At 43.0% G+C, this 144179-nt stretch overlaps 1 protein-coding gene across 1 annotated transcript; it reads left to right on the forward strand.

Annotated features, from left to right (window-relative positions):
* The first annotated feature begins 23993 nt into the window (after positions 1-23993).
* cdh7a (cadherin 7a) lies at positions 23994-110146 on the forward strand. The gene is made up of 12 exons (XM_029253486.1): positions 23994-24605; positions 34935-35405; positions 65084-65378; positions 70112-70231; positions 77708-77875; positions 78384-78571; positions 79490-79743; positions 81639-81775; positions 86154-86275; positions 96097-96214; positions 98083-98334; positions 107389-110146. Exons 2-12 carry the CDS (start codon positions 35196-35198, stop codon positions 107892-107894), a joined length of 2370 nt encoding a protein of 789 aa, XP_029109319.1. The 5' UTR covers positions 23994-24605; positions 34935-35195; the 3' UTR covers positions 107895-110146.
* The last annotated feature ends 34033 nt before the right edge of the window (positions 110147-144179 follow it).

Genomic DNA, 144179 nt, shown 5'->3' on the forward strand with positions numbered 1-144179 from the left:
TAAATGAACTGGCACAACTAAGCACGCCAATGGACCAGCTACCCAACTATTGGCGGTCCAGGATCACAGCTGTTTCCTCCACTGATTCGGAGCAACAGGCAAAAGACCATTTAAAACAAAGCAACAAGTTTGCACCAAGACAGCCGTACGATGAGAGTTTATTCTTGAGGCACATCAGCGCTCCTTTGTTTTCACATAAATAATCAACGCTGGAGTGCTTCCAGCCCTGGAGAAGTGACTTTGGCTAATTAATGGGACAGAACGGGTGATTGCACAATGAGCAATCACCGCGTGTCCTTTAATTACACAGGACATGCCCACTGAGGGTGACCTGTGATAAACAGGCGCTCTGGCTTTGGTTATGACAATTACAGATCCGCAAAGCCATACTCCTCCGGTACACAGCAGATGGAGTAAAGAGAGGGCGGTCTGCGGTACTGTGTCATTGACTGAGAAGCAGCTCATTATAAGATTCAACATTGTACTGATGGCGATAAATCGTGGCGGGGAAGGTTCTACTCAACCGATAATTGACGTTTTATTTTTGAAAAAAGGATAAATATCAGACTTTCCAGATGAAAAGAACTGTGGAACTGCTTCTGTAAACACATGGGGGGGGGCTGCAGCTCTATGTGGAATATCATAGCAGCCAAAGCATCTTTTAACAAACAAAAAGCATCTTAATTGCTTAAGGCTTAGTACTACAAGGAGCCTGGAAACTGTTGGCAGAAAGAACTAATTGTAAAGGGTACAGAGTTTTAAACATGGCAGGGATACAGGAGCAGCTGTCCAAACACATGCTCCTTGGCTTGAGACAAGGTTATGAACTGAAAAAGATCCGAAATGCAGTATACAGTCATTGGCCACTTTATTAGGTACAAGACCTCGTTCATTTCAATTTATTTTTTAGAGAAAAGTGAGTTATTTGCAAAAAAACACAGGGGGATCAATGTTTTTGGCCATGATTGTAGTCTTGCACACTGAGCTACACACAACTTTTTACTAATTACTAATACTTTACTAATTGATGCAGTCGGAGAATTTTTATAATAGCTATTCAGAATTTAGCGAACAATGCAACGTGATAATTTAGTGCCAATTCCAAAAAGGAGCATATGACTTAGAAGCGACTACCAAAAGAAATATTTGAACAAAAGTTTAAAAACTTGGACCATTCTTCCCGTAAGTGGTATGAAGCTGAAACCATCTCACATTTGGCACCAGCCCCAAACTTCTCCTCTTCCTTTGGAGTGGTAGAGTAGTGGTTAGAGCTGCTGCCTTTTGACCCAAAGGCCACCGGTTGGGATCGCACCTCTAGCTGTAGCACTCTTGAGCAAGGTACCATAAGTTCTTCTAGTAGAAATTACCAAGTTGTATAAATGGCTAAAGAATTCTAAACCTAACACTGTAAGTTGCTTTTGTAAAAGAACAGCAGCAAAACTACATACACACACACACGCACACAAACACACTGACTCATCCCAACCGGGGTTGCGGTGAACTGGAGCCTAATCCGGCACTACAGGGAACAAGTCTGGAGGGGAAGGGGGCACACCCAGTGCGGGATGCTAGTCCTCCGCAAGGCACCCCAAGCGGGACTCGAACCCCAGATCCGCCAGAGAGCAGGACCTGTTCAAACCTACTGCATCACCGCGCCCCCCCAAAACTAAAGAACTAAATTGAAATGGACTAGAATGTTGTCCAAAACAGTCTCAAACCCCAACTCTGTCAAACTTCCACCTGAACCTCCTGTAGCCACAGTGAAGTTACTCTAGTATTCATATTCCCTGGAGCTTACTAGTAATTACATAGTAATACCCATGCACAGCAGTGCTGCTGTCTCACAGCGCTTGGGTGGTACGAGAGGGCATGGGTTTGATCCCTGCTCAGTCTGTGAGGGGTTCACATGTCCTCCCTGTGTCTCTGTGGTTTTCCTCCGGGTGCTCTGGTTTCCTCCCACACTCCAAAGGCATGCTGTTCAGGTTCACCCATAGTGTGTGAGTGAGTGACACAGAGAGAGTGTGTTCCACTGATGTATGGATGAGTGACCCAGTGTAAGTAGTGTATCTAGCAGTGTAAGTCACCGCGGTGAATAAGGTGTGTGGGCTGATAACACTACATAGAGTTCATTGGAAGTCGCTTTGGAGAAAAGCATCTGATAAAGAAATAAATGTAACACAACCCGGGGGAGTGCAGCAGGTTTGGCCGAAGCTCGCTATGTGGTGGGTCTGGGCTTCGAGTCCTGCTTGGGATGCCCTGTGGCAGACTGGTGTCCCTTCCTCCTCCAGCCCTCCAACCTGTGTTGCCAGGTTAGGCTCCAGTTTGCCGCCTCCCTGCTCGGGACAAGCGGTTATGGGCATTGTGTGTGTGTGTGTGTGTAATACAAACCATTGAAGCAGCACTGCTATAAGTTGTGGGCCTATATTTGATGGTGCCTTTTTTCAAGAAACTTGCGACCACCTCGAAGTGGTGCATCGCTTTGGAGAAATGTGTCTGGCAAATAAATAAATGTAAACATAAAGAAAATAATACTTGCAAACATAACAATAGTGCTGGATTACCACAGATCTCCACATTCTCCTGTGGAAATCAGAGGGGAAAGATACTAAATAAAGAAAGCACTATTGACAGTAAACAGAACAATTTCTTCTTTATTAATTAATCTAAGGTCAGTGACTACAAAGACCGACAAACGAGAAAAAAAAATGTCCTTTCTTACATCATTGTTCTCTTTTTTTTTGTATCTCTTCAGCCAGAACATGGATTTTTAAGTTTTTTTTTTTTTTTTTCTAAATTGTGTTTATTTATTTATTTCTTGCAATGTTCAAATAACAAAAGAAGAATTAAAACAAAGGCTGTCTATTTCTCTGGCCTCATGGGTACTGCAGATTGTTTACTGGGGTTGTGTGCCGTCTGATATATTTATATGCAAAAAAGCGCGCTTCCAGCATCTGCAAATTTAATAATGAAACTAATCAACAAACCTTCAGTTGAGTCAGGATAGGACTATGCGGACCAAATTAATAACAGAAATATTTAGCCTCAAAACAGCCTGGAAATTGTGGTGGAAATTATTGTACTGGTGTTCAGCCTTCTTTATTTGCAGTGATACATTTTTTTTGCTCTTGCAGTATTGGCTTTCTTGAGCATTTTGTGTTTGGAAAGTGCATGCTGACCATGAGAAAAGGTAAAGGGCACATCTCTGGGAACTGCTGCAGAGAGAACTGGGGAAACAGGTCAGCTTCCTTTCTTGCCCAAACCCATAAAACAAATGCCTTGTGAACAAAAACTAATATCCTGCAAATGTACTCAAACTTTTGACTGGCACTTTAGATCAACACCAGGATAGTCATAGTTTGGCAAGAAGATTAGCAGTTTATCAGACTACTGCTGCTGCTGAGTCTGGGGGGTGGTCGGGTGGGGGGGGGGGCTTGGGGGGCTGAAAGACTTCTTTGGATAATAGAAAACGGGAGGTGGGTGGTGGGGGGTTGCAGGAGCAATAAGGTTATTGAGCATTAGCTGGTCTAATATTTATGTCCAGAGTTTTTACAAAATCTGATTAATCTCTGAATGAATCCAATCAATAGATAGATAGATAGATAGATAGATAGATAGATAGATAGATGGGTTGGCTGGTTAGTTGGTTGAATGAATGAATGAATGAATGTTCCCTACTATGGTCCTGTCCTGCTCTTCCTGAACTTAATGGTTTTAACTGTCCTTCACATTTGTCGCTTCTGCTTATATCTCACCCACTTTGCAAACGCCGCTCATTAATACATGGAAGGTAACACATTTTTTGTCACAAATGGCTTTTTCCTTTCTTGATCTTTCTGCTCTCCTTTTTCAAATTCACATTCGATCTTTCCTCAGCCCTGCACCACCTCTGTCTTCCTTCACCTCCTATATGTCATCATGAGTGACAAGTGTGAAGAGGAATTGCCTCATCAGAACAGCATCCTTGTGGAAACCTAACCTCTCCTGCGATTCGTCGTGGGGACGGGAAGTCGTCTCATCTGGGGCAACGTCTACTGTCGACGACCATCTCTAGCCGCCAGTGAACTGTTAAAACTCATCTGCAAATTACTGGTCATTATATGCAGATGCTCCTTGACCAACGATGGGGTTCCGATAAACCCATCGTAAGTGGAAAATTTGTAAGTCGAAGAAGAATACAGTATCGCACCTACCGAACATCATAGCCTAGACTAGCTCAGTCGTGCACAGAACACTTACCGTAGCCTACAGCTGGGCAAATTTAAGCAGGAGACACACATGGGAGTTTAGTAGACATGATGGGATGCGAAAACAGAATAAAAAAACGTTTTCAACACAGTACCGCTCGTTTGCGCTTGCGGTTGTTTACACTCGTTGACGCGATCGCTACAGAGCATCGTTGAGCAGAGGCTGCGGCTCGCTGCCATCGCCCAGCATCGGGAGAGAGTATCGTACCTCATACCGCAAGCGTGGGGACGGATCGAAATTCGAAATTCGAAGTACGGATTCTACCGAACGCGTATCGCTATCGTACCGTCGTAACTTCGAAAAATCGCAAGTCCAACCATCGTAAGTAGAGGAGCATCTGCAGTTGCCTCCATTGTTTGTTTCTTGATCCATCCATTATCACTATTTTCTCCTGGGGTCAAGAGCTTCTTTCTTTCTTTCTTTCTTTCTTTCCTTCAGTTAAATGCATCTTCTCCATCACTCTGGACACACCGCTTTGACTGGCGATTACGAAACTTAGGAAGAAAATTCCGGCACTTTCTTTCCTACACCAACGATTGCTTCGATACCTCAGAGAAAGGAACTCGAGCCGACCTGCTTCAGTAGCTACCCGGTTGTATAAATAGGTAAAATTGTGAACCATCTAAGCCACTCGGGATAAGAAGTGTCAGCTAAGCAAGTAAATATTAATATTAATAAAGAAGGAAGGTGAGAGACGTAGTTCTGTATTCAACTGAGACAAAGACAGAGACACTAAAAATATGCACAGACTTTTCTTGTAATACTTTTACTTTTTTTCCCTTGTACTACATTTTCATATCCCCTTGTTTTACCGCCGTCCCTTTTCCTCAGATCAGAATTACATTCAAAGAAACACTTGTGATGGGAGAAGGGATATACATTTGGGCAAAGTCACCCATGATTCCATCGCGCAAATGATTGTTTTAATAACGTTTGATGCCATTGCTCTGCACTTTCTTCACTGATATCCCCGGTAAGAAAGGACACTCCGGTAATGTTACGACAATAAATCTTTTTTCTTTAAAGATCTTTCTCTCGGCGGAGCCTGTGCCGGAGGCCAAATGAGAAATATTCACACTAGACGCCATCGAATTAGCATAGCTGCTTGTTTACGCGCTCCTTTATTAATTTTCTGCTCCGCACTCACATACGCAATTTTCCCCACCTGAAATTGCCGCCTGGCCCACATGTGATCCCAGGCGATAAGGTCCGCTGGCAGAGCCGCTGCTCTGGGAAAGGTCATCTCTGTATGTTCATAAAGGGGATAGTGACTGATAACAAACCGGGTCAGACGCCGGGCCGTACCCCATTACATTAATGGAGCCGTATCCTCGTTGTGTCTTGCAATAGGAGGGAAATGACATTTTGATGTTATTTATTTATTTACCATACCCTGCAGAGGACCTCCGTCTTTATAATACCTGCTGGAAAGAGGTAAGGATTTTGAACTGGAGGCATTTGAGAAGCTAAATCCCGCATGACTGACTTGAGGAGGACTGGATCCAAGGTGTCTGGGCTGCTTATTTTATAACTAAAAATAACATTTTTTAAGGTATTTTTATGAATGAAAAATACAGTAGGTTTACGAGTACATAGTTGTCTAAGAATACTGTTTTCAAACGAGAAAACCTATTTTAAAAGACTGTATAGCTTTTAATCGTTTGTTTGTTTCGTTCAGTTTCGTTTGTTTCGTTTCGTTTGTTCGTTCATTCGTTTTTACTAATCGCTCGAGCTGGGGCTGGGGGGGTAGACCCTGGAAGGGATGCCAGTCTATTGCGGTGTAGCTTTATTTAAGATTTAAGCAATTACATTATTCCATGAAGAGGTCTTCCATGATAACAAAATATGAATCGCCGAACAGCAAAACAATACTTCTCGATCTCAATCTCGCTTGTTACGGCAGCTGCTCCAGCTTCTTTTCTTGCTGTACACCAACCCCCTCCTTCTGTTTTTATGCCTCCCAGTCTCTCAGTACCTTTTTGATTTTGTATCTGTCCACCCTTTACCCTCACTCCCCTTCACCAACTTTTCCAGTCTTCCATAACCACCCTCTGGTCTCCGGTTTCCTCCTGTCCTTTTGAAGCTACCCCAACCCTACCCCTCCCCCACCCCGACCCATTGCGCGCCTTCCTTGTTTCCCGGGAGGCAATGCAGAGCCCCGCACTGCCCACCCCGAGGCTCTGCGGTACCGATGTCCCTGTCACTGGCAAGAACAAGAAGCCGAACGGCTTAGCGCAGGATCCCATCCGCAGACATCTGCAGACATGCCTGTCTCTGTCTGTTTGTTTCCTGACCGCAGGACAAAAAAGATGATGGGAAGAGCAAAAACGGGAGAGGTGATAAACTGTCCACTGGGTGGAGCAGAAGTGTAAAAGAGAAGCAGCCATGGAGACACGAGTGCGTCCGCGATGCTCAGGGCTGCACCACGGATGCTCACGACCACATTCAGTTACAGTTTTGCGGTGCACAGACAAAAATTTTACCGTTGCACATATCGGTACATTTATTTATTTTGCAGATGCTTTTCTCCAAAGCAAATGGAAATGAACTCTATGTAGTGTTATCAGCCCACACACCTTATTCACCGCGGTGACTTACATTGCTAGATACACTACTTACACTGGGTCAATCATCCATACATCGGTGGAACTCACACACTATGGGGAAACCTCAACAGGATGTCTTTGGAGCATGGGCAGAAACCAGAGCACCCAGAGGAAACCCACACAGACATGGGGAGAACATGCCAACTCCACACAGACTGAGCGGGAATCAAACCCACGTCCTCTCGCACCACCCAGGTGCTGTGAAACAACAGCACTACTCACTGTGCCACCATCATTTGTTTTTAATACTACCTTGTCACAAAAAAATACATTTTTCCAAAACATTTACCTGATTGAACTCCATACAGCTGGTGGAAGACTTCAGTCCAGCACTTTTAAGATATGTTCATCACGGACATATGTTTTTTTCATCATCCACATACTATACAAGACACTTTCACTCTATGTACACATTTAACACATTCTGAACACATGCTTTTTGGATTATTTTATGGAATAAACATTATCCTTTGTGTGTGGGTCACTGAGTGAATGTTATTAAAAGGCGCCCGACATGTAACGTGTCGTAAGTCCTGCGCTTCCTTGGACAGACCCCCGTTCACCAATCAGAACAGACAGCTGGCTCATGGAAATCGATCAATTATTTAACTGCCACTTTCCACCAAAGTGATTTACAACCTTAAATTGCATGCAGATTTTTACCCATTTGCAGGACTTGATATTGTTTACTGGAGAAATTCCAGACAAGTATCCTGCTCAAAGTCATTGTAACAGGAAGGGGGATTTGAACCTCAGTCCTTTCAAGCCAGAAGCAGAGGCTGTAACTGCTGCACCACCTGCTGCTCATGACAAATCCTGAATATTCTGTAAACCATGTCAAATGTGCACTTGTGATTAAAAGTGATGTGCTCAATTTCCTTATCATGGCCGCACACACCGTGTTCGATGAATTACCCTGGTATTCCTCATTTGCTGCTGGGTCTTTAAACAAGAAGAAAATGAAAACCAGTGACAATGTAATTTAAGAACGCTCAGTCGTGTTTTATCTCAATTTGCTCTAATATAGACAAACGTGTAGTGAGTTACTTGTCCCTTAATTCTTTGGGGCATCTCCATTCAGGCGGTTGACGGAAAGAGTTCCTGCAGCCACCTAGACATTGACTCCTGGGAGGAGTTCAGCCATTAGTCGTGTTTGTGTGGATGATCTCCCCACCTTTTTGTCTTGGTCTTTATTACCTTCTCCGCAAAAAGTGACTTTTTTCACGCTTTAATTAGGTGTATCATGGGAATCAGTGTTTGCTCTTCAGTCCGCTTGTCTTTCCATTGAGGAGCGGTCATTGTTCTCCTGCCGGCGCGCTCCTTGGGTGCGGTGGAACATGTCTCAATATTGACTGTATCAAATCCAATCCCATGGTGCTTTGTTGGACTGGCCCTGCCCTGTCGTCCAAAGATCTGTTTTCTCCTCCTTCCCAAAGGAGAGGCCCCGCTCCCCCTACCCCCCGGCTGGTGGCCCGAATCACCTCAATTTGTTCCAGCGGTCTGATCACAGCTGCTGGTTAGAGCTTGGTTGGGTTGGGTTGGGTTGGGTTGAGTTGGCTTGCCTTTGGGGGTGGGGGTGGGGCAAGAGTGATGCCACAGTGGGTTCCTTGCCACCGAAGCGAACAGGAGGACTGACCCACTGTGTGAATGAGTGTGCCGGGTCTTCCCTCTTTCAGCCTGACCACTGGACCATGTGCACAAATATCCTCTGCAGGAGATGAGACTGCAGTGATTTAAAGCCCGAGTTTTCCAATCCACCAGCCGCACCCCCGCTCCCTTCCCTCCATCAGACCCCCTTTCTTTTTCTCCGAGTTCAATGAGAGAAAGAAGCTTGCAGGGGCACCTCGCAGCGCGGACCCGGCCGCCGCAATGCGAGCGACATCTGGTACCTTTCAACCCAGGCTTGATTGAGGACATAGTCCCTCGGCCGAGCAGGGAGGCAGAGAGAGAGAGAGAGAGAGAGAGAGAGAAATAAAGGGTTGAAGAGCAGACAGCTTCCCCGACACCTTTCACCTCTCAGATTCCCCCTCTGTTCTCCTCGCACACCTTAAAGACATTGGGGCTCATTGCCGTGCCTCCATCACTCACGACATTTCTCAGAAACAGCCAAAAAAGTGGAAAAAAAAAAAAAAAAAAAAAAAAACCATAGCTGGAGGAAGCGGAGTAGAAACAAATCCTCTTTTAATTATGAAGCTTAATAAACTCCTTCCGGGGGGAATACTTTATTTTGGTTTCCTTGGGGCAGAGATTCCTTCCGCATGACAAGCTCACTCACGCGAACAAACAAGTCTTTTAAATATTTTCACACTTATTACTCCATGGCACCTAGGGTATGCAGGTTGTTATAGCTCCCTGTAAGGGCAGGAAGTGTTTTCGCTCAATTTGCTGAATGCTTCCTCAGGAGTGTGTAAAGTTTATTTGGGTGAGAGAGCAGCCCCCTACCCCCCCACTCCCCCACTCCCCCATCATGGTCATTCTTCGAGTAACTGACCCTCTCCTCCTTTTTAAATCACTGCTAAACCAAACAAGTGGTGACGCAGTCCGTTTGCTGTCACACAGCTCCTGGTCGGTGGGTTCAGTTCCAGCACAGTTTTTGTGGAGTTCACATGTTCTCCTTGCGTTTTTGTGGGTTTCCTTCAGTTGCTCTGGTTTCCTGCCACTGTCCAAAGACTTGTGTTTCAGGTTTCATGTGTTTTGGTTACTCTACTTAGCTGTAGTGTGTGTGTGTGTGTGTGTGTGTGTGTGTGTGTATTTGTGACTGAATGAGTGTATGATTGCCTTGCAATGGACTGTTGTCCTTTCCAAGGTGAATCCTATGTTTGGATAGGGTCTGGACCACCATGACCCTGCACCAGGCCATCCTAACACCACATGTATACTTACGGTGAGCAAAAATTACCTTATGTTGTAATGTGGAGGACATTCAAACCCCACGGAGACTGAGCTGAATTCAAACCTACATCAATAGCCCCACCAGCTGCACCATTGTGCCACCCTCAAAAAAAAAAAAAAAAAAAAAAATTGAAAACTAAAATCTCTGTATATGCTGATATCTGTTTTTGCCCTTCATTTAGACTGAAGCAAAACACAATATATTTCATTTAGAAATTACAGCTACTGGGTTACCTGTACACCATGGGACATTTTTTGTCACCAGTTATAAAAGCTTTATATTTTCCCACATCTTCTATGGTAAAGGAGAGGGGAGAAATGTGAAGGAAAGTGTTTTTAATCTATTGGAATGCTTTAGGTGTATAATGGTAATAGCCACTCCATTGCTAAACACTATAAAATGTTGAATATAAATGACACAATGTCTCGTTGAACACCTTATAAATTTAACAATATTAAAATTAATTAGTCAATCAACTGCTAATTTGATTCTCACATTTTCTTACGTGCTGACGGTTCCCATCTTTACTCTATATTCTTTCACATTTTGTTTTCCAGACAATAGAGCAAACAAGTAAATTATGTTTATTTTATCACCGTGAACTGACAGAATAATTAAATAGGCAAATATTCTGCATACTGTGATGAATTGTAAATCTTTTCCAAATTTAGCTTTTTTATTTCCTGCCACTCAGTGCATTTGACAACACCAGATGTGTACCGCTTTGACATGTACAGATGCTTTCTGGTCTTCTGTGCTGATATGTTGTTATATCTTTTGTTGGCAGCCTCCGCATGTTAAGGGTAGAATGAGGGACTGAGTCTGAGTTGAAGGCGTCTTACTTTGGTACCTGACCACGGTTACTCAGCAAACTGAGATGTTGAGGTCATTTAATTACAAAAACTGAAGGCATTGGTGACTTGGAGCTGACCTTTTTCAGACCATGCTTGGTTTTTTGGCAACTCAGTAATGAGGCATATTGAACCTTTAAATGGTTTATAGTTAAAGCTGAAAAAATATATTATATGTTCATTCAGATGCCCTTTATCGAATGTGAGATTTTTGTTCTAGGCCTGAAAACGTTCAGTGCCAAATTGTTCAATAATGGAGGGAATTGTGAAAATACTTTCTCATGGTATTGTAAGACCGTTCTGCACAATTTCACCTGGAGTTATCCATCACTGACACACACATACACATACAGGTGTTAATGCACCCATATGTCTCATACATATTCTCACATCTCTATATGTCTCAGTTCCGTCTTTTAATACAACTTGAAACTTACTCATCCACTCGTACCCCAAACAAGGACCATCAAAGGTCTTTTAATCTCCTCTCCTCCTGGTGGAATTTTAGTGCACCATTTTAAGTTAAAGCTTTCCAGAAGCAGAACTTCTCAACTTCTATAGCATGCATGAATATAGCTATTCCGGAACTTTCTATTGAATGCATTTCACCGTCATACACGTAGCAAGCAAATTAAGGAGAATACAAAGGTATGATGAAATAATATGAACAAAGTCAAATAATATAATGAAAAAGTAATAAGTAACAGTAAATTAAAAAAAGTAAATGAAAATACAGTAAGAAAAAAAAAGTTGAGTTCTTTCAATCGAGTGTTGCCTGCTGGCACGAAGATCAGGAAATCGAACCTGCTGGGCCTAGAATCAGGGTATTTAGGACAGGGAATAAATCACATGTCTTGTTAACATAGCGTGGACTCCCAGTCTTTCTCGAACCTGCACAGGACCAAAGAAGTGATGCGTGTCGTGGCTGGAAGACCCACAATGCATCTGTCGCTGATCTCTGGCTAGCTTTTCCACGATATTTTTGTACAAGTTTCACCTGATCAAAAAAAAAAAAAGAAAAAGAAAACTGAAATTTAAGAATTCATTTGGAATAAAAGCAAAACCTTGGATTTGAATCTATAAAGAAAAAATGCTTGTGGAATGTAGGCTCTGAAAACAAGGTGGGTGAAAGAAGGAGTCTAAGTCACCTTCATCTTCTTTTTGGTGGCCCTGGATTTGTGATCTGCAATAGTTCAAGTTATTGTTTTGATGTTCAGCCTTGTCTTTTTGGGCCGAACATTTCGGTCCTGCAGTGTTTGAAAGTGTACCTCAGCTACGGAAAAGGTAAAGGCTCACGTGTGCAAATGTTGAAAAATTTATCATTGTATAACTGTCTTCCATTCTATTCTTTTCAAAATTAAAACATAATTAAAAAGAAAAAAAAAAAAAAAGATTTACTCCAAAGCTGGATTTCATGCATCACACCATAGGCTGTGTACAGTACCAGTGTAAAGTAAATACCGTGCTGCTTGAACTCCTTGTGTCCTTCAGTTTTACTACGCAAGGGGTATTTAATGAGAAGCGCTGTTTCTCATGTGACATAATAGGTGTGTGATGATCAATTCCATATGTTCTTTGAGAGGAGATCGTGTGTGTAGTAGAAAGAAAGAAATAGTGTGCGTGTAAAAATAAGTGAAGCCCATGTTGCGTTGGTTAAACCAAGTAGGTATGTAGAATCAGGTGTATAAATCATCATAATTTATTCATTTTAACATTTATTTTGAGATTTAACATTTAAATTTTATACGTTTACATACATTTTACTCCACCGCAGGCAGCTGGTAGCGGAGCGGTTAGAGCGGCTGCCATTGGGTCCAAAGGTAGCAGGTTTGAATCCGGAATCCAGCTAGTACCTTTCACCCAAGTGCTCAACCTAAATTGCTCTAGTAGGAATGACCCAGCAGTATAAATCAGTAAGTCGCTTTGGAGAGAAGCATCAGCTGAATAGGTACGTTTTACACAAGAATAATGACCCTCCCTACTGGGTTCACATACTCTCAAGCAGTTCTGTAGGTGTCCAGGGTTTCTTAAATGTTTTCAATCAGAGGTGCATTTTGTTTTCTATTCATGTTTCCCGAAATCGGTTCATTCATTTACTTCGAAGCCCTCTTTTTTCTGGCCGATCTGTTCTTCCGTTCAATAGGTGGTGCGTGGGAACGTGTCGCGTCCACCTCGTTTAAACACGTTTCTTATCATACATGTTCTGACATAGTGATGTCTCCTCCTTTAAAGCTGCTCCTTTTCAGATGCCTTTCAAACGAATTCGCCCGATTCTTTTCTCAGACCCGTCCTGCGTCCTCTCTGTGCCCTCGACGCTCCTGCGGTGCGTCGCTTTGCATGCGGAGCTGAATGGCCGTCCGGGGATGCCTTATGGCCAGTGCTGCTTAAAGAATGGCAACAAAAGGCTTGCATTGTAAAGCCCCCATCCCACCCCCCCCCGTGCCCCCAGCAGACTTCACAATAGCATGATGGCACAACAGACCCTTAACCCTCTCCCCGGGGGGCCCCGGGAACACACACAAACGTGAACCTTGCGCTGACTCCGAGGGCCAGCAAAGACCCCAGAGGAGCCGAGCTCAAGAGGAGGCGGCATCCTGAAAGGGACGTAATCCGGGGCCTGTTTACGGTGCTAGACGGGTATCAGCACAATGACACAGTGCATGCAGATATATCTTGGAGTGTGTGTGTGTGTGTGTGTGTGTGTGTGTGTGTGTGTGTGTACAAGTGTGTGGTACATATTTTAGAAAGCTTGTTGAGGATGGTTATGAGTAAAATATTTCCATAATGGTACAACAGGTGTTCTGAGAAAGTTATCTATCTATCTATCTATCTATCAATCACTGCAGCGCCAGTCAGTGTGGATTTCCCAAAATGACAGGAGGACGACACACTCCTGAGTGTCTCCTTCTGCGTGTGTGTGTGCGTGTGTGTGCAGTGCATGTGCAGCTACACTTCTCTGATGCATCAGCTCTTGTATCGACGCTGGCAGAGCTAAATGAGAGGAAGCAAACGGAATATACAGGCGACTCTGTAAACTCGCAGGCGAAAGAAAGGGACACTTCATTCAATACAGTTTAAATTTATCCTTTATTGAATTATTTATTCCTTCATATCTATTAAAAAAAAAATCTATTAGCTGAAACCACCCACGACCATCCATCATGGAATGACAAATGTTATCATGCTGTTAATAATAAAAATACTTTACCGGAATTACGACGTATTGTGTATCACTGGACTTAGTGGTATCTCAACTTACATCTTGTCTAATTATGTATTTTTAGAAACTAAGATTCATGTGGCCCAAATGCAGCAAGTATATAATCTTGCCCTGAGCTTGTTTCGCATGCATTTCTGCACTATTTTTATGAATAGGGGGTTATTGATTTTTTTACTGCAACACCATTAAGCTAAAATGCCAAGGAGGTTTTAATATTAATAACACATAACTCAGCTATGAGCCATTCTGTTTGCATACATTACCAGATAAGTATGTGTGCACAGATATTATCTTAGGAACCTCGAGTTTCCGTGCCACGGCAGTATTAACAAACAAATAATATCACTCCAGTTATGACACCTGTGATTACTTTTCAGTTTTTCTCTATGAAAAAATGAAACTGCCGCTATCTCAGGAGAGCTACATAAGGCCTCTTTATTTAGTGTAGGTAAAGTGATACAGAGTGCGACAGGCAGCGGCTATTCATCATGTTCAGGCAGAAAAAAAATGCTTTTGATGAGTTTACGTACAGTACTATACGGTGCTTACAGCTTTCCCACAGGTTTACCAGTTAGTCTGTGCAACCTGCTTTATGACAAAACACACATATAGGGCAAAGTATAAATGTGACTCTTGGAGGAAATGTTTGTTTGTTCGTTCGTTCAGTTGAATAACTGGCCTTTCTAAGCCTTAAACAGTCATTGCTTTGGATCCTTGATCGCAGCAGGAGTGATGGCATCCATTCTTTCGCACGTGGGGAAAGAGCTTCCTCTCTCCCTCAGAACTGCTGAATCCCTTTCAACGTTCAAGAAGGGTCTCAAAACACATCTCTGCAAGGGGGTCAACTTTATATTTCCTAGCGGACTCTCTTCTACAGGTGACCATCTGTGAGAAGTGTCAGCGAAGACGGTGCCGTCAGACCAGCAAACTGTGCTTCGATAATCTTGCGTCTTCATCTAAAGGTCTTCACCTGATACAAAACTTTTCTTTACTATCAGCTGTATGTTACTTTGGGAAGAAGTGTCTGCTAAACAAATAAACGTAAAGTAGTCATATGTAGTCACTACATGCATGAAATCTAATGGGAAAGTGTTGTTACAGGTCCGTAAAATATAGTTTATGAAGTGCTAGTTCTTCTCTAAGGTGTAAATCTGAAACTGTGATGATAAAGTGTCAATGCTACTGGTGCGCAAGGCTTTACCTGAGCCCCTGTGGCTGTTTACAAGTTTTTATGTAAATATTCATGTTCACATGGATGAAATTGCATGCATCTGCTGCATGGTTATTCCAATAAGGTAATTTACTGGAATCTGGTCGTTTTGATGTTTTGAAGAGCGTCCCGAGCCACAACTTAGACTTCAGCGCACGTTGGATAAATTGCATCGGTCAGGTTTATGTCAGATCAAGGTCAGCTGCCTTGGTCAGGTGTTTTTTATGTATCTTTGTATGGATGCACAGCACTGCTTGAAAACATGTGAACGTTTGCCTGTTGTGTTCCTTAGTTTTACCATAAAATGGGTATTTAATGAGAATCAGTGTTTCTCATGTGACATGTTAGATGTGTAATGACCAATTCCATATGTTCCTTTAGAGGAGATCATGTATAGTAGAAACACACAAGTAGTGCAGGTGTAAAGATAAGAGAAGCCCAAGTTTTATTGATTAAACCAAGTAGGTAAGTGTACTCAGGTGTGTAAATCATAGTCTTTTATTCATTTTATTAGTTTATTTTAAGATATAACATTTAGGTTTCATAAGCTTATTTTAATATTTTACACAAGGATAATGATCATCCCCTTGGGGTTCACATACTTTCGACCATATTTCTCAAGCAGTTGACACTTTTCTCAAAGCAGATTTACAATGTTAGGGCAGTACACTAAGGTACTTACAATGATTTACTGATTTATAAACCTGGCACGTTTTCAAGGCATCTGGAAGCATAGGAGTTAGAGCTACTGCCTTTGGACCCAACGGTTGTAGGTTTAATTCCCACCTCTGGCTGTAGTACCCTTGCCCAAGTTATTTACCCTAAAATTGCTTTGGTAAAATTACCCACCCGTATAAATGGGTAAATAATTGTAAGCAACTCAATGCTGTAATCTGCTTTGGAGAAAAGTGTCAGTGAAACGAAAGAAACTTTGGGTCTTTAAAGTGCTCTAATCACTGCTTCACCTGTTGCTCCTATATGAAATGTTCTCTTCTGGCCTCCGTGGTCAATGTGCAACTCGAGCTTCTTGTTCTTGATGGGAAAATTTCCCGCTCATAAGTCGAATGCAGTTTAGGCACCTTGGCTGCTACACGACCTGTTAGAAAAGCCAACTTCACTGAGAAAGACGGAGGCCTTCAGATCATAGGGTACACGTGGAACGAGTTGAGGGATTAGCAAAATCCAGGATAAGATCTGACCAGTTTGAACCATCTTACAAAGAACGGGCTCGGAACCCGCAGCACGGCCGAGCGGCCCTTCGGGACTGTGTGCAAACGTATGGGAAATCTCGACGTGGCAGGAAGAAAGACGGAATATTTCCTTGTGTTTCTCAGTCACGGCTCCTGTAGCGAGAGACAGAGAGCCTGGAGCTAAATGAAATCTTTGACTCATTGTTATTGTTTGACAGCAGCTCCTCGTGAGGCCTGTGCGGGGACATGGCCGCTGGAAAACTGCTCCTAATTCATAACCAGCTGCTGGGTCAGAATTCTGATGTGGCTCTGGCTTGACAGGATATTGGAATATTCTCTTATAGTCGACGCTTTACTCTGTTATTCACTACGCCCCTTTTCCCCAGCGGCCCTGGTCTTTACAGTGGAGGGAAAAAAAAAAAACATGACAATAACAACAGCATTCTCTCAAGATCACCAACAATCACAGATGATGATCTGCCACATTGATCCCACCCAGAACCTGCTTTGGTTCAACCACCGGTTCCTCGCCTTTTTCAAGCCGCTCAGCCCTCTGAGAACCCTGAAAACCAATGATCCCTTTAAAAAAAAAAAAAAAGATAAATTCAGGAAAAAATTGCACTCTGTCCATTGCACTAAAAATGAATCACCTCCACAAAAAATTATGGTAAAAGACGAAGGACACCGAATACCAAGGAGCACGATCGCTACTGTGAGCGGTTCAGAAGGCTGCATGGGTGAAAATCACAGTAAGCGACATACTGAGTGTCTAAATTGAAAAATCAAATGTATTTAATTGAATTTATTTAGCTGCAGTGTGCTCAAGAGTGTGTGTCTAACAGTAGCTGTGTTATCATGTGACTCAATAAAATGTAAAGTATTTATGGTGTGTGTACTACATATTAATGATGTTATTATTGTAGGCTGCATTACTGCCCTCGGGCCACATGTTGGACACAGCTGTCATGGATATTAAAGGCAATGTAATATTTCTATTTTCTCCTTAACCTGTTTAGTTAAAAAACGTTATGTTCAAAGCAAGCCTGCGCTTCACGAAACACCCTGGAGCCCATCAGACCCCTAAGGGATCCAGGAACCCCAGGTTAGGAACCTATGTTTCAAAGCTGGCACAGCGAGTAGCCTGCTGTCTCACAGTAGCGGGGTGGTGCAAGAGGACATAGGTTCAATCCCTGCTCAGTCTTTGTGGAGTTGGCATGTTCTCCCTGTGTCTGCCTGGGTTTACCTCCAGGTGCTCTGGTTTCCTCCCACCCTCCAAAGACATGCTGTTCAGGTTCACCCATAGTGTGCGACAGAGAGAGTGTGTTCCACTGATGTATGGATGAGTGACCCAGTGTAAGGAGTGTATCTAGCAGTGTAAGTTACCATGGTGATTAAGGTGTGTGGGCTGATAAGACTACATAGAGTTCATTGGAAATCACATGGGGGGGAGGGGGTCTGATAAATAAGTGTGAAGGGTTTCCTCCTAAGGACAGGAAATAGTTCTAATGGTAGGTTCCTTCTTGGCATTTTCCTCTTAAGTAAACATTAAGTTCTCAAAACTGAGTCACGATTAAATTGCCCTCAACATGAGAACTTCTTAATGGACTTCAGGTTTATATTATTGACAATTCCTGGGCCCGGAATGAACCGCAAGCCTGTGCTTCTGTCCTTTCGGTGCGAAGATGCAACAGGTGCCTTGAAATCATTTATTAAGTCTGCTCCCGTGTCAGGAGAGAATAATGTAATTATAATGTTACCGGAGCTTGACATTTCGTCACTGTCTAAAATACCTGCCCTTAAAATAGTATTTCACACTGCGACGGCAACATGGCAAAAAATAAATGGTGTCAGAGTGTCACTGTTTAAATAGATCAGAGCTTTGCTAAAATAAAAATGATTTTGGTGCGTCGCAGCGCCAGACATCGTTTCTCTTGAGAATATCGCACTAATTTGCATCCTTAAGGAGCGAGAAAGGTGACCAGAGGGCTGCCGTTATTTAAAATGATGGCTATTATCTGACCGCAACTGTTTCCCGATGTTATGATTCATTGTGGTGGTGTAATGTGTTGCTCGGAATGTCCGCGGTGCTCGGTGAGGCTAATGGATTACTTTTCAGGTGTGTGCGGGGGACACAGGTGGGTGATTTGGTTCACCTGGTTCACTCGGTGCTTCGATAACTCGATTTTTTGCTCCTTAACTCAACCGTCGGCAATTTAAGGTGCGACCAAATCCTCCCGTAGGGCCTGTGCATTAATCTTCCGTTCAAGATCTGATCCCTGCAATTCGATCCTTTAAGTATGACGTTCGCAACCGGTCCTGCATTTACACTTTATGGAGTCGGAGCCCGTTCAATATTTTTTACTCCTGTAAGAGCAGCCAAAATGTTTAAGGGGAAGAAGAACTCAATGTTGTCTTTATTTTGCAGGCACTTTTCCCCAAAGTGAATTCCAATTAACTCTACGTAGTGTTACTATCAGCCCACACACCTTATTCACCGTGGTGACTTACACTGCTAGATACACTACTTACACTGGGTCACTCAACCATACATCAGTGGAACACACACACACTCTCTCTGTCACTCACACACTGTGGGTGAATCTGAACAGCATGTCTTTGGAGAGTGGGAGGAAACCAGAGCACCCAGAGGAAACTCACACAAATACAGGGAGAACATGCAAACTCCACACAGGCTGAGCAGGGATCGAACCCATTTCCTTTTGCACCACCCAGGCCCCCAGTCATCCTGAAACAGCTGGCAAAAAAAAAAAAAAAGAAAAAAACGGACTGGTGCTTTAGATATTTAAGGGAGCTGATATATTCAAGTAGGATTATAGTGCATTAAAAGTTTTTATTAACTTACATAAGGACAATAACAGCAAAGAAAAAAAAAGACTCGCTGCATGTGTGGGTGCAAATGTCACCAGCGTTTAAGCGCCGTGTTTTGCTGGGGTCACTGTGCTGCACCCCCGCCTCTATTCGGCACCGCTAGAACATCAGGGTGAAGCTCCAGTTCATCCACAGTGTATGGAACCCGTGTCTGTGCAGGCCACACACACACACACACACACACACACACACTGCAGCAGCTCGCCCTCCAAACACAACTGGCCTTTAGAAATCTTTGACTGGGGGGCTCATTAAGATTCCTGTCGCACGCAGCTGACACAAACAGGCGCCGTTTAACATTTCTGTTTCCCGTTCTTTTGAGAACCCGACGCCGAGCGAGAAAACATATTGCGGGGCCTTCTTCGCGTGCGTCGCGGACGCCTGCCGCTACCTCGCGCCTCCGCCCTGCTCTGTCTTCCGCAACTCCGCCGGAAATGTACGACAAATCCGCCGATTTGTATTAAAGCTGCACGGTGGGGTGAAGTTTGGTAATTGTCAGTGGCGCACGCTTTTTGGAGGAGGGAGCGCAAGACTGAGCAGGGCACTCATAATTCATTTATCAACACTGCTTTTCCATGGAGCTAAGGCACATTTTCAATTAGGTTCCTCGTAAGAATGCTCGCCTGGGCTGGCTGGGGCCTATGGGGGGGGGGGGGGTCCACATTCGTCTCCTGAATTTATTGAGGAAGCCTGTCAGGGGGCTGGGTGCTGGGGGCTTGGGGGGGGGGGGTGTTCGCCTCAGACACAAACTCCATAATTAGCCGTTCGGTGCTTTTCATGCATCTTTCTATAGCCGTCAGATGTGTTCCCCCCATGTCCTTCTAACGCAAACAAACTTGTCTCGTGCTTGCATTTTACAGTTGTATATTATACAATAAATTGAAATATATATACCTATCGAGTAATGTAAAAAAACTGAAAAAATAATCATGGACAATAATTTATATATCCTGTATACATATATATATATATAAATGATACATTATAAATATAAATTATTTGACACACCTATTATGTCAATATTTGTATATGTGTTTACATATATATGCATATATGCAGCACTGTGCAAAAGTTTTAGGCACTTGGTTGCGGAAAAAAAGCTGTAAAGTGAGAATGCTTGCAAAAATAATGCTCTTAATTAATTAATTTCCTACAAAGTTTAGTAACCATCCATCGTCAACAATCGCTTGGCCAGGTCCCGCTCTCTGGTGGGTCTGGGGTTCGAGTCCTGCTTGGGGTGTCCTGTGGCGGACTGGCGTCCCGTCTGGGGTGTGCCCCCCGCCCTCTCCAGCCTTGCGCCCTGTGTTGCCGGGTTAGGCTCCGCTTTGCCGCGGCCCAGCTTGGGACAAGCGGTCTCAGACAGTGTGTGTGTGTGTGTGTGTGTGTGTGTGTGTGTGTGTGTGTGTGCACTTTCTTTCGTTAATGACATACAAAACCCTTACTGTGATACTGTAACTTTTTGCAAAAGGAATGCCTGGAAATCTAAAATATGCTCTTTCCCATTGACACTAATACAGAAGACATCAAATAACCATCTAAAACAAATGTTTTTGTGAAACATCTAAGTGCCTAAGACTTTTGCACAGTACTGTATATATATATATATATTCGCAAAAAAGAATTGCCCTTAAATTAAACATGAAATTGCTCTCAGCAATTCAGCATGAATCACAGGATGGCAAAGGCATTTTCTTAGTATTTTCTTCAACAAAGACATGCAGCAAACATTGTAACTCCTGCTCTCTGATTCAGTCCCTCCCCAAGAAAAATGGGCAGTAAGCCCACCCTGGTGTTGTGGATAGACAGAGGAAGAGAAAACATATAAATAATACATGGGCCATTACAGTGGTACTCTAATGGTATTTACTGTGTACAGTGGCAGAAAGCATATTATGATTAATAATGCATCTCTATTAATCTATTTATGATGGAATGAATGGCTCTTTCCATTTAACGGGACACCCAGGAGCATCTAAATTAACAGAATCCCGGAGAGCGGACAAACAAAACTTAGAGCTCCACACAAACTAATGGGACTTTGCGATGACCTCTTTGAACTGTTTATCGGCCATATTTTTTAAATTTATTTATTTTTGTTCTGAGATGGAATCAAGTAAACAGCACTGATTGGCCGTGCAGTTTGCATATCATTAAGCGAGAAAGTTGCACCAAGAGCAAAAAATTTCTATATTTTCTTTTGACCATCAGACCATCTTGTGAGGGAAACAGAAAAAAAAAAAAAAACGTGTCCATGTCGTTCCCGCTGATACACGCATCCCGGGACCGAGTCGAGAATCTAACTTGTGTGCTTTGTCGAATATGAGACGGCAACACATTTAAAGGTGTTGCCAGTACTTTGAGAGTCGTGGGAAGGACTAGTGACCACACCTCATGCTGAGCACCTCCAGCAGAATCCAGAATGAGGAGACAGCTTATGAACCCCCTCCGGCACCTTCCGACTCCGACGTGATAGATGGAGTAGATCAAACCAGAAGAAATCCAATGCCGGGTTCCGATTAAATAACCCCAAACAGTGAACTGAGCTCTCGCTCGCTTTTTCCGGGTCTGACAGACACGGGCAGCGCGGTAAGTGGATTGCGGGGCCCTCGGTCCCTTTTGCTGCGTTTTTAGGGGCCGGGGCAGCGGAGGAATTAAGAGAGAGACGGATATGGCTGAACACTCGGTACAAATGAAAAGAGGGAAGTCGGGACCTGTCTCCTCTTCAAAACTCTGAATGGCATGGAGAAGAGGACACATTAAATGAAGTTTCCCATTTTCCACGCAATCGGTGTGGAAGTCCGCATATCCGTACCAACGGTGACTGTGTGCTGTATCAGCGCTACATTACGGACCTATCAAACATTTACATGTATTCATTTAACAGACGCTTTTCTCCAAAACGACGTAGATCTCATAGAAAATGCAATATGTTCATTACATTAGCAAGAAGAGACTTAGCTGCAGATGTGTGATTCTAAAGTACAGCTCGTTTCTTTCCCCCATATGAACCAATGTACATCACACAAGTAGCTGTATAAAAATTTATATTGAATATTGACAATTCTTGATCACCTTCCTAGTAACTTTTGTTTTTGGCAACATCTATAAACGGGGGCGCGGTGGCACAGCGGGCTTGGCTGAGTCCTGTTCTCTGGTGGGTCTGGGGTTCGAGTCCTGCTTGGGGTACCTTGTGATGTACTGGCATCCCATCCTGGGTGTGTCCCCTCCCCCTCTGGCCCTGTGCCCTGTGTTGCTGGGTTAGGCTCTGGCTTGCCGTGACCCTGCTTGGGATAAGGAGTTTCAGACGGTGTGTGTTTGTGTGACACGTATGAACATGGGGGGGTTAGGGTTAGGTTTGGCTGGTGGATGATCTGGGGCGCAAGCCCTACTTGGGGGGTCTTGCAAGGAGCTGGCATCCTGTTGTAGGTGTATCTCCTCCTGCTTTGGCCTTGCACCCTCTGTTGCTGGGTAGGCTCTGGCTTGCTGCAACCCCACTCAGGACAAGTGGTTGTTGAAAATGACATAACATATAAACATTTATGTTACATTACAGGAGTAGCTGTGTAAAGGTTTATCCGGGCACGATCTTAACGTTATGGCGCATGAACATTTACACCTTACATGAAATTAAGAGATGATGGGTGAAATGAGTGCGGAAGAGGTGAGTTTTCAGACCCTTTTTAAATGTGGACAGAGATTCAGCAGTTCTGAGTGGGAGGGGGAGGTCGTTCCGCCACAACGGAGCCAGAACCGAGAATCTCCACGCTTTACCTTTCGTGCGTGGGACCACCAAGCGGGCAGATGTGGAAGAGCGTTGCAGTCTGGATGGGGTGTAGTGGATGATCAAGTCTTGTAGATAGCTGGGAGCAGCTCTATTGATGCATTTGTAGGCCATAACCAGGGTCTTAACAAACAAACACATTGTGCATGTGCTATAATCCTTGTGCCAGAAAAGAGCAGTTATGAAGATTTCAACATGCTTCATGATCATCCTCTAGTGTTAGTAACTGTAATCCGCATGTTATTATTCTTTGCTTAGCTGACACCTTCGGCCAAAGTGGCTCGCAGCGTTCGATAAGCATTTTTTTTCAGGGATCTGAACATTCACACTGCGAGGCATTCTTTCTGCGTTGCCTCAGAGTCAGTACCATGATCAAGCAATAGCAGAGTTTGAAGGGAGGGGGGGACCTTCACCTTGCAGGGCAACAAGTCCTAACTGCTGCGCCACCTGCTGGCCACTGCCGGCCCATAAAGCTGTTTCATGTGAGGCGCTGACTGGGTTTCAACTATGACATTAGAAAGAAAGAAAGAAAATGCATCATCTGAGGAATTACCACGCTGATCCCAGTGCCCACGGTGGACTGACTGGTGACTGACAGTCTCTGTCATGTCCACGTGTTTGTCCAACGTCCTTGTAGGTTTTCCCTGTAGGGACAAACAAAAGGGAGCTTAGATTTTGGGCGTCGCCATATGGGAGCTTTACCTCCCCATAATCTGTCTCCGCTCAGCTCTGGGTTTGACTGACAAACTGGGTGGCAATTCGGAGATTTAGGCTCCTTCATACGCGGGAACCGGGGATTAACGGATCCATTCCGCACCTGCACTTATTAGCATATAAGGTACATGTATTTATGAAAAGCTACGTCAGTGGGATAAACACTGTATAAATACTCCCCCCCCCCACCCCACACACACACTTTCTTGTTTACTTTTTTTAAAATAAGAAACATATAAAGGGACACTGGGAATCCAGGCGTCTTTACGCACCAACCCAGGGCGGCTCAGCGGTGCCAAGTTAGTTCTACCTTTTTCGATATGTTGCTTAAAACATTCTGTTGAAATGCAAAAAAAAAGTAGAATACAGGTGATTAAAATATATTTAGCTGGAGATCAGAAGAATCAGGAGCGTGCGGGGCAAGCGCAAGGGTGCTTTCTGGCATGAGTGGTACTCTTGCGGTATAACAGGGTAAAGCGTCCTGTACTTCTTCTCCGGAGCCCGGCGCGCGGAGATAGAGGCTCTGAGTTCAGCTTCGTCCTTAATTTTTTTTTTTTTTTTTATTTTCTTTAATGTGCCTCGCAGTGACTGAAGTATCTTTCATCCACTGTTTTCATCACTAGATGAAAAGACGCGGGACCGTGACGTGGGTCGGGCAGTAAAGGAAGGAGAGAGATAAACTAAAGGGTTAATAATAAAAAAAATATATATTTTATCCTAGGGCTCCGCGCTTTCAAACGGTGATACTCGAGCGGAGTGAAGGGAGATCTGCTCCAGCCCCACCCCTCCTCAAACCTTGCGCCGCTGCGCTCGCTCCCGCGAACCAGTCCTTGCCATAGTGTCATGGGGGGGAGTTCCTGCAGCGGGTCGGGTCTCTCCGAACCTCCACCATCCGCTCGTCTTCTGCTCATCCATATGGCTTGAGAGGGGGACGCGCGCCGCCGCTTCTTCATTCTCATCTGCTCTTCTTTTTCCTCCCAGAGCGTCCGATTTCTGGCGGCGTTAGGTTAGCGCGCGCCTTCTTCTTATTCTTCCTATTATTCTTATTATTATTATTATTATTCTGTATATATATATATATATATATTTTTTTTTTTTTTTTTTTTTTTTCTGGAAGGGGGGTGGGGGGGCGGCGGGGGTATGCCCGGATGGCCGCGGGTGGCCTCGCAGAGGAGAGTTCCCTCTGTCCTCAGCGCAGCTTTGACTCCTCGCCTTGACTCCTGTATGGAGCGGAGAGCAGAAGCAGCTGCCAGTCGGTGCGGGAGGAGCGGGAGCGGGAGCGGGAGCGGCGCAGTCAGCACGGGCACGTCGAGCGGAGCGCGCTGCGCGGCACCGCTCCGGAGTTAAAGGAGAGGAAAAGCTGCAGACCCCCCCGCCCCCTCCTCCCCCCTCCCAGGTAAGACACACTTTCTCACACATCTCAAGCGCATCTGAGAGGTTTTTTCTCCGGGCCGGGAGTTTAACGTCGTACGGCTGAAACTCCGCAGCGCAAATTATGAATGATGTGTCCGGGTTCGAGGGAGGAGCTCGGAGCTCCGCGGGCAAAGTGCGCGAACGAAGTGCTGCGGGAGATCGAACCTCGCGCCGCGCGCCGGGTCGCGATCGCGGGCGAACGCGCCGGAAAGGTGACGAGGAGACGGCTGGGAAAAAAAGGGAGGTCGTTTTCCAGGCAGCCGCCACATCTCGGGCGGCGAACGGGCCAGAGAGTCCAAACACACTTTTCACACAGCGGGTGCAAACACACTTTGACTTTCACACTTGCGTCGTCTTTCGGGGCACTTGGTTGGTGGCGGACGCGCGGCTCGGGAGCCGCCGGCGCGTGATCGATGAGCTGCTGACTGTTGCATCGCTAATTATTCAATTAGTATTCACCGGGTGCCCGTTTCTCTGCGGCGTCTTCTGCGGGACCTTCGCTCGGCCTTTATTTATCATCGCTTATATTGTTCATATTTATGACTCTGTTGAGAAGCGCGTCACTTCGCATCTGCTCTTCAACTCCTTCTTCTGGATATCGATGCGCGTTTAAAAGTAGACGAGTGGCCACTTTGCTGCTGCGATGTGCGCAGTGGCTCGTGCCCAGCGCTCCCGCAACGGGGTCCGTCGATGACTGTTAGGAATGAGTTATGATTTATGTTTATGACTGTGATTGCATGATGAGTGTGTGGATGCGGTGCGACTTTCCCCTTCCGCCGTGCTAGTATGAATTCGCAGGATGGGGAGAAGTGTCCGTAGTTTGTTTCTGTTCTTCTGTTCGGTTACCCGACTTAGGGGGTAATTAAAGTAAAATGAATTCGCGAGTCTCTTTCCCAAAAAAAAAAAAAAAAGAAAAACAAAACTGAAGCGTCATTTTCAAAATTCATCTTTTTTTTTTTCACTTGGCTTCATTATGACTGAGTGAACGTGCAGCAAAGGGTTATATACAGTATATACTATATATGTACAGCATATATAACATATCGGCCCGGGACTGTCGCGCTGCACCCTGAACGAACTCTGTTCGAATCCCAGTCCTGCTATAGCCTCGATCAAGGTACTTAACCTGAACTGATACGGTAAGAATGCTCTGCTGCAGAAATGACCAACAAGTCACTTCAAATTCTGTTATCTGACATTAAAGGTCACATTAGACTAAAATGAATGGATACATAACGGATAACAATAATCATATGAGTAATAACGGGAATGTCATTCCCAACGAGTCCCTTCAATATATGTGTATAACTCAAACTGAATACGATTATAATTGTTGGACCCCAGTAGTAGCTTCATCAATGAACGTTATAACTATATAATATGTTTTGGTTGACTTATGAACCTTCATCCTACAGCAACAGGCTAAGAAACAACAAGAGTAATAATAATAATAATAATAATAATAATAAAAGTGTAATAGAAATGAGGCCCCAACACGAGAAAGTGAGAACTAGAATGGGATGATGTCCTGGGATGATGCCCTGTGGTATGGTCATTTGGTCAGCTGGTCAGTGTTTTGATCAGTTTATGTGAGGTGTGGAAAGTGCTCTCACCCGACATATGAAAGCAGGTAAAGCCCCCCCCCCATCCCTCCTCGACACCGTGGGGTCGGTACCCCTCTCACCTTTGCGCGCCCCCGTGTACCGTGGCCGTATCCCCCTATGTAACCCGTGTCATCTGCCCCGGTGCAATACGGCTCTTCTCCACCAGGGGACGTGGCGGGCGGCTGTGGGACTTTCGGTCGCTGTGTCAGAGGAGTGTGTTCAGTGAGGGGGTCAAAAAAACACTCAACACCCCCTCGGCTCTGTCCCTAAGAAGCCTGACGTCTTCTTCACTCCCTGTGCCGTTATGATCATAATCTCTCCGAATTATGAATATGGAAACACTAGTTTGTCCGGATGATGGAAACGAAAGGCGCAACTTGGTCCGAGTTCAATCCTAGTGTAAAACACCACGGTTTTCCCGCAGTAAAGCTGCCACTGCGAGTCCGGAGGAGGCGCGACCCTCCTCCGCACAGCGCTGCGTAAACGCGACGCGGACGCCGCTTCTCGGCTCCTTCGCGACGGAGAGGGGCGCGCGGCGGTGCGCGAGCGCACGCACGGGCACGGGCACGAGCGCGATCCCGATGCCGCGTCTCTCTCCAGCGTGAACGGCGCGTCTCACTCTCTGCCTGGATGTCTCACTGTTTGTCTCCGCGTCTGCCCCGTTGTCTCGCTGTCCTTCTGTCTCACTGTCTCTTTCTCAGTGTCTGTCTCTTTCTCCCTTTCACTGTCTCCCTCTGTGTCCCACTGCGTTCGTTTCAGTCTTTCACTGTCTCAGTACCTCACTGTCTGTCTCTGTCTCACAGTCGCATTGTCTATCTCACTGTCCGTCTCACTCTCTGTCCGTCCGCCTGTCTCATTTTCTATCTCCCCGGCTCACTGTCAGTTCCTGTTTTTCTGTCTCAGTCCCTCTCTCACAGTCACACTGTTTTTCTCGCTGTTTGTCTAACTCCGAATGCTTGTCTCACCGGATGTCTGTTTCATTTTCTGTCTCCCCGGCTCACTGTCAGGTCCTGTCTGTCTCCCTGTTTGTCTCACTTTCTGTCCATCTCACTCTCTCAATGTCTGTCCCAGGTTCAGTTGCTGTCCCACTGTCCTAAGTGTCTCACTGTCTGTCCACCTGTCTGTCTCGCTTTCTGTCTCCCCGGCTCACTGTCAGTTCCTGTCTGTCTCCCTGTTTGTCTCAATTTCTGTCCATCTCACCCTCTGAAAGTCTGTCTCACTGACTGCCTCAGTTTCAGTTGCTTTCCTGCTGTCTTAAGTGTGTCACTCCCTGTCTCACTGTCCACCACACTGTCTCCTTGTCTGTCTCACTTTGTGCCTCTGGACCTCACTACCTGTCTCGCTCTCCGTCTCATTGTCTGTCTCACTGCCTGCCTTGGTTGTCTCCATTGTGCTTCTTAATGCATCATGTCACAGACTTCATTTTAACTGATTAAATTCTTCTTGTTTCTGAAAGACATAAACATTTTCATTTTCAAAAAATTCTACACGTTTCAGTTAAGAAGAGAATAGGGTACCGTGCTGCACACTGTGCCTGACCTCCTTCCGTACCGCAGTGAGTTTGGTGTGTGTTTCAAAAAGCTTCTGGTTATAAAAAAGCATTTAATTAATGCTTCATGGAAAACCAAGACTTCAGTGTTTCAGCCTTTGTACGGCAGCAGAGATTAAAAAGAGAATGAAAGAGTGCGGTGGTCCCGTCGCACCCCTGCCCACCCGTACCCCAGTTCCACTATTTTTGGGTTTATCTACTGCAGAGACATATGTCGAACATTAGATGATAATCACTATGTTATGCCTAACAGTCACAGTGTCTGAACGGTTGTGGAACGTGATTGATTTGCGGAGCCCTTCAGGGTGATACTTGACTGGTTCGAGAAGGAACTGAGCCGTGACGTTACACGTTTCTTGGAGCTGGGAGTTTTCCGCTTCTTCCGTTGCCGTTGGTGGCACAGCAGGTAGTGCTGGTGCCTCACTCCTCCTGGACTGTGGATCCAGACTTGGGTTCAAATCTGGCTCAGGAGGTGTGGAGTTTGCATGTTCTCCCCACATCTGTGCAAGTTTCCTCCTGGTCCCCCCGAGTCCAAAGATATGTTTTAAGTGAAGTGGTGACGCCAAACCACCCGTAGCGTGTGAATGAGTGTGTGATTGCTCTACGATGGTCCGCCATCCTATCCGGGGTGGACCTTGTCTCATAGCTCAGCTTTCCAGGCTGTTTAGTGGTCTTTTTTTAATATTTTTGAAGAAGCACACACACACACACACACATGGTCATAGGCTTCTGTATATTTGTTCTATTCACACACCAGTAGTAACAAACCACCCACTAGCAAGGCTCCCACATCTTATGTCAATTAGTAGTGTCTTGCTATACAATAATAATAATAATAATAGATTTCTCCATATCAATTCTATATTTAGGTCATGTAAAGTATGCTATATCTCTCCAGCTGTTTCTTGAAATGCACTTTTATTTTCACTGAGATATACATCGCTTTGGATAAGTGTCTGATAAATTAATAAATCTAAATGTAATTGTACATGTGCTTCAGCAGCATCTTTAGCACTTTCACCCCCAGAGACACTCATGCTCATAGTGCACAGAATGTTTTCCGTTAGACTCATCTTTTTTTGGGGACATGTAACACTGCCATAGAATAGATTTCTTAAACTGGTTCGGAACGACCGTCTCTGCAACGGTTCTCAGATCGGTGCCACTGTGGGGACACTTTCTGTCCCTGTTTGCGCTCAGGTTTGAGAATAGACTGTGTTGTCATGCTGTTGTCACCAGTCCAGCTCTGTCTCCTTGGTGATGTACAGCAGTAAGGCTTTATACTTCACCTTTGACCCCACCGAGCCACATGGGCTCTCCTGACTTTACCGTAGGCTCAATCACAGCTTCTGGGTGAGGCTGTTACGCTGAAAGTTCTTGCCATGCTCCGGGATTGGCACGATGACCCCGTCCTGGAAAATCAGACACGTGTGGGGGGGCCCCTGTGGGATGCCCCGAGGGCCCTGCGGACAGTGCACAGCTGGGCGTGCAATGTGTTTATGCAGGTCAATTCTGCGGACTGAGTGTGTACCAGCACATCCGGGGAGGCCGGATTGGCAGCCAGCTGGGGGGCGGAGGCAGTCGGACAGCACACTTAGAGCATACGGAGCGGATGGTGCCGCCTGTACATGTATTTATGGTATTTGCAGATCAAAGGGATGAACTGGTCTGCAGCTTCCGCATTCAGGCGGAGGCAAATTCGTTTGTTCTGTTTGGAGTTTCTAGGCCACATTGGTAGTAATATCCACAGCAAACCCGCTGGCCCAAACAAAGGACTCTTTAGGTTATATGCCATATACTGTTGTTCATCTGTTAATAACAAGCAGAGAGAGGATGATGATAATAATAGAAAATGTGTCTGGAGGCGGAGCTATAGAGCCCGTTAAGAAGCACCGAATGGCTGAACTTTGTCACCGTCTCGCTCCGCGGGAGAGTTATTTACCTACTCTGTATTTTCCCCACATGGAATATAATTTACTATCAAAGATGATTCAGCATGAATGTATCAAATTTTGAAACTCATATTGTTCTGTTAGTTGTAGGTTCGCAGTAATTTTGCAGACAGCATATTCAGAGATTCAATTTTATGGCCCTCCGACTGTGCAGCAGCAAGAGTTCCTGGAGGGTGAATAGATGGGGAAAAAAAAAACAAAACACTGTGAAAAATATGAGTTTTGAAATCGGAAGAAGGAGCTTGTCACAAGGTATTTGCTGACTGGGTGGGGTGGGGCGCGGGGGGTCAGATATTAATATAGGGAGCCATCTGACTCCTTGGAATATCGGTTTTGGTTTCCATCCGCATAAAGGCACTCTTGTTCCGAAAGAAACTTTGAATATGGCTTTTAAGTTTCCGCAGTTCAGTGAGGCGGAAACACGTATTGTCTTCGGTACGGCTTAAATAAAACTGATGGCGAGGAAAAGGAAAAAGAGGGAGAAAAGAAAAAAAAAATCAGTGAGCGTCTGTAGCGTACGAGGACTCGGGTGAAGCTGATCTATGCAAATCTCTCACTCGGCACTGCTTTCCCCTTCTCGCGTTCACTAGTGATCAGCAACTGTGAAATGCACTGACCAGGCGAAGTGGGGCGGGGGGATGGGGGAGGGGCGGCGAGGATCCGTAGGAAAGAAATGTTCAGTTACTAAGCACTTGTAATCCCGTTGTAAAGTGAGGCTTGTAAATGAGATTAGAGGGTTTAGATAACACCCTTCCCCGGTGCCAGTGTCACCCCGGCTCTGTTGTCGGCGGCGTGGAAATAGAGAGCCGGTCCTTCTGCGCTGGCCCAGGAAACAACCAGGAAGCTCCAGGATGGGATTCCTTGATGGATTCATGATGGATTCCTGGGGGGCATCGGATAGTCCTCGGAACATCAAACTTCAAGCATCGCTTCTTCGTTGTGGCTGCTTCATGCTTTCAGCCTTAAAGTTCAGTCTGTTGAAAATTATTGTTTTTCCGGAGCTCTTGGCCTAGCCCCATTTTTGACTTGGTTGCACGTCTTTGGAAAAGACCGGAAACGCGCACACACACACACACACACCACAGCGAGAGGAGAATACACACAAATGTGATGAAGTCAAGCAATTGGAACTGGCCATGTATCTCAGGGAAAGAACTCGGCAGTTGGGTCCAAGTCTTGCACCAGTGGTCTATGAACTCAAGGAAGGAATGCTTCTTTGATGGCATCTCTGGGGACCTGTGATTTTCCATTGCAGATTTCCTTCTCCTTGTACTTCAACTCGTTTTCTTGAAGAAAGAAAGAAAAAAAAAAAACTCTGCAAGTATTGACTATAAAGGAAGTTCGGAACACCTAAAGGCTTTGACAGAATGGGACCTCTAGGGACCCCTTAGGAGGATTTTGCTGCAGGAGCCGTGCCGCTAAAAACCAGGGCTGCTTCTTGTTGGAAGCTGCGTTTACAAGGCTATTAAAAACGGCTCTCCTTCAGTGCCGTCTGCTTCTTCTGCCCGTGAAACCCAAAAGGAAGGAGCCCTTCATTTTCTACGGACTTCTGGGCCGCAGCAAACTCGCGCGCGCACATGCAACGCAATTACACACACAGCCAGTGAAATACACACTCGCGCAGACAGTCGCAGATACATCGAACGCTTATCCTTTAGAAGCCGAAGGTCATACATGCCTGTGTTCCCATGTCTTTTGTTTTGATGCATAATGCATCTTTGTGCCTCTTGCTGAATGTACTGCATGAAGTATCTTTGTTGCTCTTCCCCAGGGTAGGGCTTCAGGTTACGTTTTAGCCTCCACCCTCGTCGGCGTAACCCCGACAGACGCCGCCCTGATATAATAATGATACACCGCAGCCTCTTTTTACTCTCTGCCCCCAGGACAGATCTGCTCCACTTTTGTCCATCGCTGCGAACTGGCGGTCAAGGAGCAGCCCAGAGCCATTTCACAACACCTGTAGAACTGGATTTCCTTCCGACGGGTCGAAAATGATCATAATCCCTAGTTAGGAAAAAATGGGACGCAATGAAACACTTGTTGGTACAACGAATGGTTTAGAGTTAGTTGGTGTGGGCAAACATCCCCTGTACATGGGCAAATAAAGATGGTCATTTGAACTTTAGGCAGTTGTCCGAATACCTATGTTTCAACAAATATAAAGTGGTGACTGAGTGGGGTGGGGTCGGGCCTCGGATACAAATTCCGCAATTCGACGGTACGGTTGTCAGAGTTCAAATTAGCATAGCGTTATTAGAAAACTTTTCTAATAAACGATTGCCAGGATACTACAATAAAAGATCCCGCGGAGTGCTGTATTAACTGAGAAACAACAAGAAACAAGAGTGGAATATTATTCCGCTGCTGGATTCGCAGGAGTAATGTCGGCCGGGAGAGGAGACGTGCTAAACAATAAAACTTAATTAGTAGTAAATTGACTGCCTGTCAGGCTTTGCACACACAAAAGGTATTGGACATTAACTTGAACTGCACTTTAAATTCACTTAATTTAAACTAAAAATACATGGACTGAAGAGGCAACTCTGACACGTCGACTCAGGCAACTCGTTTAATTACGTGTCATAAGCGCTCCTCTATTGTGCGGATGATTCCGGATTCCGGAGCGGTGCCGCGACGCGGTCGTACGGAGGGCTCTCTCGCTCTCTAAATGGAAAATAAAATTAAAAAAAAAAAAAAATCCTCAGATAAGCACATGTGCAGTGCTGACCCTGAAGGTTGTTCCGGGTCTCTGATCCCTTCCCCCAAAGCCTCAGTGCCGCTGTCTTTTCTGGGTCTGTCACAAAGCTCCGCTCGCCCCCCACCCCACGGCTCCGGCAGGAGCGAGCGAGCATCACCGAGTTGAGCTCCGAGTTGCCATGGGGCTGGCAGAGGCGCAGATGGCCCAGATGAGCACGAAGCACGGGAGGCGGGGGAGGTGACGACGAGTCCAACGGGCTGGTCGTCGGCGGCGCGTTGATCGTTACAGCTGTGGCGACAGGCTTAACGGCGCCAAATTGTAATCCGTGTGGTTTCTTTCCCTCCCAAATTAGAGGCACTGATGGAGGCGTCTCGTAGCAGACACTGCTTTGATTTAGGCCTGCCGTATCTCTCCAAGGTAATTATAGGCACTTGATAACCGCGTTGTTAAGGCAAGTGGACAAACTCGGAAAGCATCGACTACATGTTGTTGGGGTGGCGTGTTGTTTTTTTTTTTTTTGTAATTTATTTATTTTTTTATTTAGGCATTGAAGTGAGCCTCTGCGAAACTGTGTTTTGTGTTCGGAGAAGGTAACGATTTTTGGAAGATGTCCTGTACGGTGAACTGTTTGTCATTGTGCGACCGTGAGCGAAACATCAAAAGCCAGCAGCCAAATGCAAAAATTTGGAGATAAGGACAAAAGAAGCGATTGCAACTTGCAAAGCATCTCAGATTCAACTGAAAAATAGACATTCCTACTGGTTTGAAACAATCACAATAGTTAATTCATCACTTGCAGCTGCACTTACATCTTGACCGTTTTTCGCTGATGAAATTCGGCAGGCTCCACGCTTTCGAAACGTCCGTCATTTTCACCAGCCTTGAAAGTTTGACCTTATATATGCACAATGTACTGGCTTGTTTAGCAGGAGCTGTAGCATGAATGAAATGTGAAAAGGGGTGTTGAGGCTCCTGGACAGCTGGCATTCAAAGGGGTCATAAACGTCAAGAAGGCTTGACAGGTTATATTGAATGAGGGACAAAATGGATAGTGGTGCAGTATTCATGGCTTGGGCCTATTGGGTTGACTTTTGAACAGCTGGGTAGATGGTCTGTACGTCTGAAGACAGCAACTTACAAAGGCAGCGTCTATTTTCATGGATCTGAGTCCTCAGAGTGTAGAACGCCTGTGATTTTGTGTGTTTTATTTTATGGGACACTGCTTATCAGGTTTTCCATCCGCCTCGTTGGAGTGTACTTTACATCTTTCATTGTTATTTACTCTTTATTATATTGTTATGATTTACTTTTAATTATTATTATTATTATTATAGATTATCTTTACTACATTATTTGCCCTTGGGATTAATTTGTCTTTTTTTTTTTTTTTGCTGTATTATATTTTAATTGTGAGCCTTCCATTTCTATGGTCTGTACTGGAAATTTCTGGAATACCCTTTTGTTTTAACAAAGGCTTGGATACTCTGTTGGATGGGCTCAGATAAGGGAAAGTGGGGGTAAATAGGCATGATGAAAAGACTGCGGATGGGTGGCCGTCTGCGATGGGGTAGCATCAGGGGAGACGGTGCAGAGCTGCAATAAACCATTTTTTAAGCTTATTTGTGCCTCATTATTGAAACTCCAAAGAAGCCGGAATGTCTGAAAAGATCAATTCCAACAACATATACAGAGGCACAGCTCTCTTACGGTCTTAGAATTCAAGACCTCCTGTCGTTAATGGGAATGACTACACCGAGCAGGGAAGCTGTGCATCCATAATCGCAAAAGCATCTTTTCTGTCTTTCTAAAAAGAAATTAATTTGTCAGCATACATTAAGCAGGCCATTAATTTCCTCAAAACACGGTCTGTACACTTTTAACTTCTGCTGTTTCATAGGCTGTTTTTCATCCCAAATGTTTTATTTATCTGAGCACACCACAGAGAAGTACTACACAAGCTGAGCTCTTTCATGGTCAGTGGTACTTGGGCTTCATAATGAGTTGTGAAAGTTTCTTCTGCATCAGCCAGAGTTTGGAACATGGTTTGCTGTGTGATATGTTGGTGGACTCCGGGTTTTGATAAGCATTCTTTTATTTCCCCCTCTCTCTCTTCTCATAGACCCTCATTTCCCCGGCCTCACTGGCGAAGAGGCTACTCTGCGACCATCATCCTCTCTTCGCTCTGCGGCCACTTACGGCGATTATCCGTCTGTCGGCCCGCTGAGCGGAGTTGCCCCTCTTCTCAAATTCAACCCCGACGAGGGCCTCGGCAGAAGCAGAACGGGGGCTTCGACTAGCCTGCAGACCTCATCACCGGTCCTTGGTGACTGTATTTTTTATTTGTTTCTCTGTGGAGACTTTTTGGGTTGGGACACTGCAGATGAGGATGGGCTGCCTGCGAGTTTGGACTCTGGCGGGCTTGTTGATGCTGTTGCTGGCCCTGTGGGAGGTGGGCTGTTCTGAACCGAGCCCCAGTCCCGAACCCCTGGATACTGGCACTGCACTGCACAGACAGAAACGCAGCTGGGTGTGGAACCAGTTCTTCGTTCTGGAGGAGTACACAGGAGACGACCCCCTCTATGTAGGCAAGGTAAGACTCGTCTTATTTTGTTTTGCATTCCTTGATCTGTCTTGCTTTATCAGGCAAGAATTAACAGAGATTTGGGGAAAACTTTTCTGGAAGCGACTAAGTGACAAAGTGTATCTTGGAAATACACACGAGTCGCTAACGATGGGGAAACATTCTGAGAAATGCGTCGTTAGGCGATTTCGTCATTGTGCTAACATCAAACAGTGTACTTATACTCACCTAGATGGTATAGCCTCGATCATAGAGTGTGCTTATACACACCTAGATGGTATAGCCTCGATCACAGAGTGTACTGATACACACCTAGATGGTATAGCCTCGATCATAGAGTGTACTTATACACACCTAGATGGTGTAGCCTCAATCATGGAGGGTACTGATACACACCTAGAAGCTATAGCCTCGATCATAGAGTGTACTTATACGCACCTAGATGGTATAGCCTTGATCATAGAGCGTACTTATACACACCTAGTTGGTACAGCCTTGATGCAGTCAAGAGATGCAGTAAACACAAGATTTATGATGCTGCTGTTGGCGTAACACAGCAAATAGTTTTACAGTAAACTTTTTTTTAAGTAGAAAGAGTACACTAAAATAATGATAAAAAGTACAACACAGTAAATACGGAAACCAGTAACATAGATGCTTATTATCAATATCAAATTTTATGCACTGTACATGACTGTATGTGCTATACTTTTATATGACTGGCAGGGCAGTAGGGTTGTTTACACCAGCACTACCATGAACACAAAACATACGTTGAACTATGATGTTACAATGGCTACGACGTCGCTAGTTGATAAGAATTTTTCAGCTGCATGATAATGTTATGGGACCACCGTCGTATACGCAGTCAGTCGTTAAGCGAAATATTGTTAAGCGGCACATGACTGTATATTTAATTCTGTGAGCATTTATAAAATGTAGAAATCTGAAGAGCAGGCAGCTATTGTGCTGAATCATAACACATGGATTTGTGTACAGTATCTGAGATTCCAGTCGACTCTTAACATTTAGTTTCATACCAAAAGTCTCAGCTGTTGATCTGACATTGAAAACCAGAAAAAGTTTGTACTAAAACAAACTTTTCTGTTGCAGTCAAGAGTAAAGTGCATTATTTGATAATTTCCTTGGAGATTTTCTTGTACCAAATCGTTTAATAAAGTAAAAAAAATCTCTCGACATTCAAAGCAGCCCTGGACAACCTTGGTCTGATCGTAGACCATTGTTTATCATACAATGAAGGAAAGAAAAAGCCATTCAAGCTGCTATTCATATTGGGAAATAAGGCAATACAAATGCACAGAAATTCCCTATTATGAGCTGGGACTCTGAATCCTCTGAAATGTTTTCTAATAAGCATTTCATCTGCAGAACCTGCATGTTATATGCCTTTTAATTTTTAACTAAGGCCTTTAAACAGGCTGCCCTGATTGACTTAAATTCTCTTTAGAATTTAATCTTCATAATAATGATTTAAAGTGACAAGGGGAAAAAAAAAATCATGGCCTCTGCATTTGTTAGCCTATTTTTTTTAAGCTCAAACAAATCACAATGACGCAGTATTAAAGAGTGTTATTCACTGTGATTTTCCAGATGAGCTTTTGCAATATCAGATGGATCACATTTGGAAGCTGTGATAAGATACAGGAATTAGCCGCCTCGCAAGGTGATCGGTATCATGTATAGTGGAACCGAGTAACGCTGCAGCACCGCTGATGGCATCAAATTCTGAACTCTTACAATCCAGATGTTAATAAGAATATCATCCAGAGGCGTTGAGATGTGCGGATGCTGCGGACAATTGATGCTGTGAATACCCATCACTGCAGTGTAGCTTGGGCCTGGTGGCCCCCCCCCCCCATGTTCCTCTCCAGGTGGACAATGTTGTGTCACCCACGGGAGGCTCAGTGGATGTGATATAGCAGGACCCCCAACCCTGTCATGATTTCAACAACCTTAGAAACGCTGATCTGAGTAGACCTAAAATTCGAAGCGGAAGACTACTTTCATTTCGACAACAAATGGAAAAAGTATTATGAATCGACGTTACGTTTGTTTACATTTTTCATTTACACTTTTGAATGAGCCGCATGACACTTTTCTCCAAAGCGTCACAGAGCTCAGAGTAAACAAAAGCGCATCCCACAACAAACAGAGGACTTATGTACATACACACTGTTACGGATGCACAGCTTGTTTGTTTGATACCGCTGTTAACATAGTGTACATATTCCAGTAGCTACATATAGAACTTAACTATGAATATGGGAATAGGTTGACGAACTGAAAAGCGCATGGAAATTATGAAGAAATGAAGGCAGTATGAAGCTTATGAAGACGTCAGGGTCTTGGCAGGGACATGTGACCGAAAGGGACGAGTTTTCAGATCCTTTTAGATCCAGGGTTCAGCAGATCTGAGGCACAGAGGGAGTTCGTTCATCGCTGAGAACTGATCGGCTTTATATTTTGCACCCCCTTGTGCAGGGGAGGAGCCGGTGGTCCCAGAGGAAGATTCTTGCTGGAGCGTAGGCGGTACTCCTATGTACTCACATTGTATTCATGAACTTTAGATTCTTCTGAATGAATAAAGGAAGGTCCGGCATGAAGTTCTTGTAGCGTTGCGATCGATTTAGGAAAACGAGGTGGTGTTGGGTAATTCAAAGCTAACAGGTATGGGGACGCACTGCTGTACACAGCGCCCAACACCGCTCCAACACAATGGAATCACGCTCTCTAATCCCCACCTGGATCAAACCCCACATGTTTGTGTCCAAGCCAAGGCATTTTTGGCTTTGTGTGGATGATAATTGCAGCAAACGCTCCGGTGCCTAATGGGCACACGGTGTTACGACAAGTGCTTCATTCAGAATCAATATCAGCACACAGGTTTTCATTTATTTATTTCGGCATTAGATGCTTTTTAGCATCAATGCTGGGCTTTTTGTTTTCGTCAGCCGGTGGAAGCATAAACCCAGTTCCAGCTGCTAACTCTGTCCCCCCCCGCCACCACAACCGCCTCACCCCACCCCACCCCACCCTAGGAAAGTGCTGTGTTGCAGTCTTGGAGAGCGAACCGCTTTCAGGGAAATAATGCTGCTAAGCGTGAGTGCTGAATTAACTAAAACATCCTCGTCAACAAACTGCACAGGTATCCATTCAGAATAAATTGTTCCAAATAACAAAGCGGGCCGTTTCGGCTCAAAAGAAGCATTTATTCTAATTACTGTGGGCTGATCTCCAGGTTTAAAAAAAAAAAAAATGAAGTAGTACCGTTTGCCAAACAGGGAGTGCAAAGCAGAGTATATCTCAGAGTAACAGGAATTTACTTTTTATTACTTGGATTAATCTAGTTCTGTAGATTGCAGTGCTTTAATTGTGAATTATGAAAAATCTGTCTATCTATCTATCTATCTATCTATCTATCTATCTATCTATCTATCTATCTATCACCTACCCACCTACTTGTCTGTGTCTCTCTCTATGTCCATGGACAGGAGCTCTAAGTTTTCATGACTGAATGAGCCGTGTAAGCTGTGGGCTGGGAGGAGTGTAAGGAGAGCGAGCGAGCGAGCAAGGGAGGGAGGATGGCTCTTTTCGCATGCGTCTCAATGCAAGTGCGGAAATGTGTCACTGTTTGTAAATGATGAGGTTTGTGTGTGTGTGTGTGTTTGGGTTTACTTATGTCCCATTCATTAGCGTCTGCTGGCTGCTGAAGAAGAAGATCGCTACAGGAATAGGGCCCGCGCTTCCCTGTCACCTGATCATGGCCCGCCGTCTCCAGACACATCACCAGATCCCGCTGCCACGGCAAATATCGAATCGGACCGTATCGAGCGCTGATTTGTGTTTAAATAAAGACAGATGCAAGGCTGCGATCGCTCTCTGGTGACCGAAACAGGGCTCAGTTCTGCCTGCAGTCGCACAGTTTATATATCACAAACGTAACATGTCTGAAAGCAGACCAGGACATTTGGATGTTTATCTGGTAAAACTGTACCGGTTGCTGTAGTTCACTGTCTGATCCGTTAGTGTACAGCAACTAGTGTTGCTCGTTGTCCTATGATGACCTTGGGTAATTTTTGTAATTACAGCAGCAATAGGAATGTATAATATAAAACCTACTTAGGCAGAGTTTCCACATTTGGAGGGAAAGGCTTGCGGATTATGGCCACATATCCATGATTACACTGTCTCTGCTAAGAACGATGGACAAAATGTCAATAAAAAAAGAAATCCTTTGCCTAAAAAAGCCTACAGGGAGCTGGCTACCAATTCCCGAGTTCATCCGAAACTTGCGGAAAATGCTTTGTTTCGTGCCAGTGAAATAATTGTCTTGGCCAGGGCCAGCGGTGAACATCGGACTATCGAATAGTTTGTAGGCGGAGAACGCTCTCACCGAATACATGTCTTTCGACAAAGCCTTTGGCCGCATTACGCCCTGGATACCGCCCCGTTGACCGGTTTTGTCTGCGCTTGCTAGCTTCGAGTTAGAAGCAGCCGTGAAGATGCAGGCTGGTAAATTCCTCATGATTCCCGGTGCCCCCCCAGTGTGACAGACCCTCGCTACTGGGAATCACAAACCACCCCATCGCTTACAAGCGCATTAACTTGCAAATCGTTTAAATGTAAAAATACATCGGTTGTTAAGTATTTATGTTGACAGCATTAGTTTTGCAGTAGGGATTAAACATCCCGGGTTGTATCTATAATGCGATCAGCAAAATGATTTGAGCTCAGTGGTTGCCAAGTAGCACATTTGCTCAAATAGTAATATGGCAAAAAAGAAATTCTTAATTAGCAGCTGAATAATGTCTGGAATAAAAAAGAAACAAATGAAGTGTGGAAAAAAGCCATCCCCTTTGCCCAATTATCATTGCTTTCATTGAAACGCCTTTGTTGAAATCAGAGTGTTAATACCAGCTGCCTGTGGTTGTGCTATAGCACTACAGATGCTCTACCATCACACTCACTGTGACTCACCGCTGGGGAAGTGGTGTGTGTGTCTAGTGTAACATTGCTGTGACGTGGAGCTAAAGAAACGATGCGGCAGCGGGTGATATAGTGATTGGAACCACTGCATTCCACTTGTGGGACCAAGGTTTGAATCCCACCTCTTGCTGTAGTACCCTGGATAAAGGTTCTTTCCTTGAATTGATACTTAGCTGTACAAATGGGTGTATAGTTGCAAGTAGCCTAGTGATGTTCCTTTTGAAGAACATCCGTTCTAATCCATCATCAACAACTGCTTGTCCCGTGCAGGGTCGCAGCAACACAGGGTGCGAGGCTCAAGGAGGAGGGGACACACCCAGGGCGGGACGCTAATCCATCGCAGGGCACCCCAAGCGGAGCTCGAACCCCAGACCCACCACACAGTCGGCACTGGCTGAACCTGCCATGCCCCTTGGTCTTTTGGAGAACGATGTCAGCTAAATTAGTAAATCCAAGCGAAGAAATATAAATGATGTGAATGGTTCCCAGTCCCAGCTGGTTGCATGAATGGCCCAACACTGCCTTGACTTAGTACTGAAGATGTGATGCATGGATAGTTTCCAGTTCACTGTGGTGTGTGAGAAGTGTAATGCTGCTGTAACTTGGTGCTGGGGAAGCGTGTAAAAGGTTCCCACTTTTCCTCTAAATGTGCTCTGTGGACTCAGGGTGAGCTGTTCCGCTCTAGCGCCCTTTTCCTCCTCGCTCGGTCACCGGTGTTAGATGCAGGTGGTCCGCCAGGAATGAGCCTAACACGGATCGCGTACGGGAATTCGAACACAGCCGAGGTGATCCTCCAAGTAAGACATGGCTCCATTCCGACAACCGCATCATAACTGGACTTGTCATTAGCAAAATGTTCCCCTGTACTCTATTACATAAATCTCAAGGATAATATAAACATTAATATGCAAGAATGTTACATTATATAATATGGCTTACATTTTTTACACTAATTCAGGCATTATTTATTTTAAACAATACAATATAGAATAATACTATGAATACAATACATCAGTTTTAATATAAAATTTAAAAATAAAATGAAATCCAGTGCAGGCAATTATTGAAGAATACTGTAGTTAATACTGTGCAGTTTTACACAAAATGTTGAAAAAAGGAATCCCAAATTAATATTTTGTAAATAAAACACAATCCCTGCTAGATACCTAAAAACTGACTGGGACCCAAACAGTAAGTAATATGGTGCCTTGCTGGAGTACGGCCAGCCGATTTTATCGTATAACTGACGGAAAGGTCGTTCTTACACATTATGACCAAACATCGGGACTCGAAAATAATACAATGAGGTTGATAGGACAGCCATCGTGAGCTCAGGTGGTTACGAGTCGCGTATGTCGTAACTCGAGGACCACTTGTACCATGTTGGGTTCTATACTCTCTTATGTAACAATACCAGTATCTAATAATCTAACTAATTTAATGTTTCTGGGGTCAGCTGGTAGTGTAGTGATTAGAGCTGCTGCCTTTGGACCCAGAGGTTGCAGGTTTGAATCCCAGCTTTAGTACCTTTGAGCAAGGTACTTACACTTAATTGCTCCAGTAAGCTTTCGTTGCTGCATAAATGGGTAAATAATTGTAAGTCGCTTTGGAGAAAAGCGTCAGCTAAATGAAGAAATGTACTAGGTCCTTTCTTGAACCATTTGATGGGTGGGATTGTTTTGTCAGGAGCCCCCACGTCTGTCAACCCACAACTCTGCTAGCACACTGAGTTTTTGTTTCGTCAGGGCAGAATCTGACAAGTCCCATAGAGATCCTTTGGGCCTTTCCCTCCAGCTGCATGAAGCATCCATGCTTCGCCTGCCTGCGGGGCTAATAGGTCCGATGTGTTTATTTCAGGAGGTGACCCACGTGCCCTCAAAACAGGAGGGGCTGTCCCACCACCCCCTCCCACCTACCCTTCACCCATGTCTGTCCTTTAAGCCCCAAGCAATTACCTCCCTCCGTGCAAAAGGTGAGGGCACAGCATGGTGTGCCAGAGATCCTGATGTACCGTGACTACTGGGACTGCTGAGAGCCATCAAAAGCAGCCCTGTGGCAAGCGGTGGTCGCCGAGCTCTTGTTTGACTTTGCCGTAGTCACTGTAGTCATCATTTTATTGTGTTTGTGCTGCGTGGCCTATCTGTCAAGGTTAAAAAGAGTTTTTCAGTTTTGCAAAAGTAATTAAGTAGTATTTTTTGCTAAGCAAAAATTTTATTTGCACCTTTACAGCTTGTGGTTTTATCCTGCTCCTTTTGCAAATTTAATACAGGGATAAAGACTAGAAGAGTTTAAACAAGGCATTCTACTCAAAATTACAGCAAAACACTGTAGAATAGCTTGTTCTTGCCAGCATCTCACTCTATCCATTTATACACTGTATTTGCCTGCAGAGATAACATTACAAGGGAGCATCTTCACTAACATCTGGCAGCAACCAAAGGGGAACATATAGAACGCAACAGCGCACTTACCCATGGTTGGTAAGCAAACATTAAAAGTAAACACACACAAAAAAGCCTCACGAGTAAATAAATGTAAAAAAAAGAACTATCACAATTAGCAGAACACAATACAACAGTTCTTCAGCGTAATGAAAAGAGCACAGGAAGCTGCAAGGCATGATGGGAAGGCTGTCCTCTTCCTGTGCTACATTATTACTTGACTTCTTACTGCCCGCTTATGTGTCGGCTCATGCTTTGTGAAGTATGTATGCTTCATGGCAAGGTTGTGTTTAAAAGCCTCCTTTCGATAAGTGAGATTTTTCTCTTTTTAACTCCCTCAGCCCATTTTACACAAAACACTAAGTCTAGATCTCAGACATAATGTGAGGTCCTTATGTTGCTCTTGTCACAAGGTCTAAATCTTGGACAGGTACTTATGATTTGACTCTCTTGACAAAGAAAAAGTTTTTCTTCGTGCTAGTATGACGGATAAATTATTTTTCGCAGTCTGAATAAGCTCCGAAGAGGGGAGAAAAAAAGTTTTCGCAGGCAAAGGCTGTCTGTTTCTCACAGTAATGAAAGTGACCCGACGGCTGAATCCGAGCTAATTATCTGTATCCTTGATGTGTCTAAGTAAAGATGCGCTCAAGACCATAGGAGACCTCTTCCCACCATCTCTGTTCTGTTTGTGTTACGGATGAAAAAAGAGAGGTTTAGTGTTCTGTATCGCACAAAAGCAGGGGGAGAAAAGTGCTTGCATCCTCCTTTGTGTCCCTCCGCAGAAGCTAGCTGCCATGACCCTGGAGATACTGTGAGGTGGAATATATTGCCTTTGCGGTATTTTCTCGCTGCGCCCGGGCCCATCCTTGCTCCTCCTATTCATTTCGCTCGCACGCGCCCACGCGGCTTTGCGGGCGAGAGGTGAAACGTGTCTCTCTGACGCGGCCTAAATTTTACATTAGCGACCTCCGCTAAACTAATTTCAATCGAACGTTTAAGAAAGACGCTCAAACAAAAAAACGAGGAAACAGACTGCCGTCGGGATCTGTCTGCTTCCTTGTGTCGAACTGGAGAAGCAGAGGGAGGCGGCATCAAGGGATTGACATCATTATTGATTAATAAGCATCATGTTCAGAAAAAGGAGGGGGAAAAAAAATCACATTTTGCTGATATTATTATTCATTGCCACCAAAATATATAATTATTAGTATGACAGATGAATTTGGAAAGCAGGATAAGATATAGCCGAGGGAACAGCAATGCATCAGCAGAAAGTTTTGCCGATGGAACTGAAATGACTGCAGGTTTGCTGCAGGTCCATTATATACAACAATTCCCAGTGAGTAAATGTAATTGCGGAGAAATATGTCAAAAGAGGGCAGAGAAGGGTACTTTACTGTGTATCCTCTCCCCACCCGCCCAAGAGTTATACTTTGCTGAGGAGGTAAAAGCCTTTCTTTGTCCTGCTTGTCGTGTCCGGGGAATTTCATGGCTTTCGGGGTTTGCGAGACAAACTTCCGTAATGGTGGTCAGCGCTGAACTGGAACACTTTCGTACCAAAGTGTGCTTACCGGTAACAGCGAAATGTGTCTTCCGGGGTGAAATCATCCCTCGGTTCGTCCCTGAAACTGGCATTCGCTCTTCATTATGATGGATCCGAGCACTTGCTTTCCGCGGAGGAGCCTTTCAGCTTGTAGGTTATGTTTCACGCTGGCACGTTAGAAAGAAACCTTTATAATAGGTGGGACATTCCTCAGTTTTTTTTCCGCTAATTCTGGTTAAAATTCAGATTGTGTTTGGTCAGGGTTAAATTTCATTGATCAGGCAACACTGGAAAGTGCCACATACATGTACTCTCTTGGGAGAGCCTCTAATTCCTTACTGAGCAACACGGGTTCTTATGTTCATACGATACATGCAATGAATAAAAGAGATGTTTGTAAATATCGAATAGAATGTTATTTCCTTTAGAACATGACGCCTTTAAAGGATAGCTTATTAAATTCTTACATTTTCAAGGACATTTTTGTAAAACCTGTATTTCCTTATAATAAATTACAATATTTGATCTCTTTCTGGCTCCTGCAAAACCAGCATCTGAATGGGAGAAACATCAGTGGTTCTTGAACAAAATGCGTTGTTGTGTTTGATTATTTCTATTGTCACATTGTGGAGTGAAGGTTTAGAGAGTGGAATATCGAGGTTGAACGTGATCCTTTTGCCGTGCAGCCGGGGAAGGGATTGTGCGGCCTTTAAAATGGACAGTTTTCTTCTTGTCCACCGTCCGGCTCATGCTGCAGGCTTCAGAACCCTGTTAAAAAAAGGATGAACGATCCAGCTCTAAGGAGGTCAGACAAAGACAACCTTTTAACTCAACAGTGGCCATTTCCTCCCAGGAGGAAGTCAGAAACAGAACATTTTTCAACCCCCCCAATTCACCCTTCCCTTGTGTTTCCATGTGAAACCGCTGTTACTCACTTACAGTTATGGAGCCGTAAGAGGCTGAGGGCTCAATGACTGGTGTGGAAGGCAGAGGCGGCATCAGAGCCTCTATGAGTCTAATTGAAAAGCCAGGATCCATAAGTAATGAAGAGAAGCTTTTTGATTGCTCTGGGAAGGGGGGCGTATATATATATATATATATATATATATATATATATATAAAAAAAAAAAGAAATATATATATATATATATTTTTTTTTTTTTTTTTTCTCCCAGCAGCAATCAAATCAAAAAACTTAATGTATAAACCATTATTTATTGATGTTAGGGATATATCCTTATATACAAGAATCTTCATTAAGGGTCAGTCAATAACACCCTTATAATTGTTTGTCATTTTTTATTTGTTTGATTTACAGAGAAATGCAAAGAACGGTAAAATAGCAAAAGCAGAAATGTAAAAAAAAAATATCTCAATTATGCCACCCATCGCTATAGGAAGTAAACGTTATTTATGTGACATTGCTGCTGGTTTCTGAATTATGAATGTGGGGTGAAGTTGAACTAGATTCACTGGCAATGCGAAAAACTTAATTTAATGATATAACATTATAACAGAAGGTTTTGTGTTTGGCATGGTGAGATGGCACCTTACCAGGGTTCCAAATGCAGTCGATTGTAATGAAAGGCAGAATGCAGCCGAGTGGCGAACCCTGGGCAATGAGGTTGTGGATGAGTTCCCTCTCCCTTTTAACGTCTCTTTTTCACTGTGACTCAAATTGATCCCTCTGTCTGAGATGTGACATTTTTTTGTGGTCCTGAGTGACATGTGGTGTGACACTGCAGCTCCTGACATTTCGGGAACGGAGGGTTGGCTGCCGGGGACGGGAACGAGCTTCGCTTTGTGCTCCCCCGGCAGGCTGCTCCAGCGGAGCTTCCCCACACGTGCGCACACACGGGTCCATTGTGTGTGTGTCGCCGCCAGAGGAGGACCCAGAACCCGCCGGGGGAGGAGAAACTGTGAACAGGCCTGCCGGGTTGCGCTGTCCCTCCAGGAACTGCAGCCGGCCCCCCGGGGGGCTTGGCTTCCACATGGTGACGGGTCAGCGCCGGGCCTGGCTCACGGGGCCTTTCTGCTCTCGCCCCCTATTTTTAGACCTGAGTTCTAAAAGAGGACTGACAGTGAATGAATAATCATCCGGTTAAAATATACTCTCCATCCAGTGGCTTCATATTTTAACGAACAATCATTAGTTATATACAGTATATATATATTTTTTCAGCATTTAGAACATTGATGGGCAAGTCAAAGAAGCATTCCACGTTAACTTTCGAATTGCTCCTAAATTCTTCCATCCTCCTGACAAGTTCACAGTCTGGTGTAAATAAACTGAGAAAGCAGGGGAAATAAGACAAGCTAGTAAAAGTCTAATGTTCTCCATGAAACAGACACTTTGGCATATATTCTCCAGTCCAGCTAGATTTTATTTAGAAAATTCTGGAACGTTCCTTGTATTGATTACCAACACATTGGATCATTATGACACCCAGGTGCAATAAAAAAACAGCAGATTCTATATATCCAGCTTAAACTGCTTGATTGCTCTTGGGTCCAAACACTTTGTTTTTAGCAGTATAAATAAATATATATTAGGATCATACCGGATAATACTTTATTAATGGCTGCAGGGAAATTCACTAAATCAATACATTAGATATATATATCACAAAAAAAGAAAAATCTTTTGTGTGATTGTGTGTGCATGTGTGATACCAGTACTTATCGCTACATTAGATTCATTACAGAAAAAATACAATGTTTGCAAAACTACGGTAGTGCTAATGTCAAGATTCGCGTAAAAAACGAACAGGTCTCACAGTAACAAGTTGAGTACTTTAATGAAAGCTCAAAGTTCAAAGATGGTTTATCTTTCGTCACTTATTCCTTACAGTTCCAGAGGTGCGATCACACCATGGGATTGAGCGCTGCTGTATTCTTGAGCGGAAGACAGCAACACTGTTCACGTAGAGTGATGAAAATTGAAAATGGGAACTGAAGAATGAGTCCAGATTCATTATTGCCACAGATGCTGCCAGAATAAGGAGAAATAAAATATTCACAGATCCGGCCCACCTACGTGAAACATAGTCTTTGTGAGGAAAAACCTTGCAGGGCTTCTAGGTCAGCTGTCCAGGTACAACTTAAAAAATGAATAAACATTCAAAGTTTAGTCAACTGTATAAATGACTGCCTACAGAATCAATGCTGCAGTTGTAACTAGAATATATTATTGTTGTCTGGAAATTGGGTCTTGAAATGTCAAGAGTTGCCTGGTCCTCATCAAACCAACAAATTCATTTAATAATTTCCCATTAAAAAAATTTCTTTGATTTCTAGGATGGTAAAAAAAATCAACCATCCATTCTGCTTTTAGCTATTATTGTAGCTGACTCTAACAGTCCGGTCATACTTGTTACTCGTTATCTCCTAATTTCATTACTGTTAGGTATAATTGAAATAACAGCAGAAAGGTTAGGCGTTTACTAGATGACGTAAGATGGGTTTCTTCATATTTCATCAAAACGGTCTATTTTCTGAAATGCAAACCACTGTGACGCTTTTCAAATGAAGGATTTATATTTCTATTAAAGCTCCAGTGGCTATACAGATGGGAGAGCACACTGTTGATTTTGCTAGAATTACATATATAAAGATTTTATACAGTTCAGCTTTACTGCTTCAACACTGCAGACTTTGAAATATCCTCTGACACCATGTCTTGATTGCAGAACTGATCCAAACAGCCAAAACAAATGGATAAAATGAATAAACTAACCTTTGGCATAAAAACTGAGCATTTTATCATGACTAAATGTATATACCGCATTTATATATCATATATGGTACATATACAGATGATCCCCGACTTACGATGGGGTTACGTTCCGATAAACGCATTATAAGTCAAGAATATCGTAAGTCGAAAATGCATTTAATACACCTAACCTACCAAACATAATCACTTCTTAGCCTTTAAGATGGTCGAGATCGTTGATTGTGAAAGTCCCAAGTTCACGTGCGATGGCCATTGCGGGCTTGCCGCCTTCATGCTGGACAATTATCTTGAGTTTCTCCTTAAGAGTAATTGCCCTCCTCTTCTTCTTCGCACCAGTCGCAGGAGACACTGATGAGCATTTCATAGACATGATGGATGCACAAAATACAACGTAGATACGGATGGGGGATCCAAAAAAACACTGGCGACACAGAACACTTCAGAGTATCGGTTGTATTCGCTAGCGACCGGGTTGCAAACTGGGAGGTGTGGATTGCTGCCGTTGCCCAGCATCACGAGAGAGTATATTGTACCGCATGTCGCTTGCCCAGGAAAAAATCAAAATTCAAAATTCAAAGTACGGTTTCTACTGAATGCATATCGCTATCATACCATTGTAAAGTTGAAAAATCGTAAGTCGGGGACTGTCTGTAGAAGGTACAGCATATATATATATATATTGCTAAATTGCTCCTGTAAAAATTAGCCAGTTGTATAAATAAATAAAATATTGACTGGAGAGATATTTAGGCTAAATGAATAAACAATTAACAATTCCCCCCATTAAAACATATATTATATTTTACTGGGTCCTTGTTAGACCACATCCACTAAACCATGAATGACTTTTTGCAATTTTGATACATCACAGAACCAGTTAAAACTTCAGTAATAATTACAATAATACATCTGAATTTCAAACTCAGCTTAAGACAAACAACCTCACAGAGAGTATATGAAATATGTGCTAGATCACTTAATTTCGTGTATAAATTATACCTGCTCATTTCCTTATGACAAAATGCAACATTATCACATTTTCAAGGAGCTGTTTGGAAATCTAGCAGGCTATTTTATACGAGAACATTAATTTTGAAGCCGTTACAGATGAAAATGTAATCAGTCTTATGAGCTGGTCTTGCAAATGAAACATTAATTATATAGACAAAGCTGTGGAAAATTAATAGTGAACATTTTCAGTGCCAGACTGGACTCATTTGTGGGGGAAAAAGCAGGAACGCGTCAGCATTTACACAGAAATATGACTCATCGGGGATGTGAGGAGATTTTCCGACTCTTCATTGCTATGTAGCTTACCATGTCTTCCTGAAAAGCAAAGGCCGCAGCTGTACACATCTCTAAACAACTTACTGAGAGACGATACAACTCACTATTTATAGAATGTCTCGTATTATGGTCCAAAAAATACAGATACTAACGTCCACAGCGACACCCTTTATGCGAGTGTTTCAGACGCGTTTTCAAAAATATTTCAAGAGCGTCCGCAAAGAACAGGCCTTACGTTTCTCTTGAGCTCGCACCAATTTCACATAGATGTTTTGTGTTTACATTGCATATGCTGCAAACACATGTATTATTCAGAATGCAGAAATGGCAAAATGCAGGAACACCAGTTTTCCATTGGTTCAACTCTGAAAACAAAATATATGACCAGTTCTGACCCCTTTGTAGCTCTTAGCTTTCGGTCCCTGGATGGTAACAGCCTTTTGAATTACCTGTATTGTAAAATGAAACGTTATTGCTTTTTTAAAAGAAAAGTACAAATTGTTTAGAAATTATTTTTCATTTATACAAATCGCCATCCGCTGCGGTTGGACATCTTGAGTGATCAGTCGAAATTATGAAGAGTTGTGCAAAGGAACCTGTAGCAGTAGAGGTGAAAACAACAAATGTCGGAATTAGAACCATGCATATATCCCCAGCAAATATATAAATAAATATATATATATATATATAATGGGGGGTGCGGTGGCGCAGTGGGTTGGACCGCAGTCCTGCTCTCCGGTGGGTCTGGGGTTCAAGTCCCGCTTGGGGTGCCTTGCGGCGGACTGGCGTCCCGTCCTGGGTGTGTCCCCTTCCCCCTCTGGCCTTACGCCCTGTGTTGCCGGGTAGGCTCCGGTTCCCCGTGACCCCGTAAGGGACAAGCGGTTCTGAAAATGTGTGTGTGTGTGTGTATATATATAATTTTTAATTTAAATAATGAATTATTTTAAAAATACATTTTTATTTATAATTTCTATTTATTTATTCATACATTCATTCAAATTATGACACGTCTCAGAAACTGGTTGTGCTGGAAGCTTATAGAGTGAATATGCTTTAGCTGAAGTCCTCGACTGGTTTATCTTAAAACGTCATAATTCCCGACACGTCATTTTGAAGTCACTGTTTCTATAAAACATTTCACCAGCGGACCAATTTGCTTGTTTGCCATGCACTTTGAACGCATTTTCTAAAAGCCTTTTTATGGTCTCCTCTCTTCTCCTCCATCTGCTATGTTACGTGTTGCAGACATTAGCTATAAATAAAACTCACAAAATAAATTAACGTTGCCCGAAAAAAGATATGCTAAGTCTGTGGCGTGTGTCTGCGGAGCGGCTCTGTAGACGCCGAAACGATTTGATGCACTTGGGTCAGGGGTGCGACAGATATGGTCGTGGAAGGAGGATTTCATTAGAACGGCCTCCGTAGTAAAAGCGCATACAAAGTAGACTTTATTAATGCGCAGGCCGTCCCCTTTATCTCGACCGCCGTGACATGTTGTCCTACCACAGTGATTCAGTATGGAGAGGCTGTATAAAGAAATGTATCGCTCAGGATGCCAAGACGGCCGTCAACACTTTCTCAGGACCGTCAAAGTCTTCGGACTGATGTGACCAAGACCGTAAGTTTTCAATTTGAATATTAATTGTTTTCAGCTCTAATGCTACAGGCTCCTTGGGGTAACATTTCAGAATCTGGACCGATCGATGAAAATCTGATGCAACTGCGGATGACCGTTCGCATAAATGAATAATCATTTTTAAACAATTTGTGTGAATTTTTACAAAGCAGTCAGGTTTAATTTTACGACACAGGTCACTGGAAAGGCTGTTACCATCCAGGGACCGAAAGCAATGGGCCACAAAGGGGTCGGAACTGATAATATATTTAGGTTTCGGTCAGTTAAACCAATGGAAAACTGGTGCTCCTGCATTTTGCTGCTTCTCCATTATGAATAATGCATGTGTTTGCAGCATATATAATGTAAACAAAATACATTAAACATTACATTATGCCACTTTATACTGGGCAAATGAATTTCTGTGAAACATTTCATATGTGTGAGATGGGATTAATGAATATTTTTACTTTTCCATGTATACCATTAGAACTGTGGGTGCCATATTTGTCCAGACGTGCTTACAGTTTTGGAACATATTCCGTAACCTACTAATCTGTACTATTCTGGGAACAAAAACATATTGTGTTCCTGATAATTGCCAGCGATAATTGGTCGTAATTCAATTTCAAGCCACAAACCGTTAGGTGCAGAGCCCCAGAGAAGATCCAGTCCAGAAAACAATAATTTGCTTTTTTTCTTTGTGACAGTAAAGGCCGAGATGAAATATTACAGGACTGTCGCCGTGAGACACATGGATGTAAGAGGCCGGAATGGTACGAGCAGCATTTACTGCGGCGTCCATCACATTCTCAGCACGGCGGACAACTACACATTTACCATGCCGGTGCATTTTATTCTGCACAAGTGCAGCTGTTACTTGGGAATAACTCTCATCATTAAATACCGACTAGAGTGACGGCTGAGGAGTCGCCGGAGAGATCTTTGCCCAGCTTTGAGTAAGAGCCTATGAGCTCTGTGGGTCCCAGGATGCCGGCATCTGACTGCAAAATGTGTGCAGGGCTGAAATCAGCACGCTGAGCTTCTGTCCACACAGGCTGAATGCACCCCTCACACACCCTTATTCTTAATTATAAAAATGTATTAGTTTATGCAGAATATTTTACAGAGCCAGGCATGGGATTTTCAAGGTGTACGAATGTCCCAAAGTAACCGCTTTCATCTTTTAACAACGTAATACACCAAGGACGGTATTTTTCATGCAAAACTCACAGCTACCGCATAAGCTGCATACATTACGACTTCTCTTATCACTTGTTCCAAAGGACGTTACATCAATAAGTCACTTACCGAGCTGTACTTTATGAAGCTTTGATTCCTTTGTTGTACGCGTCTATTAGCCTTTCAACGCAGCCCGTTCGCGGAAATATTAGACGTTTTTACCAGCTACTAAATGCTAGTTGATGTCATTCTGGTAAATCTGCTGAGAAGGTTCGGCTTATGTTTAAGTTTATGTTCGGCTTATGCCGAATTCGAATCAAATACACAGCAGAACTGGAAAGGATTTCCGTTTCCGTATTCTGAGTGATTTCCGCAAATTAAAGCCTGCCTCTTTCAAATTTAAAAATTGAAAATTAAAAACCTAAATTTCCTTTAGTGTCAGCTGAACGAAAACATTCTCGTCCAAAGCAACTTACAATGTTAAGCTACTTAGGAGTTTTTACCTGTTTATACAGCTGGGTAGTTTTACTGCAGCAACTTAGGGTAACTAACTTGCTCCAGGGTCCTACAGCAGTACGTGGGATTTGAACCATATAGCCTTTATCTCCAAAGGCAGCAGCTCTAAAAACGACATTACCAGCTGCCCCTGCATCTTGACTGTTTAGTATAGCTTTATTTCGCTGTATCAGTAAGGCAAAGGAATGCAAACATACAAAACAATAATCCTTATGATAAATAACCAACGCATACATAGGAGCTGGAGAGAACACAAAGTGTTGGTAACTGATCCTTGGACAATTTATAATGTTAACAACAGGTCTTAACAGCCATAAGAGGCTCCATTAGAAACCCTGACAAGCGCTCTAAGAGCATTGTTTGAACATCAGTGTGGATCACGCCTGTACAAGACACTCGGGCGCGATCCCTTTGAAGGACTTGTGCCGCAGTTAATTATGCATGCATCTCCACATCTGTGGGGTTGGTTTAGCTATGTCAACATTTATAATGGATGGCCACGGTCTCCGCATCACCGACACATCTTCATTAGAGAGCTAACAACAAGAGGCAAAAGAAATTCATTCAAGCATTTTGAATATGTGTGGTCCCCACTGGAGCGACTTTTGGAACTTTCAAAGCATTTGGATAGCCTGGGAGCATCTTGAAGTTGTTCCAGAAGCCCTTCTTCAGTGTTCCTAATTTTCCCACTACATTTGATATCCCTTCTTCTTCTTCTTCTTCTTCTTCTTCTTCTTCTTCTTCTTCTTCTTCTTCTTCTTCTTCTTCTTATTATTATTATTATTATTAATATCATCATCATCTTGAATTGCTTGTCCTGAGTAGGGTCATGGTAATCTAAAGCCTATCATGGATTCACTGAGCACAAGGCTCCGTGGGGGGTGCACCCATACATTTGCATTAACATGTATTCATTTAGCAGATGCTTTTGTCCAAAGCAACGTACATCTCGTAGGAAATACAATGTGTTCATTACATTAGTAGAAGAGACACTTAGATGCAGACGTGTGATTCAGTTAGTTTGTTTCTTTCCACCATATGAACCAGTGTTCATCTCATGAGTAACTGCATAAAACTTTATCCGAATATCCACGATTTCTGACCACCTTCCTAGTAATATTGTTTTTTTGAGATATACATAAACATTTACGTTACATTACAGGAGTAGCTGTGTAAAGGTTTATCCGGGTATGATCTTAAAGTTATGGTGCATGAACATTTACACCTTTGTCATGGTCGCGTCTGAGGGAAGCGGCAGACCCAAGTGCAGAGCGGTAATCGTGGTGGTGTCTTCGGGGAAATCCAAGAGAGGAGGTCAGAGGACGGGCAAAGGGTCTTCGAGGTGCGAACGTCGTAACAGGGAGGATCCAAAAGGCGAGGTCAGTGTACAGGCAAGAGGTCGATGATCCGAAGGAGGCAGTAGATCGGGGGAACAAGGGACGGGTTCGGGGAAGGCGTTCGGGAACAGGAAATGGCTAGAGAAGGTCGCTAACGAGGAGGCAGATCAAGGTTCCGCATCAGCTGGTTGTCCGACGCAGCCTTTTATGCTGTAGTCTGCGTTGCGTCCCAGGTGTTCCGTGTTGGCCCGGAGGTGTGGGCATGGCAACCTTACATGAACTTAAGAGATGACGGGCAAAGTGAATCTGAAAGAGGCGAGTTTTAAGATTCGTTTTAAATGTGGACAGAGATTCAGCAGTTCTGAGTGAGAGGGGGAGGTCGTTCCAACACAATAGAGCCATGACTGAGAATGTGGGTGTTTTACTGGTACAGCTGGTAGTGTAGTGGTGAGTGCTACTGCCTTTAGACCCAAAGGTTGTAGGTTTGATCCCCACTTCCAGCTGTATTACCCTTGAGCAAGATGCTTACTCTAAATTGCTCTCCTAAAAATTGCCCACTTCTATAAATGGGTAAATGATTGTTAGCAGTAGGGGGTGCGGTGGCGCAGTGGGTTGGACCGCAGTCCTGCTCTCCGGTGGGTCTGGGGTTCGAGTCCCGCTTGGGGTGCCTTGCGACGGACTGGCGTCCCGTCCTGGGTGTGTCCCCTGCCCCTCCGGCCTTACGCCCTGTGTTACCGGGTAGGCTCCGGTTCCCCCGTGACCCTGTATGGGACAAGCGGTTCTGAAAATGTGTGTGTGATTGTTAGCATGTGATAAGTGTGACCTTAACATTGTAAGTTGCTTTGAGGAGAAGTGTCAGCTAAATGTAAATGTACCTAGGACCCTCAAGCAGGCAGATGCAGAAGAATGTAGCAGTTTGGTGGGGGTGTAGTGGATGATCAATACAATGGGCTTTTTACAGAGTATTACTATTATTGTTGTTGCATAGCTTAAAAAAAAGAGTTTTTCAGTATTTTTCAATTTTACCTGTTGGAACAGCTGGACATACTGTGAGCTCAGTGAGAGAGCAGGAGTGGATTTACAATTTACATCTATTTAAATGTACTTATTTTGCTCATGATAATCTCCAAAGCAACTTAGAATGATTTACCCATTTCTACAGCAGGTTCATTTTGATTGGAAGTAATTAGAGTATTTGGCAGGAGGTGGGGTACAAAGCCTGAGAAATCTGAGTGCAAGACAGCACCTCTAACCACTACACCACCTGCTGTCCCTCAAAACTCCAACATCATTCTTTACATAGTTGAAACTTCTCTCCAAAGTAACTTACAATGTTTGGGTTGCACACTAAGCTGCTTAGAGTGATTTACCCATTTGCAGTTGGGTAATTCAGGGTAAGTGCTTTTCGCAAGTGAATTAGAGCAGGAGACGGGAGTCAAACCTGAGTTCTACTAATCGCACGTAAATGGCTGTTACCACTAAACTGCCTGCTGCCCCAGGTAGTATTTGAAACCAAAAGCTTCCGGTAGCTTCTTCGTTATTAACCACTAAGCTTTCTTCCGACCTTCCTTGTGTTTTAGAAAATTGTTGGAAAACTTTTTTCTTCCCGGGCGGACAAGGAACTGTTAGTATCGTCCTTGGCCGTTGTAGTCGATCACATTGTGCGCAAGGTGTCAGGGTCATTACTGTGATTTGCATGTCAACGCGGGTTCGATGGAGAAGAGCCCTACATGGCGGACGTGCGCAAGGCCCCTTGGAGGCAGCCCGCTGCAGGACTTCACGTTTGATCTATACATGCGCGGGAACTCCACTGTGCAATTCCACAGATCATATTTCCAGTCCCCTCTCTGAGGCCTCCCTGGAGGACAGCCCATAAATCTCCTTTAATTGGCATGGATCCTTTGATGAGTCTTTGCCGGGACACTGGGCCAGCAGTCAGAGCGCTGGAGTCCATTTACATTTCTTTGCCGCGCTGCCAAAACCAACTTGCGTTTCGCCCGCTAAATGTGTGCTTAATGAAGTGCAGGCTGGGTTTGCCTCCGAACTACCCCACCCATCCTCCCCCCTCCATCCCCAGCGCATCAGTTTGACACGCTGCGTTATTTCCCCTTTGCCGCTGTGTCGGAAGAAAAACCCACTTCTGATTCCCCCTCGATCGTCTGCGGGCGAGGCGGACAAATCAGATGTGAGATGGCGCCCGCGCGTTCCGTGTTCTGGGTCGACGGCGCTCCCCCCTTCTCCTGTTGGAGTGGCTCCCAAACATGTGTTTGGTAATTAAATGCAATACAGGAGCAGGGCGCCTTTTAATCTCGAGCCCCCTCTCCTCCTCCTCCTCCTCGTTCACGATGCTTGCCGTCGTGGCCATTTGTCATCGGCGCAGACGAAAGCTGCCAGGTTGCCAATCGCTTAGGCTTTCGGCTGGCGGGTTTGGCGTGGTTCGCTCGCACTCCCGCAAATGGAGATCATGAATAGGCCCTCTTTCAGGTCATTACGGGAAGGGAACTGGGCCTCTTTCACCAGCAGCCTCCTTTGATAGAATCTGGCTGACATTTTTTCCTTTTTTTTTTTGAGGAGTGATATGAGCTGACATCCCTGATTCTGTTGAATGGGAAAATGCCTTATTTGAAAGCCTAAGAATGGTGTAGCAGCATGGAGTGATACAATACCATTTGCATTTATATAGTGCTTTTTGTACGTTGATTCACCTCAGGGTTTCGCAGAATGGAAGAAAGGTTTTTTTTTTTTTTTTTTTTTTTTTCCAAGAAAGGTGAGACATGTGCCAGAAGGTACCGGTTAATCAATCCAATTCAAAGCAAAGCTTATATAAATAGCTAACATAAATAAATATGAGTACAGTATTGTAAAATCAAATAAAATAAATAAAAAAAACAAACAAACAAACAAAAAGGCAGTTTCGTTTCTAGAAAGGATAGTGAATTAAACTGGAACAAAACTCACAGGGCAATGCATTTCTATATTGCAACTTATCTGGTTATTTCATTACAAGTATGCAATAATATATCAAAACAATGTAGAGAATTTGTTTCACCTCACAATACTTCTTTGAAAATTACGTTTGGGGTTATGCATGCTGCATATTCTCCATTCACATTCAGAATATGCAAACTTGCAAAATTATTTTCGGGTCTCTATAGTACAGGCGGTCCTCGAGTTACGAACATCTGACTCACGCACAATCCGTAGTTATGAATGAACAAACCAACCAAGGTCAACGTCAACGTCAACGTCAACGTCAACCACCCCTTGTCCTGAGCAGGGTTGCAGTGACCCGCCACACAGCGGGCACCGGTCAAACCCGCTGTGCCACCATTCCCCCCAGTTATCAACCAACCCCAGTAAAGCCTATTGTGTTAAAAATTCGAGTTACATACAATGGTTTGTAATAAGAAACGGGCGCTAAATTGCGTGTCTACAGCAGTTCGTCGGTTCGTGGGCCCGAGGTAGGACAAAGACTTTGTTCTTTTCAGTCAGACCACGTTGCTGTTAACAGTGTCTCTCTGTTACAAATACTGTAGTTACATTTCTTCTTATTATTATTATTATTATTATTACTATTATTATTATTAAAGATGTGTTACTGTATCAGGAAGTGTTTATTTAATGTATTTTATGCATAGAAAGGTACACCATATACTATATACTAAGACAAACATTCGACTAACTGATGTTAGACACGAACCGTACCGAACTGTTCCGACTTACTTAAAAATTCGACTTAAAGACAGACTTTAGAACAAAACTCATTCGCAATCCGGGGACTGCCATTTGCTCACGATATGGACACGGAGTCTCAGCCAGAAAAGGTTTTATAAATAGCGGTCGGGAGTCCAAGCTGCGATGGACTGCTAATGTGCTAATGCTCGAGTGTAGAAGATGCAGAAAGGCACCTTTCCTCCTTGCAGTCACTTGCTCTGTGTCAATGGATGCTCCACCTGAAGTAAGATTACCTCCACCCCTACCCTGTATCCTTGCTCACTCGATATCGAGCCATTACACACATTTAGAGCACGCCAAGCGCATCCCGGTCCGATTGCCTCCTCTCAGCCCTAGCATACCTGCGGGGATTTAATCTAATGCATGTGAGGAACCTTCCGAGGCTCACTCTGAAGGCCTTTCACAGCACACACCATGTCCTGGTTAACCTAAGCTAATGTCATTAGGTTTGCTGGGTTCTGTAAGGCGGCACGGCGCTACAGCGAGTAGCGCTGCTGCCTTACAGCCCCCCGGGTGGTGTGAGAGGGCATGGGTTCAATCCCCACTCAGTCTGTGCACAGTTGGCATGTTCTCCTCATGTCTGTGTGGGTTTTGTCTGGGGGCTCTGGTTTCCTCCCACAGTCCAAAGACATGCTGTTCAGGTTCACACAGAGTGTGTGTTCCACTGACGTGCGGATGAGTGACCCAGCGTAAGTAGTGTAGCTATCAGTGTAAGTTACCTTGGTGAATAAGGTGTATGGACTGGTGACACTACATAGTATCCATTGTATGTTGCTCTGGAGAAAAGTGTCTGCTGAATAAATAAATATAAATGCTGGTCCTTACCCTTCGTCTCTATAGCTATCCTTGAATCCATAACCCTGGCACACCACTGCAACAGAAAAAGTCCCCAGAGGGTGTGCGTGGTTTGCATTTGAAGCCATTCGCTGCCTGGCACTGTGTTTGCTTGTTGCCTGCCTTGTGACAATAATTATTTCAAATAATGGCAGCACAATCAAGTTGTTGTTCTGTGGAAGTGCAAATGCGGTTAAGTACCCATTAAACAGTATGCACTTGTTTGGAATGTAATACTATTAGTGCTCGCCCTGACAGAATCCCAATGTGTTTGTGCCAGTTTGCAAATGCAGCGCTGGAGCCACATCTTTGTTCCTCAACCGGATATGAAAGTCCCTTTGGGTCCCTATCTGTAGACGCAATGCTTCTGCATAAGATAACCATAATGAACGGTGATCATTTTACATGACAGTAACTTTTTGTGTTTTTGCGTGCGCGTATTCACAGCGATGTATCGCACATTTAATGAAAAAAGTTTTTTTTTTCTTTTTTCTATATATAAATACCTACATATTTTAGGTTGTAGAGCTACACTTAAATGGAACTGATACAGTCAGATGATCATGCTATAACTGCAGGATATTATTATGATAATCTTACTGCTTAAGCAAGTGTATGCATGTATATATGGTAATGCTATGGTATGGTAATGTGCAGAATTAGCGTCACACCCACATCCCAGAGTTGTGCTCAGCAGTTCTCTGAGCCCTTCCCCACACACCTGCACCTAATTACAATCATCATAAGAGCAATGAGAGGAACATCAGTGCAACCCGACAGAATACGCCAACCCGTTTGTTACGGAGTCTGTTTCTCCAGTCCTGATCCAAGCCCATACCTGTCCTTGTCTGCTTGAAGTCTCCTGTGTTCTTTGTCCAAGTCTCAGCATCTCCACATTCCAAACCTGGACATCTTCACTTCATTACGAGTCCTCAGTTCATAGCTTGGAGTACTTTTGTTTTTTTTTTTTTAAACAATAAACCTCTGCACTTGAGTTCACATCAATCCCAGTCTCCAGGTGATATATAAACCATACTTTCAAGATTACAGCATCTTCATTGCAGTCCCATGAATCCCCACTGTGCCTCTTTAACTGCGTTTCCCAAAATGTTTATGAGAGTTGCTTTTACTGTATGGGGGATTTACTAGATACAATGCATTGCGTATAGTAAAGAAATGCTTCGGTGTTGTTCAGTTACCTAACGTTGGCTTAACGCAACCAAGCTGCTAGTGTCTTTGACAGACGTCAAAGAAGAGGCCACAATGAATGGAAATTTACAGGCCTTTGACAAAATATAAAGTGGCTGTTATGGTAAAGGCTGTGATGTGGGAGAATAACAGTATGTGATATGAAAGGATGGATAAATATAACAGCAAATTCAGATTTTCAGTCTAGAAATCTGATTTAACAATGAACCAAATGCAGAATGGGCATATTGGTAGTGTTAGGAAACAAAAAGGAGCTCCTGTGTCATTGCAAGACTCAGCATTTGGTACGTGGTCCTTATATTTAAATTTGTCCGTTTGAATGTGAACGTAATGAAACAATTCGTGCAACATTCATTTTCTTAAGTGCTGTTACACTGAGGGACATCATGATAGCAGCATAGCAAGAGCAGTAAGTCTTCTGCTCTGAACACCTACCATAAACATGTCATCAGGAACCAACTGGAGAAAGTGCGCTGGTGTTCCCTTAGCGCCTCCATGTCCTTTGCGAATTCACAACTTCCTGGACCAAGTTTTCCTTCCTCACCTAGCAGTGGCTGCATGACCATAGTGTCATGTCCACACCCGCACCTCAACCAGCAACACCTGGCATTAATCGGAGCACTCGACCTTAAAAGAGCGCTCCTCAGCCCCGTATCTCATAGAGACAACCGTCCCCTCTACTCCAGTGATACTGACTGCAATCCATGTCCTGCTCCCCTTTGTCCTCGTATCCTATTCTTCGTTCCCTGGCTCCTGATTTACAGTTATTCATTTAGCTGATGCTTTTCTCCAAAGCAACTTACAATGTTTGTCTACCTACAATTATTTACCCATTTATACAGCTGGGCAATTGTAGGGTAAGTACTTTTCTCAAGGGTACAACAGCTAGATGGGGAATCAAAGCTGCAACCTTTGGGTCCGAAGGCAGTAGCTCTAACCACGATGCTACCAGCTGTCCTGACCATTCGCCTTGCCTCCCGACTTCAACTATCGATCTGCCCTCTCGCCCTGACCGCCGATCGACCGACCCTTCGTCCATCCCCGACAACCAGAACATGTCTCATTCCTTGGTTCTAGATAAACAATCCTGCACTTGGGTCCAGCCTCCTCCGCATCCTCTGTTCCACGTAACACATAGTGATTTTGGTTCAGTGATTTTTCACACCAGAGACTGCGACTCATGTGAATGACATGAATGGACAGCGCCTTCGTTCTACAGTCATAATTAGCTTTGATGGGAAGCATCTGAAAAAAAACGAGGCTATTATAGCAACTTAGTCATAGCAACAAAGCACGGGACTGAGTCAGTCTTAAGGCATACGAGGAAGGTTGGTCACATCGGATATTCCATATTCTGACATCGCAGCCCTTCTTTCCTGCACAGCATAAACTTTGGTAAGAGACACGCCTGTCAGTGACAGATGCTGGCAAACTACATGGCACTAATGAAAAGCCACTGGTGCCCCCCTTTCGCAGACGTGGCGAGGCAGACGAGTGCGAAATTAGCGGAATACAAACCGAGCGCCGTTTGTAATATTTGGGAGTAATTGGTCTCCATGACTGCCAGGGGACAAAATGGCAGGGTTGTAATGACATTTAATTTATCAGAGCGCAATATGCTCTCCGTGATAACCTGGCTGCCTTCCTGGCAAGGGGATTGGAAGGGGCGCCCGTCGCCTTGTGCCCTTTTCCATTGTCTGCTTTAATGGCAACATGGCACGTTCCAGCGAGGGTGAAGGGGGTGCCACTTAATCCATCTTTAACTGCACTTCATAACCAAAGCTTTTTACTCTTTTTACTTTTTTATTCTATATATCATGTATAGTCTTTTAGTGAACATGGAGCAAACAGGGCTGCAAGCTGTGCATTATTCTCGACACTTTTAAACTCACCCACACTGGTTGCGCCCATAATTTTTACATGCACACTTATTTATTTAGCAGATGCTTTTCTCCAAGGCGACTTCCAATGAACTCTATGTAGTGTTATCAGCCCACACACCTTATTCACTGCGGTGACTTACACTGCTAGATATACTACTTACACTGGGTCACTCATCCATACATCAGTGGGACACACACACACTCTCTCTGTCACTCATACACTATGGGAGAACTTGAACAGCATGTCTTTGGACTGTGGGAGGAAACCAGAGCACCCGGAGGAAACCCACATAGTCACGGGGCCACATAAACTAAATGGGGATCCACCCCATGCCCTCTCGCACCACTTAGGCGCTGTGAGCAGCAGTACTTGCTATGCCACCGTGCCACCCTAATAATAATTTGCGTTGTGGATTCTGCTCTATAAGCAACCCCATCTGCAACCTTTACCCCATTCCACCCCTCCTGCACACTCATGTCTGCATACACACATGGCGTATGACACTCTGCACCATGGTGACCAGAGGTGCCCAGGACTTGGACTTAGTGTCACCTTCACCCCATCCCCATCCTCTCAGCATCTCTGCCCCAGCTGACTGTCAGCAGACATACAGCAGGGTACACAAAGTGACACTGCCAGAAGGCCACTTAGAGAGCCGAAGACACGGCTGGTGGGCACGAGAGGTGATCCCAGTGCAGGGGGTCTGTAATTGAGGCATACTTACAGGAGGGAGTGAAGGGAGGGGGAAAAGCCATTTCAGGTGCCGGGACTGGTCGGCACGGCAGAATGGAGAGAGCAGCTGTCCCCGGCACCGTCCAGCCGGAACCTCTCTCTCTTTCGCGGGCGTACCGTGAAGAGGGGGGTGTTGTGGGGGGGCAGACCACTGAGCGGAAAGCTCTTCGGAGGGCAGAACCGTGCCTAGCCTGGCAGGGAAGGGAATAAGTGAATAAATCAGCCTTGTGTGCGGAGTACCTCCACTGTGGTATATTTGTTTGCTTTTTTTTTTCTGCCGGCGCGGCATCACCGAGAACACAGGCAGAGCACGGGAGCATGACTCTTGGTCGAAAGCCGCCCGATTATTCTGTGCACAAAGACGCATTCAAATCCAAGCCGGGCACAAATTAACTTCAGCTATTTATTTACAGCAGGGCATGGGTGATTGTTGTGCTCTTGGTATTGTGACAAAACCGGGAATTTAATTAAAGGAAGAGTCAACCATGATAGAGTCATTGTCTCGTCAACAATATCGCCGTACCCCAAACTAAGGTCGTGAACTTTTGACCCTTCTGGGCTTAATCACCGAGCCACGGAGTCATTATTGGTTAGACATGGGATCCATCAGCAACAAAGTTTATTTTCTGTTGAAAAAGCCCCTGTGCCTTTTGTGGATCTGATTTATTTTATTGATGGACTGATGTATTGAGCGAGCAATGACAGTTTTCCCAGTGTTTGTTCTACGTACTTTTTTCTTCCAGTGCTTATAATAGTCTAAATATGGTTTGGTCTGCCAGATTTCTCCCAAGTGGCCTGCTTGATGTTAGCAAATGCAGCACTCCTTGCTCATGTTTCTCTCCATCTATGTTTGGAGGCTAATGAGTCAGGGCTCCCCTACCGAGGTGTTGAAAGCGATCACAGAGATACGGGCATCATCTGACCATCCTCTCAACAGCACGCACACAGCACGCGCCCTGCAGATATCAGAAAGAAGGTCTCGGAGAGATTGCGGCCACTGTGCCTGGCAACGACACCACGTTCCACATGAGAAGACTTCTCTGACCAAACGAGCCAAATGAGACGGGAACCACAGAGTGACCCCGCCAGCTCTTGCGGTGTCCAGGCGGCGTTGAACCCGGGTCAAGCTCTACTGCTTTGGACAGCCGTCTGTCGAGGCGTTTGGCATTCGGCCGCTGTGGCACTCAACCAGTTGGTGGCCCTGGGATCTTGGCACGGGTGCCACGAGAGGGAAGCCCGCCAGGTGGGCCCAGATAGGCCCGCCTTGGCCGCACGCTGTTTTTTGTGCGTCCGTTCCATGGTTGCTCCCCATGTGCGGACAGGGTGCTGGATGCACCTCCAGCCTCTTGCAGTGCACTTGCCAGCATGTCCAAACAGCCCTTGTACTGGGGCTCCAGCGGGCACTTCTTCATCAAGAGAGCTGAGCGGCGTTGTGTGGACTGGCGTTCTGTACGGCTGCCAGCTTCGCTTATGGGTATGGACTCTGCGTTTTCGCTTGGCTCGACGCTGTGTGTGCGCAGCTCACCGATTGGGAGAAAATCGCACCCCCCAAAACCCCCAAACGCTACACAGAAGACTTTTATCTTTTTTTTTTTAAAGCCTTCAGCTTTATTTGCACTTTGGTATACTCTGGGGACCACTGTTAAACAAAGCCAGAAAGCCAGAGAGATGATTCAAGAAAGGGAGAGAAAGCTCTTTGTTTGGCAAGGTGTGAGCAAGAAACATAAAACCATATGCTATGCACCACAGCAACAAAAATACTAATTGCACGACAGCATTTTAATGCTGCAATTCCCAAAATAAGTTCTTTACCTGTAATATATGTTCGAGCAGCAAACAAAAGCACGTGGCCTGCTTCCCTGGGGTGTTACGCTCAAACGCACCGGTAGGTCTGTGTCAGGAGTGATTTAGCGGGCTTCTGCTTTGTTTGGGGTGGATTCACAAGCACTCTGCTGTGCCCACATTTACATTTTGCTGAAGAAGCATCTCAGTCGATTGATTGAAAATATATATATAAATAAGGAAACATAACCAAATAAATAAATAAAGGCAAAAAAAAATAAAATCCAGCATAATAACGATAAAAAAAAAACAAAAAGAAAGTGTAAGCGCTGCATTGAGGTCACGTGCAGTGTGTCTGTGTACGCACTCCATCTGCAGGACCCGCTTTCAGTGCAAATTCATCATCCTTCGCAAGGAATCATGCATCGCAGCACAGACGACAGCAGCTTATTTATTTATTACTGTATATTCGTTTCTTATATTATTCCAGTAAATTCCTAAGGTGTGGATAAGACAAAAACAGGAGGAAAAAAAGAAAAATCACTGTCATGGTACACAAACAAATCCATACCGCCTTCAGGTGTCATCAGCAGTTCAAACCTCATTTTACTGCCTCTTGGACGAAAAATTAACAAAAGAAAGTCTTACGGACAGTTTCTGGTGCTTTACATTTTAACCATCATCCACTTGCTTTTCCCCCCATTGTAGATGTAACAAACAGTACTTAATGAAACGAATTTTAAGGAGAATAGCACACAAAATTGACCTGAAATGACCCTGTGAGAAAACTGGCTGTTAACTTCCTTACATTGACCTCTGACCTCTCACCCCTTTCTCTGCCCTTCAGCTGCACTCAGACGTGGATAAAGGGGAGGGTCGGGTGAAATATGTCCTCTCCGGGGAGGGCGCCAGTTCCATCTTCATCATAGACGAGAACACGGGAGACATCCATGCCACCAAACGGCTGGATCGCGAGGAGCAGGCCTACTACACGCTCCGCGCCCAGGCTTTGGACCGCTACACAAACCGGCCTGTGGAGCCCGAGTCTGAGTTCATCATCAAGGTTCAGGACATCAACGATAATGAGCCGAAGTTCCTGGATGGGCCCTACACAGCAGGAGTCCCTGAGATGTCCCCTGTTGGTAGGTATGGCGGGGGGGTGTCACTTGGGTACCAGCAACATGGTTGCCATGGCGATAGCAGCATCAGTGCCATAAGTCATTAAAGACTGTAACACACTGGTGGTGGGTATCAAGACGAAAAGGTTCCTAAGTCAATTCGGTCGAGCAAGGTGCTTAACGTGCTCTTCTTTACAAAAAGTGCAATAAAACAGCCATTTAGCCGTGTAAGTCTTTCCTTTGAAAAATAGTGTAAGCTGTGAGCAGAACCTGCATTAAGTTCCAAACGGCAGGTATTGAGGTAAAGTAGCTAATGCATCCTTCATATGTGTGAAAAAAAATGGATACAACAGAAACACAAGCCCAGCAAACAAAGGTACGGCAGAGCTGTGCGCTCAGATAGCAGGTTTAAATTCAACAGGACATGTAAGGTAACACTTCCAGAGGTATTCATGACAGGAGGAAAAATCTAAGCTCACCGCACCACAATACCCGCAGCCAATTCTGCCTGAATAGGGAGAGGGGATTAAGCGCTCATTTGGAATTTATGTGACTCTTTGCCAAGAATGGAACAACATGTGCCGCAAACTAAAAAGTAGATACCTTTTCTTCTCCCACATACTAGGAAATAAAGTGATATAAAAATATTACCAGAGTTCGGGACCTCGTCTTCTGTGAAGCCTCGAGCTGGTGTGAACGTACCGTAGTTCATCACTGGTTCACCTGGATATGGCTGAAAAACTGTAAATAATGAAAGCTTTACGGTCTGAAAAGGAATAACACAGATTTTGTTTACAAAATGATTCTGAGAATTATTGCTATGGAGTTTTTTCGTCTTTGTCTCTCCAGTGGAAAGAATATCCGTGAAATGGCTTTATAAAAAATCAAGCGCCATGAGAAAGATCGAAGGCTGAGACGCAAAGACCTATATAAATGCCATGCCATCAAACAGGAGCATCAGATTAAACAAATAAAGAAGCAAACAAATAAATAAATAAATTTACCCAACATTTTCAGATAGCGTAAGAATCGATTTGAGTTTTTCTGATACATGCGGCTGTGCTTTTGAAGGAATGTGATCCGAATGTGTTCCGTGCCACTTATAACGACTACCATGAGGCAGATGTGTGCCAGATGTGTGTTGCAGGAACTAGACGGGTTTCCAAATGGTGTTCCGTGAAGAACAAGAACAAGTCACAAATGAGCAGATATCAGCAGAAGCACTCAGGCCAACCGAATGAGTTACTTTCTTCTAATAGCACAATGCCCCTGAATAGTCAACGAGTAAATATATAATAGACAAAGAAGTTTTTTGAGCAGTGCAAAACAATACAACAGAAAATGGGCAACCCTCCCTTAACCAGGGTTATAAAGACTTGAGGCTTTGGACGATGATTCGCGTAAGAGATTTGCGTAAGAGCGACGTCGGAATCCACCGAGGATGAACCGGGGTTGTTTATTTTGTGCAACAGGCGATGGCTTTGCCATAGACGTGTTTCTTGTAGATAACCGTTGCATAAAAATGCGGGAAATCCACGCACACCGAAAGCTCCCGGTTCCACCTGCTATGTCAGTTGTGGAAATCACAAAGTGCTTCTTCACGTATGTTTACACATTGGGGGATTATGTGTGCACAAAACAGAGGATGGGATCCACTGGCACCCAGCTATTTAAGCATTCAGAATTGTTACAGAATCTTTAGTTTACCATTCTGCTTCTGTTTTTATTGGCATGACTGGTTTCATAGTTCCGGAATATTTCCTATTGTCGACGGGGTAAAATTACACAGGAAGTTAAATCCAAAGTGTTATATAAACAGATTTCTCTCTGCGCTTACGACAGATGTTCACTTTTACATCTCGGTTCAGTAATTACCCCAATATCCACATCCGCTATTATATTTAACCAACAAACCAATTCGCAAATTCCGCATTTTCACTCTTGTACTACTAAATGATATATGAATTATTCATTTGCTCCTTGCAAGTATCTGTTGAGAGTATTTTACAGTGCCATAAACTGCACCAAGGGTAGACAACTCAGTGATTGCTTTATAGATGTGTTATAAATTATTAACAACCAAAGACCCGAATGATAAATGTATTCAATTAGGAGAAAATTATGGGTTTAATTAGGTAATTAGGACCAGAGCTGACAGGTAGATGTGAAGACCTCGCGACCCAAAACCTTATTTTACTCAACAGCACATTGCTAATGAGATGTGTGATGACACCGAGGAAGCGGCGAGTGCCATGTTTGCCGTCGGAGGATGCAACATTAGCAGCGATCAGCCTTAACCCGCTCAGGACCTCGAACGTCGTAGCTCATTCAAACTCATTTTCCCAGAAGCAGTGGTTTGTGTCTAAGGAAACTGCCGCTGTCTGATTTAGCACTTATCAAGCTTTGTCGGCTTCCAGTCCCAGAGTTAAAGAACTTGTTTTTTTTTTTTTTTTTCTTCTGTCTACAGCTGCTGCAGCAGTAGAAAAAAAAAAAAAAAAAAAAACAAGTACTTTGTTGGATTCTCTCCTAATTCCCTAGTCAAGCTACACAAAAGTGACAAAACATCCTAGCCTTTAAACATGTAATAATTTAGCTGTTCTCCAAAGCGACTTAAAATGTTAAGTTACCTACTGCTATTTACCCATTTACATAGTTGAGTAATTCTTCCTGGAGAGATTTAGGGTAAGTACCTTGCTCAAGGATATTACAGTTGGAGGTAAGATCCAATACTTTGACCTTTGGGTCCAAAGGCAACAGCTCTAACCACTACGCTAACAGCTGCCCACATAAATAAATGAACATATTTAATTCCCAGTACATTTCTCTTCTTGTTGCTATTTGGATACTACATATATACTTCCCACAGTTTATGTCCACTATTACCTCAATATATCTGCCACAAGCATAAAAAATGTACTTTTTTTCTTTTACGATAAGCTTAAGCTAGCTTTACGAGTTCTCCGTGTGTGGGTAATGGAACGAACTGGAAAAAGTCACTAAATCTCCTAATTCTACTTAATGGCACAAAATTGAGACTTTTAATCTGGCCTTTTTTCTGAGCGCTGAATTCTGTAACGACCCATAAATACAGCTTATGCAAGTGACTGGGAGCTGTTATTAGGCACTTTACTGTTAAAGTAAAATACAGCCCAACTGGAAGTCAGTGCTTTCTTTTATGTGCCACTGGTACAGAAACAGTGAGAGCTCTGTACTTCTTTTCAAAAGAAATATTTTAAAATTCAGACCATTTTTATGTGATCATTTTAGACTGCAAAGGCCATACTCACCAAAAACGAAAAAAGTGTCATTATAAAGCAGACATTCCCCCCCAACTGTCGTTTTTCGAAAACCTGCCATTTTAAATTAGCCCTTTAACTAAACGGATAGCAGAGAACAGTCCGGAAGGCGAGCCCAGCAGGAAGGCGGCTTTTGCCTTTGACTGAAGCATTGTGGAAAACTGCAAGAAGGACTCAACCCAAGTTGAAGATGTTGAGTTCTTCGGATATGGACTGCGATGTTTGATGCCTGAGCAAGGCTGCATTTACGAGATATTCAGTGTTTGCTTTCACTTTTCAGTAATGTGATTTTTTTTAACTCAAAAGGTTAGAACTGTTATCCTATTTTCTCACGGAGCACACATGTAACTACAGACGCATTCTTAATCACTGGCAACAAATCCTGTTTAAAAGTCAGTACCTGTCACGATGAGCTCAATTACCATAGTAAACAAATGATATGCAACGAGGAAATGAATAAGAGAACGAAGGCGGTACTTTTTTTTTTTATCAGATATTATTTACTACGGCATTCAGATGGGATGACTTCCTGTAAAATAAATTGACTTTGAATGGGAAGTGGGAATGCGGGCCATTGAAAGGAGTAAGACGGAATCTTTTTTCACAGAAAAGTTCTTTGCAAATAACATATTTGACGTTATTTGGACAGAAGCCTTCCAGGATGGGAAAAACACATTCCTTTTTGGATATATGATCCTTCCACCAAATTATTCACTGAATGAATGGTAAATTCTACAAATTGCATTCAGATTGCAACCAAATTTCATCAGTAGTGATTGAGTGGTAAGTCACAGGTTTTGAAAATAAAAGCTTTTTATGGCAAAGAAGGAGCCAAAGATTATGAAAAGGAAATGTGAAGCAACCTTTCAAATGCATGTTGCACTTTTTAAACGTTGCTAACCAAAACCGAACTGTGTCTAATTTATGGGTGGTGCGTGTTGCTTCTGTTAACATTGATTGAACACGTTTGTGCAATCAAGGCATCATGGGACATTCGCCGCAAAGACTGGCTGCCTAAAAAATGTTCTGCTTAGAGCTTTCCCAGATTTCTGTTTGTTTTATTTATTTATTTTGCCTCCCATATTGTACAGAATAAAAATAAGGAGCTGCATGATTAAGTCCCCCTTTTTTCGTCGAGTAGGGACCCTGATTGTGCAGGTGTTAAATGCCAACATTTTAGTCATTTGTCAATTATTTTGATCGCTGTACTTTCCCCGGCTGAAAGGCACAAGGGTGTTGTATTTCTTTGGCCGGAAAAAATAACCCCCTACTCGCAACAAGCCCCTTAATCCACATTATTGTCCCAATGAAAAATTTAGCATTTCTGTTTATCAAGTTTAACATGCTTATTACGTGACATTTTCTCGAAGTTAGGAGCGGACAGCGTGCACTTTGGTTTTCCAGGTGTGAGTGTAAACGCCTGGAATGTCGTTGGGTTGATGATGCCTTCTGTCTTTGCAGGAACGTCCGTGGTTCAGGTGGTGGCGACGGACGCCGATGACCCCACGTATGGAAACAGTGCCAGGGTGGTCTACAGCATTCTTGAGGGGCAGCCTTACTTCTCTGTGGAGTCGAAGACAGGTAAACAAATAGGAGCAATGAGAAGCATTGAGTTTTAATCAAACTGGTCTTCTGAAGCATGAACTCTTATGTTTCCTTCCCTGTTGGAGAGGTAACCAAGGAATGAAATGACTGATACTGACCCCTTTTTGAGACACCACGTTCCGGAAACTACTGTGGTTTCATGGTAATTTAATTTCCGCAGAGACACTCGTGATTATTATTAGTTTGTTACTCACCGTGACTGCAAGGGATTTGGAGAGAAATAGATTCCCACTTTACAATTGGACATGTTACCATTCTCCAAAATATTCAGCGCCACAATTACAACAATTCATCCACAGCCAATTCAGCAGCCGAACCCTCTGCCTGCTTTGCATGAAACAGACAGGAAAATGTCTTTGTGTTAACGGAGGGGATCGGTATGGTACAATCATAGTCTATATAGGACATTTGTATAGACGGAAATATGTCTCTCTGGGGGGTTAAACTGGTTGCGGCCTGCTTGTCGCATTTCCTCTCATGGATTTTTGGCAGCACCTGGGGGTGTGATCACCTGGAGAAGGATTTCAGACAGGCCCGCCGCAGGTGTCTCCTGCTTTGTTCTCCACGGCGTTTACGGGGTTCTGAATTGATTCGCTCTGTTATGAGAATGTTAAGAGACTGTTGTCTGGAATGGGAATCTGTCCCCACGAATTAAACAGTCCTGTCATGAATACTAATGCACCTCTGGCTCTTGCACTAAAGAAAAAGGTGGAACGAGGAAAATTGCCTCAAAGCTTGGAAAGGTCATCTTCCCTTTGTCTTTCTGAATGCTGATTCCCTGTGTAATTGGGTGAAGGTATTACCAACATAAGTGTCCTTGTGAGAGGAACAGAAATACATACCGCATATGAGTTGTATTCCTGTATTTAACTGTATGCAAGATAAAAACACCCGATCCTGCTATAAAAACTTTGTAACTCAGATATCGTGGCATTTTGATAACACTTCTGCTGTTATGCCTGTCATTGTGTGTGTGTGTGTGTGTGTGTGTGGGGGTGGGGGTTGCGGTAGGTGTCGTAGTGATTGGAACTGTCACTTTGCATATGAATGCCATGGGTTCATATCCCACCTTCTGCTGTAGTAGCCTGCAGTGAAGTATTTATCGTGAATTGTGTAAAAAAAAAAAAAAACTGCTTTATAACTAGGTAAGTACTATAAGTAGCCTAATATTTTAAGTGACTCTAAAGAAAAATGTGAACTGAGTAAGTAAATGTAAATGTTAATAGCACTGTAAAATTACATGTTATAACAACGCTGGAACAATTTTATTTGCAACCCTGTACTGAGAAATTCTTGTATGTGCTGAACTACCTTCTGAGCAGAAGGTACGGTAACAATGATCAACTTTGTGTCAACAGTGACTGCCCTTTCATGCACTTGGGTAATCATGCTTCCATTTACAGATAATGCCCACTCCCATCTTTAAATGTAATTTATAAGGCTCTGTCGTGTAGGTCTGTGGATGAGTACCTACAAGAAGACACTGAACAGTTCTAACCTCAAAGTGATTCCTAAAAAAACTGAGAGAAAAAAAAACATAAGCAGCAAACCGAGTGCTAGTCTACAGGGGCCTTTCGGATTTGGCCTTCGGTACAGAAGCAAAAAAATAAATTAACGAACATGCATGTTTGACTCCTAACCTGCCCTTAGGCCATAATTGCACATCTTGCTGCTGTTTTTCTCAGCACAGAAATCTGTTTTAGCTCTGACTGCCATCAAGTGTTTGAGATGACCCAGAGCTACAAAGGTTTTGTGATGAAGTTGGTACATATTTTAACCATTTGCTCTTTCCTAATATTAAATGAGCAGTGGGTTGGACTGGGTCCTGCTCTCCGGTGGGTCTGGGGTTCGAGTCCCGCTTGGGGTGCCTTGCGGCGGACTGGCGTCCAGTCCTGGGTGTGTCCCCTCCCCCTCTGGCCTTACGCCCTGTGTTGCCGGGTTAGGCTCCGGCTTCCCGCGACCCCGTATGGGACGAGCGGTTCTGAAAATGTGTGTGTGTGTTTAATATTAAATGAAAAATCTGGATATATTGTATTGCAGAAGCAGCTAAGGATACTGACTTGTGACTTCTACATCACAAGGTTAAGTCCCAAGATCCTTCTGCTGTACAGCTGTGATAGATATTCAGCTTGCTTCAGTAAAAAATCCAGGAGTTTAAAGGAAAAACATTGCAAATACTTAACCTATAATTCTGGCTAAATAACAAAATTTTATTATTTTTTTAAAAATTTTATTAATTACAAGGGTGTCATCTGTTACTCTTAAACTCTGGAGTTAACCTGGAAGAGTTTGTTGATGATGATGAAGTTTCATGATGATAGGGAGGTTTTTAATCATGTCACGGTTTATATCAATTCGCCATGCTGCAATTCGGACTCACTACAGTTCTTCCACACCACATGAAATCACAGGTCTTTTATGTCATCAGAATGCATCATGGTGCACTATTAGGCCATTTTTACTATCTAGCTCTAGGCACATTTTGCAAGTTTTAACACTTTAAATGTATGCAAAAACAAATAAGAGATGTAAAATGCAGAACAAATGAAGTAAAAAACCCTTTAAGACCTAGAATAAATTAAGCCGTTGTGTGATACGATACGCAATGCATTAAGGCCTAAATTGATTAATTGTCAAGTCTTTCTATGGTTCACATGGCACAGTGCTGGCCGCCAGAAGTAATTGTTATTCTGCCTTTTTTTTTTTTGTAAATCCGCTAGTTAAAGACTGATTGTTTGCAGCATGCAACTGAAGTTGATTGAGTTCCTGGAATCTGTCCATGTGGTGATTTTTAATTAAGTTACTCTTCATCAACACTGCAACAATTTGCTAAAAAAAAAAAAAAAAAAAAAACAAACAAACAAAACACACACACACACACACACACACAAAAACCCCCCTGCAGCATAGCATCCTTCATAATCAGGGCAAATAGCTCCTGCCTGATTAAAGCAGATGGGTGCTCTAACACCCATTTAGCATTTTTCCACCATACAGTCCTATTACATGCTCTCTGCATGCATGTTTTCACACAAGTGTCCAGTAATTAAAACAGTAATAATATCCATAACACAGCTCATTTGAACTGTGTGACAGTATAGTAGCTCAGATTAAAGTTTAATAGACAAATTCATTTATGAAAAGCCAATCAGTTCATAGCCATATGTTAAAATTTAAAAAATGAATTAGGTGAATTTCATTTTCAATATTTGATGCTATATGCTTTATCAAAATTTGCACTTGCAATGACACTGAAAAAATAGTCTTTCTGGACTGAATTTGATGTAACAGTTCAGCAAAGAAAAGGCGATTGTATTCTGAATGCCTGCCACATTAATCACAATGTATTATTCAATAGTTAATAGGATGATTTATTGTTTGATCATGGGTTATGAAAAAATGGCTCTTTTAAGACTTTTTCAGGATATACTGCATTTTAAGTCACTACAGACATGGCTGTGAATTGTTACAACAAATACAATTAACAAAATGTCATTGTTGTATAGGTACATTGACATGAGTAAGAAATGACTCTTTTTTTCTGTCTATAGAGATTGTAATATGACCTTGCCTTGTACAGTACCAATGTTTGTGGTCAGGTAGGAGGGAATCTAAAGTATCACAATATGACAATGGTATGAGTGACTGAATTTTCATTTTAAAATGACTTTTTTACATAACTAATTTTGAATGCTTAGATTTGTAAAAACAATGTTAGGGCAGTAGTTAGTGTAGTGGTAAAGAAATAGGTATACTGTCTGAAGGTTATATTGTAGTGTCCCCCATGGAGCTACTAGAAACTGGCTCAGGAGTCAGGGTAAAAGGAATGTGCTCTTTATTGAACAAGTACATGTCATTGGGCAGCAGTCTTAACAAAGATGCCTCAGACAGTACAAATGGTACAGAACACTGGAGAATCCCCAGGGTCACTCCCAGCCCCCCTACTGCACCCCATGGTTAAGGGGCTACCCTGAAACTCCATAGAATTCCCCTCTTGATCACTGAACATAAATAGAATGACAACCAATCAGCACAACACACACACAAGTATGTACATACATGAACACTAATATCAACTATTTACCCAAAGCTGTTATAACTCCCCTCATCACCGTTACAATATGTTCAAGCCTCTTTCTCTTGTGCCCTTGAGCAGGGTCCTTGCCCTGACTTGTTCCGGTAAAAACTGGTCTCTGGTTGTCCAAAGGGATCAAATAGCGGAACACATGATGGATAAAAGTGTCAGCTATAGAAATGTCATAATTAACAATAATAATAATAATAATAATAATAATAATAATCTAAACCATACTTTCCATTCTTCAGTTAGCTGTCCTCAAAACCTCAGTCCAAGATTGTACACAACGGGTTGTCATTCTCTGAAAGTCTTGGAAGTTTAACCAAATTACCACACACTTTCATGCCTTTAATGAAATGAGTTTGAGGAAAGGCCAGACAGCCTTGAAAGAACTAATTATGTTTAAGGGGATATTGAAGAGGGGGGGAAAAAGCCATGCATTTCAATTTGACATTCCTGATATTTTCCTAAATGGCAGTGTCTAATGATACAGATTTATCTTTGCCCATTTCCGTTGCACAGAAAGGTATTATTTAATTGAATGCAAATCTGTCAGATTGTTATCATTTGAAAACAGTAAAAGTTAAAAAGGCATGTGATATAATAAAAGAAGTTGTGCGAAAAAATAGTTATGGAAAGCCTTGTAAGAGAACCTGAAGTCTACATTTACTGTGTTCCATAATTAAGTGAGGCTGTCTACTAATTGTGGTGCTAAATTGCAGACAGTCTAAGGCCAAGTATTTCCCCCCAGCTCAGCCTTAATAACGATAAGCCCATTCTAATTAAGTTACACATGCATCCTTTCTAATTCTTGACTTCAGAATTGTGCTTTGCGATCCATTATTTCTGCAGGAAAGACAGGTCAAGAGAAAATTCACACTGGCATTCATATTGCTCTGGCTCAAACTCAAGGAAATGGTTCTTCTCCTTTTTGTGACGGGCAAAATTATATATAGAGTGTATCTTTCAAGGAGGGAGGGACAATCCGTTATAGAATGCATCACAACAGGGCTGAGGAATAATCAATGTAATTTGGCACCAAGTGGACTACAGCAACTTTGATTTTCTTAATAACTTTCAGCGTTTAGTTCTTATTTAAGGATTGCATTGGTGAAAAAAGTTGTAACGGTGAACAGGGACGTGTCATTAAACTTGCGAATTCATTCCAATTTAATGAAATAACCATTCCAAAATGTTTACTCTGGATAAGGAATAATAATGTTATTTAAAAATGTCATAATAATAATTAGAGAAAAATGAAATCTGTTAATTTTAGCTGAAACTTTTCTCCAAAAGCAGCTGACAATTATTTACCTATTTCTACAACTGAGTATTTTACTGGTGCAGTCTGGGGTAAATACATTGCCTAGGGGTTCTATAGCTGGGATCTGAACCTGAGACCTCTGCATCTAAAAGCAGCAGCTCCAACCACTACGCTATCAGCTGTCCGGTACCTTGATCAATACCTTGATATTTTTCCGTGTAGAGTATTTGTTCCTTTAACAAATCCATACCACATACTGGTATCATTTATGTATTATTTACTTGTGAACTTTGATAACCCCAATACTTGAGAAATACAGTTTTCTTCAAGGCAGACTGTGTGGACCGCACTGATTTAATGCCACACTATTCCTAGGCAAATGTCAGGGACTGTGTGATCCTGAGAAGCTTGTGTGGCTCCTGACATGGGAGGGTGCGGAGACGGGACATAGGGAAACACTGGGATTTAATGTGGTGCAGATAGCGATGAAGCCCGTTTTTGGACTGGAGAGGCTAGACATGGAATCATTCCATAGTCACAGCCCTGCATGGGACTGGAGGGACTTGTGAGAGATGCAGGGGTATTGGACAGCAGGTGGGTCAGCTCAAGATCCAAATTATTGTTTCTAATAATCTTATAATCTTAGCATGTGCTCCATTTTACATGTTCTATTACACCAGTGCTGACCTGCACATGCATCTTTTCCTCAAGACGCAAAATATTTTCCAACACTTTCCAGTAATTTTTATCATTTTCATAACTATTTACTCTAACCAGTTTTATATGAGTCTGTATTTCACTTTCTAAATAAATTAGCAAAAAAGAGAAATTTGGGACACTCGTGTGTTCTTTGATTAGCTATATCTCATTAGACAGATAACTCACTCCTTTGCTGACTCACTTTACCCTAACCAGTTGACCAAATTAGGGTCACAGTGGTGTGGGGCCTATCCCAGAAACATAGGGGGTTGGACTAAGTAGGGTACACTCTTGATGGGGTGGGTCAGATAAGCTGTAGTATATGTGAAAGAAAAGCTAGGTTGATGAAAATATCAGAAGTGAACAAATATAGAGCAGAAAAATCTATGATAGTGCCAGATGCCTCAGTGGAGGAAACCAGATGATTACAGGAACATATAATAAGACACCATTTGATTGATGAATGCATGCGTAGGCAGAACAAATTTAGAGTGATTAACATTAACTTATTATTTATAAAACTGCTTTGCATTTTGATCATAAGGTCTCTGTAACATAATTTAAGGGCAATGAAAAAACAAGTGTGTGTATGTGTTCCGTTATTAAAGGAACATATATATGTATATATATGAGTGTGTGTTCCTTTAATAATGAGACAATAAGATCAGTGGAAAAGGGATACTTGAAGGCAAACAATGTATTGAAAAAACTGACCTTTATTCCCTCCAACATCTCAGCATGTAAAAAAGTTCTTTAAAATATACATATATAACCATGCAAGGCTGTAAGGCATCTCACTTTGCGTGAGCTGGCTATATTGCTATTTGTATTTAATTATATTTAATTAATACAAAGATTGTCAAAAGATTGCTATACAAGTGCAAAACGATGAATTGATATTCCTGATGATGAATACTGTCACAGCAGTTGTACATGACTTTACATTCCTTTCACTAACAAGAATAGTGAATAGTGTATACAGTTTAGATATGAAAAATGGTGATAAAGACCAAAATATAGCTACAATGCCTTTCATAAGGCCCTGTCCAACAATATCTGTTTTGATTACACAAGGTGATGTCTCTTTCCCAAGCAAAAAATAAAATGTTTTTTTTTTTTTTTAAATCTTTTTTTATTGTATAAGAACCTTTCTTAAGTCATTTTTTTTTACCAGCACACGATGAAATGTCATACACGAAAACCGTTAAATGTGTAATTTCCACTTTTATGTGTTTTCAAATGTGAAATATTCTATATGTATTAATTTTCTGTAAATATGTTACTCAGTTCCACAGCAGAACTGCCCCCCTGCTGTGTCCTTGTCCTCTGCCAAACTGCACTAAATTTTACACCCTCACATATATTTTTATTTCCTGCAATTCACTCCCCTTCTCCTTCCTCTTTACTGCAGGTATAATCAGGACAGCCCTACCCAGCATGGATCGAGAGGCTCGAGACCAGTATTTGCTGGTCATTCAGGCCAAGGACATGGTGGGGCAGATGGGCGGACTCTCCGGCACCACGTCCGTCACTGTCACGCTCACAGATGTGAACGACAACCCGCCGCGCTTCACTCGCAGTAAGATGCTCTCCTGCCCAGCATGATCTACCCACTCCGTGTCTTCTCAGCCCATCATACATGTAGATATCGAAAGTCTGCTTCTTTCACTGTGTATTTTTTTCCTCCAGTCATTTTTAAAGTGAGGGTTTTAATTTGCCGTGCAAATAAGGAGTACATTTTGAACAGAAAAGAAACTGATACATCAATAAAATCAGTGTTCCTATGATATTTTCATAGATATTATAATCTGGAACTAGTAGTACAGTTAGGCTGTGATGCAGGGGTTCGCGACATAATTCAGTATTTCCTTTTTCCGCTGTTGACTAAGTGCCTATTGACACAAAACAGGCAGAGGAACATCCTTCTTATTGTGCAGACAGGGTTGCTGAAACTGTGCCCGGTTCACATCGCAGGCAACAGAAAGAGCTGGAGTGCGGTCCGCCATGTCGCCCTTGTCAGAATTTAGCAGCTAGGTGATAAGGGGAAGAAAACTGTCTCATCAATAACTCTGTTGGACTTTTTTCAGAATCGTATCAATTCACCGTGCCGGAATCCCTGCCCGTGGCCTCCGTCGTGGCCAAGATAAAAGCCGCTGACTCCGATGTTGGACCTAATGCCGAGATGGACTACAGAATTATAGATGGGGATGGCCTTGGGATGTTCAAAGTTGCACCTGATAAAGACACCCAGGAAGGAGTAATAACACTGCAGAAGGTACTGAGCAATCTCATCCTGTCCACAATTAATAAAAAAGTATGCTCTACTTCATCGTATGCAAATTGAATTCAACTGCAAAACAAAAATGACAGGTCAATTATTTCCCTTTTAATAAGTAAATAGCTTGTTTTCCAGCAGGAAAACGGATGAAGAAATTGGCCTTTTTCTTTAACATGAGTTTCTAGCATTATGCAAAGCCTATTGGCTGCGTGTTATTCCCTCTTCACCATACATTTCTCCATGTATCCAAGGGGTAAAAGTAGACCGATAAACAAAGATCTGCTGAAAGTAAAGAATGTGCCTGCACAACACATATCTGCAGAGTTCATTTCTGGAGGTGTTAAACTGATGAAAATGTCTCCGCGGATCACACAGCTTGTGCATTAATCATTCCCAGTGAAATAAACAAGGTTAATTAATGAAGCCACATCTCTAAATCTGTGGCTTCCATCTTTGAACGGCTGCCAGCGCCATTGACTCCCCCGTCCCGTCTTTGTTTTCTTGCTGAAAGCAACAAATGCATTCGCTGGGATTCATTGTGGAGAACCGAACGCTGACTTTCCCATCGGGCTTACGTTTTGGGATAAATCCAATAGGGATTTTCGCTGGTTCATTACAGAACCATTATCAACCGGTCAATATGTATTGAAAACAATATTGTTGTGGTTCTCCATTTATTGTACTGATAAACCTAATGAGCAAAAGCCTAAGTTATAAGTCTAATAAAGCCGCTAAACAGTAAGTGCTTGAAGCCATGGGTTTGTCCTCCAGTCAATTCTTTGCACTCCGTTGCCAATAAATTTCAATACAGATTGGGAGCAGTTATGCTCTGCATTTTCAAGGTCATGACGGGGCACTTTTAGAAAATCGGTCCATCTTCAGCTCCTTAACGCCCTCCTTCCTGTCCATATGCAGGTGCTGGATTTTGAAACGAAGGCCAGCTATACGCTGCGGATCGAAGCGGTGAACCGGAACATCGACCCACGTTTCGTGAACCTCGGCACCTTCAGCGACACCGCCACCGTGCACATCACCGTGGAGGATGTGGACGAGCCACCCGTGTTCTCCTCACCGGTCAGCAAGATGGTGGTCTCCGAGGCCGCCAAGTTGGGCACCATCATCGGGACGGTCTCAGCCCATGACCCGGACTCCTCCAATAGCGCCATCAGGTGGGAACGTTCAACCAATAATTTTTGGTAACCCGTATTTCCGTTAACGGGGGCGCGATGGCGCAGCGGGCTTGGCCGGGTCCCGCTCTCTGGCGGATCTGGGGTTCGAGTGCTGCTTGAGATGCCTTGCGACAGACTGACGTCCCGTCCTGGGTGTGTCCCCTCCTCCTCCGGCCTTGCGCCCTGTGTTGCTGGGTTAGGCTCCAGTTTGCCGTGACCCCGCTTGGGACAAGCGGTTTCAGATGGTGTGTGTGTCTATTTCCATTTTTTGTGTTTACAAATTATTAATTCCTTTCCCTTGTGTTCCCTCACCAGTTTACAGACAGCGAACTGCAATATTTAAGTGCAAGCACAAGATTTTAAGTTATATTTTTAGTTTTCATCTTTCTCCATGGCTTCTCCACAAAATTTGTACCTTTTTTATTCCAAAAAATTTTATAGGGGAAAAAAAAAAATATGTAATAAGGTACGTCCATTGCGACCCCAGGGCATTTCTCATGGTTCAGCTCTGAAGCCTGCAGTAAACCACCATCATTCTGTGGCAACAAAACAAAAGCTCACAAGTTCAAGATCAAGCACAGCTGGAACTGCAGCCAGTAGATGGGCTGGTAGGAAATTCATATCTCGGCAACTTCGCTGAGAAGTTTACTGGCCCTGGGGCCAGGCCTTCTTGTCCTCTTTAATGTGAAGGACTCACATTTATAGCCATATACATGGACGCACACACGCACACACACGCACTAACAACATCTGGGCTGAAACTTCCTCTCGAGAGGCGGAGTTATATCCATACCCGTATGCTGCAAACTCAGCTTTATATTGTAGGGCTTCCTCTCTGATTGCAGGTAAACTCCTGTAGCTCAGGTGGAGCTTTCGGAGCCCGACTTATATTATTCAACAACATGGTTGGAACATGAATTTGTCAGTGCTGTGGAGTAATTTAAGTCAGCTCTTCGTTACCTAAGCCTGTCCTACGGATGTGTTGAGTGGCTGCGGATCACTAGCTGGCAGTTGTGTGACATGCGGAGCTCCAGTAATCTGAGCTCTATGTACCGCATGGCAGGTGAGACTGGTACGGTGTAAAGAAATCTATCGGCTTTGGGAGGGTGTTAATCGGCATGCACACAGGCTGTTTTGAAGGCACACGGCCAGGTGTGAGCAGTGTTTTGGACCACAAAGTCTGATACAAAACAGGGCACCAAAAAATTTGGAAGAACATCATGAGTAACAGAGAGCCATGTGATGTTCATGCCAGAAGACGTGTGTGTGTCAGACTATAAAATTTGCACGACACAAATGGCATTTTTGTTTAACAGAGGTTATTCCTCAAGAGGATCTGACATGTGCAACAGGCATGGCTTTTGGAAGAAGATGGCATTTCGTTTCTTATTAGTTTTTTTCCCCCATTTTGCTCATGAGAAATGTTGAGGTATAGTTGGGCACTGTGCGTCGTCAGGAAATGGAGTCAGCTTGTTCATGTCCGAAATAACCTGACTTATTCCTTTTTGCAGTCTGTCTTTCTCTAAAGGGGACATGTCATTTAATGTTAGCGAGGGAGTCAGCAGGCTTGAACAGGTCAGACAGTGTTACCTGGCAAATCAGTGTGAAGAGGGGATAATTACCTTTCATGTCATCCAAATTCACGGCGAGAAAGGCTTGTCGGATTTCAAATGCAGAAAAAAGTTTAATCACTCATTGTGCTTCAGATTAAAAAGCATAAGCATATGCTTTTATAATATGTCATAACCACTTTCACGACTTACCGCTGATGCACACCACTTATGTTGTTTTAAGTTAGTCTGTGTTGACCAGCAGAGACAGTCTTGGCACGACACACTGTGAGTTATTTGCAGTTTTACGTTCCAGTGACCTGACGCAACTGCCTCTCTGACTAGATACTCGATTGACCGCAACACGGATCTGGAGCGCTTCTTCAACATCGACGCAACAACGGGCGTTATCAGCACTGCAAAGCAGCTGGACCGAGAAGTCAATGCTGTGCACAACATCACCATATTCGCCATGGAAAGCCGTGAGTAGTCACTGCGAAAACATGGACAGGTTTTTCTTCTGGTTTAAGCGTAAATGATCAATATGTGGAGGGGCCAGTGCGGTGGTGGACGGGACCGGTAGCTTTTCATCCGGACGTCAGGTTGTTAGCACAGTTTTTGCTGTTAGTTCATCATTATAGTGGTGCCAGTTTGAACCTGCTGGGAATGAATGCATGAAGCAAGCAGTAGTAGCGATAGTAGCTGTTGGTGGTAGCTGTTGGTTAGGTGGAACTTGCTGAAGTCACTCGACTCTATCAAGCCTGCATCAGGTTCCTTAATTTCTTGCAAAGGTCAATGCATGCAGGTGCTGTGGCCGATTTCACCATGACCTTCACTAAAGAGTGCCCATCTCTCAGACTTCTTGCCTAATGGGAAATGGATGGAGAGAGGACATTGATTTGGATGATGGGGTGAAAAAGTGCTTGTAATTGTTACCCCTGCTCCAATTTCCTCTTGTATGCATACCCCGGGTGGTCGTCACGCACTCTCAAATTCTATAGATCATTGTCAGAGGCGTCCTGCTGCCCTGAAGGGCATTGTGGGAAAGAAGATTGAAATGTCTTCTCCTATTTATCTTTTAGGGAGCAGAGCTCTCAAAGATGCCAAAACCAGCCAAGGAGCTCCTGCACTGGACAGGCTAGAGTCCAGGAAAAGTAATTCGCAGTTAGAAAAAGCTGCAACAAATCTACATGGGATAATGAGACCAAACACTGGAGTGGAAAAGTCAGGATTGCGGGTTTAAAAAGCGATTGTTTGGCTTAAAGTTTGAAAACTTTGCAACCTGATTGAAGAGCTTGGACAGCTCATTTCCAAGACTGTCCCTTAAATTTAGCTTAATCTTAAGTTTCTTTGACTGAGAAGGTCAACACGCTCTGGCCTGTCTCTTGTTAATGTGCACACAAATACTTTAAATAATTGGAAAACTTGTGACATGTTCAACTGGAGGAGAAATAAAACCTCATCATTTAAAGCTGATGGTTTATAGAGTTTGAAAAATGCTTTGCCAGTGAGATCTGTGTTGCCAGTGTTGACTTCCCTCAGCACAACAACCCTTGCATCTTCAGTATGGTAGGTCTTCTGTATCATTTGGTTCACTGATAATTCACCTATCTGTCTGTCTTCCCATAGATAAAAAATTTAAAAAAAAAACCAAAATACTGACATTCGCTTTTTCGAGGGATGGTCAAAAAATCATGAGTGCATCTAAAAGTAATCAAAAACATGCAACAACATCCGAGAGACCGTTGGAGTAGTTTGAACAACAGCACCTCAGCAAACATGACTGTCTTGGAGATTTTTTGTTTAGTTGTTTTCACTCATGTTCTCAGTTAAATTTTTGTTGTAGTGATTGCGTTTCCTCTTTACAAACATTTAATACAAGACCATGACCAAAACCCAAAGAGAACATGGAAACCTGTTGATGTAGAATACAGTACATTAACAATACAGTAGTCCCCTCTTATCTATGGGGGATATGTTCCAAGACTGCCAGCGGATGGCTGAAACCGCGGATAGTACTGTACCCTACATATACTCTATTTTTTTTTTTTTTTTTTTTAAAGGGTTACTTGGACACAAGCACTGCGATACCGCGACAGTCGTTTTGATAACCGATGATGCTACCAAGTGACTAACGGGCAAGTAGCGTATACAGTGTGGATGATTCATGTCCTGGGTGGGATGGCACGAGATTTCATCACACTACTCAGAATGGCGTTCAATTTCAAAATTTACGAATTGTTCGTTTCTAGAATTTTCCATTGAAAATTTTTGGACTGCGGTTGACTGTGGGTAACTGAAATCATGGAAAGCGAAACCACGGATAAGGGTGGACCACTGCACTATGGTTAAAGCTCAACAACCCATATCGTCACTGACCATGCGACTCGATAACAGCGTATGGCAATGACAGTACTATGCATGTAGTTGGAGCCGTTATTCAATGGATATATTATCCAGCCTGGTCTCAGAAACAAGTTACTATCCAGAAGAAAAGCATGTCTTGAATATTTCAAGCAGATCTATCCGGACTTTTGCCAATAAGGCTTTCAAAGGCCATTGGTGTTGCTAAGTCAACCTGTATACTTTGGTTGACCACTTTCTTTAACCTCATATTTAATAAACAAATACTCCACTTTTGGGTAAAAACACCAGCATTTGCTTTATTTGGGTTAAATTGTTTACGTCAAGCTTAGAGCTCTCCCAGCTCAGTAGTAATGTCTGGCCACTGGCCTCAGGTTACTTGTGTCCATTTCTTTATCCGTGTCAAAGTGAAGGAGCAGCCCATATGTCAGCGCATCGTCTGCTGTCAGGCTGCCAGGGGCGCCGCGGTAAATAATGTCCTGCTTTCTGCGGGGCTCCCGTTAAACAATCATGTTAGTGTCATGGACACAGTGGGCAAGGGAGAGGTCCCCCGACCCCCACTCCGACAAGTCCCCCACCTCCATCTCCCTCCCCATCCTCCTCCTGCCTGACTGGAGGAAAAAACTATTCTAATTAACTGCTGCTTTGCTCTTCTCCACCTCCGGCCCCTCCCTCGCCATGCTAAATCAACAGCAGGTGTGCTGGAATCACTGGCAGATGTTGCACAGTCTATTTCCAAACGTAGCTGCAATCAGTGGGTAAATCAGGGAAACCTCAGACTTGCTTCTTACTCATTCAAACCCTTATATTTTGCAGGGCACAGAAATGTGGGCTATGCGTATGTTCTTGATCTTATTCAATTTTACTCAGGTTGAGGGCTACAGAAGTCAGATTGGAGCACTTTACCAATTTCATGAGTAAACCATGCTCACATTTAGGGCTGGTTCTTAAGGATATTGTTACGAACCATTATTCAGATGACGCTCTTGTATAAGATGACTTATAATCTTAGGTTTGTACACTAAAAAATACTAAACTGCCCTCATATAGAGCTTGAATATTCTTGCTGTATCAATTCAGGATAAGTACTCTGATCAAGAAGACAACAGAAGCTGCACTTGAACTGCAAATCAATGGGACTAACTAGGCTACCCGATAATATCCGAGCCTAAAGCAAAGATAGGATATTAATGTGTTACAGAATATGCCAGCCTCCTGGTGAACTCTGGGTTTCAGCTGTAGAAGTTGCTCTCCATGATTCAGAAATGTACCTCAAGCACATGTTGAATGATGCTATATTCAGTACGGAATCTTTGAGCACTCACAAAACTATAGTAGCCCTTGGAACAACATTATGGTCCTACCCCTCCTTGAACATGAAAATAACTGGTGTGTAATGAAAAGTCAGTAGGTGGTCCTGTATTCAAACACACCGGTACTTTTCTTCATGATCATGCCGAAGAGGAGGCGTAGTGAAGCCACGACCATCCGTCACCCTTTTGTAATGACTCACCAGGAAGTGCCCACTTCTGAGGGACATCAGCCCTTGGTTTTTGAAGTCAGCAAAAGCCCCGATCAAAGGGAAACACGCTTGGCAGTAGACAAATCATTCCCAGTCGGCTGCGGTGTGTCTTGGACAGCAGCCGAGCATTAGGATCCAATTTCAGAAAAGAAAAAAAAAAAACAGTCCCACTCATGTAATTACATTTGCGGGCAGGTGTGATGTCCAGATTACCCATGTGCATGTGATTTAGACTGCTAAGAATAAGGAAAAAAGCTCCATGTCGGCCATTCTCCAGATGTTCCAGCGTTAACTAGTGTCAGAACTGTCTGGAAAGTTGATGAAAACCTGCTTAATGCTACCGACTGATATCAATCACAACCAAGTGTCGGTTTTCTTCACGCACATCTGCTGTGTGTGTACGTGTGTACACTCGAATACGCCTGCTTACATTAGATTTAACATGCAATTGGAGTATACCGAGCAGAGTTTGCCGGAAAGCGAGGGGAAACGGTGGCCCCACCACGGGGCCTCTCTGTAATCCTGGTTAGCGGAACAATAAAATAAACAGAGAGGAAATGAGCTTTTCAGAAAACAAACACGCTCCATCTGGATGTTCGTTGTGTCATTTCTCATGGACGTGTATTCGGAGCTGATTCGACTGCTCGAAATAAATACAATATCAAGCTAAATCTATGGTGGAAACAATCGCATTTGGAATGGAACTTCAGCACATCATGTAATTTCGGGATTTAATTCGGTTCAGTCTCAAAACAAGCTGATTCTCGGTGGTCAGGACAACAGAAATCAGGGTTTACTGCAAGATGAGCAATTAGAAAAAAAAAAAAAGAAAATTTGGAGGATTTTGGCATATTGAAATTCAGCAAACCTCTTGTAATGAAATGTCCACCTTAGCAGCGAGGGAGCCCTGTATGTTAATGAGTACCGGGGATCAGTTCAGTGAACCTGTATTTGTGCTGTGTCTTCACCTGCAGAGGATCCATTGCAGGTGGGAAAGGGGATCGCGCTCATCACCGTGATGGACATTAATGACAACGCCCCTGTCTTCGCCATAGACTACGAAACCTTCCTCTGTGAAGACGCCAAACCTGGACAGGTAATTTCAAAATATGCTGATGCTTTAGGACACTGCAGTTACACGTTTTCTGGCAGGGGGGTGGTGTTTTGTGTGAACGGATGGTTCGGTATTTACTAACCTCACGCTTACCTACTTCCGTGTTTAGTGAACAGTTTACAAGCGTTCAATCAACACAAAACCCAACTAATAAAAACAGCTGCATCCAGCAGTCTCTGTATCTGCATTAATGACAGCAAAATATGAAATAAAACTTCAGGTGATTCATCTTTAATCGCAAAATGGTACTAAGACTGCAGATGAATAAAAAATAAACTCGTATTGCAAACTGGGCACAGCATCCGGAGTTTGAGACTATGGAAATGGCCCAGTGGTGGTGTGCATTAACCATGGTGAGAGAGAGAAAGTCACAAATTCGGAGCGTCCCTATCGAGAGACATACACGACAAGGCTGTATAAGTAGCCGTAATGACGGAGACAGATAAATCGTCCTGTGAACAAGCACAAGCTATTTTGCTGGATGCCATTTCACACATGCTATGATGGCATGGCAAGATGCATCTAATTACTTAGGCGGAGGAATAGAAATAGTATAAAATTTGACGATGATTAACGACGTACTCTGAGTGTACCCTGCTGCACGACCTTATGCCGTAGCAATAGTCTCCGAACCAAAGCAACTGCATTAGTAAAATGGTTACTGATAATGGATGGATTGAACTATTGTAATTATTCAGTATTAAGTATTTATTATTACAGACACGCCTCTACTTACATGAATTCAATTTACGTAAATCCGGATTTCCGTTAAAAATTTCCAGCATACACATTGTTTACTTACAGTGCTGTTTTTTTACACAAAACATCTGAAATACGTTTAAGCGCAAGTCGACGCAGCCAGGCAAGGCGGGAAGCCGCAGCTTCCCAGTTCCCTCGTGTTTTGAGCCATGAACGCGTCTCCTTGCGTTAGTATAATGCTTTTTTTTTTTTTTTGCATATTTTTTACCCATTTCATTATTCGGAATGTCTGGTGGTAAACGTGTACTTGAAGGAAAACGAGAACCGTCTCGCAAGCATACAGCGATTGATTTGGAGATGAAATTGGAAATAATAAGGAAGTTTGAAGGTGGACAAAGATTATCGTCTATAGCGCGGGAACCAGGTTTAGCTGTATCGACTATAAATACGATAGCGAAGGATGCTGCACGTATAAATGAGCTGGTGGAAGGAACAGCTAGCATGAAAACAACAAAAACCAAGAAACATGAAGGTGCAATAACTGAGATGGAGAAATGATTAATGTTAAATATTGAATGGTGGGGGAGGAGGGGGAGGAGGGAGAATCCGACATTCGTAAATTTTTACTTGCATAAGGTGTTGAAGAGCGGTATATTTGCATAAGTCGAGGGGTGTCTATTTAGTAGTTATTCATTGAGCTAATGCCTCGTTCTTAAGCATCTTGCAAGTATTAAGTTTGTGTACTGAGCTATTTACTATGGTGTCCGTATTCACACGTGGGTATTTTTACTAAAGCAGTTCAGAGTAAGAACCTTCATCACGGGTATTACAGCAGGAGTGGGGATTTGAGATTTTTTATGAATGATGTTTTCATGGTTAGAAAATTTGCTTCACCTTTGTTACGCATCCGATTAATGACTTTACAAGTGTTTGTAGACTAACTTCACTTACACACCCACACACATTGCCAAATCAGTTAAAAGAAAGGAGTGTATGTTGTCAGCATCCGTATGTGTTTATTTTAATAATACATGATGCGTTGTCATCTTCAAAACCCAGAGTACATGTTCTTCGTTTTATTTAGAGGTTGCGCTCAAATTCCCTTCGCTGTTTACACTCTGCTTGCAATCTCTTGATGCGAGGGGGGATCTCATCTGTTGCCTATTTGTGATAAAGACTTCAAACTGTCCAATACGTCATCTTCATTTGTTCTTGTCAAGTCATTGTGCACAATCAGATGGGCTTTGTGTTTACAGGGAGGCGCACTCACCCCTCTGAGAGAGGAACATATCAGAATGACATCTGCATAGTGTTGGTCCATATCAACATCAGTATCCGTTTTAAATTCCAGATCTTAGCAGTTTGTAATTGTCTCTGACCAGTTCCCAGTTCTCAGGACGTTCCTGTTGGACAGTGGCTGCTTTTCACATACCAGTTAGTAGCAGTGACTGGAAGAGCAACATTTTGGCTCAAGCAACAAGTCCTTAAGGTGGTGGTCTTGCATCACTTTGTTCTGCCCCCTTCCCTGGGCAGAACCACAATGATAATGGTCACTGCTTCCAAACTACATTTAACATCATCAGGCTCTGTGCAACTTACCCTTCCATCAGGTCTCCTTTTCAGGGTAATCCAGCCTGGACCCTTAGCATCCTCTTCTACACTCAGATGGTTTTGACCTAACAGTGTAAACTTCAAACTGAGGTCTGCAAATCTGTTCTCTATTTTATATGAGTTTGTGCCTTTCCAAGATGATGTGCAGTTTAGGGTTCAGGATTTGAACTTTGACAAAGAATATGCATAGTAGGGCATTTCTATGAATGATTTATTTTACATATTCAGTACCTTATTGGTTAAAAGTGTGAGTACACCTGGGTAACCTGGGCCATGTCTGTACGGGATGAACTGGACAGAAGAGCAAATTCAAAACATCTCACAAGTGTTTATCCTAAACCTCTGCTGTAGAAAAGTCGGGGAGACGTGTCCCTGATCAAACTTGTTAATCTACTGCTTCGTAGATGAATCTCGTTTCCATCAAATGTCCTCAGAATTGTCACTGGATCTGTAAGCACCAAGCAGCTGTGTTTCTGCATCCTTGAATCAATGCAGCTGGGGAAAAAGAAACTTTCCCCGTGAATTTACCAAGAACCCATCTGCACATATCAGTCAGTTAGAGGTCTCTGGACAGTAGCAATCATGAGAAATAATAACATTACAAGCCAGTGACTTTGCTTTCCCTGACACTGATTAGAAAAGTGCACAGGTTTAATAACCTGTCATCGTTCACCCTTAATTAAGCCACTTGCAATGCCAGCCCCCGCCTTAAGAGACCGTGACTTTACGGATAATCACTGTCTCGGTCTTCCGCTGTTTTTATTGAATTCCTCCTGCAGTCCAAGGCTGTGCTCTGCGGTGGTTCAACACAGATGTAGCCATTACATAAATGAGTAGACCTCTGCCAAAACTCTTTGCCGGAATTCATCTCAACAGTATTTCTGCTGATAAGATTAGGTCTTGGGGGGGCTGTAGTGCGACACCCCACATTCCGACCTGCTCAAAGGAAAATTAACAATGTTTAAAACATACGAGTTTAATTTTTTGGGAATTTCCCTTTGCTCTCTGATTAAAAATTGTTTTTTTCCTGCAGCCAAAATTATGACAGTGGGAAGAGTGTCAGATGAAATTTGGAACACTGTTCCATGTATGGAGGGTTGAGAATCTACAGCACCAATGTACCGCTCTCCCGTTTCACTCTGTACTTTAGAGACAATGTAATTTTGAGATCTTTCATCGCTGCTCCTTTGTAGATGACTGAAGTGTACTAGTGTGGAACCCGAAGCCTCATTTATAAGGCAGTTGTACGCATGAATCTAATCTATAGATCTGACCTGTCAAAGAAGTCTAAGCCAACACTGAGATTTATAAAATACGTAAGCGATGTGAGAATGCACCTACATGAACATAACCTTCAAAGCATCCTTACAAACTACTCCTTGCAGCTATTCAACTGCATTTTGAGGTATTTGTGGGGGGATATTAGTCCTGTGTTTTGATATGTGGTTATATGCTCATAATGAGCTTTAGTTGTAAGTAAATTCTGCAAATCAAGCTCCCCTCTGACGGGGCATCAAGTATCCTCTGTGAATGCTCTTGATGTCCTCAGAAGACCCAGCTTAATCCTTTGTGGCACTAGGCTTAGTTCAGCTCCATGTAGGGTCTTTGAGCCCAGCCATGTGTAGCATGTGTGATCTCAGTACTGTTGGAAGGAAATGCCTCTTTCTTCATAGTCAAAGCAACCAGCTGCTAAGGACCTTCTCCAGGCCCACTACATTGTCCTCCTGTGGTTTCTTAGACAACAAACTGAAAACAAAATTTAATCCAAACGTGGCATGAAGGCAGGAACACTTGTGTTCGAGTTGAATTCTTTTCCACTTATGATGTAATGATACAAGCCACCAGTGAAGAGTCTTACCCACCGCTAAGACACGGTTGAGTAGTACAACCAGACATGACCTCAGTAGTGATGTCCTTTGATTCCTCCATAAAGAAAATCATTCTTGACTCTTCCAAGGATCTTCAAGCAAAGCAGAAGTGAAAACTGTACCAAATATGTACCGTCAAACGCTTTTGTCCTGCCCAAAGACCCTTGTGCTCCCAGACACTCCGCTCTCCTTGCAGAACTTAAGATTGCCTCGCTGTCTGATTCTAATTGGATAACAAGGGCAATTCCGTAAAACAAACAGCTTGATTGTGTCGCTGATTGAAAAGCTGTGAAGCAGTTGTAAGTGGTTTTAAAAACAATCCACTTCTCCCATCAGGGCTCTCATCTCTCAAAAAAATGGAAGGTAAAAAAAAAAAAAGGAGAGCTCGACTCCCTGAAAATACCATTGTGTGCATCTTGGTAATTAGGCAGAGCCTGTTTGGGCCCTCAAGCCATGGAGAATTGTATTTGTTTTTGTAAGTGTCACGATGCCCGCGGGCTCATCAAGAAAGACACGTTTCTTGCTTTTGAAATTAAAAACGGCACTAAAAAATCCCCAGAACATGTTGCACTGTGGGTTTTTTTTTTCCTGTTTTTTTCCTTTTTTTTTTTTTTTTGTCCCTCCCGGGGAGCCATCCTTCCCAGCTTTCAAAGGCTCTCTTTCATATTACAGGCCAAATTACTTTGCAGTCACACTGGAACCCGGTGGATTCAGGTGCCTCTCCGGTGTATGCTCTGAAATGGAAATTGCTATAAAAAATATATATCTAAGAATTTGGAGGGGTTTTTTTTCCCCCCTCTTGCCTCTCACTTCTCATCCCGTGTGATTACGGCTTCCTCTGATGTCTGTGACGACAGAAGCAGGTGAGCATTGTAAGTGGAGCGTGGCCCTGGTGAGAGGATCCCGGGCTCTATCGCTGAGAGGCAGGGATACGTAGACAACGGCGACACCCTTGTTTCCACTTCTCTTTTTTCCCCTTTGATATGCCACATGCGGAATAACGGACTTACAGATATTCAGCGCGATAATCAAACGAGTCGGTGTTTGCAAGGAAATGAAAGGCGGCGACGAAGGAGCATCGAGGTTACAGGCGCCTCTGGTTCAAGTTCCTGTGGGAGCCCTACCCATGTACCCATGAGAGAAGATGTTCAGCCTGAATACTCTCATTAAAAAAAATCCATTTTGTATAAACATGGTAAAATTACGGGCCGTTTAAGTCATAGCAGATGCTTTGGGTATGTATATAAGCAGCGGACCGGGAAGAGCGGTCCGGCACTCAAATCCTGTGCCTGCTTTGCGTGTACATTTACATTTCTTCATTTAGCTGACGATTCTTACTCACATTCCTAATTATTTTTTTTTACTAAACATTTACGTTACATGAGTAGCTGCGTGAAAGTTTATCCATTATTCACCAGTTACGTGTAGCTTTGCGGTGTCCGTTAATTTCCGACAGGCCCTCGCTCTATGGAACCACCTGAGCAGGTTGAAGGTCGGTCCAAGGGACAGCGGCAAAGTGTGTTCCCCGTGACGACGTTACCGTGGCGACAGCTCCGGGGTTACAGTGAGGCTCAGACAGACCGAGTGCATTGTTCACGTTCTGCAGGCCTTTGCTGCGCTCCTTAGTGATTCATCTGCATCGGAGGGACCCGCTTCTCCTAAATGAAGGGTTCTGCGAGTAAAAAAACTGGCACCGATAGAGCCTTGAACAGCGCCCGGCTGTTGAGAGAACTGTGAAAGAGAGACGCACGCTTTCCTCCTTTTGCCACCTCTTTTGCCAGCTACGCTTATGAAACAAGAATGATTGCCTTTTCTGTCTGCGCTATATGTTTGTTTATTTCTTCCCACGAATCGCAGAGCCATGTAGAGTCAAAGCTTCCGTGAGTCACAGACAGACTCAAGATGAAGGCTAAAAATAACTGCTCCGGTTGAATTTTCTTTGCTGGTCTGTTTGTTCCATGTGATGTCAGAGCGCCGGTCGCTACACTGTTTTACCGCCATCGACACCGCACTGTCTGCCACTGTTTGCCCCCGATGTTGCGCGATCGGGAGAGTTGTACCCATATGGCAATGTTTGGGCTCTTCCATACACGTGTTTGCTCAGCCCACAACATTATACAACTTTGGATTAGACTGCATCTCCCTCTTCCCTCTCTTTGTTCTCGCACGGAGTGGTGTGTAAACACAAAATCCCATTAAAGTTTTGATTTGTCTGCCTCTTCGGGTCTCCTTCTGACAGGCCCGGCGTGAACGACGAGGTTTATGGCTCGGTGTAATTCTCCCATCGCTCTGCCTCACGTAATGTCTGTTGGGAAATTAATCTCTGGAGAGCATCGGAGCTAATGAAACTGGAAAGCCCATCAGTGTTTCACTGAAGAATGCTGCCGTGCCTTACCGAGTGCTTGCTATAACTTAGATTTATATTCCACGCGAACTCCTAAACCATTAATGCCTTCCTTAAAATTAAAATGCAGAGAATGGTCAATTATAACAAGTGACTGATAATGATTTAGAATGACGTGCCTGTGTTTCACTGCGTTTTTTTCTGTCCAAAGCCATCCATTACATTACATAATTTAATGTATGGTGTAATTTTTTTAAATGTAATATGTACAGTATGGTATAATGCAATGTGTACTTTGTCTTCGGTATATCCTTGAGCAGAAGGTGAGCAAAATGAAGTGGGTGGGAGAACTGGTGACATACAGATATATTATTATTTTTGTAATAAATATATACATGTTTTTATTTGTAATTTTTTGTATTGTGTTTATGAATAAGGGATGTCTAAGCACAGTGTAAGGCTTTATGTCTAAATAATGGGGTTTATTATAGTTTGAGGTTTATTTGATATTGTTAGTTTAGCAGTTGTAGGGGGCACGGTGGTGCAGCGGGTTTGGCCGGGTCCTGCTCTCTGGTGGGTCTGAGGTTTGAGTCCTGCTTGGGGTGCCGTGTAACAGACTGGCGTCCTGCCCTGGGTGTGCCCCATTCACCCCCACCCCCATCAGCCTTGCGCCCTGTGTTGCCGGGTTAGGCTCCGTTTCGCTGCAACCCTGCATGGGACAAGCAGTTTCAGGCAGTGTGTGTGAGTTTAGCAGTTATGGGTGACTGTTGATGGAGCCTCCATGGATTAAGCTGTGACTAAAATGAACCTTTACAAAATTACTAAAAGTGAATCAAGAACTAGTTTTGTTGGCATATTTCCTTTTCTTGGACACTTTTATTGCAACGTATAATAAAAAAAAAAAATAAAAATCACACGACGGTGAAAGAAGTTTTCACACATACTGACACGCTGTAAAATTTTGGCTGCAGCAGAGCTGCTTCCATTCAGCAGAGAGAGTAATCAAATAACTGGGGAAGAAAACACTTTAATCGCTGAATCAAGTGGCTGAAAATGGTCCGTCCCCCACCGAGGGCCATGATGTCTCAGTAGTTGGAAGTGTTATGGAGCGAAATCCCCTTCCAAACAATTTCCGCACTCAGACGGCTCGACTCAAATCTGACTTCAGCCCACCGGGCCTCCGCTTCTGTCAGACTGCGCAACCTGCTGCGGGCTCCTGCTCCCATGGAGAGCGTGTGGCCCAGGTTTGAATAAGGCCGGCAGGCAGGTCTCTGCTGAGGTAGGCTTAGCCGCGGGGAAACCAAAGATTGTCGGTCTGAGGCAAATAGGATACCCTCGCAAACGTTTTTTTATTTTTTTATTTATTTCTCTATCTATCTATCTTAAACCGGTTTCATAGCATATTTTGAAGGGAACGTGCATACTCGGGTGGACCAACTGGGTTCTTCGATGCCACGTCGGCTCTCGGCATACAGTTATTTCTCAGTGTTTGCGAAGGGAGATTCTATAGCGTTACTCCTCAATGACTTTTTTCCCTCCAGTTTTCCCTCCATTTTATCCCCCCTTTCCAAATTGCACCGAAAACACAAAAAAAAAAAAAAAAACTATAAAAATGCATTCCACTAGTTTTCAGACATATTCTTCAAATCTTCTGGAACATTCCTGACTTCCTGGAACGTTTCTTTAACGTTCCATCCCGCTCCCGCGCCACACGTGTAAATTTTCGTCAGCGTGGTATCGTTTGCTAAGCAGCTCCCATAATAGTGGAAGGAAGGAAAAGAAATGGCCATATTGGTCCTATAAACAAAATAAATCCTCCTTATTATTCATATAAGATTTAAAGATTTTCATAGGGAGAGGCTAAAAAAGAGTATTCTAGAATCTCTTCCATTTCCTTGCCAAATAATCACTTACTGTAAGTGCAAGGGATAAAACCACTGCTGAATAAATAAATGAAATACAAAATAAATCTCCGTAACCACAAGGTCATATTTCTGCCTCTCATGAAAATATAGATTGGATAAGTCGGTTTACTGCTGCCTCGCCCACTCGCGCCGACTCCCCGCTAAGAGAGATTTTATGGCAGATTGAGTTTGTGCTGAGTCCAACGCAGGAGAGACAGCTTTTGCGCTGAGCGTTTAACCCAGCCAGCGCCCAGAGATTAGGCCACCGGGGCGTGCGCCTGGGGAATCTTCTTAGACCACCACCTGATGGCTCATTCGATAATGATCTTTCTTCTTACGCGCAGGTGTTTTATTTACCGGATTTTCTTTGAAACCCGGCGTGCGGCAGAGGGCCTTCCTCGAACCTCATGCCCGTGCGAGTTGGAATCGGTTGTTAGTCGACAATGGCAAATCCAGTTATCTCCCTAGCCATCAACAAAGGAGATCGGGGATAAGATGAGATGGAAGGAGGGTGGCGTTCGTGTTTTTTCGTTCGATTCCATTTACATATCGACGCCTCGGGCAGAGGCTGTTATAACAAGCCATTAAGATGCGATAGCAGATATTAATAGGAGTTTTCGTCCGTCTCTCGGCATGCGTCTGTCTCTCTAATGCGCTGATCCAGAGACGCAATGGGGAAAATGGGGGTAACCCATCGGCACCAGTTAAACCCAACACTGCTGCGTTCCTCATTCCAGATAGTTCTTGCATTCAATCATTTATCTGACACTTTTCTCCAAAGCAGCTTACAATGTTGAATTTCATACAACTATTTACCTATTCGTACAGCTGGGTAGTTTTACTGGAGCAGGTTAGGGTAAGTACCTTGCTCAAGGGTATTAGATTACAAGAGTAGCGGGGTGGCACAGTGGCACAGCGAGTAGCGCTGCTGTCTCACACCTCCTGAGTAGTGTGCGAGGATGTGGGTTTGATTCCCACTCAGTCTGTGTGGAGTTTGCATGTTCTCCCTCTGTCTGTGTGGGCTTCCTCCAGGTGTTCTGGTTTCCTCCCACACTCCAGAGACATTCTGTTCAGGTTCACCTGTAGTGTCTGAGTGTGTTTTACTGATGTACAGATGAGTGACCCAGTGTAAGTAGTATATCTAGCAGTGTAAGTCACCGCGGTGAATAAGGTGTGTAGGCTCATAACACTACTTGGAGTTCAGGAAGGTGTTTTGGAGCATTTGCTAAATAAATGTAGATGGAGTTGGGATTTGAAGCTGTTGATCATGTTGCACTCCCACTATAGCCTTGTATGGCTTGATGGTTGGGTAGAGTCTGTGTGTTTGTTTTGGAGGCGGGTGAGAAGAGTCAAGTAATCCTCCTGTCCCTCCGTCAGGTGATCCAGACCATCAGCGCCGTGGACCCGGATGAGCCACCCAGTGGTCACAGGTTCTTCTTCGCTCTCACCCCAGAGGCAGCCAGTAATCTCAACTTCACCCTCAGAGACAACAAAGGTGGGTTTTCATACTTTATAGACTGAAACCTTCCTATTACAGGATATAACAGCGAAGAGGCCATCCTGAAACGCCAGCGGCTGGTTACACAACAAGTTTCAATCTACCCGGCTGGATCAAATAATACCTATTGAAACTGACGATTATTAAGTCAAGGTCCATCGCATCACAAATTTATTGCCCATGTTCAAAAATCACAGTTACATCCTCTCTGTTGCTTGACTCATACCTCAGTCTATGTTTCTAAAAGTAATAAAAACTAACTCGGACTCATACTGTAGTTTCGACCGTCTGCGGAGGAGGGAGCGTGAAGCGAGAGGCACGACGCAGTTGCTTGCGCCGGCTATCCATCGGCTCGGAGCCGAGCGGCACGAACAGGCTGTTCAAAAAGCCGGTCCCGTTCGGGGCCCGTGTCATTAACATTCCCGGTCAATAGCGCTCGGCGCTGGGGAAATTCTACGGTTCAGCCAAAACAGAGAGAGAGCGTTCAGCATTCGATTTCAAATAGTTCACACAACTTTGTTTCTAAAAAAAAGAAAGAATAAATAAACTATTGAAAATTTACCAAAAAAAAAAAAAATTCTAGATTAAAATTACTCATCTGAAAGAGTGTGCGAAGGAGAGGGCAGTCTGATGAGCAGTGACTGGACGGTAAAGATTTGAGCAGAATGGGGGTGTGGTCACCTGGATACTCGTATGAATTATGAAGATGGTGCCGGAGTTGGTCGACCTGGGGAGCAGAGAGTGAGGCTGTAGAGGTGACCTCTACCTGGCTAGTTTGTACTGATGCACTTACCGATGCAGCAAATACATCATAGGGTCTGGACTCGTGTGCTTCCCTACAAAGTACAGCGTGAACCTGCCTTCTTATCAAACTTTGCACTTTTTCCTTGAATAGAATAGCAAAAAAATCTTATTTTTCACAAAAGACTTCCGTAAACCTAAAAATAAGTCCAAAGAAGCATGCAGGTAAATCAGCAAGAATTGTTTTCATGTGAATAATTCTTCATTATAATCACTGTTTGTTTTTTTGGTACATTTTCAGTTAAGATTTTGAAATAAAACTACTGCTTAAATTATACAAAAATGGGAAATTACGAATTATAGCATACCCCATGTTGGCAATCGCTAACATATGTCTGTTACACTTTCATCCATCTCAAGTATTGAAGTATATTCAGTAATACTGTGGTGTATAATATGGTGTATCCTGTGCATCAGATATGAACTGTGTGTATAAACCTTTTTTCCTGTTTTCCTGAATGTGGTGACATAAACCTAAAATCATACCGGTGTATGTCTGAAACACACAGTTGTACAGGTGGTCCCCGATTTCAGATGGGGTTACGTTCCGCGAAACCATCATAAGTCGAAAATGCATTAAATACACCTGATACGCACCTCTGCGTGGCAGACTGGGAGATGCGGATCGCTGCCGCTGCCCAGCATCGCGAGAGAGTATCGCACCGCATAGCCTTTCGCTTGCCCAAGAAAAATACACACGCATCATCTGAACCGCTTGTCCCATACGGGGTCGCGGGAAGCCGGAGCCTAACCCGGCAACACAGGGCGTAAGGCCGGAGGGGGAGGGGACGCACCCAGGACGGGACGCCAGTCCGTCGCAAGGCACCCCAAGCGGGACTCGAACCCCAGCCCCACCGGAGAGCAGGACCCGGTCCAACCCACCACACCCCCTACCCAAGAAAAATATCAAAATTCAAAATTTGAAGTACGGTTTGTACTGAATGACCATCGCCAGCTCACCATCATAAAGTCGAAAAAACCATAAGTCGAACCATCGTAAATCGAGGATCACCTGTATAGTCCTAACCCACTCCGTTCATCTCCGCTGCCCTGCGCATCGCCAGACAACACGGCCTCCGTCTTGACAAAACGCGGGGGCTTCCGGCGCCGGGAGCAGTCGCTCTACTGGCTGCCCATCCTGATCGGGGACAGCGGGACGCCATCTCTAAGCAGCACCAACACCCTGTCGATCCGCGTGTGCGACTGCGACCCGGACGGCATGGCCCAGTCCTGCAGCGCGGAGGCCTACATGCTGCCGGCGGGGTTGAGCACCGGCGCCCTGGTCGCCATCCTGGCCTGTGTCCTCACGCTGCTAGGTGAGTTTCTGCCACAAGGGGCGCCGTGCCCTCAGAATCCAAGCCGCGGTAATCCTGATTGTTTCATTTGTTGACTCGTGAGCAGAGCGGCCGACGAGTGGCTCTGGCTGGGTACCGCGCGTTCCGACGACTGATTCGTACGTCTGGCTGATTAGCCGCAGTCCTCGAGTGCCGCTGGCTAAATACCTCATTGTGTTTTTGCATGAGCGACTGATTGATTGATTGATTACTTGATTATTTAATTGACAGTCTGCTGTGCTGTTTTTACGGGCGTCTCGACCTTAAAGTGCTTTTGTACATAGCGATGATATTTCCGATTAGCCCGAAACCTGTGTCGCATTCCATATGTACCGAACAAATATATATGCGATAGTGTGTAATATTTTTTGATGGAAATTAAGCTCCGGATTTTAATATACATTTGTGTTAAATTACTTCTTTATGATTATTCTGTTCCCCGCTTTTAATCTCGTACATTTACTTGGAAAAACACTTTTGTTCATTTTCTTATGTTGATCGAAGAAATTCAGAACAGTTAAGCCTTTGGCCTATTAATTGAACAGTTTATTTGTTTATTTCATACAGACATTACATTTGTAATTTCCTTTATTTTTCATTATCTCAGTTCTCCACAGAACAAATTCATATTTTAAGCCTCCTGGTGTAAGACATCTACTGATCGACTGTATTTCACTGATGGCTCGGCTGATACATCGATGATCATCTCTTTTAACGGTTCTCAGTTCTACTCTCTGTCACCTCCACCCCCCCCCCCCCCAGCATGCAGTTTTTAGTTCCATCTGACATGTTAATTAAGTTGTCTTGATTGAGTCGTTCACTGAATTAATTGCACAATTCAAATCACGTTAAATGGAAAGCAATAATCCAGGAGTTGCCGAGTAGCTCTCAGTCACCTTAAACCTCGAAAATACTAGCAAACTGTTTTGTGTCTGTTTGCGATAATAAAATATGTCCCCTATATTATTTTATCATTTGTGGAACTTTGAATAAATTAGTACTTCAAGAAATGCTTTCTTTTTCAAATTATATAATTGTTCAAAGCAATGGTGTAATTATTAATTGCGTTAATTCAAATCGCACAGATCGTTCACATTTGCATACATTTATTCGTTTAGCAGACGCTTTTCTCCAAAGCGACACACATCTCAGAGAAATACAATTTGTGCATTACATTAGCAGAAAGGGAGAGAGTTGCAGATGTGTGATTCTTAAGTAGTTTGTCTCCTTTCATTATATGCATCGATGTTCATCGTACAAGTAGATGCATAAAACTCAGAGTTGATTATTTCTGACCACCTGTCAACAATTTTTTTTTAAGGTACACAAACATTTACGCACAACACTTGAGTAGCGTGGTGCGGTGGGTTTGGGCAGGGCCTTCTCTCCAGTGGGTCTGGGGTTCTAGTCCCATTTGGGGTGCCTTGCGATGGACTGGCGTCCCGTCCTGGGTGCGTCCCCTCCCCCCTCCAGCCTTGCACCCTGTGTTGCTGGGTTAGGCTCCGGCTTGCTGCGACCCCTACTTGGAACAAACGGCTTCGGACCGTGCGCGTGTGTATTTGAGTAGCAGCTTTGTAAAGGCTTATCAGGGCATAATCATAAAGTTATGGTGCATGAACATATACACCTTACATGAGCCTGAGAGCGATATTTACTTTCCAAGACTGGAGTATTCAGCAACTAATGCAAACTACTGTGAGTTCTCTCATAGTGAGTTTCATTGTATCATTCATTCTGGAAACAGCTCAATCAGGCTAATTGATTATATGAGATTGGTTTGAAGTAAAACCGGGGAACGTGGAGTGTTGTCAAGGACTGGAAGCGGCAAGGACTAGCGTGTTCATTTACGCCGGGGGATCTGTCAGTACTCTGTCGTTGGCGTAGGCGGGCATTTCCAAATTGCGGTGCTGGGAAATGCATTTGTTTGTATTTATCGTGGAGCTGAGAAAAATACGCATCTCTCACTTTTCGCTTAGCGTAACACATTTGCACAGTCACACCCAGGTTGTTTCATGAAACACCTCTTTAAATATCTCGCTCCCATTCCTCTGGTAGGTACCAGCTGACTCACAGCCACTTGGCAAGTGTATCTCCGGAACCCAGGAGCCCACCCTCCTCCCAGAACCCGCCTCGAACCTTTATTCTCCCCTCGGCTCTTTCTGGCACACTGCTCCCACACCTAACCTATTCCTAAAAAGTCCCCACGTCAACCCATGGAGTGAACCTCCGATTGGTCCGCACCGTTAAGTGGGCAAAGTGGGAGTCACCACATTTTCTGATGAGCTCATAAAACAGCAAAATGTGTTGAATTACAGTGTGAGAGAGCGCTGTATAGAGCCAGTCATTTACTTTTTTTCTTTTGATGATTTCTCCATCTTTTTTTTCCGCAACTCCACAGCGGTAACTGGTTCTTTTACATTCAACTACCGCTATTCATGAAAGGACAAATATCAGTACGAAGGGTTATGACCCAATGATACACTGCCATGATATGGTTCTAAGCATGTAATGGCAATAGGTGGACTTACATCTCCATAAATACAGAAGCAATAAACACAAAGAGGCAACAATCCGCTATTTAAAGGGTCTGTCAGTTTAAAATGAAAGAAGCTTTTTTATAAGAATAGGTGGCACAGCAAGTAGCGCTGCTGACTCACAGCGGCTTGGGGGTGAGAGAGGGCATGGGTTCAATTCCCTTTCAGTCTGTGTTTCATGTTCTCCCCACGTCTGTGTGGGTTTCCTCTGGGTGCTCTGGTTTCCTCCCACACTCCAAAAACATGCTCACCCATAGTGTGTGTGTTCAGCTGATGTATGGATGAGTGACCCATTGTAAGTACTGTATCTAGCAGTGTAAGTCACCACGGTGAATATAGGGTGTGTGGGCTGATAACACTACATAGAGTTCATCGGAAGTCGCTTTGGAGAAAAGTATCTGCTAAATAAATAAATTTAAATGTAGGAAAACCAAAAAAAGAACTAAATAAAACACGCAATTCCAACTTAAGAAACACAATCGGAAACACTATACAAAAAACACAGCGCATCTGTTGTCTTCCCTTTGTAAACCCAAATTCTCATGAAAAAGAAGTTTTAATTAGCACAAAGTGGCTTCACCTGGTACTTGTTTCCTCTTATCATGCTTCTCCAGGCATTGCTTTCATCTTGGCATAAGGGGGTGTGGCCTGTGCTCGAAACTCCCGCAAATTCTGACTATGCTCCTTGTATGGTCTATGCCCTTTGATGAGATGATGAATTTATTTATTTAAAAAATATGGAAAGTGTTTTAATACACATTTAAACAGGATGGTTAGGTGACGTCAGTGTAAAACGTGACGGAGCGAAGAGCCTCGGTCGCATTTCAGTAGTTTCAGTCCATCCGATTGTCCCAGCGAACCACTGCGCCGCGGCTCCCGCTCTGAGGGTCCCTGGTCCGTGATCCACACCGTCTTTTCAGGGGAAATTCTTGGCTTCGACTCAAGGCTATATTTATAACTCCCAGGTTCCCCCCCTCCCTTCAGTGGGATTAGACCTCAGCGCTAACAAATCGCTCAGTTATTTTAGGCCCATTAAATCCTGCCTCGGGGGTCAGTCCTGTTCCACCGTGGCAGACGACCGCAGCGGCTACGGCAGAGTCTGGACGACGGCTGTGCTACATCGTTTTAATAAGGAATTAACGGTCGGCATGCGCCTCCCCCCCCCCCCCGTCAGCGATTCCCAGAGACAAACACACACATTCACAGGTACACAAATCAGTGACTGACCAGTCCATCTTGTGCCCCTTGACTCTATGTCTCATTCCCTTGTGTTTTCTTTTCGGAGGCATAATTGGGCCTTGACCTCCCCCTCGACACCAAACCCCGACACTCTCCGCCGGGTCTTCTCCTCCCCTGTAATTGATGGACAGACTCGTTACCTGTTGGGGTCAGGAATTGGCATAACGAAGAGTCCGCGACGGGCTGCGGAGCAATCGAAAGAATTTAGAGAGTGCGTCTCATTTCCTGACAGCTGCAACACAAATGGCTGTCACCGCGGGACCCGCGGAGGGCTGCAGGTGAGCGGACAGCGGCCCAAAGCGCAGCCCGATTAATGGACTCGCGCCGGGTGCGTCGAACGCGAACGGACGCGCCTAAATGCTGAGACTTGTCGGCTCACGCGTCGTTTGCCTTTTCCGTTGCCACCGAAACTTGTTTGCCATTTTTTTAATGCACACATTAACAATCATATTAAATGTCACGAATACTTTTGGACCCCCGCTGCCTCTTATGTAACGCTAAGCCTGCTGCATCGAACCGACGGAAGCTACCGCAGACGGCGCTCGGATTGCCCAAAATAAATCAGGGTGAATTCGGACGCTTCGTTCGGACGTTCCTAGCTTTCAGTGCATTAACCACTTCTCAACACCGGTGCCTTCGACACCTCAGCCAGTTTTATGCTCCTCTGTCTGAGTCCTTCATCCGGCGTGACGTGTAATGTAATTATAACAGTCTGCGAGCCAGGCCTGTTGCCGTATTTCCTCTCGAGTGCACCTGAGGTTCGAGACACGTGACTCGGCGCGCCGGGCGCTTTCGCCTGAAGATCTACACAACAGGCCGTGACAAGCGCAGTTCCCCTCAGCTCTTCCGCGGCAGGCTAAAAAAAAAAATCAGGAATATGGTCTTAAAAATGTTTGTTGCTTCCAGAAATAACGCGCGCACACAGATAAAACGTTAAATCGCTGCGCTGTTACCTTAACAAAAAGGACTGAAATCAGTAATGGAACGATAGTAAACGGAATAGAATTTCCGTTGTTCTTTGTTAGTATTGTTATAAATATTTTAGAGTAAAGAAGAGCATCAGCAGATGAAATGGAAACATATTATGATTGCGTCTACATATGTGTAAAAGCATTACGAAGCACATTCGGTAATTATCTCTATATGGCTGCCTTGGCAGACAAGCGGAGGCATCGAAGGAGATGCCCACACCAGCATGCGAACGCCACATGGTGTGCTTCGATTAAAGCCTCAACACTCTGTGCTCATGTGTCTCTTTTTGGGCAGGAAGCTGTCAGTTGGCGAAGCGTCACTATTAAAAAGCTCAGGGTTGGGGTACTTGTGACCTGCTTGGTCAAGTAATGAGGTGAACATGAGGATCATCTGCAACCAAAAAGGTTTATTTTTTAGAAAATATCCCAACGGTAACTAAAGACGAACTTGACTTGCACTAGCAAATAACACCAGTCTTAACAGAAATGTTCCTTTTTACTTTCCACTGCTTAACTGAAGCAGCTACATATGATACAATAGGCTCCGCCCTCAGCCATTCCAGTGGTCAGTTAACATTAACACATATTTTAAAGTGACAAAATAATAATCTATTCATAACATTTCACAGGCACGGCATTTCATACATCTGCCACTTAGTTCAGGTAACAAGCAATGTATCCATTTCTACCATCTGTTTTCAAATGGACTCTACTTACTAGTATTTAAAGAACTCCAACTCCCATAATTCTCCTTTTGCCATCTTGGCTGTAGGCTCCATTTTACCCAAGCCAAGCATCAGGTTGTTTGTCACTTTAAAAACACATTTCCCGCCCTTTCCACGGCTACAATATTGCGTAACATAATAGTATTACATGGTTTCTGTACCGTTCTCCGTACTTTTACATATTCTTCTAAGCGACATAACCTTTTATCCACGAGTGGCAGCAGAGTGATATAATTTGGGGGAGGAGCTTAAAAGTGCTCATTCCGTTAAAGATGCCAATTAACAGTTTTCTTGCAAGTTCGGTTACATCAGAGATCGAAGTCAGCGTCGTTTGTCTGTTAGCATCCGGGCCTTCTGAATTGCCGTGGTTTTTCATCCTGGTTTTTGAATGTGGGGGAATGGGACGAAGGGGGGGGGTGGTGGCAGCAGCAGGGGGTAATCCAGACAGCGCCGGGTACCCTTTAACGATGTTCACGGGACGGAGGCGCCGCAAAGTGTTCCGCTTGTTTAGCATCGATCGCGCGTGATGGATTGTTTTCACAATTCAATTACGGCAAATTGTAGATAATGTTAAATTGATCCATTTTTTCCCCCTGTACATCCATCTTGTTTCAAAGCGCTGCGCTGTTGCCTAATCAAGCCTTTATTCGGGTGCCCGCCGCACGCCCGCTTTAATAGAGTTTAAAAGGCGAATTATGGGAGTTGATACGACCTTTCTGCTGCGTCGCTCCAAATGCAGAAGGACGTAGTATTTGCTTTTTTTTTTAAATTTAAAAAAAAAAAAAAAAAAAAAAAAAAAACATTTTAAGAGGCTGTGTTTGTTGGTCTTTTTTCAGTTCCGACTGCAAATACCTTCCATGCACAGGTCTAAAGTAGCAGCTTGTATTACTGTGACTCACAGACGGGGGTAGAAAAACAACACGTGAAATGTCTCAAAGACAAACGTTTGAAAAACATGAAAACGTTAAATATGGAGGGGAAAAATTTCTTTTTTAGGGCGGCCGTCTTCAATGAAAATGCTTATTTCAAAGGGGCACGACCGACAGGAGCCGTGGATCACGGTACAAAGCTCACGGTACAAGTTTGGATTTCACACCTGTGCCCCAGCGCTCTCCTACCTGCACCTCTCTATCATTTGCCTTTTGATTATGTGTTTGGGCATGTGGGCCCCCGCATCCCTTCTCACCCCCCCAAGCCAAACATCCCCACCCCCCTGCTCTCAGCTTGTCTGGCCTGGAGACTGCACACCCAGCGGAGGCAAGAAGTATGGGTCTGCAGAGCAATATTTCACCCCGCGTGGCAGCGCTGAGCGCTGATGGATGGATCATTAGATGTTTGCCTAGTCGCCCCAGCACAGGAAAGTTATTTCCAGCCTGAATTTTTCTGACGGGGTTCGGGGGGAGAGGCTGTGATGTGTGGGGTGGGGTTTGGGAGAAAGCTGTTGGTTTTGCACTTCCTCTCATTCTGCCCCTGTTCTAAGGAGCATTGTGTGTGCCGATGTGCGTGTCGATGTGTGTCGTTGGGGTGGGGGGTGGAGGATGGGGACGGGGACCGCAATTCAGACACATGTTTGTACTATATAGTCCTGTTTTCCCTTTGTTTTCCTTTTTTCTGTCTTCTTTCCATGTGGGTTTCCTCCGAGCGCTCTGGTTTCCTCTCACAGCCCAAAGGCGTGTGTTTCAGACAGATCGGTGACCCCGAGTGCCCTTCGCGTGTGCGTGCGCGAGAGAATGAGCGAGTGATTGCACTGTGATGGACTATCATCCCGACCATCCATACTTGAGGAATACAGACTGTGTTCCATATTGGGGAAATGGTTACTGATAATGAATAGATGGATGGATTTCATTACTGTGTCATTCAGCTGTTGAAGAAACAATGTTCTCGCACTTTACGTGTTATAGTAAGCGCACAGCTGAATGCATACGATCACGCAATTGAACCTGGGGAGAATCGGTTTTTTTTTGTTTTGGTTGCTGGGGGGGGTATTATTTAGCGGCTGGTGTAATCCGGATTTATAGGCATATGCCCTTCCTATAAAAAGGAATTAGTGCTGCCTTGTCTGGTGTAAGCAGCTTGGGCCGGGGTGGTGATGCTCATGGGGGTGGGGGGTTTGCTTGAACGACCCAACATTAAACCTCTGCTATTTACCACATTTCCCTCCTCTTAGTCCCCGGGTCCCAGCGGCTAGGTATTCATCTCCCTCCTGCTTTTTACAAACGCCAGAAAGCCCAGAGTATAAAAGGACAATAATTAAATCGCCCAATTGAACAGTGACCACCGTTTAATACAACCAGGCTCGTTCCGGCAGTATAGATTTGGCAGTAAATAAATAGTCGACTTTCGGCACTATTACGAGAATTACTATGTTAATGCTACGAGCGTGCAGGATTTCCGGGTTAATGTCGATATAATTTTCAAGGGCCGCCGTATTAAATGGGCTTTATTCATTTTTTATTATGAGTTTCCAGCATTGCAGAGTTCGCGTGGCGTTATCCCCGCAACAGTTTTTGTAGCTTTTAAATTGAATCTTCCCGGTTGTAATGTTACTTTTCTCCTGTTCTCCTTGGGCATCCGAAGTTGAAATGGAGAAAATACAGACTATCTTACTTTGTGCAATGTTAAATAATAGAAAAACCTGGAGGGCTGGGATACAATATATAATGGAGATGCTATCTCCCTCTCGCCCTGCCTCAAATGCTTGATTCACCCTTTCCCTGACTTTTTATCTCCCCCCTTGCTCTTTATCGCTCTCTACATCAAATTGTTTCTTTGCTGAAAGCGCGCCCCGGAGGCAGTATTGAGGTGCTTGTGGGCTGTAAAATGACACGGGTGCCATACAGAGGTGTTCTTTCTCCGCCTGCTCGGGTGTGACTGGAGCAGGTGAAGTGCGGTTATGCAACCGAACGGGAGCGCGACCCCGGCTTTGTTTCATCCACCGTCTCCCACCGTCACCCGCGTTTCCAGTTTAAAGCAGAGAAGAAAGATCAGCCCATTAATGGGCTTTTTATATGTGCATTTATTCATTTCGTTGGCGCTTTTATCCAAAGTGATTTGCGTCGCGACACTAGTTACGTACCTGCGTTTTACCGGGAACAGCTGACAGCCTGGTGGTTACAGTCGCTGCTTTTGGATCTGAAGGCTTCTGGTTTGAATCCCACCGACTGTTGTAGTACCCTTGAGTACGGTGCTTACCTTGAATTGCTCTGGTCAGATTATCTGTATAAACGGGTAAGTAATTGTAAGTAGCTTAATATTGTAAGTCACTTTGGAGAAAAATGTTGAAGGAATAAACGTATTTTTGTGGGAGCAATTTTAGGAGAAGGTACTACAGCAGGAGGTGCGATTCAAATCTGGGTCCTTTGAGTCCAAAAGCAGCAGCTTTAACCACCACACCACCTGCTGCTGTATTTTTCAATGTTAACTCTGCAACAGGTCTGAATCGGTAGCTGTAAAAAGGCAGAAATGTGACAATTATACCGCCGATCCCTTGTTGGAGTGTTTGATAGCCCAGCAGCATCATCGCTATGACTGACTAACGCCACCCCCTTCGCCTCCCCCCCGCAGTGTTGGTCCTGCTCATCGTGACGATGCGGCGGAGGAAGAAGGAGCCGCTGATTCTGGACGAGGAGCGAGACGTGCGCGAGAACATCGTGCGCTACGACGACGAGGGCGGCGGCGAGGAGGACACGGAGGCCTTCGACATGGTGGCGCTGCGCAACTTGAACGTCATCCGCGACCACAAGGCGCGCCGGGACGTGACGCCCGAGGTGCCCATCTTCTTCTCCTCCAGGCCTCCGCCTTACAAGACCGTGCCGGACAACGGCATCTTCCGGGAGTTCATTTGGGACAGGCTGAAGGACGCGGACGTGGACCCCTCGGCACCACCCTACGACTCCCTGCAGACCTACGCCTTCGAGGGCAGCGGCTCTGTCGCCGAATCGCTCAGCTCGCTGGAGTCGCTCAGCACGGACTCTGACCAGAACTACGACTACCTCAGCGACTGGGGTCCACGTTTCAAGAAGCTTGCTGACCTCTACGGCCACAGCGAGGGCAGCAACATGTTCTTATAGCCTTGTTTCTGTTTCCAGCGAACTGCGGAATACAAACTAACGGAAAACACATTTGAGAAGAAAAAGAAAAACATGAAACAAACAAATTGTCAAAGAGAGCCTTTCTCTTGGACGTAGGAGACAGCTTTGTGAATATTGATCAGTGACAACATCTGAAAGTGGGATGATGTTTGATTTTCAAAGGTTTGCTGTGCCCAGAGCCGGCTAGGATTTTCGGAAAAGATCAACTTTTGGAATTTCGCTTTTTTTCATAGTGATAATAAAAAGCAGATGATAGAAGTCAGACCTTTGAAAGGTTAACTGCTGATTTTAAGCTGGATCCAGACCTGGAGGAGAGACCTTGTGGATCAGTCAGTTTTTCTCTGATAGGCCAGAACCCAACAGTCTTTTCGCCAGATGTTTCAGTCCAGCCCATTGCAATCCCCTCCCAAGGACACAAGTCGACTTTTAATTATTATGATATTTTTAATATTCAGTATACTCTAAGTGATTCCTTAGTACAGCCACATTTTAACTATCCCAACGGTCAGTATGTACTTGACTGCTTGACCTCTGTCGATAATTTTTTTTTTTAACTTTCTTTTTTTTTCCCCATATTAATCTTTGTCAAATCCTTCCTGGAATAACTCCCATCATGGACTGAGTTTGGAGAATTCTTCGTGATCGGAAAGAGGAATAGACACATTCCGTCAATATTTCCCGTCAGATGTGTTTATGCCAGATGTGGGCCCGGCGAGGTAGCGCCTCCATCAATATCGACCACTCCGCCTCGCCAGGTATTCCAACGTCGCTGCCGAAGGAGTAAACACCTTCCTCGCGGCCCCTTGGTAAACTCTCTTGCTCGCTGTTAGATGTTTGTTTGCAAGAGCATCGCTGCACCTGTTGCAGTGCCCGACTCTGGGTCTGGGCTCCTCCAGACGTGCTAATATTGGCGGTGACCGTTTCCTGAGCGAAAGGTGTGTTAAGGACACGCCGACCAGCTGTCTTTTATTAACTAAGGCCGTCAAGTCGGGAGTCTGCAGACTTCCAGTTTTTCAGTTAACTGTTAGAATCACTCTTAAAAACAATAACCCCACAGAGGCAGTAAATGATTTTTCCAGGCCTGGCATTTGCCCATTTCCTTCTCAGTGTTATTACTGTAGTAGGAGCGCAGATTGATGCTTGACTCCTCTGTCCGATGAAGGTGCTTCGTTGAGTGCTGTCGATGCCGAACTCTGCCCGCGTGGGTCATACAGTCTGTGAAGCCCAAAACGTCCCGAGCCAGGTCCATAATGACGGTCCTCATCTGTAGGAGAATACAGAGCAGCAGTTGCTGGAATGAATGCTTTTGAGACTCAAAGTCAAGGATGCCCATGAGCCTCTCCAGCACTGTTTATACATAATAACCAAGGTTCAACAGCAGCGGGGAAAAAAGAAATCAGAATTGGAAACTTCAAAATAATATTAAATTTGAATTTCAAACCCATTTCCTTGTTTTTTTTTTCTTCCTTTTTTCCTCATTTTATTCTTTATTCAGTCCTCAGTTCATACAGTTAAACAAAACTGAGTATTTTCCGCAGAAGCGCCTGAAAATCGGACCGTTATTTTTTTCGAGGTGGCTGACAACAAAAAGGACACTGTTGCTGTGTCAAGATTAGCCAGATGCATATTGGGGGGAAAATGTATTCATTTTCAAAAGAGAAAGACGGCCCCTCCGCCATCGCCTGCAGCGGGAGTGGAAATCGTGGGACTGGATGGATCTCTCTGTTCCTTCTGCCTCTTGCCTTGGGAAGAAGCCACTTTTTCAGAAGGATCGTCGCTGGTCCAGACGCAGCCTCAGAAATCACAGTCTGCAGAGACGCCCATGATGTATGGCACCCACCCCCAAGGGCCTAAATAGCCTTTGCAAATTAGTCAGCCATTTCCACAAGAAGGATGAGACTGTTGTTTTATGTTATTCTCTTTCTTTCTCTCTCTCTCTCTCTCTCTCTCTATCTCTCTCTCTCTTCCTCTCACACACACGTATACACACACACCGGAGCGGTTCATACCATGTGAGGACAATGTACTACCATGAATACTAATAAAGATGCAAGAGGATAGACATTTTTCCAATACAACAAATTTATAAATTCATCCTCTGCATTTTCAATTACGAGTGGAAAGAGGTTTTTTATTACTATTATGTAAGCTTTTTTGAGGTTATGAGCGCTCTCTATATATGTGTGTGTGTGTCTGTGTGTGTGTGTGTCAAGCGCTATATATACACACATATGAATATATACACATACATCTATACTTATACATGTATATATTAACTTAAATATATACACATATCTAAGTATGTACATCTCTCTCTCTCTCTCTCTCTCTCTCTCTCTCTCTATATATCTCTCTGTATGTATAGAGAGAGACGTACACACACACACACACACACACACACACACACACATATATAACAAACAAGACACAGAGATTGTCCTGATCAGGTTCCCCATTGTCCCAGAGCTGTTTTTCACGACTTCAACTGAAGACAAATTACTCAATAAGTTGTCACGCCATTAGCAGAAAATATGTTGTTGTGGTTCAAAGTGTCAACCAGGGCACTGAAAGGAAAAGGCTTTATTGTCACTCTTCTGTGCCTGCCTTGTTGGGCAACGTTGGCCTTTATCTCTTACTGCGGAGCTGGGCCATCGCTGCACGGCAGCCGCACGCTCCACGGGTTGTGGATGCCTGGAATATGGAAAAAAAGGGTTTCGCTGTTGTCCCAGAGATGCGGCACGGGGTCCGAGCCACAGCTGCCGACCCCCCGGTGACTACAAACAGGAAACAGACCAGCAGATGGAGGAGAAGTGCCACGCTGTGTCCGCCTTTGACCTTTATCTCTGCAGACATTTGGACCATATATAGACTATATATGTGAATATATATGTATATATATAGGTTCCCTGTAGCAAAATCTATTGGCTCTCACAGTCTTCTGCCTTGTCTCCTGCTTCATTAAGCAAACTGTGCTAAAATCTTGCAGGAAATGCAAAAGCAAATGTGTCACTGTTTTTGGCAAACGCGACCACATTGTTTCTGCGGGAAACTGTCATCCGTTCTGCTTTAGAGACGTAAACGCCACCCCATCACCAATTTAATGTCTTAATTACCTCAAAGAATAATTTAATCATTTCGCCGCAAAGTGCAGATAATGAAGATTAAGAATATTGTCAGAGAATCGCTGCCGTCGTAAGGCAAACCTAATTATTTGTTAACTGGTTTGCTAAACGAAATCTAAAAGGGCAATCGAAATCTCATTCAAGTTGGCACTAAGTCCTAATAAATACCATTTTAATTAAGTGAATTGGCTGGAATGAGCTGTCGTAAGCACACATGAAGCTGAAGGGTGGAGGGAATTTGATGGCTTTAATCTTCCAGGCACAGGACAGCAGTGTTAGTGTCTGCGGTCGAAACCTTGGGGCTTTCAGAACCACGAGGGGTTCGAGGACAGAGAAGAAGAAGGTTTGTCACGTCAAGCGAACGCTAATTATTTACAATTACCTATGAGTTATTTCGAGCACGCTATGTTGTCATTTTGCAATACGCTGTAATTAGATGCATTAAAACACACACATGTAGAAGTGGGAATAGTGTAAGAGTCTCATTAAAGAGATTTAAGAATAAGAGGTTCTTAGGTCTGGTACTTTTGGGCGGGTTGTAAAATTGAGCCCGTGGGCCAGATTGACCAGGCACATGCTGGAGTTGGAGTTCATTTCTGTAGGCCAGCAAAAAGAAGTTGTTATTATTATTATTATTATTATTATTATTACAGGTCTTTGGATTTCACTGCTTTGCAGCCGATATTAAAAGAAACCCCCTCCACAAGTGTCTTGAGACAAGGTGTACCTGAAGGTCTTACGAGGATATTACAGGATGTAGGTCATGTTAAGGTCATCTGGTCTAGACCAGCCCAAACGAGACTATCTATTATTATTTTTATTTTCCAGTTCTGCCCACTCCAAAGCAGATGCTCTGTGGTTTGTTGTATTCTTTTACAAACAGAAACATAAATGGTTGCTTAGGTATGTGTTTTTGTGCAGACTAGGAGGACATGTGGAGTGATGTTTACCTAAGTTGGCTTGGATGAAAGGGGGCGTCAGCGCACGCCGTTTGGCCTCGAGGCACGAAAAACGGGAGTGATGTCACACATTTTCTGAACGACCCAACGCATTGTCCTTGCGGTTACCTCTCCGTGCTCCCAGATTGGGTCACAAACATGGTGCGGTTCAGCTGCCAATGGGGGTTTGTCTCTTCCCGGATACGAGGGGAGCTTATGCGGCTGACAATTGAATACGCGAGAACCCGCCCTTGCGTGAAGGGGTCAATTGCGTGTCGCTGCCTCGGGTTCGACCAAGCTGTGGCTGATCTGCAGACAGAAGTTGTCTCCAGTCTTAGATGTGGAAATATTAGGTTTTCACATTAGAACATGTTATTCCTCATTTCATCAGCAGCAATTTAGCAAAGGAGAGCTCTGCATACATCCACTTTTCTGCTTTTCTCTTCGGTACTCTTTTGAAACGTTCGCTCTGGCTCACTACGTACAGTCAAGCTAGAGAGGCGCGTTCGTTTTGGGAGAGAAGACGTCGAAATCCCAGAACGTGTCTGATACAGTGTTTGGCCTGTTTACATTATAAAAGCTCCAGTGTGATATTTTAGACATCTAAGTGACCTTCCTTGTACTGAGAGAAAACTCAACTGAGGTTAAATGATGATCACATGCCGACCACCCTCATAGTCTGGTAGACAATCACGGTTTTCATGTTTCACGGCTTTCTCTGTTAATTTGTACATAGAAATGTACTCATTTGGTTTTGTATTAAAAAAAAAAAATTAATTGCTCCTGACTTTAAGTCACGTGTATAATTTTCAATAAAGACATGAAAAAGTTTCACTCTGTATACTGAGACGTCTTTCATTTTCGCTTTCATAACTTCTTGCATGAGTGTTAATTCCTTATAATCAAAAGAAATTAGCTTCAGCACCGACGCCTTATCCAAACACATCTAAATCTGTCTCGGTAGAATTTCCTGTCATTTTATTGACGTAAGCTTTTAGAATGTGTCCTTATCTGAAACCAAAATTTTCACTTAAGTATAACTTTAGTTATTTTTTCCAAACACACAAATTTTGAGCACTTTCCAACATGGAAAGAAGAATTTACAGCTGGGCTGTTTCTTCCTCTTAAAATGGTTTATTATCACTAGTATGCAGTTAAAAAAAAAATAGTTAAAGCAGCAATTGGCTTCTCTATGGTTTCAGTAAACAAATTTTAGTTTATAGCAGTAGTTTAATAGTAGTTTATTTTCATAAGTATGCAGTTACAGCAATTACTGCAAACAATAAACATCTCGTCAAAAAAACTTCACAACTAACAAGACCATGTCATTCAGCTTGCCTCCATATTAAGTTTTACATCTGTAAAAACTTACTATTCCTTTTTCCTTTTTAATGTAAAAGTACAATTTATGCATTACATTAAGAGGGATTCCCTCTTAATGTAATGCTTAAATTGTACTTTTGCTGAGATGTACATCGCTTTGGACAAAAGCATCTGCTAAATGAATAAATGTAAATGTAAATGTTATAGATATATCTCTTTCATAGGGGACAGCTAGTAATGTAGTGGTTAGGATATCCAAAGGTATCCCGAAGGTCGCAGGTTTGACTCTTACTTCGGGCTGAAGTACCCTCGAGCAAGGTACTTATCCTAAATTGCTCCAGTAAAAATTACTCAGCTCTATAAACGGGTAAATAATTGTAAGCAGTTGAACACTAAGTCGATTTGGAGAAAAGCGTCAGCTAAACAAATAAAAGTGAATGTTGTAAATCTGTATCTAAAGTGGTCATAACTACAGCCACCTTGTGTGTTATACAACAATAATTTACCAAATTTTACTATAGCTGTGTTTTATGTATTTAGTTTTGAAGCAGAAGGTTATGTTAAGGGTGGAATAAATCACTTTGAGTTGTGCAAGTGTTAGAATATAATGCACTCCAGGGTGGTAATGGCCAGGGCGCCTCGCACGGCCACCCCATTGCGAATTACATTCCAACAAATGCCGAGGCCACCGTGGGTTTCTCCTTTTGTACCAGCTCAAATTATGAGCACCAGGCAGCTCATATCAGCTTTAGAAAATTCATTTATTGATTTGATTCCTCCAATGCAAGAAATAACACCCCCCTGTCAGACACCTCTTTACCAACCAAAAGGATTGTTATTTTCAAGATTTCTCACTCTGGGATCTTGAGACTTTAGAGCGACATAAAGACAAGACCCCCGCGGGATGGCAGGAGAAAAAAGTTCACGTTTTTCTTCAGTCCAAATTGCACTGGAACGACAGAATGACCTGACAGAACTCCGAAAAAAAGCATTGTGGCAAATTAGACGTATGACTGCCCATATTATCCAAACTGCTGTCACACCTGGGGGGATAAAATAGTTCTGTGATGCAACTGAACCAGTAACTTATGTCAGAATTATTAATATTTCATGCAACTGCCATGAATCACTAATTTGCAGAGTCAGCTTCTCCATATGTATCACATGCAGGAAGCCTCAGTTTCCCAGCTACGCCTTTATCATGCTCACAGCCTTGATTTTTTTTTTTTGTCTTTTTTATCTTTCAGGTCATTATGCATTATTTTTGCATATAAAATTTTGGCCTAATAAAAGTAATATAATTTGGGCAATTGCTCGCACATAACTTTCTTACAGTTTCTCATGCAAAAAATTACTTAAAATTATGAGTAATGGCAACCGTTTTTTCTTTCTTTATAGCTATTTCTAGTTTAGTACATAAGAGATGAATAAATAAATGGAGGGGGCATGGTGGTGCAGCGGGCTTGACCGGGTCTTGCTTTCCTGCAGGTCCGGGGTTTGAGTCTCGCTTGGGGTGCCTTGAGATGGACTGGCGTCCCCTCCAGCCCTGCACCCTGTGTTGCCGGGTTAGGCTCCGGCTCGCCGCGACCGTGCTTGGGACAAGCGGCTTCAGCAAGTGTGTGTCTCTGTGTGTGTGTAAATAAATGGAATAACAAAATAAGAGATTTTTTTAAATACATTTTTAAACTGTCAATATATTTTAAAGTAGTTTTTCCTGTTAATTAAAACCATTTTATTTACACTTGGAAGAACTGGTGGAACTTTGGCCAAATACAGTATAACACTCTCAGTGGGTGAACCTTGGCTCTTTTATCCATGAAACTGTCTTAATAAAAGTATAAAGAATATTAATATATTACTAATAGTAATAATAATAGTAATATTTCAGATAACCCAAATCAGCGCAGGTGTGAGACTGCGGAATGCTTATATTCCGATTCAAAAATAAAAATAATTTGTAACTGCCAGCTAGCTACGAATACGCTACAGACACAAAAGAGATTTTGTGCACAGATCGGATGACCTTGTCTGTAATGGTAAAATATAACAGATGATATAATAATAACAGTCAGCAATCAGTCCTCAAAGAGAAAATTTAAAAATGGCAAAACTGTACTGAAGTAGTCCTATTGGCAGACCAGTAAATACACAAAACATTGTATATATAGAATTTTATCAAGCCACACCTGAACACATGCTCTCTTTTGACCCCATCCCCATATTTTTTTTTTTTCATATTTCTGTAAAAAATACACACACACACACTTTCAGAACCGCTTGTCCCTTACGGGGTCACGGGGAACCGGAGCCTAACCCGGCAACACAGGGCGTAAGGCCGGAGGGGGAGGGGACACACCCAGGACGGGACGCCAGTCCGCCGCAAGGCACCCCAAGCGGGATTCGAACCCCAGACCCACTGGAGAGTAGGACTGTGGTCCAACCCACTGCGCCACCGCACCCCCCCTTCTGTAAAAAATAGGGGCCGAAAATAATCAAGGGAAACCACTTACAAATGTAAATGGTAAAATGCTGCAGGATACAATTGAATGTAGTATTTTCAGCTTACAACATCTGTAGCTCTGGACAGGTCATAGTCACAGCTGGAGTCAAGTTTGACATTTACCACAAGTGTAATTAAGTGACTGAGTCGAATGTATTGCTTTTCAATCAGAAATGACTAACCTGGAATAGATTTGGAAGTGACTCAATCTTCTGTAAATGGCTGGTTGTTTCTGCTCTTTCATCTAAAAAGTAAAATTGTTCTTAGAACTTCCAAGAGACTTTATTAAAACCATTTTAAAGGAAACTGAAAATTACACTTTTTAAATTTAATTGTCCTGTATCAGAAAGCAATTTGCCTAATAGTTACAAGGCCCTGAAGCATATTCATAACAAGCCTGTGTATAATTCCACTGAATACATTTACTTTTAATGTTAATTTTCTTTGATCACCATAAATCATGACAAATAGTTGTCACTGCCCTGCTCGTATTTGTTATTAATATTGAATCTATATTTGTTATTTAGCAATGACACGACTCAACGCTAATGACCTCTGACCTCAGTTCTCAGTATAGATAGTTTGACGCGACCATGTGTTTCGTTGTGGTGGGTTTGTAACTGGATTCTGCTGAGAAATTCTATCTTAAATCATTCCGGGTCCCCCAGTAGCACATCCTGGGAACCTGAGCGGTACCTGCTTGTTGCCGGATGCCGGCGATGACGGACCGGCTGCTCATTCAAACTACAACACTTCTTTTTTGTGACACAGCCTGACCTGCAACATGCGAAGAGAGCTATTATTTGGGCAGGAGAGTATCAAACATCATGGAGTCAAGAGGTTGCAGCAGTTTGTTACTAGGGGAAAAAGTGTGAAAAAAAGGAGTGATTTGGCTGTAAATTTACAACATACTGGTATTCAAACATCCAAGTAAAAATATTCCCAGATAGAGGATGACTTTTCAGGCACTGAGTCCACAATGGCAGGTACACACACACACACACATTTTCAGAACCGCTTGTCCCATACGGGGTCACGGGGAACCGGAGCCTACCCGGTAACACAGGGCGTAAGGCCAGAGGGGGAGGGAACACACCCAGGACGGGACGCCAGTCCGTCGCAAGGCACCCCAAGCGGGACTCAAACCCCAGACCCACCGGAAAGCAGGACCGTGGTCCAACCCACTGCGCCACCGCACCCCTCAATGGCAGGTATTGAAAATGAAAGCATTCATTTTCGAAATTTGTGCTCATTTCTGTCATGGACTTTTTCAGAGCTCGATCTTTACACTTGAGATATCCCAGCTTACATTACAGCCACTTCCTTCAAAAAATACAGCCCAGAAGTTCACTTAAAAAGTTCTCTTTGTTTGTTACGGCCAGCAATTAAATGTCAGTCCTCTTCTCTCTCTAATTATTTACTTTAGCCAATAGTTAAAAGTCAGTCTGCATGACAGCATTTTTTTCCCCCCACAACTATTGATTTTCTTGTTGAATTAAATATGGAGTATTCATACATTTAACAAAATAGCTCTAAGAAAAATCCAATAATTGCCATAGTAGCCTCTGTAAAACTCATTAAAATAACTGCAATTATGATGCGAGCGGCTTCTCTATGGTTTCAAGGTAAAGAGGATTGGAAAGAGATGACCACAAATGGATTTTAAAAACTAGCTTTTGGGCAGCCTCAAAAAAACAAAAAAAAAAAAAAAACGAAAAAACATTGCACTAAGACAGCATACTCAGTTTCGAATTACTGATGTTACACACAACAAAGTTGGGTACCTGTTGTCAGTAGTTACGGGCAGGACTAGCTAAGAATTCTTGGATCCCCAAAAGAATATCGCTCCCACCCACTTTAAATAAAACAAATTTGTTTCTACTGCAATTTTTCTGGGCTCTTTCTTAGTGTGGGCTGCAATAGTACAATGGTCACCACCATTCACCCGACTCCAGACATCCCTTCTTATCAATTTTCAAAGATAACAATTGTTTATGTTTTCTTTGTTTATTTTGAATTGCAGCATTCTTGTTTTTTTCTTCTGCTTCTTGGAGAGGAAAAATAACCTGTTTCTGTTTTCCGAGCCGATAAATGTCTGTAAATACAGAACGGCGCGTGGGACAGTTTTTATTCAACTCACTCCGCACTTCCAAGGTGTTTATTGGTTGTTTACGACGTTCCTCAGTGTCGGTGATTCTTAACACAATGATTAACACTACACATGTTTATGGGACAAATCATTCAACAATTAGCATCAAATAGGAATCTGCAGACAATGTGTTTACTTTCAGACATTTTAAAGAAATTTTAATTCCCTTTTTAAGAAGTTAAAGAAAAGGTTAAAATGATTAGTCCTACAAAGTATTTCTTGTTTATTTTAGCTATATCCGAGTTATGTTCATAAGACGAGCAGCCAGTGTTCTTTCTTTTTTTTTTTTTTTTTAAAGTTAAAGGCCATCTCTCTTGAAAATGTATTTAATGTCATTGCGAGGTCAGCACTAGTTATGTATTTCTAGAGCTACCATTGCATGTTTGTGGGCTTAGTGGAAAATGTCCTCAAAAATGGTCCCACAAGATTATGAGAAGACGCACACAGACAAGGACACACACTCAGACACACACCATACAGAGAGTCAAGCTTCCCCCACAATATCTAGTGAGAATCTCCCCAGAGTTCCTCACACTCTTAAAGACCTGTATTGATCTGAGAGGCCCAGTGTCCAGGCGAGGTCTGCTGGGGCTCTTTCTCTGCCTCACTACCGATTCGCTTTATGAGATATGGGACCAGACTAAAACTTGGTCCCATACTGACTTACCCAGTGCTCAGATCGATTAATAAATAGGCGAGTTAATAAATAAAAAAAATAAAAAAAAATAAATATACGTTACAAAACAAAATAAGCGATGGCATTCAAACATTGGAACAAATATTCTACTTTGAGTCACTGGTCTCTGCAGGCAGGCTATAAAACGTTGAGACAATAACTGGAAAAGAAAGTTTCACAGGGCAGCACATTATACTGTGTATGAGGGGGGAATATTTAAAATTCAAGAAAGGTTCGAGTCTGGGTTAAGTTGGATGCTTGCTTACCCCTCCTCTATATAATTGCTATTGTGTGTGATTTTTTTTTCAATATATTTTTATGAGAAATTTCACTACACAGCTCTCCATTACAGCGTGGGAGGGGGCACAAGGGGAAGAGCAGCCGCCTTTATTGTTCCAGTGTGTCACGAATGCTCATGGATCCGCCGTCTTTGGGAAATGACAGGTTATACAGAAAGAGAAGCACTTTATTCCCTCAAGGGCACGAGCTTTTGCGAGAACTCCGGGAAGATGGAGCCCGGGGGCTGAATAATGGGAAACAGAGGAGGAGACGGCTCTTTTGCAGGGTCGCTCCTGTTATTCTATAATCTTTATTCAAACCTTTAAATGCCCCAACCCGCTCGCCACGGCATCACAGTCAGTCATTTTCCATGGCTGTGAGCGAACCAATTTCGGCAGCAGTGCCACTGTTGAGTGCCACTAAACACACACATGCACGCGCGCACACTCACACACACACACACACACACACAGAGTGCACTTTACACAAACAACTAATATGAAGTTGGACTATATCTTTCCTTTCTCCTCAGTAAAATGTTTTGAAAAATATAAAACCCTCTCGCGCCCTTTACTATGTGTGCGTTGGATTATTTACATTTATTCATTTAGCTGATGCTTTTCTCCAAAGTGACTTGCAATATTGAGCTACTTACAATTATTTGCCAGCCATACAGCTGGGTAAGTACCATGGTGAAGGGTACCGCAGTAGTAGGTCCAATTCAAATCAACAACTTTTGGATTTTTTTTTGAAGGCAGCTGCGCTACCCATTACGCTACCATACATCTCATAAGCTAAATCCAAAGTGTCAATTTCATGGTATGATTGAGAAATTATTAGGGCAAGCTGATGTACTTTTCATAGCAATCTGCTTTTTTTTAAAAAACAAGTGAAATATTACACATTAAAATAAGGTCTTAATCTCATTTAATTAGCATATTTCAGGAAGCAGTAATGTGGTACACAATGAAATTTCATGCTGAGCTCTTAATGGCAGGCTAAGATGCTGCGTAACGTCTCACCGAACACATCCCACTCTTTCCCCACGTTTTGCCGGACCCCGCTCCAGGCTCACCTTTGTGCAGAGTGACAGGTGCACCATCCAATTAGAACACCTGTGACTGCGGGCTGCAAGGAAACGAGGCGGCACCCCGGCGCTCGGGGCTGACAGGTTGCATCTCGGGGCCAGACCGACCCATCAACGAGCACCATCCCTCACCTCACCCCAAACTTGCTGCTCAATGAACACATTTCACTTTTCACATATTATTTTTTATACAAATACAAATCCTCAACTGTTGCATGAAAAAAGTCGGGTTTTGCTGGCTATTTCCCCAACCCTATTTCTTTTTTTGGTATGCCACTCAAGTATGCATTATGAGCCCATATAATTTTCTCTGCTAGATGAAACATAATATTTTACATTTGGTGTAGCAGTGGAGACGAGGGGTGTTCGGAATGCTGTAAATAATAATAACTCATTCATCTGCAACTAAGGCAAACAGAATATGAATTAGCCATTATGGCAAACAAGTAACCAGACGAAACATGCCCAGCATGGAAATATCGAGAGTTAGCATCAAAACTTGAAAAGCAGATCTTTTCATCAGCACCTATAAAGCTGCTTACAGAAGTCATTATCTATTAAATGTGACCATGGGCTCACATTTACGTTAAATTTATTCATTTAGCAGACGCTTTTCTATAAACGACGTACATCTCACTGGCGTCTCGTAGTGAACTGATCAGGACATTAGTACAATAGTAATTCTTCTTCAAAGTGAGGTTGATAGAAAATTGTGACAGCAGACCCCATGTGCATAAACAATAAACCTCATATATATGGAAATGTATTTATTTATTGGCAGGTACCAGCAGAGTGGGATTTGCGTGCAAACTGTCCTTAACTGTTCTACGTTGAAGACTTCCAAAGCCTTGAAAAAAGGTATTTTCTAAGCGTGTGTGCATGTGAGAGAGAAGGAAACCCAGATCTGCATTGTTCGCAAGGTGAAGAGAAATCACATCCCCGACCCCCAAGAGTCTAGTGTTAATATGAAAACAATTGAGCGCCGAGGACCACATAGGTAGTGCTGCCTATCAAGAGCGTAGAAAGCGGTTCCAGGAAGATGGCCCCAGGGGAAGCGCTCGGAGCAATCAGGGACAGGCGCCTATCAGGAACTCAATCTCTTCCTCCACAGATTAGGCTTGGTCGCCCCGGGGGTGCTGACCGCAGGAGGCAGCGGACGACGATTCGGGCGATTCTTATCGTAGCCCCAAATCACTGGCAAATTGCCATTCAGCGGGAGGATGGTTTTGAAAGGGGAAGTCGACCAGACTCTCCCCTTGAACCCAATAAATTGCTTCAATCATGTGAAACCTGGCCGAGGCAGAGAGTTTAAAGGCATGTTGATGGCTAGCTGATGAAAATGAGAAGTATCCATGTAGTATGAAGTATTCGCTATAGCCGTAGCAGCAATAAATAACAGTAACGAGAAGTATCGCCTGATTTTGCACCTCATGAGCCTTTCACGTCAGCAAAAGCAAGGAGGCCTGTGATGTGCCTGCAGTGTTCAGGCAAGTTTAGATATGCACTTGTAGCACTTGAGTGTCTCAAACATCAGCGGAGAGCTTAAAGTGGTGAAAAAAAGATTTATAGTTTAATATCATTTGCTTTCTAGCCCACACTTCATTAGAACATCATTCCCAAAATTGAGAAAAGGCTTGAATCCTTTAGCGTTCTCACTGTGAGAGCGAGCATATAAACGCCCTACATTACTTTACCAAAATCAGCTGTAATAGCGGGTCCATTCCCATATAATAAAGTTCAGCCTAACACATAGCTTGAGTGGACTGTGGTGAAATAAGCAGTACACAAATAAACTGCATCATCTAATACCAGCCTCTGCATGAGAATATATTTGCTTGATAGAAAAAGCAGTTTTATATTGAAAGGAAGCTGGGATGAATCGCCAAACCCAGAGTCTACACATCATTTAACTTTACAGCAATATGGTATGCTGTAATATGACATCTGCGGTGTTACGCTCGCTGAAAGCAATATTCAGTCCGAAAGTCATGACTGAAAAAAAGCTTAATTTGATGTTACTGAGAACTGCAAATAAAGCATAATGAAAACATGTTTTTGAAGGATAGAAAAAAAAAGGTTGTTAGGGATTCTTGAGCAATTAATATTTCAGGCGCTCTGTATCGGACAAGAACTATGGGGACATAACTGCCTGACTGAGTCAGGGGGGAGTCATGTTCCCATCATCGATATGTACACATCCAAGGACAATACCTAAAAGATGCAGTTCCCTCTATTTCAAACAAGAGCTCCGGTATCTCAGTTCATATTATAGTGATTTAAATGTGAATTTCATGACAACTGCCCTTGAGGAACTATTCAGGGTGTCTTTTTTAAATATTTTAGGGCTAGGTCTATTACCCACTTGTTGTAAAATGTACCAACGTCCACTTCCCGTTCCTGCAGAGTTGTCTTTTTGTTGTTTTTGAAAATGATGGGTTCTAAGAGTACATGTCAGAGTCCCATTCTACCATTCCGTAAATGTGGAGTAAAGTCAACCCTATAATTTTTCAGGAAGTGAGAGCACTATGTGTTTTTTCCTTCTCAAGGAGGATTTCTTTTTTTTCTTTTTTTTTTTTGGTATAATACATAATTGTTTGTCTCGCAACTGGTTATTACAAAGAGTGAAATCAGGGGAAAAAAAAAAAATCACTTCCTCTCATCAAAGGGTTTCTTTCATTGTTTCATGACCCTGAAGATCATCTATCCTTTATGGTCTTCAGGAAGATGGATTTCAGCATAGGTACATGGGTGACGCTGAGGTCACAGAGGCTCATGACACTGCTTCTGTGCACATTCACGCTTAATGTACAGAACTTAAGGACAGCGGATTATGCAACTCAGTGTCTCAAACTATTTCTTATCCATTCACTTCAGTATGCATTTATGTAAGATAATATACAATGTTAGAACTGTATATCTAGATATAATGCTTTACCCACTTATACAGTCAGCAGGTAATTTTTACTGGATCAACTCAATGTAAGGACTGTGGTAAAGGTATTATAGCAGGAGCAGAGATTTGCACCGAGATCCTTAGATTGCAAGACCACAGCTCCAACCACAACAGCACCAGCTGCCCTTATATATAATCTTTAAAAAAAATAAAACCTCAGTAACTCTTTCCAGAGACTTTCAGTGGACCTTATTTAGAAACGATCCTCTAGTTTTCATGGCAAAAGAAAACCTGGATATATTCTAAAAGCGGATAAAAAGTACCAATGTATAAAGGTTATTTTAGAAAACAATGACTGTTTGCATAGTAAAGCATTCATCCAACAAAGTGACAAGTCAGGCAAAGCTGTTATATTATGTTGCTTATGCTATAATATATTATGTTACTTTTCTTTACTATTTTTGTACAGCAAGAGCCATGAGTACTAAATAGATTTTTGTTCTGTATGATCCGGACTCAGTCTGTTATGGCACTTCCACATTAAGCAGCCAGCTGAATGTTCAAGCCTAACCCATAATTTTTAAGAGAAAACAAGAATATAATCTCCAGAAGGAAAGGCTGGAGATGAACTGTCGACTTTCTATTGCAAATTTAGGAAAGCTAATAAATCTAAGAATGATTCAAATAATATAGTTTAGACCTGCTTCTTACAAATAATGCAAATAAAGCTTTAACTGTCATGACACACACATCTTCATATTTTGTATTGTTTACAGTAATTATATGTTATTAAATCACTGAAATATTTGTTCCTATGAATATGATAGAGAAAGGGATGATCATGGACCATATAAATGAGTACAGGTTAATATCCTTTAACCTTCAGCTGTGTTTTAAATCACCGTTTTTCAAATTTTAATCTGTTTCCTTTGTCCCACAGGACTATGTGTGATGTGTACAATATGTAATGATCACAACAGAATTCAGGACAATGCAGACGTGTGTCCTTCTACTCAAAGGGTTCTTTGATGGATGGTGTTGATATGTCAGAAACAGATATTTTCCTCAATCTTATTAACCATCTGAGCCAAGCCATATTGTGGAAGCATTGTCTGTGGAGCCAATTCCATTTCAATGAATTGGTTTTGTCATTATAATTTTTAAGCCTATTTAAAAAACCCACAGTATAGAATTTTAATGGACAAAATAAGATGGAATTCAGAGGTATAATTGCAGAGCCCCTCCTGGGATCTGAAGTCTCAACCTTAAGATGGTGTTGCAAATTTAAAGGAAAAACAATCAAACAAACAGGTAAGTAAATGGTGTAAGCCTATATAGCATTAATCAGAAACTCTCATGCAACTATTTGCATGGAATTCAGTACACAACAGATAATATTATTTGACTTTTTACCCTTTATTATTATCCTGAATTCAAGAAACCCTGTTCCATTCCCATTAAAATTCGAATTGAACACCTAAAAAAGACAGACGCCAATTTAATGCAAATCTCCCTTGGTTAATAATTAAAAAAGCTGCCTTTTCCTCTTTCCTCAGTGTTTTAAATGTGGCTCTTCAGCAGTTCTGTCAATATCATGCTAATAGGTTTTATATCACTGTAATGCTAAACTGCTTACTGGGACTGAAAGGGATGAAAATTTGATATTTCACTGCCTGGATAGAGACCATGTATATTTGATATGAAATAGAGGATATTTAAGGAGAATGACAACAGCTAGGCTGATTTCTGCTAGCTATTGCAATGGATGCAATAAATATATTTCTGACAAATTTCCAGAAAGAGTCCGTTTCAACCTGTTTTCATATTTTGATATGAGGAAACGAAAAAAATACACACACAATACATGCGCTTTAGTCTATACAAATGTACACACTTTATTCAACAGTTCAGCAATACAAACCTAAGACAGAATAACAATTTTCAATCCAGTTGATTTTTTTTTTTCCCCAAAATAGATTCAGAAACCTCACTTGGCAGTGCATAGTGAGCAAATGAACATACTGTAGATGGAAGCAGAATTCATATTGATATTCACATTGACTATAGGATGAAGTTTTTGTTGTATTCTGAACCATAGCATCAGCAGGATATGTGGAAGTCCCAGCATGATGAAGCACTTAATGCAAATACAGTTGTGGAAACAAATTGACCCCACGCTACGGATCACCGTGCCAATCACTCACTGCGATATGGCAACAGAAACTCATTGAGGCCTTTTGATGGATGAAATGGCAGGGGACCTCACCGGTGGTATGGTAAAGCTCCGGTCTTTAATCAACCCCAAGAGCCATGTCTTTAAAAAATCAACAGAGGAGTTAGTCTGCATAATGTCTATATACGAACTCACATATGCATGGCCTTTGATAAACCTGAAGTGGAAGTGGATATTAAAAGCAAGTGGAGAATAGCAGAAATTGAATGGAAGTTTGTGAACAGAATCGGGACAGAGTTGAAGCACTGGTGCAAGTACTCGGAGAGCCGTTATCACTTTTTGACCTCCGGAATTAGTAGATCATCTGATCGTCAGGCACCGATCGAGACAGAGACTGCATATTGCTAAACCTGATAATGTTCTGCAACATTTGGACAATACGATTTAGTGCGTACACCCTTCGGCATATATTTGACACAAAGCTCAGAAAATAGTACTCGATGGGACAGCAATCAAAATTCTTGCTGCAAGAGGGCTGCTTGGAAGAGACCTCATGCATCACATCTGAAGAATGTTTTGCAGGACCCATGTCCACCATTCAGCTAGCTGTTGTATCGTTCAGCTACAAAATAAAAAAGGGCTATGCAAAAAGCAAGGAACTGCATTTCATTTTTTGCATGTCACACTCGCCAGGTAGGCAGTAGCCTGAAGGCCAGGAAACTACAACAAGAGTGGCTTTGCACATACTCAACTGAGCACTTTACCTTTTCTTTTCCTCCTGCACTTTACAATTCAGTGAAGAACAAAAGGCAGGCAGTCTTCATGATTGTGCCTCCAGGAATGACCTATTAGAATGATTCCTTTATTAGCACTTTGAAGGGGAATGAATATTGATTCGGGTGCACTGTGTCCGCCTTTTTTTTTTATCTCCCATCGTATTTCTGTCTCACTTGAAAAGAATTATTAAGCTGTGCCAATCATCGCTCCATTGTATCTTAGAGCGGAGGCGGAATCGGACACTCGCCACCATGTCGCCGACTCTGTAGTGCACCGTAAATAATAATCTTCGTCAGAGCTCAGCGGTCATGATTATCGCTGCGGAGGCACAGCCTTAACTAGGTTCATCTGTGATCATGACAATGTAATTGGTTGTGTTCTCTTTCCTCCTCGAAATATGGCTCTATTAATCCGACATGACACAAGCCAGATAGGTTCCACCACATTAGCTGGCCTCCATATGGCCTCCTGCATCACTCTCTGAATTGAGGCACTTGCCTTTCCGAACATTAGACTCGGGAACCAAATCAAGAATTTACGACAAGCATTTTTGCGCACTGGATAGGTTCTTGCCCATTACCTCTATCTAAAAGAGTTTTAACTGGTTGAATATTTGTTTTTAATGTCAGCCATATGAGGGAGGGTGTTGAAGGGTAGTGTGCCAGCTTGCATTGTGGATCGATTATCCCAAAATGCGCAAATTGACATTGAACCCATGAACTTACTATTGAACTAAAATCCATTGCTACTGTCTCACACAATACTCAAAAACAGTACCGGAAGTTGGGTCTGGATGATTTTCAGGAGATCCAAACTGTTGGATATAAATATAGTACACGCCAAAAGTGTGAGTCCACCTGGGCAACCTGGGCAACGTTTGTATGGAACCAACTGGACAGAACAGCGAAAGCAAAGCAACATACAAATGTTCTACATCTCTGGGAATTGCTGCAGAAGAACTGAGGAGACATGTGGCCTCATTTCATGATCAAACTTGTTAACCTATTTCGTCACAGACAAATTTCGTTTCCATCAAGTGTGCTCAGAATTTTCACTGGATCTATAAGTGCCAAGGAACTGTGTACCTGGGTCCTTGAATCAATGGAACGCAAGACAAAAATTTTCCCTGTGAGTTCCGCAAGATCCCTTCTGCATGTTTCAGCCAGTAAGAGGTCTCTGGACAGTAGAAAACATGAAAAATAATAACATTACAAGCCACTGACTTTGCCTTCCCTGACCCTCGTTTAAAGAATCAACGGATTTAATGAGCTGCCATCTTTCACCTTTATTCAGCCACTCACAATCCCAGCTACAATCCCAACCTTATGAATCAATAACTAAAACCAGTTTTCAGCTAATGAGTCAGACCTTTGCCTAGTATTATATGCCCTGCAAACTTGTGATCCCTCCCTGGTACTTCACGGAAATGGAGTCACCTATTCTGTCACCGTAGGCTTACCTGCTCCCAGCACGACTCATGCACCATCCAATCAGCACGCCAGCGATTATGCGGCCAGAATCTGAGTCACTGTGTGTGTGCCTGTCAGTCTGTAACTTAAAAGCAGACAAAGAGATCAATAAACACAGTCGATATCGAGACGCCAAGGGGCTTAGTCAAGGCAAAAAACCTCCCATGACCAGGGTTGTCTTTTTTGTTAAAGGAAGCATATTCTCCACAACACACTATGCGTTAAAAAAACAAAGAGCACCAAAAAGGGAATAGTTTATTTCTCTGATTGCCTTTGTCAGTCAGCCAGTTGCCAGATGAATCATTATTTAGCCATTGCCAAAAGAGACAGTAAATATTGATGTATCAGTTGCACTACACATCAGTTCTGAAAACACAGAGAGGCCATTTCAGGTATTGGATGAGTTTTCCTAGCCGCCTCTCTGTGGTAACTGGACGTTCAGGATGGCTCATTTTACTTTTTCAAAGACTGAAACAATGCAGATGTTAGCCGAAAATAGCGGAATTCATAGGTGGGAGGACATGTTAAAGTGCCTTTTTTTTTTTGCACTCATTAGGTTACGGTGTTTCAGCTTGTTCGCAATATCAGCAGTAACCAGAGTTTCTATGCTATATGCAGATCTCCTCACTCTCCTATGGAAAAGACCAGTCTAGAGATGATGGAGAGAAATTGTTAAGATCACAACCAATTATTAATCTTATTTCTTCACCGTTATTTAGCTCACACCCTGGTCCAAGCTGACATATAATGTTATGTTTCTACAGAAAACCGACTGGAAAGCAACAGTCATCTATCTGGCAATAAAGATCAGGTATTTTGTGGGATGAGAATAAAAAGCAATATACTATTCATAACATTTCAAGTTGCAGCACGACAACACCTTTGGACAGCCTGAATGAGTTTTGGCTATTATGGCATCACAGGTAAACACAGGATCTTTAGTGGAATCGTCACGTTCCTCTCTTTTTTTTTGTCTGTTCAGGATGAGCTGTACAGATTGCATAGACTGTTTTGATATAGTCTTGATTTGCAGATATTCACCTGAAATTTCCCTGTAGGGGAAGAGGGGGTATTGAAATCCTGGCCACAGTTATTCAGCGGAATTTCATTGCAAGGTCTTTTGTACTAGGAGCAGCAATTGTGCCTCTCTAGGAGTCCATGCTACTTCAACTGCTCTCCACTTTTCAAGGACAGGACTCTGATTAGGAGGGCAGAGCAGAAGGCCACGCCTCCCCACTTCTACCGCCTTGCTGTTCCACCGCTTCCATCGGTGATGCTATCTAGGGACATGCCCTAGTGCTAATTAAAAATGCCTGTCGGGTGGCCGGTGGTGTTGGCTAGGCTTATTGGCTTTCTGCAGCACTTAAGATTCAGGAGGTTCGCATGAGAGACTGCTTGAACATAGGGGCAGTTCAGACTCCACGCGGTGCTTGATTCCCGGTCCCTGAAATTGAAATGGACTTAAATTTAGCAGGTTAACTTTAGCTTTAGTCAAGAAAAAAAAGAAAAAAATGTATTTTTATATATACTGTACATGCATTATATAAATACATTTCTCACACACACACACACACACACTGTCTGAAACCACTTGTCCTAAGCGGGGTTGCGGCGAACCGGAGCCTAACCCAGCAACACAGGGCAAAAGGATGAAGGGGGAGGGGGGACGCCCAGGACGGGATCTCAGTCCAACACAAGGCACCCCAAACAGGGCTCACACCCCAGACCCGCCAGAAACCAGGCACAGGCCAAACCTATGTAAATACACATAAATACAAAAATACATGTATATACAGTGTCATCTGTTATAAGCACTAAAAATTATTCTTATGCTGTACACTGTAGGGGGATGCAGGGGCACAGGAGTGCAGTGGTTTTGGTCAGTGCCCGCTGTGTGGTGGGTCCGGGGTTTGAGCATCCCGTCCTGGGTGTGTCCCCTCTCCCTCCGCCTTGCGCCCTGTGTTGCCGGGTTAAGCTCCGGCTCACCACAACCCTGCTCGGGACAAGCGGTTGTAGACATTGATTGGCTGTACACTGCTATATACTGGGTTTTTCTTACAGTAATATTGTGCTGTACTTATATAAAAATCTGTCATTTTTCATCATTATACAGTATTTGCTCTGTTTAACTCTCAGAATAAACACTTTAATTATGTGGGTCGGTACCTTTCAGAAATAGCTAGCTCCTTTTACACGTGTATAATGCAGGCATGAGCTTTGCCACATTGCAATTAAGGACCTCAAAGTTTATAAATTACACACCTAATGTTTTATATAATCTATAAAGAACATACTTTCTACAAGGAAAAAAAAAGATTAATCAAACATGACAAGTGCATTTTAACATTATTTATTGTCCAACCATTACCTGCTATGGTAAAAGTGAGCTTGATCCTTTTTTGTGGTTCTGTAAAGGATGATGGTGTATGCTTTATGGAGGGGTGGGTACTCACCCATACAGCATCTTTAATAGGTAGAAATTTAAGGGGAAAAGATTAAAAATATATATTTTACACCTCATTGCCAAGATATAAATACTCAGCACTTTTCAATTCCCAAGACTAAAAAGAAGAGGGGTCTTAAATCTTGTGAATTCATATATTCATATTCTTGTATGGAGGAGGGACGGCATGCAAACAGACCATGCAAAAGAAGATGACACCTGGAAGGGACAGCTTTTATTCTGTCAAGCAGAGTCCGATCTGTGAATCTGCAGTGAAAAATGGCAAATAAACAATTATAGAGGACCATGCTGTCCATTCAGAATACAAGTGTTGCTGCATGGTGTGTGGGTGCTGAATAAATGAAGAGTATAAAACCAAATATGATTCTCTCTGAGCATTAATACCGTCACAAATAGTGGAGAGCCCAGCTATTTTTAAAATTGAAAATTTCATGCACTGGAGATTTTTTTTCCCCATCCCCTCAAAAATGCTATGCTGTTTTATTCTGACTCGAGGTTTATTGATTTTCACAATAGACAGCAATGAATTTCAGTTTAGGAATGTAAATTGTGCTTCAAGAAGAGAAAAAAAAAAAAAAAAGACGTGCAGAAATTCTCTGTGCAGCAAGTTTATTTTCAGCTTTCAGTTTCACTTGTAATGATCGGCTGAAACATTTCTTTCATAAAATATGCTGACAAAAGTACAACACTCAGTGTGATTTTAGCTTGTTACATCCTTACTTTTTAAGAACTGCTGTAGGTAGCATTGTGCGTATAACATGAAACAAAACAAATTTTAAACAAACAAACCTTTCGGAGTAAGAAAATCAGTGTTTCCCTCTTTATAAGAAACGTTCCTAGCAGTAACCAATATGGCATTCAGAATTATTGTTTACTGTAAACTGATAACAATCACTTATCCTTAGTGCTTCGGCATTCACATTAACACTATTTTATGACCTTTATTTACCACATTCCTCTTTGTGTGACATCAGGGTTAGTTGATGATTATGTCACATGGGGCCCACAGTGGTTTGCTAAAAATGGGTGGCACGGTGAGTAGTTCTGCTGTCTCACGGCAACTGGGTGGTGCGAGAGGACGTGGGTTGTATCCTTGCTCAGTCTGTGTGGAGTTTGCATGTTTTCCCCCTGTCTGTGTGGGTTTCCTCCGGGTGCTCTGGTTTCCTCCCACAGTCCAAAGACCTGCTCTTCAGGTTCCCCCATACTGTGTGAATGACAGAGAGAGTGTGTGTTCCACTGATGTATGGATGAGTGACCCAGTGTAAGTAATGTATCTAGCAGTGTAAGTCACCGCGGTGATAAGGTGTGTGGGCTAAGAACACTACATAGAGTTCATTGGAAGTTGCTTTGGAGAAAAGTGTCTGCTGTATAAAATAAATGTAAAAGCACAACTGCTGGTTTTGTGTACAAGCACAGCATTAGCAAGTGCGATAGCATGAGGTCACATTTTGACCTTGCTTTTGCAACCCTAACCTTTACTGCAACATACGATACCTTTACAGAAAGCCCAGCTAACCGGTAGCCTATTTACGAATATAAGGCATCTATTAAATGAATGAATGTAAATTAAATAAATATAAATAAGGGCATAGAGGTGTTGCTTTAGATAAGGCCATCCCCAGGCACATGTAACCGATGGGCAATGGAGCGTCTAGCCGAACAGAGACATAATGGTCCACCTGACATATTAGTCTGTGTCCTGTATACGGGATGCACCAAGAAGACCACTGCACACGTCGCACAATTCCCTGTCCCAGAAAGGCAGAGCTGCCGTTCTTTCGTTTTCCACAATTTCGTTACTACTTACTTATTAATTGCAAGTAGTACTTATCATATAATTATGATTTACTTTTAATTATCTTTACTTATTCTTTATTCTATTATTCTCGATACATTATTCATCTGTCTTTCACTGTATTTTGCTTATAAGTCTTGCCTATTCTTTCTGTGCCCTGGAAATTTCTGGAATGCTAAGCACCTATGTTTTATGGGCTGCAGCTATGGGAGAGTGAGGGTATATAAGCACGGTGGAGACTGCGACCAGGTGGCCTCTGCAATGGGGTGACATCTGGGGAGATGCTGCAGCACTGTAATAAACCATGTTTTGAGCTTATTTGTGCCTCATAATTGAAACTCCAGGCAACCTAGAATTGTCTGAAAATGATCAATTCCAACACTAATATCCGCATTTCAGTTGTTAGATATATTAGACTCTGTGTGTTTGGATGATGTTTAGTGCACATTACACTGTGGCCTGAGCTGAAAAGACTTGACAGAAGAGAGTTGCAGATGGGGTATAGGTGGAGTGACGGTGGAGTCCTGAAAACAGTGCGAACAGTTTTTTTATATGCATGTATTCATTTAGCTGACATTTTTCTCCAAAGCAACTTACAGTGTTAAGCTAATTACAGTTATTTACCCACTTATACAGCTGGGTAATTTTTCTAGAGAAATTTAGGATAAGTACCTTACTCAAAACTACTATAGCTGGAGGTGGGGATCAGATCTGCAACCTATGAGTCCAAAGAGAGGAGGTCTAACAATTATGCTCCTAGCTGTCCCATGCATACCTTGGTATATGTTTTTTACCCCTTCTATGCCTAACATTTACATTTATTAATTCCAGCTGACACTTTTCTAAAAGCAACTTATAAAGTTAAGCTTCCTACAACTATTTACCCATTTATACAGCTGGAAAATTTTTCTAGGTGATTACCTTGCTCAAGGTAATTGCAGTGAGAGGATTCAAGCCGGAAACCTTCAGATCCAAAAGCAACAGCACTAACCACTACAGTGCCCCTGTGTAGGCATAGACCAAACACTGGTCTAATACTTGCCACCCCAAATTTTATGTTTATGTTTGATTTGTACCCCAACTATGGACTGAACTTAATATGATATTTCACAATATATCCAGAGGTGCTCCTTGACTTACGATGGTTCGACTTAGAATTTTTTTTACGATGGTGAGAGTTAAAGCACGAGGTTCTCGGTTCTGGCTCTGATGTGGTGAAATGACCTCTCCCTCTCGCTCAGAACTACTGGATCTCTGTCCACATTTAAAAAGGGTCTTAAAACTCATCTCTTCTGGACTCACTTCACCCATGATCTCTAAAGTTCATGTAAGGTATAAACGTTCATGCCCGTGAGGTATACGTGTTCATGATCATGCTCGGATCAATCCTGTAGAAAGCCACTCCTGCAATGTAACGTAAATGTTAATATGTATGTAAAAAAAAAAAAAAAAACTACTAGGAAGGTGATTAGGAATCGGTGATATTCTGGTAAAGTTTTATGCAGCTACTTGTGTGACGAACGCCGGTGCAGATGGTGAAGGAAACAAACTGTACTTAAGAACCACACATCTGCAGCTATGTCTCTTTCTCCTAAGGTAACGCACAAATTGTATTTTCCATGCAATGTACGTCGCTTTGGAGAAAAGCGTCTGCTAAACGAAAAAATGTAAATGAGCTGGCAACAGACATTCAGTCGAAACCGTACTTCGAATTTTGATTTTTGATTCTTTTCCCAGACAAGCTATATGCAGAATGATACTCTCTTGTGATGCTAGGCAGCGGCAGGGAACCGCATCTCCCAGTCTGCCACGCGGTTGCTTTACGGATATGTATCTGAGTTGTGTTTTGTGCAATCATAATGTCATGGAAGCGCCCATCTGTGTCTCCTGCTACTGGTGGAAAGAAGAAGAGGAGGGCAGTTACTGTTGAAGAGAAACTCATGACTATTGCCCAGCATGAAGGCGGTAAGCCCCTATTGGCCATCGCATGTACGCTAGACTATGATGTTCGGTAGGTTAGGTGTTTTAAATGCATTTTCGTCTTAAAATATTTTCAACTTATGACAGGTTTTGTGGAATATAACTCCATCGTAAGTTGGGGAAAGCCTATACTTATTTTCAGCCCACGTTTCGCTCACTGCATTTACTCTCTCGCTCTCTGCTGTTAACCAATTATTCAAGTCAGGGTCACAGTAGTCTGGAGCCTATCCGGGAAGCACAAAATAGGAGGCTAGGGCCTACCACGCTGTGACATAAATTCACAAAACATATAATACAAAGTGTCTACCAAGAATCACTCGAGTGCAACTCCATCCGAAGGTCACCTTTAGAGTTCTTTGCATTCACAGAATATCTTTGTGTTATCATTTTTTAAAAACTGAAACACCTGTCTTTCAGATTTTTCCCCTCTGACTGAATTTTAATGCTTTGGGGAATCAGAAGAATAAAGGGACCAAATTATTGGCACGCCTTCAATGCTAGGTCACACAAAATACCACAGCAATAACTTCACAACCATCCGTTTTTTTTTCCATTTATCCAAGGACTCGGTTTGCATAAAGCGCACAGAAATGTCGTAAGTTAATAGCATCACCATCTGTTTTACTTATATCACGTTTCTCCTTTTTTTTTTGCAGTATTTGTGTATTAATTCCATTATATTAAACTCAAACAACTTCCCGAACATCTCAAAACCAGTCAATTGGGTTTTTCTTTTTACTTCCTGCAGTTCCATGTGGTTTGTATTTGGAAGAAAATAGGGTATTATCTCTAATTGAATCTGTTTGCGCTCCTTCACTTTAGATGTTTGACAGCTGTAATCATATCTGAATGCTGATGTTATCAAACTGCGGAAGCTGCTGGGTAAACAGGTTTAAATTGGATTATTTCCTGAGATATTTCCTGGATACTACCAGAAATGTAAATGACTGAACTTGGGACGTACAGTACCGAGGAATTTTGTGATTCTTGGAAATTGTCCAGTCCTGGCTCTGTTTCTTTGTGCTATCTTTAAGTAAATTGAAGAATGCTTTATTGATATGTGGATAGTCTTATGCACTGAAATTTTTCTCAACCATCTCTCTTTTCTCTCAAGATGCTGTGACAATTTTCAGTATTCCATCAGCAGACGAGGCGTGATTCTGAGACGTGGGTGGAAACCAGATCTGATGAAGACCCTCTCAAAAGCATGAAGTGAGCAAACACACACACACACACAAAACACACTATACAAGTGGAAACCAGGATTAAACATGTGCACCTTGTTGCCTTAGAAAAAATTTGTGCTCTATATGAAAAGATTTGATCTTCCAAAAAAACTTGGTATGATAAAAGAAGTGAAAGGAATTTAAAAAAAAAAAAAAAAAGTCTGCTGAACTGATTTCCCATTGCGCTTGTATTATACCAGTCAACCTTCAACTTTCGGAACGAAAAAAATCATCTTTTTATTGCAGATATTGCTTTTCATTGCAATACCATCACTTCATGACCTCCTCGATCCCACCTCATGGTTTGCTCAACTATTCATTTCCACAAGATTTGGAGTTTATTGAAGGACAAACCCTGTCCTGTTTTCCACACTAAAAAGCAACAGGCTGATGTATTTTATTAATTAAATTAATCAATTTTGATTTAGTGACATGCCTCTATCAACTGAGCTCGGCGTCACATGATGACCAGCCATGACTATTTTTCTTCATGATGTCATTCATGCATTGAGGCAGGTCATGTACACAGTGCGGGGGGTGGCTGCAAGGACTCCAGAGATGCAGATGAGGTGTGTGGCGGATGCCCCGCTAATTGAGATCGACAAGAAGAAGTCACTACGAGTCTCTCTGTGGCAGACCCCCCGAGGCGGGTCAGGCAGGTACAAGTTGGTGGCGTGTCAGAGACGAGGTTGGCGGCCTACAAGGCCCAGCCGCCAGCCCTGAGACCTCCACTGTGAGTGATGGGGGGGGACGCTACCTGAGGAAGATGGGAAGGTGCATCGGTGAGTAACGAACAGCAGAACCCAGCTGCTGACAATGCTGAACTAAGAGCGTCAGATCTGAGTCAGAAATAGGGCAGAGGATGCTGTTATCAATAGACAAAGAAAGTAGAGACGCAGTAAAAATTTACCTAGAAGTTTAAAAAGTTTATTGAGGGCACAGAGGCAGAATTTCATACACAAGATGATGGTTCGGGCACACCCGAGCATATGAACTTCATGATGTGATAAGAAAGGCGCCTTTGGATGAAAAGGAAAAAACATGTCTCCTGTGTTTTTGCTATTCTCTCCCTCTGTGCTCCCCTGGGATTCAGCGAAGAAAAATTTTGAAAGCTTCACGTCTGAATGGACCCTACAAGAATTGCAACCCACCTGGAATCATAATAGATCCATCTTTTTTACAGGAAAGATTTTGATATCCAGGATGGTTAAAGACGCGGAATTTTCCCTTCCTCCGTTTCATTGGGAGAAGCGTTAGGAACGTCGAGGTGTACGGACCGCTGTTGCCGCCGAGCAGATCTTGCCACCGCAAAGGGAAGAACAGGCAACCGCCGTCTTTCTTTAAATGCTCCAATGAAGCCCTTACAAATAAGCTGTAATGTGACAATGAATCAATGACACAGGCGGCTACCGACCAGCCCTGCTGCTGCAGATAGAGGAGGAAGGGAGGAGGCGATAGAGGAGGAAGGTGGATTATATATTAGACTTACCAAAGCACAAGCGGGATCACAAACAGATGCTTTGGAAGGGGTGGGGGAGCTGAAGGGAAGAACAAACAATTTGGGAGCCATGCTGTTTTAAACCAGGGATGTGATAAGGGAAGCTACAGTATGCACTGGCTTTGTACTAAAATGAACAATGCATCTACTTATGGAAGCTTGAACGATGCTCAGCTGTAGATGGGTGACACCGAGGATTGGGGAATGGAAGAAAAAAAAATAAATGTTTTTAGGCAGTTGACAACTATAGTATTCATAATTTTTGTATGATTTTTAGTCCTGCTTAGTAGGTGCTGTTCATTCTGCACTAAATAAAGGAAGTTGGTTTCTGTTAAAGTGAAGGGTGCGTTGGCCTAGCATGATATATGTATTTATTTAACGTGTCTTAGACATTGCAGTAACCAGAGGCTGGTGTGCCAACAGAAGGGTGGCACCGGTGCCGGGTGTGAGGAATTTGCCAGATCAACAAGAGTGACAGTTATTGATTTCCATATTTCTCTGAAGCTGACTACTGTTTGTAAATCCCTGTGGGGAAAAAAAAAAAACGAATAATTTTGATTTTGTAAAGTTGAATAAAAATACTGGGTGGCAGCATCTGCTAAATAAATAAATGTAAATTTATTCTAGGTCAAATTCACAAATACAGTGCTGGTCCACTGTTCCACGGTCAGGATGGTGCCCGGGACTCACTCTCCATGACAGGGTGAGGAGCTCGGCCAACCAGGAAGAGCTCGGAGTAGAGCTGCAACTCCTCTGCATTGAGAGGAGCTAGTTGAGGTGGTTTGAGCACCTGGTAAGGATGCCCCCTGGGCACTCCCTTTGGAGGTATACCAGGCACGGGCAACTGGGACGAGGCCCCAAGGTCGGCTCAGGACCCGCTGGAGAGATTATATCTCCCAGTTGGCCTGGGAAGGGCTGGGGATCCCCGGGTTGAGCTGGAGGAAGTTGCGGGGGACAGGGCTTCTCTGCTCTTCCTATTGCCACCGTGACTCTAGAAGGACAAGCGTTAAAGAAAATGGATGGATGGACCAAGAATACTGCCAAGAAGTCCCCAAGTTATAAAATGCAAGATTTTATCTGAAACACATTTTTGATAAATGCTATTAAATGCATCCAGTGATGGTTCTTAAATCAGATGAATGTTTTGTGTTACGCTATTTGTTAAAGGTTTATCATGCTATAAGCATGAGTACACACTGTCCAGTAGAGCTTTGCACTTGACGCAGAGCATGCATTGTGCAAATGTTCTTTAATTCATGCAATATCTGGTATGAATTCTGTCTCTGGTAACAATGACATGAACGTGGTTTATATTAAATACCTTTTAAAGAAGCTTCATAAGGAAAATACTATGAACCAAGTATACAACTTGCATAATTGTAATTCATAGCAGCAGCACTAGAACATACCTTCATAAATTATAATATCAATACTAGTCCCCATGCTATTCCCTTATTATGACTATATTATCATACTGCCCTTCTTTCTGCCAAAGTCAGTTATTTCCCCGAAAAGCTAAATATGGTGCTGTAGTTATACGCACTGTTATATTTTTGTTATATGTAGTAACGATAAATTAAAGCAATAACTAAGGAAAATAATTATATTCTTCAATTTAAGTGTTGAACATTTCATATAGAGTAATCGACAACGTCTTGTACTTCAACATTTTTTAGTTCTGATCATTTTCATTCCCAAGTGGAGTTTGCTTTCTTTAAACGACTCTCTTAATTAGCTGTCAAGTTGTTCAGCTGTGCATTCATCTCTAGGTTGCATTTAATTCTAAAATATCTTGCCTTTGACCTTGTATACACAGTTAAATAAATACTGCAAAGTAGAAGAACATTTTAAATGGAGTTATGAAACCACAAAGTCAATGAAAAATCGCTACTTGTGGCGAGGGTAGGGGAGAATCACAAGGGCACGGGTGGGAACACATTGGTTCTCGAGCCGCAAGATCCTTAAAAGGTGCTATTTGAGGTGAGATCTAAGAGGTTTCCACAAACAGAAAAGCCAGCAGTCTATAGCAACGCATACAGATTCGCTCCTTCTCCATCACCCAGCAGGACAGCTGGCTCTTATATTCATCAGCCCAACAGGAGCCGGCTGTGCCGCGTTGGCAGCCACTCCCGGTCTGTGGGAAACGGGTCCGGCAGGGATGTGGGCCTGATCTGGCAAGCCGTAATATTGCCTTTCCCCCTTCTTTTGATTTCTGTAAGTTTTCTTTTTTTTTTTTTTTCATTTTCCACCTGTAAAGTTATGGACCTGTACATATTTGAACGAGAAATGTTTTTCCTTTTATTTTTTATTGCATTCCATTATATAACAGTTAACGCATGATAAATATGTCATGGCTGTTTATATATCATCCAGTGATAATCAGATGTATCATCTAGTCATCCTCCAATCAATCATGTTGTGAAAAAGTATTTGCCCCCTTTCCAGCCTTTTTCCAGAGATATTCAGAAATTCCCTTTGACTGCCGTATATTGTGCCTCTCTAAATCTCTACCAACTATCTGTACCAACCTGAGTTATCTGAAGGACTTAAAAATCTCAACATTCAACTGGACAAGGATGGTCCAAATCAGCCCTGACTATACTCAAACAGCTGAATCTAATTACCAACCCCCACCTCCCCCAAAGCTTAATGATGTGGATTAAAATTGGGGGCTGATTACTTTTCCCTACCTATGGCTGCCCATTTCATTATCTTCCACTCCAAGGGAATGATTTAAAACAGCTCTAGTGTCACTTTTTTGCTCTCAGGCTTCCTTCATGTAGTATGAGAATTGATAAAAAGATCTGGCCACATTTAATGCAATATAAAATAATTCTAAAGAATTGTAACACATGTGCTTTCTTATACCGACACCCCTTAACTTACGCAAATAGACCGTTCTTCAACCCCTTACATAAGTCAAAAGTTACGTATGTCAGATTCCCCCTCCTCCTGCACCATTCAGCATCATTGTGTGCCATCATCACATGCTCCTTTATACGGTCAGTATCCTTCATGATCGTATTTATTGTCGAAAGGGCTAAATCTAGTTCCCGTGCTATAGACGATAATCTTTGTCCACTTTCATACTTTCCTTTTTATTCTAATATCTTCTCCAAATCGATTGCTCTACGCTTGCGAGATGGTTCTCGTTTTCCTTCAAGTTCACATTTATCATCAAGCATTGTGAATAATGAAATGGGCAAAAAATATGCAGAAAAAGCACTACACTAACGCAAGGAAATGCATTCACGGTTCAAAACACGCGGGAATTGGGAAGATGCAGCTTCCTGCCTTGTTTGGCTACGCCAACTTACGCTTAACGTATTCCAGATGTTTTGCATAAAATAAAAGTGCTTTCGTAAATAATGTGTACACCGGTGAATTTTTTCCGGAAATCCGGATTTACGTAAGTCAAATTTACGTGAGTTTAGGGGTGTCTGTATATGCAAATATTTGCAAACACCTCTTCATCAGTCTGCCTGTATGTTAATTTGTCTGTAAGAGGCTCCAGACAGCTTCCTAGAGCCATAGAAGATCCGGACAGGTTTTTTACATCTTACCAGAAAGTCATCACAGGACACTTTTTTTTTTTCTGGTCTTGTACTTCTAACTTGAAGAAGAAGGTGTAAAAGTTGTTTTACCCTTTCTATCTGAGAAAGTGTCAATGGACACTATACATGGGCACGTTCATTATAGTGTGTACACGGTGTGAGAGGCCAAAGAAAGTAAACAGATGTGGCGTGCTGTGAGAGGGAGACGGGGTCACGGAGGGAGACCGAGCGCAAGCTGACCTGTACTGGTGTCGAACCCTGAGACGCTGTAGAGCCTCGCACGTTCGCCAAGGTTACACAGACAGCTGCACAAAGCCATGGTCGAGTCTCCATGGGTCTGACAGGGTCACAGGTTCAGATGACAGAAACAGATGATTGAATAAGACTTCTTCTACTGTACCCTTGTAAGGGCACTGAGTCTTTTCCCATCACAGGTCGGCCTGGCTTTTTGTTTTAGCACAGAGTTAGCATGATAATAAAATATATGTATTTTTATTTATTTTTATTTTTTTTTTTATTTTATTTTTTCATTGTCTTTTTCTCTTGGCTAGAAATATTTCAAACCAAATGAAAACAATCATTTTTATTTAAAGGTAATTGTATAAGAAGTCAGGCAAACTTCACAAAATTTACACTGAATCATTTATTCAAGTAGTTCCTAGCATCTGTGTTAGAAAGGATTTCTTTTTACCATCGGTTCCATCTTTAAATATCAGTTCTTCTACTGTAATTTGTAACACTTTAATAGTAAGCACTTAATGTGTCCTGTTTCAATACTAGACGCAGACACTGTAACTGCAGATTTAGCAGTTTATTAATTTCAGATGTAAACATGAATACAGTCTGATAGTGTTATTAAAAACTCAAATGCTGATGTTTCAGCAGTCATCAAAGGAGTGAAGTAATCTGCAATACTTTAAATTATTAGGTACAAAATATGCATTGTCTTTATTTTTCATTTTTAATGATAAGATTAAAGATCTGATAAGCAATTATTAATTTTTTTATTTAAAAAAAAAAAAAAAATCTCATTTTTTTTCTTTTACCCCAGTCACAAAAATACAATTCTGCTTTGACTCTCCCTTGTCCACAGTTTTGTACTGTAATTATCTTGACCCTGATTTTCTAAGGCTAGGACATAATATGGGACTGAAATGTGCAATGTGACAAGCCTGGGGGATCTAAATCAGTTCACTGGATTGATGTCAAACACATTAACACAGGCCTAACATCCACCAAATTACTCTGGAGAGTAGAACGTCGAACGCGGCATATATACAGAATATTTTCAACAAAGACAAATGAAAAACTTTGAGATGACATTTAAAGACAAAGGGTTCCTTCGTTCATAACCTAATTATCTCACAATAAGCTATTTGAAGTGAAATGCCTAAGGATCTTGACTCAAATCTGCAAGCTTTTGGTGTGAGTCGCAGATTGATTACTGAACACTGTTTATTCAGATGAGAAACAGGAATGAAAATGCAGTTTAACTGCTCATGTCAGTCAGTAAATATATAAAAAATATACATTTATAGTAGCGCATATAATACAGTGTTGCATAACATGTAATATGCAGTCAAATCAGGACATCTGGTAGCATAGTGGTTGGAGTTGTTGCATTTGGACCCAAAGGTTGTGGGTTCAATGTCCATCTCCTGCTGTAGTACCCTTGAGCAAAGTACTTACCCTTGCTCCAGTAACACTACCCAGTGTATAAATGGGTAAATAATCGTAAGTTGCTTTGAAGAAACACATCAGCTAAACAAAATGTCATGCAATAGTATATTTTCTCTGAATTCATAAGAATCATCTAATCTTCAGCAAAACAGTAAAAAATTTAACCTAATTAATTAGAAAAGTAACAGATTGTACTTTGTCATTATTTATTCAACCAAAAAAATGTCAATGTTCAGAAGGCATGTGTGGGAAAAAGTATCCGATTCAGTAGTTTATTGAACTCTCTTTAGCAGCAATAACCCTGAAGTAATCATTTTCTGTATACACATTTCTTCTCAGTGGATACTGTGCAGCAATATTAATAAGTTCATTGTATACTGTCAGTGTATGCAGCCAAAAATACTGTCGCATGTTCACCGAGGAGGAAACAAAGCTCCGCTCTAAAGCAGTTAGCCACTGCAACACGATACATTGTAATATCGACTTAAATAGCATGTTTAATAACCCATCCTTCATTATGGTGTGATTGTTATATTGAGGGTTTTCATAACTATGATCAGTTACTGGAGGATTTTTTTTTTTAATGAATTACGTGATTTTGTTTTTAAATAGAGTCCTTTAGAAAAACATTTTCAAGCATCGATGGAATATCGACAAAATCCTGCAAGCGCTGCATTTGAACGCGTGTAGATGATTATTTGATGCTGATCTGAAAATAAAAATTAATGAGTCACACTAATGAGAAGCTGTTCCATAAAAGCTCTACTGTTCCCTAAAATGTCATTTCTGCTGTTATCTGCCATACTACATGGATCTGGCATCTCACAGAATATAAATTTTTATCAAGTATTACAGATGTGACGGTTCTTTGCTCTTCTCTCATACACACAGAGCTTGTTAACCAAAGCTTTGCAAGCAATGGGAAAATTGGCCCTTGGACTCCTAAACCGTCATCAAACACCTGAACTTCTCACAGCTCAGCTCTTGTAACAGCACCCGTGTGAATTATGCGCCAGGCGAAGCCTCGGTGCCAGCCGTACCTGGGCTACATCACTTCAGCTGGAATTACGGCAGCTGGATGTGGTAATCCTCGTTGCAGCCGGACTGGGAATCTGCACGACAATGAGCCTCTGTGTGAGCTGCCAGTTCTTCTGCTTTGTTCCAACATACCTTTGTTAAACCTGCCTCTACATTGTCCTTTTGGGCTCTTGGACAATATCATGTGAGATCAAGGGTATTCTTCATTGTTTCTGCATACCTGGCACATTTCTCTCCTCTCCTTTTTTCTTTTTGTCTTGTGTACAGTTGCTTTTTCACTTTTTACCTTTTCGCACCGGAGGTGAATAAAGGTGGCACGGTGAGTAGCGTTGCTGTCTCGCGGCGCCTGGGTGGTGCGAGAGGACGTGAGCTTGAACCCGCTCGGTCCGTGTGGCGTTCGCATGTTCTTCCTGAGTCTGCGTGCGTTTCCTCCGGGTGCTCTGGTTTCCTCCCACAGTCCAAAGACATGCTGTTCAGGTTCCCCCACAGTGTGTGAGTGACAGAGAGAGTGTGTGTGTTCTACTGATGTATGGATGAGTGACCCAGTGTGAGTAGTGTATCTAGCAGTGTAAGTCACCACGGTGATAAGGTGTGTGGGCTAAGAACACTACATAGAGTTCATTGGAAGTTGCTTTGGAGAAAAGTGTCTAATAAACAAACAAATGTAAGTGCTTTGTTCTCCACTTAATTTCTGCACCTTAAATGAAACCACTTCACATTTAAAATGATATTGCAACTTCAGTTTTAGTTATGTAATAATATTTTCTATGTGTTTGTTCCGCAACTGTGTTCCTCTACCTTGAGCTCAGACAAAATAGGCAACACCTGAATGGCATGAGCTGGACAGAAGAGTGAAAGCAAAGCAACACACAAGAGCCCTAGATCTGTGGGAACTGCGACGGGGAGCTGGGAAGACATCTCGCCTCTTCCCTCGATCAAACTTTCTAACCAAATGTCTAGTAAAATAGAAATTGACTTCCAGCAAGTGGACTCAGACTTCTCACTGGTCCTCTACCTGTCAGGTCTTACGTGATTTTCTCTGCAGGTATTTCTGTCTCACCGCCACACAAGCACATCCAGAGCAGCAAAAAAGCTGCTGCACTCATTTACAGTGGTATATGAACATCCGAGATACCATATAACAACTCAGCAAACTGATGATTGATAGACAACCGAGCTGTAATGGTTGCAAAATGATGAAAAAGGTGTTCAATTCTGCAGCCGAGCTAAACAGTCTGGAAGATAACACTAATGTTCTCCATCTTCTCTTATTGAGCACAGAGAGGTAACAGCTATCAGCTGCGGGCTGTCTACTGGAAAGCTTGTGTATGACACCCAGCTAAATTAATAAATGAGACCACCGCCCTAATCACACACTCCATTAGCAGTGTACCCTGGCCCACAAGGTCAGCACAAGCAAGGCAATCTGGGAACAGGAAATGGCTGATTTGAGGAAATATGTGACTCAAGGAACCAAAGCCACAAAATCAGTCAGGGACAACTATGTGTTTGTGGTACTGTGTGTCTATGTGTGTGCGTGTGTGTGTGTTGACAAAAACTCTAGACACTGGTTGCTATGGATACAAGAGGGATTCAAAGCGATGCCGAAGACCAGTTTTGTCTCAGTGTCCATCCAGAGGTCT

This window comes from Scleropages formosus, chromosome 7, assembly GCF_900964775.1.
Source record: "Scleropages formosus chromosome 7, fSclFor1.1, whole genome shotgun sequence".
Classification (NCBI taxonomy): Eukaryota; Metazoa; Chordata; class Actinopteri; order Osteoglossiformes; family Osteoglossidae; genus Scleropages; species Scleropages formosus.

What these genes read in the sequence shown, in the direction of transcription:
- cdh7a (XM_029253486.1), top strand. Translation starts at nt 35,196, where the DNA reads ATGAGGATGGGCTGCCTGCGAGTTTGGACTCTGGCGGGCTTGTTGATG. An exon ending in CTCTGTGGAGTCGAAGACAG is followed by an intron (nt 70,232 to 77,707) that starts GTAAACAAATAG and finishes TCTTTACTGCAG; the next exon opens with GTATAATCAGGACAGCCCTA. An exon ending in AAGACGCCAAACCTGGACAG is followed by an intron (nt 86,276 to 96,096) that starts GTAATTTCAAAA and finishes TCCCTCCGTCAG; the next exon opens with GTGATCCAGACCATCAGCGC.